This window comes from Dromaius novaehollandiae, chromosome W (genome assembly GCF_036370855.1).
Source record: "Dromaius novaehollandiae isolate bDroNov1 chromosome W, bDroNov1.hap1, whole genome shotgun sequence".
Lineage (NCBI taxonomy): Eukaryota > Metazoa > Chordata > Aves > Casuariiformes > Dromaiidae > Dromaius > Dromaius novaehollandiae.
In genome coordinates this window covers 27,889,190-28,011,085 of record NC_088130.1, presented here as the reverse complement: position 1 = coordinate 28,011,085, position 121,896 = coordinate 27,889,190, and the positions used below count along the sequence as shown (strand labels likewise).

The following is a 121,896-nucleotide window of genomic DNA, read 5'->3' as shown; positions in this document are numbered from 1 at the left end:
AGGTGACCTGCAATGTGCTTTTACCTTTTTCTTCTTAGTTTACTCAGATACTATGTCCTTTGCCCAGGCTGGAGAGTCAAAAGCAAAGGCAGAGAAAAAGAGCAGCCAGGTATGCAGTGCAGCAGGGCTGGGTATTGGAAGTGCATGGAAGAAAATGTTTTTCCAACTTGAAAAAGATTTATAATCCCCTTCCACCCAGCTATAAGGGCTATCCTAACAACACAGGGAAAGCTGAAAGATAAGACAGTAGTGACTGGTTCTGTGCTTGTTTGATTGCTGTGACCCTACTGTGGGAGGTCTTCTCTTTGCTTTCTTAATAATCATTCCTATGTTTTTAATCAGCAAGAAAATGCATATTTTACTCTGTTACTGTGAGGAGTACCAGGAGAATGAACTTCACATACCCAAGCTGTGCCACGAAGCAAACTAAGGGGCAAAACTATTGAATTTGAACAGGTTAGGTATTCAGACACCTACCCTTATTGTAGGTTGTCTTGGTCAGTTGTGCTGTGCCAAGATTATTTGAGTGAAATGACATTTGCTGATAACAGATTGAGATCGTGCCTGCATTAGGAAATAGGGGACATGAGCATAGAATTTTGCTTTAGGTAGACCTGGGAGTAAGAACAGGATTTCATTTCTTTCTGTACTTAAAAAGGAGCCTCAAAGTACTGGCAAATTTAGAAAGAACATCAGCATCCAAACTGTAGATCTGTCACGCAGAGGCACACAGTTATTTGCAAAACAGGGCTATGTTCACTATTGATGCAAGTGGACACAGCTCTTTGGATCTCAAGGAATTAAATCACATTTAATCAGCGAAATTCTCAGCTTCACGAACAAATATTCAGCTCACAAAATCCCTATTCCTTCCAGCACCTTTTGTATGTCTGTTAATTTTCAGAGAGAAATCAAGGATAAGAAATCAGGCATCTTTGCTCAAACAAGCAAGGAATCGCAGCTTAGTGCTCTGAGGGTCTGGCTTCCTCTAACTGCAGAGCTGACCCGCATGCCTTGGCATCGCCCCCTTGGTTAACCCTCTCTGCGTGGGTGGGCGAGTGCTGGAGCAGGTAAGCCCTGAGTTCGGTGGGATCTGTTGACTCTGTCGACAGCAACTGAGTGCGCTCCCCACCCTCACTACAGCACTCTCTCCTATACGAGGATTTCCCTCACACTTGCAAAAAAAAGGCAGTTAAAAAAAAAAACAGGTAAATTGGCCACTCCATCACCAGCTGGATTTGTGCTGGCCGTTACGTCTGCAGGTATCAAATCTTAGGCTCAACAAATAAATTCTGAAATTCATAGAAAGTCAGATCAACCTCAAGGCTGAAGGACCCCATAGTTTCGCTGTGCATGAGACCCAAGTATGCAGAGCACTATAGCATGAGGATAGATACTAGCAACAAGGAAGAGAGAGTTTGTCACCATCACTGCCACGGGATCATATCATGGAACAATACCATGGGACCCTTCGAGGTGAGGAAACAGAGGCACAAATATGAACTTGAAAGCACAGCATGTTCTCTCATCCCTCCCACACAAGGCATTAGTTATGCTCAGGATGGCTAACAGGGAAGTTCACACACTTATTATCCAAGCCGAATCTACAGTACAATGAGAAAGCATTTTAGCCTCCAGAGTACTCCTTTACAAGCACAAAAAATTATCAGAGGTCTTCAAATCCTTAAAAGGCATCTCAGCAAAGCAAATACCACCATCCCATGCATATTCCTCCATCCCCCCAAAATATCCACATTGCTAAAAAGGTCCCAGCACAGACTTTGCTGAGTTCCTCAGCAAAGCACTAATTGGCTGAGAAGCCGTGATTGAGAAACACTGCAGCAACCATTTCTGAGCACAAGTTGACAAGTGCTTGGTATGCATAGGCATCTGATCATGGGACTACAGTGAAGTATTTGTGTAGTCTGAAATACAGTCTTTTGGAGCTGTGAATACAGCCATTAAGAGACTGATTGGTAACAACTTGTAGTGTATTTGCCCTTCAAGAAAGAGAACTTCTTCATAAAACCTTCCTCTGTGGAAGCACTACAACAGTGGCAGAGAAACTGAGTTTAGGACACATCATCGCAATTCAAAACAGACAGCAAAGTGTCACAACACAAGAATTAGAAAAAAAAAAAACTTCAACCATTTTTATTTCTCTTACCAGCTACCTCCACAAAGCAATAGCTATGATAACTTTCCAAAGCAGAGAGAAAACGCAACGTTTATAAAGGTTCCTTTGCCTGCCTGTCTGGAGTTAGAGAGGATTTTCCAGCATTAACTGAATGATAGGAAATAACCCTAATTGTTAAAAGAAGCAATTTATAAACTAAGCACCATTGCAAGCCTATCTTTATAAACAGGAAGAAATAGATCTCCCCAAACATTATTTAAGTGATACCCGCTACTCTCACAGAAAAGCATATACCCAGTGAAACATCTGCAGCTATGGGTAATCTCCGCAATTGTGCAGACAAAGGTAGGACCTGGCAAATACGTGGTTGTTTCCTGCCATTATCTGGCTCTAAGGTCTCATTTATGATTTATGCGTATCGAAGTGTGGTTCTCAGCGCTGTCCAGACAAATAAACCCCACATTTCTATGCAAAGCCCTGAACTGAGATGCCACAGGTCAAGCTTATTAAGACAGTGCAAAGCATTTAGTCATTTTTGTTGATGATCCACACACACACACACGAACCTTCCCTTCTTATGAAGGGTGAAAAACCTCTACTGTGAGTACTACTTTGTACTACTGTGACTGCAAGGGCCCCCCCCCCCCAAGCTCTTTTCCATGGCTCTTGTTCCTATGTGCTCTGGAGGTGCCACCAAACTTGGTCAGTCTCCTGCAGCCTGCCAGCACCCGCACAGCCAGCTGCAACGCAGCGCGAGAGCGCTGCTCCCTTGAGCCGGCTGCCTCCGGGTTACCCTGAGGTACATGGGTGGGCAGGCAGGCCCGCTTGGGACTGAGCCTGCAGTGGTTCGATTGCTCTCTCGCCACCTCAGTCAGGATTGTTCATGTCATACTTTTGGACGTCAAATAAATATCCAGCCATCTGTGGAAGAAATCACCTGCTGCACCCTTGTTCAGAAGCAGCCACAGACGGTAACAAAACTCTCCACTATTTGACATGTTAGCATCAGCAGATCAAAAGAATAAGTAACACAGTGCTAAAAATCACTGCCAGAAGAGACTTTTAAAACACACCTACAGAAAGGACTTGGGGAGGAAAAGCAATTCCCATTCTCTTATTAAAAATAGGTATTTATGTATCACATAAGATGCTGGGCATCTAACCTGCTACAGGAGACTGGTATGGAGGTCAGTGTTGATCACTAGCGCTCAGGTTCCCAACAGGCTATTTAGCACGGCTATCTGAAAATTGCTTATCTCATTAAATAACAGCATAATAATAGAAGCCCACAAACTTGGCAACATTGCCTTTAGTCAGTGCCAACCCGCAGGCATTGGGGTTGAAATAAATCATGTAAGAAAAAAAAGGGAAGGGAAACAGGAGGTCACTGAGGTATTTGGATGGGTATGGAGTACCTAGCATACTTGCACATCACATTTTCTTAATGTGGCTTCATTGCCAAAGAGGTTCTCCCTTTCCCATCCCCCGTTGCTCATCCTCACCCCTGCCCTATCAGTTACCATCTCTTTAAAAAATAGGCTGGAGGTGGGAGGAACGGACAGCTGGCAGCAGCCCATTCAGAAACTTCTTAAACCAGCTCTGCTGCTGAGAAAACATAATATGCAATCACAAAGTTATTCTTTACAGCAAATGTTACTTAGCAGTCTTGACCCAAAACACAGCCCTTCTTCACTTAATCATGTCACAGTGCTGACAGCATAGTCCTTAAATAAAACACAGATGCTCCAGAGAAATGAGCGGGCATGTGTCAGACAGGAAGAGAGGCAATGATTACTGCACTAATTGTAGGGTAGACTTGTGATGCTCCTAAGTGGGGCTAAGGAAGCAATCCAAAAAAAAAGCACGAAGACAGGAAAAGCAGGTAAAGCACGTGGGGAAACAGAGTCAGCAAGCCATGTGAGCCGCGCAGGACCCAGTGACATTGCAATGGGTGAACCTGTCAAGTCCCTGCTTCTCCTACAGCGCTCTTCAAGCAAGTAGTTTATAAGACCAGAGGTATCAAGTCCTAACTGCTGAGAAGCTGGCTGGCTAATCTCAGGGGAAGTAACAGTCATCTGGTCAACTTCCTGAAGAACGCTAGTTTAATACTTTCATGTGCCTGCCTAGAAGGCTTCTGGTCTGCTCCTAGAGAAGCAATTTCTTTCTTAAATACTTCACTTTCTTTCCTGCTTAAGAAAAAAGTATCTTCTGAAATTGAGAGACAGGAGCTCATCAAGAGCATGGGCACAGAAACATCAGTGACATCAAGGCCAATTATTCTGATACTTGACTCTTTATCCTGAAGCAATTATTTAGTGAGCTGATCACGGAACATTTTTCATCTTATACATGTCATTAAAAAGAAAGCAGAAAATTCATAGATATTCTTGCTGGTATACCTGCATGCTGGCAGCACCCTGTGGGCCTGCTTTCCAAAAACAAACAGCCATGTTATTTAGTGGGAGATTCAGATTTCTGAAGAATTGCTCAGATAGGTACAGACCCATCTAGGCAACAAATTTAGAAGCTGTCCTTTCAATAGAAGCGCCTGCATTGTAAATGAGTGTTGTGTCCCCTTTCCACCTTTTTTTCCCCACTAGCAGGTTAAAAAATTGTAGGGAGCGTGGCCTTCTCCAAGTTCTTTGGCTTTACATTTCGTTATTATCTCAGTGATGCAGTGAATACAAGTCGGGAGCGCTTGGTGTCAGGACAAGCCACGTGCTCTTTTGGCAACACCATGAACGTGTGCCAAGGGCGGCCTCCAGCTGAGACACCTGGCGCATGGCGCCAGCCTGCCCAGCCAGAGAAAGGCTCTGCTTTGGCTCACCTGGCATGGCGGCTGCCCGCGGACCGGACGGTCCTCTCTGCGCGAGGCGAGCGCGGCGGGGGACCAGGGCTGCATGTGGGCACTGCTGGAGCAGGCGGCGCTGCCACCAGGCTGCTGCGTCCCTGCCGCAGACATGGGAGGGAGGCAGGAGGGGCGGAAGTTGGTCCCAGTTCAACCTCCTCTACTTTTAAGTGAAAAAGCCCAGGATTTCAGGAGACCCGGCCGTGGAGGAGGCCGGCCCGCTACACAGCACAGCGGCCTGCTTAGGTGGCTCCTACTTTTGGTGGCAGAAAGACCTAAGTGGGCTGTAGGTCCGAAGCATGCTTGGTAGACGCATTCACCAAATTCAGGCAAAACCCTATGCGTGCCTGCTAGGTAGCCCTTAAGGTCTCTCTTACCTACGAAAGCTAGAGTAGAGGAGCGTTTGTGCCACAGCAGCACCCTCGTCCTGCAGTCTGTCCACGTGCTTTGAACCACAGCGCAGCAGAACCGGGCAGGCGGCTGGACCCGCATCTCCGCCAGGACCAGCGGCCCCGCAGGCGGCCGAGGCCCTTCGCCCGCCCACCCGCGCCGTGTCTGGGCTCTCTGGAGGCGGCCGGGCCGGCCGAGGGCGACCCGCCGCTCCCCTACCCCGCGGCGGGGCCGGGCTCCCCACAGACCCCCCGCCGCAGAGTCGCGGCCAGGTCGCGGCGCGGCGCCGCCATCTCGTGGCAGCGGCCGGGCAGAGCCGCGCGGAGCCGCCGCCGCCCCAACGGCCGCCGCCGGCCCCAACGGCCGCCGCGCGCGAGGCGGCTCCGCGGGGCTGCGGCGGGAAGCCGCGGCCGTTTACAATGGGAGGGGAAGGGAGCGCCGGCGGGAGCGCGGCGCTGCCCCCAGGGCTCGAGGGGCAGCGGCCCCGGGCACGGCAGGCCTTCGGCATTACCCAGCTCAAGGCAGTTTTGGCCACGCTTACAGGGGCTGCGTTCACCTGCCGCCCCCCCCCCCGAAGTCGCGCTGGGGACGCGCGAACAACCAGTCACTCTGAAGCTGCGAAATACCTTATACTTCAAGGAAGAAGGCGGTTAATGATCTGCACCGCAGGCATTTGAGGCCCAGTGCCCTTCAGAACTAGCTGTTCGGGTATCTGCAGCTGTCAGTCCACTAAGAACGGTGGTTGTTGCTTTTCTGCCGCTGACACCTAGAAATGCCTGGCCCTTACAGTAGCTCGCTTGCATTGGCTTGCACTGAGGCACGCTGTGCCGGGCGCTCGCTCTAGCCACGCGTCAAGTGTTGGCGCACCCCGTCCCTGCAGTGGCTCGCCGAGGGCCTTTGAACAGCGCAGCGTCCCCATTACAGCTGCCAGCTTTCAATTTAAGCAGGCGTCGTGCTTTCGGCCATTGCCATCGCAGCCCCCATGCCCCTCGCGGCACCCCAAGTGGGAACGCGCGTTCCTTGGCCTCTTACACCATCTAGCCAGAGTTTTGTTTGTGGCGTTACGGCCCGTAACCAACTATAACAAAAAAGGAGACAAATCTAAACTCAGGTTGTTTGTCAGTATAAATAGGCTTCCCCTGTTTTTCTGCGGGGGTTTTCGGAGGGTGGAGGGGGAGCAGACCCCAAGGACGCCGCGCTGGGCTGGATGCACCGGGCGGCAGAGCGGCCCCAGCCCGGTGGGGGCTCCCCGAGGTCCTGCCAGCCCCATGGGTGCCACTGCCTTTGCCGGCCCTCCGCAGGAGGGATCGCCACATGGCCTAACCCAATCTTTCTCGAATAACTCGCCCTGTGCCCTTGCCATAGAGGCACTGGAAGGGTGGCAGGTCTAACCCCTTCCACCACAAGTGGTGGGTGTCTGTCTCCAGCCCCCCAGACAGCTGCTCCAGGTACCCCCACTCACCGCCTCTGCCAGCCTTCGGACTGGTTGCAAAACCCAGCCCGAGCAAAGGGCCGCAACATCTGCGTTGTACGTGCAACAAGCAGGAACATCACCAACAGCCCAGAAACCGGGCTCTAGGGCTTTACTTTTAGATGTTTCATGCTTCCAGCAGGTCTCCTCTAGCAGACTTTGTTGCTTACTTCTCTTAAAAATAAATGAATGCAAAAGCAGTAACTTACAGCTTCTGCTTACAGCTTTCCAGTATTTAGTGAGTGATTAAATCATGCCCCTTGAAAATATAATGGCTTTGAGGAATAAGGGAATGAGTGTTTTCCTTTGCTAGGAAATCTGTTTAAGAAGGGTTTTCCAATTACAATCTCAGTCTCCATTTTGAAGATCTAACTACTCTGTACCCGCAGCAGTTCACAAGTGATGTTGTGATTGCCAGATGGATGCGTGGTTTAATGACAGCAACTTAACGGAACTAAGCTCATGACTTAATTATATTAATTGTCAGACCTGGAAAAAATCATAGCTGCTTCTTCCTGCTATTGCAGCTGTGAACCACTGCCTGCCAATTTTCAAATTAGGGCCTCTGGCTAGAGGTCTGCAGTCAGCACAATGCCACAGAAACCTGGCTTTTCGGCTAAGGAAATACTTCTTTCAAACTGAATCTGAGTGTTTAGGTAAAACCAGAGAATATTATGCTAATTGCCCAAAGCAATGATCTCAGAGGATAGCAATCTAGCTACAAGCTTGAAACCCACCTGAAGTCACTGTGTGTAAAATGGTTATGTGATGAGAAGTAAAACATGCAGGTGTGTGAGGAGGGAAGCATTAGACACTTTTGGAACGTGAAGGAGTCTAAGACTATTTCTTTGCAAGAATCTTGCTGGTTTTCATTTTAATATGCTAGGGATCGTGGCTGTTGTTAAGCAAAGATCCTTACCATTCTGTGACATCTGTGTGGGCAGAAACCTGACTCCATCCAGTGGGAAGGTCACCTGGAGTTGAGGGGAATATACTGTTCTTGGCTTCTTTCAAGGGTCTATTCCTGAATTTATGGTGTTACAGGAACTCCATGATGAGGACTTGATGCTAATGCAAACAGTAGGAGTTTTAATTGCTTTCTCAGACTTGGTTTGGTTCCATTTGCTTGGCTCTGTCTTTAAAGACCTTGTTGCATGGAAGAGGTTTTGCAAGAGCAAGTAATCAGTGGATGTTTTGTCAATAGACTACACTTTCTTAAATATAGGAAAGCTGAGCTTTCCTGGAAGGGATTAGCTGTGTTTCAGAATGAGAAAGATTATCTGAAATTTTCTAACTCAGGCTCAAGACATTCTGTTTCTCTTCTTTCGAGTCCAACAATGGGGTTTAATAATTAAGTGCCCCCTTGGCTGCTTTGGGGACAGTGTGATTTACCAAGCCGATGGTGTTAATGCCTCCCGTCCTAGAAAAGGAAGATCGGACTGATGGGCAGGGGAGATTGTTATAGATGACCACATTTGCAGCCAGCGTGGGTTTGCTTCTATGGGGGCGCTTTGTATCTGGGCTAGTTCACTACTACTTTCTGCATCACATCATGCTTCAATACAGAAACACACCAATTACATAATGGGTATAAGAGAAACTGGAGTTTGTTAATGATAATTTTGTCCGGTGATAACTATACAAGAATCAGATGAGAGCTTGTTAATGAAGATGTAGAGCAGGGCTTTCTTTCCTCTTTCATAAATAGTTTGATTATCTTGCAATATTCTTGCCTTATCACTCTGACAAAGAGAAAGCCCAGATATTAAATGAAACAACCTAACATTAATTATCTGCAAATACTTCTGCCAGTGTTTGTGATAATATATTCTGCAATACTATACAGGGATTGAGACCAAACCTTCTATAAGGGTGGGAAGAGCAGAGGGGTATAAATGTTCTGGCCAGTAACTGAAGTGTGAAAGAGGGAAATAAAAAATGGCAGGCTTCCGTATGACATTATAACACTCACTAAATTTTCTGGAAACCTGACTTTTTTCTTTCCAACTTGTTGACTTAGAGCTGCTCTCATCTGACTTTTTATCTGCTTCAGCAAGTCTTGGAACAAAGCCCACCTTGTAGTTTCAGCCAATCTGGGTTGGACATGATTTGGCTTATTCACACATGATAAAAACTTGTGTGAATGAAACCTAAGCCTGCTTTGAAAACTGGATAAATCCAGACCATAACAACAACTATGCTGGGTTAAAGAACATGGTTAAAATCCCATCTGCATTGAAAATGAGAAGTAAGTATGTCTGAGTCAGACACCTAGTTTCTTATCAATATCTCACTTCAGGCAGATGTGGTGTGTAGGGGATTGTGGTCACTTCTTAGTCTTTTTTTTAACAAAAATTTAAAATTGTTTTGAAAATAGAAAAGGACTTTCTTTTTTTGCAAGAGGACGCTTTTCTTTGTAGTGGCACCAGAAAATAATGGAACCACAGGGAAAATAAGTTTTACATCATTTTAACAAGAAATAACCAAATATAAGAAATTCAGCACTTTGCTAAATCTACAAAATTCATCACACTGCAGAGGGAGGCTCAGGGAGATTTCATTTCACTCCACATAGACAGGAGGTTGCTGTACTCCTTTTAGTACTTCCATGCCCTTGCCTGTACACTTCTTACAGATTTTAAAAAAGAAGTCCCTCGATTTCTTGATTCATTTAAAAGTTTTCCATAGCTACAGGAAAGATCTTCATGCCAAAGCATCTGTAATCCTTTCTGTGGCAGTATTTCACAATAGTGATGCATTGTTTTTATTTATAAATAGCAAGAACTTTATTACTACTTATTATGTCTTAACATCCTTGCTATCCCTAGTATCACAACAGCGACAAATCTCAGCAAGTGACTAAGAAATGTTCATATTGACAAAGAACATTCTTACTAAATCAGTTTGTCTTATGAAAACTGAAAAAACTTCCAGTAGATTTCTCAACAATACGGATAGAAGTTGGCAAAGCCCAACCTAAATTTTCCATTGCAGACACATTGTAAATGTGAGCAGTGCTGACCTCGACACTGAGATACAGTATAATCCTCCACTGGAGTGCAGGCTTTCGGCTTAATTTCCAACAAGTAGGTCCCCGCAGACCTGCTTGTTGAACTCTATTTCAGCAGACTAAGTATTGCTTCGCATCAAACAAGTTGACAAGAAGAATGTGTTTTTTGTGGCCCTTTGCCTCTCAAAGCCTTTGACTGTCACTCTCTAGCTTTTGTTTGCATTGTATGTGCGGTATGAAAGGGAGCGGCAGCCTCAGGTTTGCATTTCAAAGGGGAGGAACCATTTCCCAGATTTACTTCAAAGCAGTCAGCCCACGTGCCTTTGCGTTCGTGTATGTTCTGCAGAGGATTGCAATGCTACCAGCAGCATCGGAAAATACATTAAAGCCTGGGCTGGTTCTGTGTCAAAGAACGCCTCACACAATCTTAAATCTTGTGCCTCTCTCTTGAGAAGTAAGTAGGCATTTATGAAACTGCAGAGTGTATGAAGTGAGGCACAAGGCACGCACTGACTATCCATGAGCTACACTAAGCAGGCTCGGCCTGTCTTCTGGGAAGAGCTGCTTACGGCTGCTGTGAAACCCCATCACCCATCTTTCCAAACTATTTCAGCATCTACTTCTCGGTTGATAGGCTTTGCTTATGCATTCTTAAAAATGTTTCACTGTTTCCTCCTTGCTGCCCTGCTCCATGCACCAATCCCGCAAACACGTGTAACTGGCCCCGTCAGTGGGAGCGTGGGGCGAGTGCTGGGAGGGTCCGGTCCCCGCAGGAGAGCCCGTGGGGCTGGCTGGGAGGGGATGCCCGGCTACAGCAGGGCTGCCTGAGCCGGCCCCGCGGGCTCAAGCTAAGCTAAAGTCTTCTCTTGTCTTTTTTTTTTTTTAATATAATAGCTATAAATAATAAAATACTAAAACAGGCAATATGTCAACATTGTAAATAAGTAACTATTTAGTATTTTTTCCTTACCATACGTAATCCTTTCAGGAATGCTCTGCAAGGGCATTTTCTATGTGCTGTTTCTCTTAAAAAAAAAAAAAAAAAAAAAAAACAGAAAAACCTCTGTTTACATTAATGTTAGAAATCCAGGTACTGGCTAGGTAGGAAAACTTGAAAAGAAGGAAAAAAATAGAGGAGGAGACACTGTAAAGGCAATAAAAAGGAACCTGTCAATGCTGCTACTCACCGCTTCGGAAGAAGCCTAATTGCCAGGGCGTGATGTGAAGGCAGTGGCCCCTCCTCGACCTCCCGGCAACCTGAGCACATGGTCAGATCTGACCACGGAGCTCCAGACCCACTGCCTGGGACCAGGCGGAAACGATCCCGCGGCCCTGAGGAGAGCCCCTCGAGGCCCGGTGTCCTGTCGTACCGGCTGCTCCCACGGCACATACAGACAGAACTGTTAAAAAAAAAAGGCACTGGAAGATAAATTCATGTTTAAATACTCTTGAATATGTTTACACTGGAAATCTGCATGATTTATGTTATTGCCCTTTGATTACAGTATTAATTAACCAGGCTAAGCGCTGTGACTGCCAGGCGCTGGCTGGTGCGCGGGGAGCTGGCTGGGGCTGCGGGTGCCGGCAGCTGTGCAGCACGGAGTCTGGGGAAAGGCAGAGCGCCCGGGGAGCGCTCCCAGCCTGCGGCGCGGAGCCCCTGCTCACTGGCAACACCAGCAACGTCTCGCTGGCTTTAACAGCGTTGAGCAATAAAAAGAGGTTAACTTCGTTCATGTAATGCACTGCAATACACTTCATCCTGTGAAGTCCCTGTCCCTTTGATTTGCTGCTCTTCAGGATACGTGCCCCGTTTTTGGAGACTCCTGCCTTTGCGCCTGCACATGAGCAAATAGGGGAAAGCAGAAGCCAAAGCAGGGTTGTTTTTCCATCCACAGGAGGACGGGCTTTGAAAACAGAGGCCTTCTTCTTCCAAAAGTCAACAACAACCACAAAATATAAACTGTACAAAATTAAAAATCTGTGAACTAGCGAGTCAAGGTATTCAGAGAGAAAAAGGGGTTGTAGAGGGAGGTTCTTACTGATACATCCTTTACTCAGTAGTGCCTTGAAAATACTGTTTTAGTAATCTTACTTGTCTGGAGGAAACAAAGTACTCAGAAATGAAATTAAAATAGTACATGGTACTATAAGTATTTTTTTGTCATAACAAGTCCTGGTCTTATCTTTCCTCATCCATATTTTTCTGTCTTAATAGTTTTCTGAAAGGGACTCTTGTCTTTTCCCCTGCAAGGCAGGAAGTCTGCACAAGGGAAAAAGATTTCATAAAGCCTGGAGCAACACCTTCATGAATACTCTGAAATGTCAGAGGGTGCCTGAGACGTAAAACCTTTCTTTCTGCAGAAGGAAAGAAGAGACAAATCCAGCTAAAATGCAGAGAGGCTGCACAAAACAGGGTGCCCTTCTAGTTAGATCCCCATCCGTAAGCAGGAGCATTGGTCTGTTGGGAAAGAGAGAAGCCTTCCTCCACGCAGGGAGCTTGCTGCCAGACACAAGGCTCCATGGAGGTGGGGGTCTCCTGCCTGTGGCCACTAAGTATCTCCACTACAAAAGGCTGCTTTTCAGAAGAGCAGGAAGGCTGCGAGTACTGTGCTGACTCAGGGGAGCTAAAAGGCAAGGGGTTTAAAGCCGCCAAGGGCAGTGGCGAGGGGGGAGCATAACTTCAGCAATTGCAGGAGGTATTCAAGAGCCTGTGCCTGCGTCAGGTGTCCTACACGATGGGTTGCAGCAGTCAGCACTCCTGGCTCTACCACCTTCTTTTAAGTCCAGAGAAACAGTAAATCAGCCTGTCAGCTCTGCTAAGGTGCCCTGTCACATCTCAGCTCCAGGTCCTTGTGCAACTTCTGCAAATAGCCCGTTCACTGAATGCATGCCCAGGTGTGTATGAAAAGGCCTCTCTTCTATCACTTTTTATATTCTAAATAACTAGATGCAGTGAGTACACTTGGTCCAGCAATATGCCAAATCATGAATAAGGCGGCCCTAAGAACAACTACTGATATTGAGCGAGTCACAGTTTTCTGATGTTCCTAATGATTTCTTTATAAGCAGCCAAATAGCTTTGCAGAAAAAAAAAAAAAGGCATATGCACATACACCCCGAGGTAGATGCATTTGTACACGGAGGGGTTCAGTGATGAATGAATTGCTGTTTGTTTTCCAAAGTCAAGTGGTTAATTCCAACACTTTGCAGTTTTCTTAGGAAAAAACTTCTTAAATGAATCCCTAGTTTTTAATCTGCATTTATTGCTTAACTTGGCTTTGAAGGAGTATTTATGGGACAATTTCTTGAAGGAAATATTTTCATTCCAGTAGTTATGTTGTATTTACAGCATAATGTAACTAAGAATGACAACCCTTTCAAATTGTATTAACATGATTTCTACTCTTAAAGTTGTACTGTAGGTCTCCCCACCACCACTCCCCCAGAAGAAAAGGATGGGTAGATATCTGTATAACAATTCAGACAACAGTTTTTCCTAGGAGATGTCCATCTTTTAAATTAAAGGGACAAAGGCAGAGGCCAAATACAACCTTTTTGCCTAAGCCAGGGCAGAAACAAAAGCATCTGCATGTTCCTCTCCAGGAGGACTGCACCAAATCCCCTGCGTTAGCCTACCACACCACAGTGGGTTACCAGCTCCAGAAACAGCTGTTTCTGAACAACATGACAAGTTGCACTGTAGGTTGTACATTTTTAGCAGCTCTGATGAGAACCTCCTCTGACTGCCTGGCTGCCCCCACCCAGCTGGACCACTTCATGCAGAAGAAGAACCAGGCATTTTTTCCTCTCTTCAGAAACTTATTTTTACAGGATGAAAGTTTTCTGTCTACGTGGGAAGCTTCTCTCTTTCCCCTTAAGAGTTAAGGATAGCTTCTACCCCCCCCCCCCCCCAATCAGTTATGTTGTGTGTAGGAGCGGAGGATATTGCTGCTGTAGTTGTTTCCCGGTCTGAGAGAAAAAAGAAAATTCAATAGCCACAGCAAAGCAGAGCTGATGTGGGTGTAATGGAGAGTCAGAATTAAATCAACAGGTAGGAAAAAGACTTGGGGGAAAAAAAAACTTCTTTTAAACAAAAGAGAAACTGTTTGAGCCCTCTACTTCTCCCTTGCAGATGTGTTCAGAGAAATAAAAGGGTTAAGAATGAGGACTAAGCCTGTCAAACCAGGCAGAACAGCTAAAACAAATGGATCCTTTCATGCTTAGTTGGATTTGCCCAGTGCAATGTTTATAGTTGGGCAATAAGTACACAAAAAGCCTTATTATTTTGCCAAAGGAGCTAGAAATATCCTTCAGGCCAAGTCAAAGCCAATTCTTTCTAATTTGAGACGCCAGTGCAAACTGAAGTTTTCTCTCATACAGATGTGCACTTATGGAATGATGTTTTTTTTGAATCTTATAAGCCTTCAGCAAACTGTTACAGAATAGGAGGTGAGTCAAAGACCATGCACCGTCTGAATCTAGTCCTCATGGCACACATTTCAGGGAGTGCCAGAAAACAGCATTCGTTTGCTGATGTGGCTCAAAGGATATTCTTCACCCTGAATTTTTTTTCCAAGTGCTTCCTCAGACACTCTTCTGTCTTTATAGAGCTGGTTTCACACAAGCAATAAACAAACCTTTCATTTATAGGTTTGAACAACATACTTGAGGCTTGAGCTTAAGTCAGAAAGTTGAGGAAATTTAGCAAACACTGTATTTAGTTTTGATACTCCTACCTCCAAGAGGTGTCAGCTGTTCCCTCATAAAGAAGTTATGTGTATATTTATTTATTTTCTTTCTGACTGAGGTACAGCTTTGCAGCTGTCTTAATCACATTAGCACTGCTCACAGGACACTTGTGAATACAGTCTCCAGCGCTCCTAGGTACCCAATGCAACAGACCTGAAAGGAAGAACCCACCAGGAGCTGGCACTTAGAAGCAGTAACCACCCCAAGTGTCAGCCCTGACTTCAGAGACGCAGATACAAGCCCTGGCACCAGCTTTCACAATTACAGTTCAAGTCAGACAAGGGTCTGGGTCCACCTGACCTACCTTCAGGCACTGGGCTGAGGTAAGCATTACCTGTTTCCTTCATAAGGAAGGAACGGGTAGGCTCCCCTGAAAATGCCCAAGAGCCAAGTTCCTTCTAGATATACATTTCCCTCCCCTGACTGGAGAGGGAGCCTTGGGCAGCCAGGTTCCTAATACTAGCATCTTAAGTAAACACCTGCTGTGGCAACTAGCCCAAACTAGACTCCTTATCCAGTGAAAAACTAGAGGTACTTACCTGGAGCACCCCTCAGTGGGTGCATGGGCAGACTTGAGAGCCAAGCCTTTTGCAAGGAAGAACAGTGCTATCTCCCCCCAGACCACCCGTTCTCATCTACTGTAAGAAATATCATTTCAACAGGAGTGCAATAATGTGAATGAGCAAGCTACTGGATTTTCAGCTTTTATTAAAAAAAAAAGTGACATCACATTTACATTTCAGAATATTTTTAAACGAGGCCTTCTTGTTAAAGCTTTAGATATTTAAGAAAAAGGGTCTACACGATTCACACCTGCATGGAGCTTTGCAGATCACACAGTAGTCACCAAACAGCTATATTGCACAAGGATCCACACAAATACCACACCATTCTTAGCTTAGTCTACATTGTAAAGTGCTGTTTTGTAGGAAGAAACTTGTTTCGGAAAAAAAAAAGCATCTGGATACGCAAGTACCACTGAACTGCATTTCAAAGAGATGACACTTTTTCATTGTAGTGAAAAAATCCTTTGCCTCTAACAGTATGTTTTCTATTTAATAAGTGGGAGTAAGCACCATATAGTACTGTAATGAATGTGTCCAAAGTATTCAAGTAACACCAAATGCCAAATCAATTTTTAAACTGAGATAAATACAAACAGACATATAAAAACGTAGATAAATGTTCTTGTCAAAGGAAGAGTTTATAAAGTAGCATCAGTCTCTGTCCAGTAGAGTAAGTAATTGCATAGCTGAGCACATCTTAAATGAATGTAAGATAAGGCCAGAGTGGGAAAAAAAAAAAGAATTCTTCATCCCTTACCTCTATTCTCAAACTGGGACAATTTAATTTTTTTTTAAATAAGGAATGAGTCTGAGGGACTCTCGGTATTTAAGACAAAGTGTTCAGTTTATAAAGATTTCTTTAAAATAAACAGTTATGAACTGCTACATCCTAGCGATATTGATCCAGATGTTTCCAAAGAATCCCAATGCAGAAGTGTGGAATGCTAACCATGACATAAAATGTGCCATTTAGACCAGTTACTGAAACAGAGGAATCAAAAGTGACATATGTGATACTCATTTGTAGAAAAAGATTTGATCTGGGAACAACGGACCAGAAAGTCAAACCCTCCAAAATCTATAGCTTTAAGCTTATACTAGATTTGGTAGATAAATGGACAAATGGTGATGGGAAAAGACACAGCTACTAAAGAGAGAATCCTGTCTCTTGGATCTGTTTGACTTTACTGAGCTCACACACAAAAGAATGAGTGATCTAATCAATACAGTGTACTAGAATTTAGACGTTTTCAATAGTTCATTGAACAGAAAACAAAAATGGAAGGAACAATAAATTTTAACAATGGAAGGAGATCTGCTGGGTCTCACTACAATTTAAGTTATTCAAGGTACTCCTCAGTGATCTAGGAAAGGAAGCAAACAAAAAAGATACTTCTGTTACCTACAAAATTACTCAGGAACAATCCAGTCTAGAAATTATTGTGAAGAGCTGCAGGAGGTCATCAGGACTAAGTCACTAGACAAACTGGCAGATGAAATTCAACATTAATAAATACAAAATAACACACAGAGTGGGGAAACCCTGCATGTGCATAGCTTGTTTAGAACTCATCATTAGGATCATGCAGAAAACATTGCAAAAGAATCTCAGAAAACACCAGCCTGGTATTTACTATGAACCAAAAAGGCAAATACAATTTTACAACCATGGTAAAAAACAAAACCCAGAACCTTGTGAGCCTTCACAGCAGCAGAGTGTCTGTATGGAGTGCTGCTCTACTCGGCCTTGAAAGGTGAGAAAAGACAAAGAGGGGCAACAGGATGCTCACAAGCACAGAGCAGCTTCCATGTCATGAGCAACTAGGTAGATAGGAAATATGGATATGGAAAATACAAAGATGGGGAGGGTGTGATGAGAAGGAAAGACTATGATAAACATCTGCTACACAGAGAAATAACCTAAAGGATGACTAGTGACAAACGATTTGCCATTTCCCCTGCAGGATAAGTCCCAAGAAATACCCCCTGTTTTCAAACTGCTGCCTAAATCTATCAAAGTATTTCTTACACAATCACATGATTAAGCTGTGGAGCTTAATGCCCCACAGTGTTAGTAAGGCAAGAGCATTAATGGTAAGACACACACAAGAGGTTGCCTTTGCTGAGCCTACCTAGCCCCCACAGGGCTATCGCACTCACCTTGGTGCAGGTGACTTTCCTGCCAGTCACCAGAGGCTGGGAGTGTGTGGCAGGAGAACAACCCCTCCACATCGCCCCTTTCTTATCTTCCAACAGTGGCCGCTGGATGGAGGCTTAGGAGAGAGGACACTGGGAGAGGCAGACTCTAGATCTGATCAGCATGACAGTCCACACAGCAAAGCGTAGCTCAGGTTTTGCATTATGACCTACATTCATTTAAGCGTATACTGATTTTCAGGTCCCATTTCCACAACTGTATACATGTACTTAGTGAGCATACTTCACACACATTCATCAAGATAGGCTACTATACCCCAAAATCAGAAAGCACCGAGTATGTGTTAGAAACATCCTTCACTTTAGATCCATATTTTTCACGATGCAAGCTAACAGTGCAAGTACTCAAATGGATTTTTACACAGATTCCTTCCAGACAGATGCAAACACTACTACCCAATACAGTTTTTAACATGAGAGGAACAGAAATTTGAACAGAGACACCCTTTAAGGCAAAATTTGGGTCTCAAAACTTAATCAGTGCATTTTTAACATTCTTACTAAAAACAAGCCTTTATTAGGTACAAAGTTAACTTATAAAACATGTATTAAGAGAAATACCTGAATTTAAAAGTTCGCATTTCATTACTTGTGTCAACAACTCATTTGCTTTTGCCCACATACCAGGTACTATTACTCATACATGCAAATAATTCAGACTTCACACTTAGAAGTCTGATGTTTAAGGTCAAATTGCACTTTCTTTATTTTATGTAGCCTATACTAAAAACCTGGAAGAGCAAAAAAAATTACCATTATGCCACCAACTATACACCAGGTGTCAGAATTAGAGTTTTAGCTTATAGTCACATTAAAGATACATGAAATACGATCAGTTTTTAGTTTACCCTTCTCCTTCCAAATACAACCTAAACGTTCAGCTGCAGTTTTGATTTCTCACTGCTTTGTATTTGTGCAAGTGTTATTTAGTACTAAAAGGCCCACCCTAGTGGTGCTCATGGATTAGTCAGAAAGCATTTGACCACTCAAATGCATTCAGGCAGATTTCTTAAAGGATAATGGCAATCACACACTGGCAGCTTTGACTCCATTAATGCAAAACCAACTATGTAAGGATTTAAATTACTTAAAAGGCAGATTTCCACCCCGAGGAGAAATTTTGGTTGCTAATCAAACTTCTTCCCAACCGCCTCCCCCTGGGAAGAAAGTCTGCGGAGAACAGCATCGCACAGATCACAAGAAAGGCAGGAGAGCTGCTGGAAGAACGTTTCCCACTTGTAGAAGCGACTGGGCCATTTGTTTAAAAAAAACATGACCCAAACGCTTTTGTGCAGCACTTAAATATGATGTAATTAATTAGGACTGAACGCTAAGGCAGAACACTTCTCATTTTCCATCTCAAAACAGCAATGGGAAGAGATCACTGTATTATATGTCATCTTGGTACTCCAAGTAGTTTGCTGCGATGGCTTCCTCAAGATGAATTCCTGAGCCACCCATTAAAGCAAATGCCGGATACATTATACCAGAGCAGTCCACCTGGCGCTCATAAAGGCATTTCATATGATCTGCATCATAGAAGCCAACCTTGCCTTTGTCATAGTCAAGGCAGACCCCGATACACGATGGCATGGGAAGAATTCTGCTCGCTGAATCTTTTGGGGCAGCAGGTGCCTTGGGGATAAAGAAACTTCTCATGCCTAAAGTGACCAGTGTAAAAGGCTGTGATGATTCAAAGCAGGTATCTTCACTCCCACTGTCATGACCACTGTCTTGTTCGTATCTAGAATAGAAAAAAAAAGTTTGCTTTTGTCAAACTGAAGTGTTATCTGCAATTTAAATGAGAAAATATTTTTGTAAGACAGGTAACACTACACAAGCACCCACAAAACCTTGTGCATAAGAATATACCTAAGTCAGAAGGAAAGATGCATTAGTAGTTGGGGAACACTCACTTAGGCCACTTCAAACACAGTTAATGAAGGTGAACACTAATGAGGATGCAACTGGAGAAAGTTTTACTAAGGTGCTCAACTTGCAGCTTTATCTAAACAGACTTGTGAAAGATGATCTGTAATGAACTTAAAGTTACAGGAAATAAGTTAACATGAGTAGTAGCTTAGCAAATATGACTAATCACTACAGGCAGGATATGTTCAACTTGAACATATTTACATGATGTTAAACAACACAAGTAAATACATTTAACATTACTGTTGCACTACGAGTTTTCCATGTCACTGCTGTATTATATTGTCTTTTAAATACACAACACAGCATGTTATGTTCTAGCTTTAAAAAAATAATAATAATTTGGACTCTTTGGGGAGGTCTCCCTGAACTCCTGGTTCCTAGTTGGTGACTGGGGGAAGTTTGTAGCCAGATCTGTTCAGTCTGCAAAGTTTTCCCTACTTTTCTACCAGATGAAGACAGATCACAGAAGCATACAAGCCATCATTCTTCTGCGTGTACAATTCCTAGGTGGCTTTTTTTGTTGGCTGTGTCTCAGCTAAAGGTTTCCAGATATTTGTGTGAATAAGGAAAAAGGGATAAGGAAACAGGATTTAATTTCTCACTTTGCAAAAAGGCTCTGTCTGACCTCAAGCAACTCAAAACATTGGCATTTTTACAGTTTTAGTACGTTATATAGGAAGAAGCCAATACACGTTAGATTCCTGAAAAATTTCAAGTCCCCAGGGAATACCCCCTCAGCCCACAGTTCCTAGACACATCCAAGATTACTATAATTGTAATTGAGAGCTGGAAGTGTTTTTGCTGGTTTGCCCATTGTACTTTGGCTTGTGCCTAGTATCATCCCAGTACAGTATCCAAGAAGATAGCCGGGATAAGTCAGTGACTTGGAATCCACTGTGAAGAAAGCTACCAAAAAGATACACAGTGAACACTGTACCCCCGAATGGCAGGCAAACGTAGCAAGCTCAGGGAATTAAAGCAGAGTCCACCTATTGATTATTAAACATTGCTTCAATCTTGCAACTAAAGGATTTTTTTCTTTCTTGCTTTCATTTACGTATCTTGACATATATAGGAACATGACTTCTTTCCCCCAAAAGAAAGAAAATAAGACTATGGATAATTAAAAGCGCACCTTTCTATTAACATTTGGAAAAACAAAACAAAACAAAAACAACCCTCCACCCCAACCCAAAATAAAAACAACTTTGCATACACCAGATCCTTCAAACTACTTTCCACTGATTAGGGTTCATGTTGTTTACTGATTTAGACCGGACTTCCGCTTAATTTATTTTTCAAAAAGCCATCTACTTATATAGAGCATGTATTATATAAGAACATGTATTATATAGAACATATATTATGCAAGAATCCACAATTTACCTTGGGCTGGTCACATCACGGGGATTATGAAGCCATTCCTGTATCTTGGCGCTAGAAGCAACTCCCACTTTCACCAGGTATGAATGGGCTTCCACATGAAAAGCCCAGAAATGCTTTCCTTTGGCAATCCCAGTGTCGCCAATGATGTAATCCAGGGTTGTGTAACATCCAACCTGTATGCGTTCAGCTCCTAGCAGCAGAGGAAATCCAGCCCTGCTTTCCACAGAGCTCCTTCTTGGGTTCAGCAGGAGATGTTCGCTGTTGTACCCACATTTGTCATCAAAAAGAAAACTAAAAACTGAAAAATAGTATCCCAAAAATTGACCATTAGTTAACAACCTGGTGTTCTGTGCTTATAAACTACATTTTAGCACGCACTGGCATTTGAAATTCTCACTTATAAAAGCTACCAGGAATGTCACACAAGCTAACATAGTCTCCATATGCTAAATAATGTGTTTGTTAACAAAGCTTCTATACATTTATGCAACTGGAAAACGGTAAAATAGAAGTCTGAGAGCTTCTAGAAATTGCCTACAGCTTCTCTTAACATCTACAGATATAAATTCAGCACCTTCTGGATATAAATAAAATAGTACCTGGAGCTGGAGGTGTATGCAAGATAACTTCTCTGCTCCAAGGGCTGCAGATGGACCCTTTATATCCTCGAACTCTAAAGGCATAGCTACTGTTGTTATCAAGATCAGATATTACTTTGCTCTTGCTGCAAACTTCGATCTCCTGCCACGTCACACTCTCCTCGTCTTTATTAAGCTTCCGATACTCAAGGACATAGATATCAGCTGAATCTGCTTTCCCAGGACATTCCCAACTGATCACAGCCTTGTTGTACATTTTGCTTTTTTCTTCATTGATTTCTGGTACACCTAGACCTGGAACGCCAGAGATTAAGGAGAAAAAAACCATTAAAATTTAGATTTATGTTGTTTTAAAATTAACTATATAAGCCCTTTGTACAGTGGTTATAGTGCAGTGAAGAAGAAAATCTGACTCAACACAGTGAAAGAGTGCAGGTGAGGATGGTTCTGTTCACGCGCTGAAATAAATCTCTTATTTTCTGTGCTTACTTTGACAGTTCTCCATTATTATTTATTTTTGCTGACAAGCCAAAAACCATACAAAACCCAATCCTTTTCTTCATTCAAAGACAAGCTTCTAGCAAGACGAGGTAGGTCTTACTTAATTACAGTATTTTAGAAGGCAACATAAACTGGTACGGAAGATGATAGCATCTTAGCAGGTTTATCAAAGCTGAAGCTAGCATTGCCGATAGGTAATGCTTTGTCTATCATGGAGAAAGAGGGAACAACGGAAGCCAAAAGGTGCATGACAGAGTTATTTAACTGCAGCCCTGTCTAAATCTTGTTTCTCTGTAGAGAGAGCCTTAAAGGCCATAGATCAAGAAAAACCTGCTGCTCTTGCAACTTACCACTGGAATAGAAGGACAAGTCACCAAGGACCTCTTCTTGCTTCGCTACGTCCACCACAAAGTCTTGAAAAGAAGTTTCAGCTGCTGGCCTGAAGCTCTTTAGAGATTCAGTAGCCTTCTGGATTCTGAAAGCACAAGGTTGAGGGAAGAGAGAAGAGGGAATTCATATGTATGCATTTCTTAAAATAAGACTTTTCTTTTAAAACAAGAACTAACATTTTTATTTTCATGTAATTACTGAAGTCTCCCAGGAATTTGTCTCGCCAGACAGAACTTAACTGCAAAATTTAAATGCCTTTTGTATATTGATGTAAAGATAATGAACACATAGTAGTTCAGACGGCAGAACATCTGAACTATTTGGGGAATTACGTTCAAAGAACAAAATAGTTGTGAAGTGCTAATGGAGAACAACTATTAAGATCAAAGAGTTCAAAGCCAGAACAGAACTATTAGATTAACTTGCAAATTCCCGATACAATCTCTGAGCAAAGACAGGCACCAATGAGCTGAATGGACTACCCTTATATTGCAGTTCTGCTAAGCGAGGCTAGATGTCGTAGGAGAGAATCTCGTGTGTGCCATTTCTTAGCATGCACTGGAACATAGTAATTTCTACCAAACACCACCTGGACCACCTGTGAACCTCTGCAAATACAGGATACTGCATTGAGAACTTTGGTATCAGACACCAGAAGAGTACGCTTGAACAGACATCCTGTACCTAAAACGGAAGATATTTAAAATACCTGACATGAAGTTGTTTTGCTGTTTGGACAAAACAAGACTGATCAGTTTCTTTGAGCACTTCTTGAGCATATCCTACAAGGCCGTTATTTTCCAGAAGACCTTGATATTCTTCTATTTGGGTTTGTAGTTTCTCCAGCCTTAAATTCTTAGATGCTTCTATTGCCCTGAGAGCTACTGATCTCTTCTCTTGCAGAACATCAAATAGTTTCTCAAAATTCTGAGATGCTTCTTCTTTAGCTCTCTCACCATTGCACTAGGAGGGAACAAAATACATTTGAGAGAGATTCCACAGCACTGTGGCATGAGTACAGCAGCATATTGAAGGTTTTTCAAAACATCATAGCACTCTAGTCATCTGTTTGGCAGACAAGACTAGTATTTTCAGTATTTAACAACACAATAAAGCTCATATGAGCAACACTACACCCAAGCTAGAAAGCATTTACTATTTGAACACAGCAAATGAAGATTAGGAAAATATTCCTCTGATTACTTCTTGAATTATGCAGGACATTTCTCTGTCTAAACAGCTCATATGAAAGCACTATAAAAGCAAGTCAGCCTCTGAAGTCTTCATGCCCAAGAGCCAGGTGTTCTTCCAGTTTCCCCAATTGTCCTGAATCAGGAGTCAAATCCATTTTCCCACATATGCCCTCAGAACAGCAGGCCCATCTCTGACTATGCTGGATAAGGAACTACAAAGCACAGGTATGGTCTGTATCAAGATATGGACAGGGCTAGGAGCTCCTGCCATTTCCATACAAATTTTTCAGCTTGTGTGCAAGTATGCTTCTCCACTCTGGGTTCTCTACACGTAGTTTTTGTGCTTAACTAACTTTATTGCAACAGCCTCTCAAATTAAACAGAGGGTATAAATTGAGCAGTGACATTAATACCCAGAGCTTTAACTCTAATCCACTTCTCTGAAATAAGGCTCATCTGATACCTTAACCAATTACATTTACAGTACCATCCAAAACTTCCATTCTGGGCAGATTGCTTATGTTGTCCAAATTTGCCTCACCATTAGAATTATGCCTTACAGTAGACAAGTGTGATTCAATGCTAACACAAATTACAGAAACTGTTTTATTGGCTAACTGGAAGAAAAGAAAAGAAAAAATTAAAAAAAAAAAAAGGATTTGAAAGGCTTTACTGAGAACAGTGCAAGTCCCTGTTGTGTGCCTTCAAGGACCATCCCCAAGCAATTAGCAGGTCATGCTTACCTCTGTTTCCTTCATCAGGAGACCCAGCTGAGAGATTTGACTTTTTACCTGGCTCTCCTTACTGATGAGGTATTCTATATCTTTTGAAAGCTTCTCCTGTTAAAATACAATAGCAAGCTGGCAGAACACAGATATCCCACTCAAACCAGCGCAGGTAAGTCGTCCGGCTGGCCCTCAGTTTGTCTAGTTATGAGGCTGAAAACCCACTACCAGTTATGAAAGCCAACGCTGCGGAGACCTGTTGTTCAGTGATCGACAACGAGCGTGCCCAGCAATCAGGCCACCCACCGTTCTGAGCAGGGCTAGGAGCAGAGGCTTCTAACGCCAACATGCAACAGCCTAACTTGACCCACCCTTCCCCAGCCACAGGAGCCATCCTCTCTTAGACCGAGCAACATGAGGCTCGCGGGCATTACTGAAACTTAGCAAAAAGCCTCCTCAGTTATTATTAACTCCTTTGCAATAAGATTTAGTAGAAAAAGGAGTGGTTTGGAACACTAACTTTCTGAGTGTTTCTGCACTTCCCTATTTGCAAAAGGGTCAGCAACCATACAGGAATAGCCTTGCAAACAACAGGTGAGGAGGCCAAGGAGCACAAGGCAAGCAGGGTTGGGGTTTTTTTGTTTGTTTTTTTGTTTTTTTGGTGGGGAAGAAGAGAGGAAAAAAAAAGGAAGAAGAGGAAGTAGCAGCAATCATTCGCTAATAACAAAGCAATGCCTGCAAGTCTTCCCTATTCTAATACGCTTAGAGAATTAACAGATACATAACATACAAGGTCCCCAAAGTTATTTCAGATCCAAATTTATCTGGAGTGGTCTTAAGGTGTCAGTTCATCCAAGCCACAAGGATACTTGTCTGAACCTTCAGTGGTGAGAACTAGACTGCAAAGTATTAACTGCTTAAGCCTTTTGCCTTCGTCAATACTGCAGTACAGTTGGCTAAAATAAAGTAGAAGCACTCTAAAGGAGTTATGGTTCAAGTGTCAAGGAATACATAGTTTGATTTGTCAGACACACACTAAGTCGCACTAATACACATATTAACAGATGTTGCACAAGAGCACACCTCATGACTAGTTCAGTGTCCTCGCTTTCTGCCAGAGAGAGTTTGTCCTTACACCAGAAGCTCAGTACTCTTCCCCTTCTTAAGGCCAGGTCAAACAATATTTACTTTTACCTTAAGGGTTTTGTAGGCAGTGCTCATAGTTGTTACTCTATGGTTTGCATGAGATCCACCCAGTTTACAAAGATGACAAACAGGCCTTCTGCAAATTTCACAGTACATGTTTACCCTCTCCATTTCATGTTCTGGGCACATCAAAATCTGAAAAGACAGCAGAGAGAATGCAGGTGTATTTCTAAAAACTGAGGAGCTCAACAAGCCATTAAAACAAACAATCCCACAGCAGTATCCAATTCCTTCACTGCATTTTTATATTCACTTTATCCACCATCATTTTATATATGTCCATGCAAGCGATATCCAAGGAATGAACACACACAGCATCAGTGAGGTTTACACTGAGTAAATCTGTAGCAACGTCCACGTACACACCACATAGCCTGCACACTGCAATTAACTTTGCTATTCCCTGAGTTTGTTTGCATGCCCCACATTATCACACTTAACCAGCTCCCTGGCACTCCTGGTCAGAGCTGTAAATGCAATACAGCAACACACCCCGCCCTGTCAAACTTAACCTCTGCCAAACCAGCTTCTCAATTCTCTCCCGTAAGAGCTATGAACTATTTCCTGAAGCCAGAGTTGGCATAATCCAGTAACGATCTAAATCTAAACTAGACTCAAATCAGCCACTTAGCCCATTGCTCTTGGAGCAACAAATAAAACACAGCCTCCAACACCAGTTACAGTCAGCTTAAAGAGAGTGAGCCTAACTGTTTCTTTTTTATTTTGTCTGACTCCAATTACAAGTTGTTCAGAGTGAGTGCCATTTCCAATATCAGATGAAATGTTTTTTTGAAAAATACGCTGTTCACTAAAAATCACCTTTCAAAATTGAACAAGCTGGAATAATTGCTCAAAGAGAAAAATGCAGTTCAAGCTTGGACAACAGATAAACACATCTAAAGGGGGGAGGGGGGGAATAAAATCCATTGCCCCATTGCAGAATACTGTGAGGCAGCGTTTGGGACCATCTACACTGCCACAGAAGAGCTCTTGAAAAAGGTTCTCAGCTGCAAGCCAAGGAGAACAAGCAGCAGTACCATGCAGGTCAAAACAGTCGAGCCATTAAAAAAAAAAAAAAGAAAGAAAAAAAAGAAAAAAGGAAAAAAGGAAAAGACAGGGAAGAGCACAAAAATAGAAGTTTGCTAGCAGTATAAATATGGACACACTAAGCTAAAAATACAGGCCTTCCCTGAAACCAGCTGCCAGCCCCCAATGTTCCCTTAGGCTTCGATGAACAGGGTAAAGAGATCAGTCTCACAAGCACCTTGGTACACATGGCTATCATTAGACAGAACACGATAAACTATTCTGCTGTCACTGCCCACTGGATTATAGAAAGGAAGCTTTCCTGAAAGCCAGCTGTGCAAGCCGACATCTACAAAAACCTGCAGTCATGCTGTTAGTCCAGGTATGTCATTTTTACACAGCACTGTCTAGCCACACCAATAGAAACCATATATTTTTATTCACCCGCTCATGTGAACATGAATTACAAACTGCAGGCTGGAGACAGAAGAGGTCAGCAGATTATCTTGTTCAGTCCTCTCAAATGCAGGAACAATTGGTCTAGTATGTGCCTCGTCCATCCCCACCACACGTTACAAAGTGCTCTCCAGTCTGATATTAAATTAATCAAAGTGGTGACTGGGAACATTGTGTAGGAGACTAACAAATACTCCAAGCATTCAGTTCAGGTCTTAACAGGGCAGTGTAATGAAATATGCATTTTTTTTTTCCTCATGTTAACCTGAAACAGTCCTCAAAAAGATCTCTATAACAGCACAGTAAAGCTCAGTTTGTTTTTGTTGGGAAGCTTTTATAAAAGTAATATATCTATAGCTGATGTATCTATACTATGGCTTTGTTGTTGCTGTTGTTTTTTAAACAATACCTCTGTCTTCGCATATAGTTTTAAAAAGCCAGAGTTCCCATTAGCACTTGGTATATCAAGGTCAGGATGATCAAAACTACTTTTCCCTATTTGGCTCTGCTTCAACAGAATTTAACTACTGATTTTTGTATGCACCACATGTTGTTAAACTACAGGCAGATTAAGTTCGGGTTTAAGAGTACACAAAGCTCAAGAAACCTTTGGTGTTTTTAAGTAGCAATATTGTAGCAGGAGGGTTTAAGTCTTATAGAAGAAAAGCTTGTAGGGAGCCATAGAGCATTTTAGATCAATAGCTGTGGGAAGAAGAGAGCATACACATTTTCAACATACTTGTTTATCCAATAAAGTGCCATTTTACACAGATAGCTGTGTGCTAGTACATTTTAAAGCTGTGCTTGTTATTAACTGCAATGAATATGTTAAACCCAGAAAGAACCCCACTAAGTGAACTACTGGATGTTTATTATCTACTGGCTTATTAACTCTTGAGGCTCAAGTTTCTCCAATCTCACCTACAAGAGAACATCAGTCCAGTGCTTCTTGTACACAGCATAACTTTAATGAAAGGTCTGTTTTTTATAGATTTTAAATTTATGAAAAATACAGGTAAACCATGGCAAGTAGCATATTTTACAGTATTAAATTTAGTACCTTAGCTTGAAGACTTTGTTAGAGATATAAACATGAACCTAACTTTTTGAGTCTGAATTAGCAGTTGTGCCAGAGTTGAGCCTGCTTGTTGAGGGGAGACACTCTAGGATTAAAATCAAGAGAAGGCCCAGGCAGGAGCCTTTTCCAGAACTGAGCTCATTTCAAGTTAGCTCTGTAGAAATTTTAGCATTGATGTGATATTATTCATGAATGGCATGAGTAGATTTTAACCTTAGAGCCCAGGTAAATCTTTACATCTATATTTTAGGCTACTGGGGGAAAACGACCCACCCGAGGTTTCCTGTAAAGTCAAATCCACACCGATAAAATACCTGAATTATTTCTAGCTCTAGAAGAGCTGAGGTCTAGTCAGCTGCACAAGAGGGTCCACATTTGTATAAGCTTAAATGTCTGTTTTGGCCTACAACAAAAGCTGGTTCATAGAGAAGCTGAAGAAAAGCCTAGTATTGTAAAGCATTAGCCATAAGAAGAGGCAGCACAGAGCAAGAAGTTTCACAAACCCAAACTGAAATTCCCTGACCACCAATACTTCTGGTGTTTGCAGGACCTTTAATGAGACAGGGGTTGCAGGGCCAATGCGTGCTTTGCCTGCTCTCCCTAATCTAATGTTAATCTGCTCTGGGGCCAGACAAGAGCTCTCCTCCAAGAGGAAGCCTGGTATAGCTGACATGCTTGCTTGCAGCAAACGGACTCTGCCTTCCTGCTTAAAACCTTCCCTCGTGCTATATCGCTCACACTATATCCCTTCTATAACGACAGACCTAAGCAATGTGCTGGAAAAAGCTCCAGAAGAATGCCTCATTACTGGAGGTACTTTGAATTGAGCTTGCTGTGTCCCTGTGCACCAGAACCACTACCTGCACGGGACCAAGAGCTAGTATTACAGTAAGTATGGCCAGTCCCCTCCAGAGAGCTGTAGCCCCAAGTCTTGCTGTCACAAACCAGTCTATGAAAATCAGCCCAAGGCTGGCTCTCTGTCACAGGCCACAGGGCATGCTGCAAATGCAGGGACATTAAGACCTGCTGCAGTCTTTTGTTAGAGATGGCAGCTGTAACAATTGCCCCTCTCATGTAACTTCAACTCAATAGGGCACAGCCATGTTCTGCATCAGCTTAGCAGCAGAAACAAAGGTAACTAGTTTGCAGTCACTCTGTTTTGCCTGAATGCAGCAGCAGCATGAGAAGTAGAAAACTAGTCATTACTGTTTTCCTCTTCTGCTACAGCTAAGAAATAATGGGGTGTAGTGACAGTGCAGGCTTGAACTCCACCTCCTGCTACTGGCAGATGCTTTGTGTGTGTGTGGGGGGGGGGTTGATGCTCTGCTTGAGATCAAGTTCAGGCAAAAAACATCCAAAGGGAACCTGCACAAAGTTGGGGAGGGAAAAGTGTTCTTTTAGTTTACCACACACACATGTCCTGCTTGACCTGACCTTTAGAGAAAAGCACTGCAATTCTAGTTGTTCAAGATCATCAAGTCTCACAAAAGGACAACAAACCACAAATAACACAATCCATTCCTCAAAGTAAAAAAATCCTTTATTCTAGGGTCCCCTTCAAATACATTTTCTATGTACTTGTCAGCTCCAACTACCTCAGCATCCACAAGAACGAAAGCTTATGATTTACTCAATAAGTAACAGCAGAAGTCAATAAAGCAACAATGATTCTAAAAAGCAACTACCGCTGCACAGATGTGTCTACAAGCTATATCCAAATGCTGCACTATATTAAGATATACACTTACCTTGGGTCTGAAGTTGGTGGTTGGTCCTACATACTCATGCTGGGCTTTTACAGTTCCCCAAGGATGGTATACTTTGAAACATTCATTGCAATAGCTTGCACTGCAGTCCATGCAGCTCTTTGTGGATTCTTGAGCTGGAGGTTTGCAGAAATCGCACATAATAGCTGTGGCTGCCCTGGCTGCCTGCCTGTATCTTTCCACAATGGTTTCCAAAGTAAGGTTTCGAAATAAGCCACTGATGCCACGTTCTCCAAGATCAATATCATGCCGACAGCCAGGACAAGGAAACATAGTTGTTCTAGGAGTCAGTGAATTGCGTTTTCTGCCTGTATAGACAGCAAATCCTGGTTTAGTAGGAGCATAAACAGGAGAGTTTTAGATGTTTCAGGAACATAGGAATTTATGAACCAATCCCAAACTATTTTAGCACATCATCCAAACCAATACAATAGTAATTCATATGCATTCTGCCAAGCCAAAGAGAACAGATTTGCCATTACAAAGCACTGTAATGTTTGAGTACAGACACATTACAAACTACACTAAAACTTAATTTGATGTTAAGATGAATTTAACTGTTCCAATTCTATCATCTGCTTCCTGCAATTTCGTTTCTCGCAGCATCACTATGTCAACATCACTACCCTTTTTCTTCAAAGCAGGCCCTGCATAGCCAGACATTTGTAAAAATAATTTCTTTTCTGTTCAGAACGTCTCACCATCTCTGCACAAGGTGTGGAAGAGGACTGCCTAAACTCATGGCAAGTCACTTGGGGCTAGTTACTTTAACTAGTCTGAGGGTTTACACAGGAACAAACTCTTTTCTTTCATAAGCCTAAAACACTCCTATGGCAATTACATAGCACGTAAAGCTTCAAAAGGCACTCCCTTAAGAGAACGCTCTGGAGATCCTCGTCTAGTTTTGGATGCATTCAAGTTGCAGACATTTTTAAACACTAAACATGTACTTCCGGAAACCAATGAGTATTAGGCTGCCCAGATACAGAGTCATGGCTTTGTAACATGTTCAAGCGAAGGATGCTTATTCTCAGAGTGAGAGCAAATAGTTATTCCCAGATGAGTATAGCCAGTTTTGAGCTCCTAGAAGTTTGCTTTGACTGAGACACACTTATCTTGCTTTTCCCAAGAGGAGTCATAAAAACAGCCAGCAAGAGAACCAAAGCAAACTAAATCAGTTAGTCAAAACATGCATGGCTGACTTGGCCTTTCTCCAGCTGAATGGCCTTGATAAAGGAGGATTGTTAACTAAACCTGCACAGAAATCAAAGGGAACCTTATCACTGAGATGAGTAAGTTTGAGAGACTCCCTTACCCTGAGTTAGGGAACCATAGATCTGCATGATTAAACAGAGTAAGCCTATTGCTTTTTGTTTCAGAAAGAGACTGCAGAGAGGTTACATTCCCACCAAATAGCTACGCGAAAATTTCTCCTTCTCTCCAGAATAAAGTCATCCAAGGCTCAAGTAAAGCTGTAAGCTTAAAAAGCCCTTGGAACTTGTTCTGAAATGGCTCTTGTAGACCCAAAAGCTCTTCAGAGCTCAATGCTCTCAAAGCTATGGAACAGGGAGCGCATCCCCCACCTCATTTATGAACTCAAGGGGAACAACAGAGAGGGGTCCTTTGAGCAATTCTGAAGCAGGCTAAGCCAGCATTTACACCTAATATGTATCCTTGCAGTTCCCCATACAAAGAAACTAAAAACCATCCTCCAACTGGAGCACAGTTCTAAAATCCCTTTGAGAGGAGTGCATGCTGCTACAACTAACCAAACTGTAAATGGGGGTATGACTTGGAGTGCATACAGCCACATTCCTGCAGTGCTGAAATCAGTTCTTTACTAGAATGGGAAATTGGTTCTTACCTGTATTCAGTCAGCTCCCCTCCAAAATGAAGGGAAGCATCAACATTTCTGAAGTGTCCTTTGATGCTAGCCAAAAAGACACTTGCTTTACAATGTTCTTCTATGATTGCTACGACCAACAGCTTAAAGCCTCCCTTCCTATCATGCACTTCTCAGCCTCTTTAGAAACACTCCCATAAGGAACTAATTCCTTTACAAATCTTTGAAATGTGTCCCATGATAGTTGTGCATGATTGTCAGCTAAAAAGCCAGAACTAGAGCAGGAATAAGTGTGCACAAGCTGACGGTCTCAAAGTCAGCTATTCTTACTCCTTTCTACAGGTTCTGAGCAGCACAATTAGATCGCATTTACAGAACACAATACTAGTAACCCACATCAACAGTATATAACTCTCTGGCTAAGGGAAGCAGAGATTTTTTTTTTTTTGGTACTTACTTGAAGGGAATTAATAACCCAAACCGCACATCCTGTAATACCTGTAACTTGGCACATACAGCAACACACACATGCAATGCACAGAAACGGCAGTGAAACACAAACCTTGTTTAAAATGTATGCTCCAAGCTAGCACTCTGCACAGAATGGAAAGAGACCTTCTGCACAGGCTTCTGCAACGGCCTGAGCAGAAGGATGATTTCACATGCAGTATCATGCAGTCAACAGCTATAAGAAGGGGATGGGGAATACTTACATTTGCTAAAACTAGGAAAATAATGATACAGTGTTGTATGTATGATACTGCCTACAAGCAGTTCACTATAGCAGAAAGCAAGCAATGACAAAGCAAGATAACAAGGAAAAATATGGTGCAGTGGTCAAGTTTAAAAATACAGTCTGAAATTCTTATCCACTAGCATGCTTTTGAAGTCTGGCCCAAGCGGCTCAAATGTGGAATTGGTGTCTGTTTAACTCAAAGATGAGTTTAGCTGCAATCCAATTGAGGCCTTTCATTCTGCCAGTCATGGAACAAAACAAGACTGTAGTGATGAGCCATGCTCTACACATACTGGTGACACTTTGCTTACAGAAGGCAATCCAACACCCAGAAAGTCCCGCATATCTTAAGATGTCTCATCCCTTTTCACTAAACAGTAGTCTAAGAGCTCAGTTTTTTTCTGTTTTAAAACCTGGAAGCGTACTTGCTAAGTTTCTCAGCATACTCTGCCACTTTAATACTTAAAGCATGGAAATATTCTCTTTTTGCCTAGTGAGAATGTTAAAATATTAACATGCAGTAAGAATTAGTCTGCTTATTCTTTACAGGATCTATAAGCTTGTATTTTGAAAAGCAAACACTGTCTGTTGAAATGACAGAGTACTTTGAGCACTGGTTTTTCTATCTTTGTCTGGCTTTCAGTTTGCTAAAATTGAATTTTGCACATATACGAAAAACAAACAAAAAACCCCAAAAGCATTTCAAGTAGCAAAAAATGTGGATTCTGCAGACATATTAGATTAGCAGTTCAGAGAAACTTTGATCCTCCCCAGATTCTCTTTTACACCTTGCCAATTCAGTTTCCAGCAACAAATATTTATTTTGTGAAACACTAGGAGTTATCACAAAAAAACTTCCATTGTGGGCTGTAAACAGAACACTCCCCTTTCAGTGAACACCTCGATCGGTAACTGGAGAACATACTACTGATTATTACTGGCTCAGTAAAAATAGTTAGATTTCTAAGTTTGTTAAAAAAATTAAAAAAAAAATTTTTTTTCCTACTTGGACTCCAAACTCGCAAATATTAGAATACATACAGGTTGTAAAGACTCAAGCCAAAGAGCACCCTTAAGCTAGGCACATCTTATAAATACATCATTTAAACATCCTCTTCCCACAGGGAGATACTAACACTTAAAATGTGGAAAAGTCACCCACCTACAGCTGTGGGTTTGGAAAGGGATAAGACATCTTAAAGATAAAATTGTGTTTTCCAAGTAAACAGTATCACCAGCATTCTGTGATTATGGAAGACATGAATGTTAATTCTGTGAGAGTTTAAACAAAAAAAAAGTTTTTAAAAGTCAACTGGATTCTGATGCATTTAAAAAAAAGAGAGAGAGAGAGTGTGTATACTGCCATCCCCAAACGCAGTTAATACTTGTGAACAGATCTTTAGGAAGAAAGAAAAAAAAATGGAGACAAATTCATAGCTTAAAAAATAATTAAAAGTTAAAAAATGATTTTTAGATAGTTCAAAAATCTGCCCCAAGTCAGGGGTGCTTTCTGTGACCAGGGCAGATAAGTGCAGCTTTATGAGAACTTTAAGGGCCCTACACTATCTTTCTTTATGGCACTTTATTCTCCAGCTGAGGCAATTTAACTTCCACTTCCTGTTAGCTGCTTTGTTCTTCATGTGGTGTGTGAAAATTCAGATCTGTGGTTAGTTCAGTTCATTCCTTTCTTGAAGGATACAGTATTTTTATGGACTGCTCATGTGCCTGCTAATATTATGCCAACAGGAAGGTTAGGTTTTCCCATCTTTGACAGAGCATCACACCTAAAAAGAAACATTTATGATAACATTCAAGAACAAGCCCAAAACAGTGGCGGAGATGCTCAGACTAGCAGACTTTCAGGAATTAAATCTATTTAAAACAAAGAGACACTGGCTATCCTTCAACTTGACTATGTTGGTCAGCATGCTAATCAGGAGAAAAAAAGTGACAGTTTCAAGTATTTAGTTTTCCCTGATACCTGTATGTGCCATACTAAATTGCCAGATCCGGAACTACCGGTCAGATCAGCAAGGTGTGAATTTCAATCCTTTCCTTTTTACTCAGATACAATGAAGGGGACTCAGATCCAATGAAGAACTGATACTGCCTTCAATTTAAAAGTGATATTGCTGACCATGACCTCTAAGTGTTAGAAAAATCAATATAATAACTACATTTCACTGGTAGTAAGAGCAATTTTATTGAAACTTGATTATGTAACGGTTGAAAATTAAAAAGCCAGGGGTTTGTTGCTTTATTTGTTTGTTTTAAAGGGAAGAGATAGCTGATGCATTTGCACCTTTTAAAGTATGGGAATCATGCGTGCGCATGTGAAAAAAATCCAACCTTTAATTCCAGTCCAGTTGACCTTTAAGTCAATTGTAGAACAGAATGAAAAGCTTTCCTAATAGAAGTCTTCTGTACCTTTGCTCACTGCAAAAGCCATTTTGTGGACTTGACCACTGACAAAACACTATATGCTAACCAACAATATTTAACTCGAGATCTAAACACTATACTATCTAGAGCCATACAAGAAGTGAAGCATTTCTACCTCTCCACCCAAAAGACCTCCTCTGCGAGGCTGCGAACAATGAACAGAAAGCTGTTTTTAGAAGTTGAAAAATGAGATATACCATTGGTTTACAATGGCTTAGATGAAGAGCATCAATTGTTTTCTTTCCTGTGGCTGTTAAACTATTGTAAGGCTGAAAGGAAAGGTTGTTTAATTTCCTAACACACAACAATTGTAGTATTAAAGTAGGAAGAAGGGAGAAAGAACAGATGGAGGGAAAAAATATATATAGATAGATAGATATCTATATATATATTTTTCAAACTTATTCCATTTCTCATCATCAATGCCGCACAAGTGTCAACATAACCACATCACATGCCTTTTCTAATTACACTAACATTACAGAAGATCAATTAGCAATAAGAAACACCCTTTATTTTTATTTTATATACAACATAATTTGATCTTTTTTAATCAAAAAAATCATATCATTTCACATACAAAACTGGATTTTTTTTTAACCAAAACCTTAGATTTAACAAGAACATGCACTCCATTTCAACTGAAAAATAAACTGTTCTACCAGTTCCAGCTCTTCTACATTACGACAAACTGTATTTGAAAATGCAAGCTGTGTATGCACAATAATTACAAGATGTGGACCAGCTCTTTCTGGTTTCTCAAGAATTTTAAAGGCCAAAATCATTTAAAATAGCTGGTATCCTCAACAGATGGTACGGATTCCTTAAGAAAATTAAATAAATAAATGAGGAGGATGTCATATGTATTTTCAACTATGAAAATAATGTCCTACAGCAACATGCCCTATACAAACCTGCCAGAAATTCTACTGTTTCACGTGACACATGACTTTGGATGTTTTTCTTTAATATTTTATTACAAATTCCACTCAGGCTACATAATAAATTTATGCATTATATAAAATGTGTAAGGTCTAGTCACAAAAGGAAGTAAGCAAGAGGATGCACAATATAGTTACTGGGGATGCCAGACAAAAATTGTACAAATGTCAGTTGCAATTTAGTTGAACACTGATGGTACCGAATTTTTGAGAGCAAATCTCCCATCCCACATAGCAATGGAGCTGCAATGCCTTCAACTCTGCAAGCAAAGACAGCACAACTTGTATGTCTAACTTCATTCTTTAAAGCTCTCATTTCCATATGCTTTTTATTTTGCAAATTTGAACCATTTGAGATGATAATTTTTCCTACAGTGTGCATCTGCCCAACGCTCTTTTGGGGGAAGGCGGGAAAGCCCAATATTTCCATGTCTCTACATTCTGCTGCTGCTCATCAAACAGGTACAAAGACCTCTAACAAAGCCTTCATCTCCCTCTACTAACAGGTCAGATGAGGAGATAACACACATTACTTCCTATCAGCTTGCTGGGATGGTGGAGAACTACTATGGATTTAAAAATTACAACCCCTGCAATAACTTGAGTGCATAAATCACAAGGGGGAGGAGTCCCAAGAACGAATCTTTGTTGTCTTGTCCTTACCGACATAACAAAGCAGTAACACTAAACCTTGTGAAAAGGGCATCCAACAAGTCTGGTAGAGCTGCAAATTAAGCTCTTCTAATCTTAATTCTCTAGTCTCCCAAACTACCTGCTCCTCCTCCATACATTGACACTGGAGACATTACAGTGTTTGGTTTCTCATAGTAATTAAATGTCAGTCTCTCAACAAAGCCTCTGTCTCATTCAGCACATGGGTGCTATGGCAGCAAGCAGAGACCATGCAATGTTAGATCTTTATTTGTAGTGGCTGTGGAAAGCAAGCAGGAAGACAGGTTTTGACAGGAGAGAAAGGATTATCTCCTTGCTTAAGCTGCCAAACGCAGCGTGGAGAGGCTGTTCCCCATGCATAGCCTGTCTGATACTCCCACATTTCATAAGCCACAGCTCTCACCGGGAGATCACCCATGGTCTATCCATTACTTCCCAGGCACTCAACCTGGAGGTCTGATGTCCACTTTGCAAAAATATAAAGCGGACAGCTGCAACTGAAATCAGTGAGAGCTTTGGTCAATACACATGAAGGAATGTCAGCACATTATGCTTAATGGGTAAAAAAAAATTAAATGGACTTCTATTTGGGAGGATTCAGTATCCTGGGGCTCTCTTCATTCTAACCTCGCGTGAAACTGAAGTTAGCAAAGGGCCTAGACAATAAGTGAACTGTATGTAGAGCTAAAGAGCAACTGGGGGGCTGTCCATCCCATACCTGAAGAGGGCTGTAATGAAAATAACTGGCCACTCAACTGAGGATTCCCTCATGCCATGTAAGCATCAATCAGCCAAATTAAGGCAAAAGATAACATTTACTTATCAAAGTTATTTGAAAAAAATATTAGTACTAAAGTTAAGAGATGTTTAAGAGAAGATGGTGAAATAAAACATTTGAACTTGGAAAACTGGGGAGGATGAACATTAGGAACACGTGAAATGCAAGATTTAGGATTTGTCTTGCACATGAATGCTTTCCCACAATACTGCAGCACGTGGATGTAAATTGGATAATTATTCCTGAATGAACCCTAAAAGCCAAGATGTGAGGTTTCTTTTAAGTATAGCATGCATGAAATACTTTCCATATATCTGCATAAAAGCTGATCAACTTCTCTGTGGATTAGACAGATAACTGAGTAGAATCAAACTAAGAATCTTTACAGTGTAGTATCACAAAGAGCAATAAGGGCCATAAAGCTAAGTATTCTTTAAAACTTCAAGCAGAGCATGCTGAAAGAGACTGTCACAGTAATCCATCAGAGTTCTTCAACCACGATCATCCTCTACAGAAATAATTTAATGTAAATGTAAGGAAATAGATAGGACAAAACTATTATTTGGAAAGTCTGCAAAGACTCAGAAGGAAGTCATAACTACGGAATTTAGGCTGGCAAAAATCTAAGAGAACAACTTAACAGTACTATGACAGATAATAAAATTGTTGAAATCAACATCTTGATGCATAGGAATAAATAAAAGCAATGGCTACAAACATTTACATGATGCCATAAAGACTAATTTATTCCTACATGAAATAGAGTGCATTGTCCTTAAAATAAAAATATTCCCATTGTTCTTAGTGCAGAATGAACAAGACTCACACTATTCCCAAAGTTATCCATTTAACTACTGATGTCAGGAGTACCAAGAAGACACTTTACCAATGTAGATACCATTCAGTTCAAAACAGTCTAACATACATGAAATTAGAAAAACATGCAAAACTCTGATACGTACCTGATCTACTAATCCTGTCAATTCTATCCATGCTAGGAGAATGGATTCGAATTCGAGGGCTACTCTGATTAGAGGATTCAGAGCCTCCATCGGTGAAAGAGTCTTCGAGTGTGAAGAGAATTTCTTTTACACATTTGTGACAAATACTGTGCTGACAGGGAAGGATCAGTGGATGGGTAAATAGTTCCTTGCATGCTGGGCAGATGAGCTCTCTTTCAATATTCTTTATGGTAACCTTCATGACAGAGGGGGGGAAAACAAGTGTAAGTGCAGAAAACACAAGCCAGCAGGACTTACTGCATTACTGTATGTATATATGCCATTGAACCCCAGCTCTATAGAACAATTGTTCTACACAGTATTAGCTGTTTTGAGGCACAGCTCTGATTAACCCTGCACACAAATCTAAATCGCCATTTCTGAAAGCACTGGCAACACTCATTTCAACTGAAACCATGCAAACTCAGTTCACCTTCAGGTCATGTCTGCATTGCAGGGGAGGAAAAAGGAGGGGAGTAGCCTTAACTCAGGGTAAAAATCTTACTGAAGTGAGAGCAACCATAGTTATTAAAAAGGGGAATCTATAGGTTTAACTCTGCTTGCTTGCTGGTTTTTGTAACAAACCAACCAACTCCCCCCCCCCCCAAGAGCCACACATCGGGCTTTCCTGCAGTGTAAATCACATTTAAGCACTGCAACTGCCTTGACTTCATTAGGCTAATAGTTCTAATCAAGGACCCTTTCTCTTCTTTTTTTGCGCACAAAGAGCAGCCCTCGGATCTCTACAGCACTTCCGACAATTTAATGTGCCTACGGCCATCTGGCATTGAGCTCGGACGCTGGAAAATCCGCTGAGGAAGCCAACGGCAAGCAAACCCTCCGCCAGCACGGGGGTCCCGGCACACGCTCGCCACTCGGGGACGACTCGCCCGGCCTCTGAACGCTCAGCCTGCCACGAAACCACAGCCGGCTTCACCGCCCGCCCGCAGGAGCGGCGGCGTTTCTCGCGTGCTCACGAAGCCCCTTGTTAAGACACAGGGGTCGGGGGCCTCAAAGCTCTTACAAGCAAAGAAAGACAAAACCCCCTCGGAAGTAAAGGGGAAACAACGTCCCCAGCTCCGACGCCCGCCCGCTCCCGGGGCGCCGCGGGGACCGGGCAGGGCCGCCCCGAGGAGGGCGGCGGGAACAAAGGCGCAGCGCCGCCGGGCTGCGCAGCCCCTCCGCGGCGAGCGGCCGCCGCTTACACCCCGGCAGCCGCTGCAGACTTGGGGGGCCCGGCCGTGCCCCTGCCCCCCCGGCGCGGCTGACCGCGCGGACCGGCCACGGCTGCCCCCGCCGCCGGGCTTTGCGCTTCACCGAAGCGGAGGCGCTCAGGCTCGGGAAGGAGCCGCCCGGGCCCCCGCCCCAGCCCGGCGCCAGGTCCCCGGCGCGCTCCCCCGGGCGCCCCCCGGCACTCACAGAGGGCTCCAGCCGGTCGCCCTCCATCCTCGCGCCGCCTGCGCCCGCAGGCTCTGCTGCAGCGGCCGGCGGGGCGGGGCGGAGGTCGGCGAGCTGCCGGCGCTGCCCCGGGGCGGCTGCTCGCCTAGTGCCGCCTGCGCGGGTGGGGCCGCGCGCGGCGCCCAGCGCACAATGGCGGCCGGCCGCGGCACCTAGCAGCCTCGGCGAGCCGCGGGGGGCGGCCACGCCCGCCGGGGCGCGGCACGGCGCGGCGGGCAGCGGGGCGCCGCCTCCCCGCCCCGCCCCGCGCCGCCGGAGCTGTCCAGCGGGGCCGCGGCTCCCGCGCCCCCGGGGTGCGGTGGGGCGGAGCGGAGGGCCCCGCCCCCCTCGGCGCCGCGCCGGGCGCGGCCAACAGACCCGCCCCCAACCGCCCCCCAACGGCCGGCGCGGCCCAACGGCCCGCAGGGGGCTGCGCGGCGCGTGTGGCGGTGTAGGTGTGCTCCGGGGGGGGAGGGCTGGGGCACGCGGGGAGCGCAGGAGGCGGGGCGGGGGGGGGCTAGCGCTTCTCGGGAGTTGTACGTCTGAAGGGAGAAATGAGTATTTTTTTTCCAAGTGACGCGACACCCACCAGGAACGTCACTCAGCTAAGCTGGGGGACCGCAGCATGGAGTGTTTAGCACGTCGTACACAGAGTGAAGCGCAGCGCCTGAAGCTGTCCTTTCCAATCAGAAACCCTCGCAGTACGGGGAAATGAAGTATTCAGACTTTGCACTGCCAGTTCACCCGGTGACAGGCATTCACCAGCACATACGGCAGCTGGGTCAAAACACAACCGCTCTCCTCTTCAGCGCAAAACACCGTTTCACCCCACTGCTGCCTGCTGCCCTGGGCCGCAGCGTGTGCTCGTCTTCCAGGCCGCAGGCCCCAGACACCCGCAGCCCCGCTGCTTCCCGGCCCGCTGCCCCACTGCACCTTCCCTGCCAGTGCTTCTTCATCAGACTGTGGCCGCGCGGCCCTGAGGATCACACAAGGCCCTCCCGACGCTGGAGAAATAACCCAAAACGCTCCCTTTCCTAGGACTTCGGCTTAAGTTCCTGTTCCTTACTCTTCACTGCAGAAATAGTTTCTGCTCTCCCATTCAAAATCCCTTTATTACTGCCTTTAATAACAACAACGTCACACATGGCTATCCATCCCTAAAGAGAGTAATGTCATGATATCCAGGACTTGGGAAAGCAAGCTGGGCAGTGGCTATTTTAGGGGCAGAAATGCACCAGGTGAGCCCTCGTGGCTTTTGTGGCAGCTAGACAGGCTGAAAACTAAAGATTATGACAAGCATTTGTGTCTGCCTCTCCATACAACATGTCTGCATGTGAAAAGGGGAGGCAAATATCCTTTTCACCAACAGCCAGAGCAAACGGAAAATACATTAAATCTCTAGCTTCTTCAGATGTTGGGGAAAGTGCAGAAACAATGCTGTCTGCAGTTATGCAGTATTAGGCTAAGGGAGAGAAATCACTTTAGTTAGGAAATTCAAGGTTAAGACATACAGTGTCCTTATATTACACAATGGAAGGAGGTTTAGTTAATTAAAACAGATGGAGTAAGGGACTATGTGAATGATGAAGGGCTGCCAGTTTGACAAAACCTAAATTTGACCTATTTTTACATAGTTATTTAAAAGAATGACATTGGGATAATAAGCTCCTTCTCCCCCTCAAAATTACATTTCAGATGAGTCAATAAAAGAAACATATATGAAAAGTCTAATTTGGTTTTGATCATTATTTACATTTGGGCTTCTGTGACTTGGCCGTGAAATTTGAATGGAAAATTACACTTGGAAATTATGAAGACAGAGGTCATGTTTTTGCATGTCCAGCACTACAAAGAAAAATACATTAGAAGAACTTCTAAGATTATATTTAATGGTACATTTTTACTTTAGAAACCATCCTCTTAAAAATAGAGTAGTAGGCTTGAAATTATCCTGACAATGCCACTAATGCAGAGTCTGTATATTCAAAATGAATCCTGTCACTTGACCAAGTTCCTACAGTGTCCTGCAGTAATAAAAGCATGCAAGGGAGGAAGAACAGGTTGATAAGGACCTGTTTAGTTGTCAGCCTTCCAGCTACACATTGAGTAACGATTTGGATGCCTGTGAATAATTATATTATCAATTAACCTCCTTTATTATCCCTAAGTTTCCTGATTTTTAGGGCGTGTTTTAAAGGATATAATTCTTAATAAGCATAACCCAGCCTTGACTACATTAGCACACTACCCCTTGCTGATCCTGGATGTGACTGATTTGGGGCCACATAAACTACCCACTGCAGACAAGAACAAAGCCTGTTTGGCTCTGCTGCTGCCTTTGATACAGTATGACGAGCTTCGTCTTGGGCAGCTCAGCAAGGGAAACCATGCTTCGCTTTACACCGGAGGTGTAGCTGCCAGCCAAGGCCAATGTTGTCAGTGGGGCCACACCTGGAGCACATGCATCCTTCCCGTCCTCCCACAGTCTGCAGTTGCATCACAGTGTCAGCCACTATCATTGTCAGGACTTGCGAGCGACTGCTTGTTCAATCCCCTAATAGATCATTAAGGTATTAACTTGTTTGCAAGTCTGTTTGCTCCGGCTTCAGGTACTTTAGAGCAGGATTTTAATTACCATCTCCTCCACCACATTAAGATGTGACATGGATAAAAAGGTCTTTGAAGGCCTCCAAAGGGCAAAACTCCCCCTTCTGCACTTGCACCGTTTTACTAGCCTTTTGAGCCAGTCCCACTGCATTTGCAGTGCCAAACTCTGCATTAGCTTTAAACTGTTGAGAGGAAGAAAAGAACAGTTAGGAATCACTGATACATTAAATGACTAAGAGTGCAACCTGCTATCAGAAGAGACTCCTGTTGGTAGCCTCTGCAGAAAGGGTTAGTAAGCACAGCGTGGCCACCAAGGTCAGATCAGCTGGAAAGCTGTTCTACAGAGAATAACTAGGGATCCCTTTTTTACATCAAGAAATACCTGGAAAGTGTCAAGAGAATTCAACTCATCCTGCATAATTTGCTCTTGTCCCCTCAGCAGGTGGGGCTTACTGAGGGAACCAGAGTAGTGCTTTGCAATCCCAAGATCAGCTGCACAGGAGAGAAACTGAAGGACGGTTTTGTTATCCTTATTTTACATCCTACCTGGGGTTAAATGTGCTTGTTAATTTAATCAGGAGTACACAGCAGTCTCCCAAGCACTGATCTGCATTAACTATCAGTACGATTTGAAGAAGGATGAGGCACTGGTTTTTGGTAAGCAATAGAAAGCCTACACTGTTCTGTTATTTGCACTGTGATTGTGATCCTACCGTACAAAGCAACACAGCCCTGTCCCTGCCCTGAACAGCTCAGGGCATTCTGGCAACACCTCTCCTGCCTCCGGTAGTTGCACTCGAGGCCACATTCAAATCCAGAACCAAGTCATTCAAGAGAATTTTATTTACACTGCTTTTCTAGCCAAAGCATGAGTGTGCCAGTTCCCTGCTGGGTCTGCATTTCTCTGATTGCAGTGCTCACTGGCTCACACCAGACTTGCATCAGAGCAGAGCCAATATGTACACAGCATAAATACATATGACATTCGGATTGAAGTGTGAAATTTGTCCTCAGCTAACGTGGCAGCACAGGCACAGTCTCGGGGACCAAGTTACTAGATAGACATTTTTCTCCCTGAGCAATAAATATTTTCAGCCAGGATGGATGCAGTGGGGTTGCAGCCTACAGCTGGCTCTCTAAATCGTCAGTGGTGCAATTTGCTTCTCTACTTAAAGTATTGAACCTTGAAGGTCATTATTTTTCCCAGGCTTTTCTCCATCACACAGGTTGAGATACATATTTAGCTCAGCAGTCAGGCTGGAACTTAGAGTGCCTGAGAGAAATGTGCTTCTTTTGGCTTAGGAGTACAGGCTCATCTTTGTCTTCTTGATAGTTACACTTCAACTGTGTCACTCTGAACAGCCAGCAAGGGCCTACAGCCTTTGGGTGTTTCAAAATACAGAGAAAATGATGATGACTTGAGGTTTTTTGGTCATAAAATAAAAAATATCAAACCCTAATCTGAGGACTTTATCTGCATTCAAACTTGTTAGGTTGCAGTGTGGAAAAGAATCATTATTTTAAAGAGTGCTTGCTTTATCTTTCATGTACAGTCACTGTTGCAACTTTTCTCCATCCCACTGGTGCCACGTTTTACCTGCTGAGGACTCTCAGTAACTGTGTGAGACTAATGCTTAATTATTTTGCATATTGTCCAAGACAAGAATTAGCATTCCTGTGAGGTATGTCGAACATTTGTGAATATTCAGTTTATTTGATGACAGCACCTATAGATCACTGATAAATACTGCTAGTCCAATCACCTGAGATGACAGCTTTAACATGCCTCCTTCCCAAATGCCAAAGAAATAACAGCTCTCTTCTGACTTGTAGACCCTTCAAGGCCTTTGCTCTGTGTTTTCTCTGGTAGCAAGACATTTGCTGGATCCAAATTACCCTTTGATTCTGGTTGTTTATCTACTTTGCAGGAGCAGAGATGTGCTACAGGACCATAACCTTTGCTAGTCTGATGGGTTTGCTAACAAAGCTCTTAGGCTTAGACTGGACAAATTAGGAAGGTCATGTAATCCGCTGCTAGAAACAGAGTGCTGAACCAATAACAACTATGCTCACCAAACTGCCAGAATATTAGGATTATGTTCAGCTTTGGGAAGGATTTGTAGCTAGCACACCTCAAAGCAGAAGTCAGTTTAGTACATCCTTACTTTTTCACTTACTGCCATGTCTACACTATTCTGCTTCACATCAAGGACAACCTGGAGAGCAGCAGTTTCAGGGAATCCAAAGAGCAGCTACAAACAACAGCCCAGACAGAAGACACTGCTATTTCGCGCCATCCTTTGTGTTCACTTGCCAAGCAAATGTAAGAATTACCATGAAAAAGCTCCCCAAAAATACATGAAATTCAATAATCCAGCTCTGAACTAAGAGAGAATCACAACTGTAAACAAATATTACTGTTTAAAAGAAACAAAGCATAATAGTTATTTTTAAAAGCATTTGAAATGTGAAAGGTTTACATTTTAAAAAAATCTAATTTACAGGAAGCTCAACCACAGATTCAGTTTCTGACACCACATAAGATACAGCATGAAACACAAATAATACACATGTACCGCATAGCGTATTGCTGTTTGGATCCCACTGCCTTCTCTACTTCACTTCCGATTGTAGCTATCCCTGTCCCTAAGGGCAAAGCTGGTACCTCACTCTTGCTGTATCACATCCCTTGCTGTTGTAGACCCTTCAGAAAATCCATCACTGAAATGATGAGGGCATGTATATGCTGTAGAAACACACCTTTGTCACAGACGCTGACTAACTCGGCTAAGTAACTCAGATTAAAAGCGGTGAAGATAAGCAAGTTGTATTTTAATTCTTCCTAGCTGCAAGATTTCAAGCTCAGACTCCTCTGAAACTTGTAACTTAAGCTGTTAGCCCAAATCAAACACGAAGTTACCTTTACGTGCTCTTTTAACCCTAGTCTTTTAACCGAAGTCACCTTTTTGCACAAGTACCCCTCACAATACAGACATAATCTAATACACTTCTGGATACTCTGTAAACAGTAGTAAAGACTGATGTTAAAAGAAGGGATTAGTCTCCTCAAAGGGACCGAACACCGGAACAAGTGTTTTCCCACACATAAGCAAGAAGTATCTAAAGCTTTCTCTTCTGGAAGTCAAGGAGCAGAACTTCAATTCGAGTGAGTCAGGCAGCTCAGAACAACCCACCGACCCCCGCAGCCGCTCGTAAACTTTTACTGTATTTCCTCTTTTCAGTTCCTCTTGTGACTTGGTTTTTACACCACTATGTAGCTCTATCCCTTATCCTCCTCTGAAGAAATGAAAAAAATGCCATTATAAGAGAATTTTACATCAGTCACTGTAAAAAAACAGACAGAAGACAAGGATAGAAAATTGGTGTTTAGTTATCTGTGGGGTCTAGATGGAGAGCTTGCAGAATTTCATATGCTCTTAATTATTTTGAAAAGTTGACATGTTCTCATATGGGGTTTTGGGCTTGTTTTTAAAAGTATCCGTTTCTCAAAATGCGTTTCCTGGAGCACTGTTTTCAAAACTGTTCTTTATGAATCACATGCTTTCAGCTTCTGCAAACCACGCTCAGCAGGAATAGATGATAAAATAAATGAGTGAGGAAATAACAGAAGAGACCAGGGGTTTTATCAAAAAATGGAGTATGCCAAGACCCTCATTTCAACAAAATCAACAGCTAGTGCACATAGTGTCAGTGATGGTAGCCCGTCTCTGAAATTCATACTGTTTTGTATTGGTTCATGGATTTTACTCCTGTTACAGAAAAATACCCCAAAATGTTACTACTACATGGAGACACTGGTATCAATTACACCATCAAACACAAGTATTTATTTACAGCATCTAAAAATTCATTAAAGTTGTTATTAGAAAGGAAGTAGATGCATTTCAATGAAGAAAACATAAGTCTATGAAAATAGAACATAATTTTCAATGGAGTAAGGGAAAATAATTGTGGGGGGTATTTGTGTGTTTGACTATTGCAAAAGAAAATTCACGACAGTGAAGAAGAGGGGGGAAAAGCCCCAAATCATTTCTAGAACATTATGTGATTTTGAGGCAGCTGAATGCCCTTCCTTGCTAAGATTTGAATTGAGACTTGAGAGTCCTGACAGAAGTTCATACGATCTCTTTATGCCTCAGTGCCTCTACTATAAAATGTAGCTAACAGTTAATCTATCTCACAAGGATATTTTGAAGTGCTCAGTGTGACGATTGTGACAGGTGCCTTGGAAGCCTAGAATACCTCAAAGACTATTGTATTGAGCCATAACAGATGTTGTGGACATATGGATTACACAAGGACTATCATATTGGAGCTCTAAGTGTTATATGCATCTTTGTGCTCCAGGTACAATGTGTAAGTTGTGAATGTGAAACAGAATCACAGGGGAATAATATCACACAGGAATACTAATTAAATCACTAATAAAGATAACAAGTCTGTGGAGCCACATCCTCCGGGGAAAGCAATATACAAAGATTTGCTCTGGTTTGAGAGGCTTGACACAGAAGGCAAGCTATGTGAGAAAACAGCATGACCCCTTTCTATAAAAGAGGTCACCTGCTCAGCCTAAAAGCTGATAAATCAGCTCTGTCATACCTGTTAGGATCCTCTATAGCAGATAGGTGAGTATGTGAGTCTCAAGTATTGTTATTACATTCTGTTTCTCTAGTAGGAGTTCACTGTTCTGTGACAGCTAGACATTTACCAGTCTATGGATTCAGAGTATGTTAATGCTCTCAGGCTTTGCTGAAACAGCTTTATTGATTTAAGAGTACGGGAAGGGGAAAATGAGGCTAATGAGACCTCTAAGCGGTAACACCCTGCCCCTAAGCAAATACAGTTTACCAAGCAGGACAGTCCTTTTGTTGGCATGGTTTATGTCACTTGAAAAAGCAGCTTAATTATCCCAGCAGAATTACCATTCTGCTGGTCCGAGCTGCTCTCTCCTGTAGCAGGCATTGCCAGTACAGTTGGGTAGTCTGGGCTGGGTAGACTAAATCTCCACTACTGTCTCTGGGAAAGCAGAACTGCAGGTGGTGTATTAAACTCAAAGCTCCTGGATAACATCAATAAATTACAAAGGGGCTGCAATCTAAAACCCCACTCTGAAGGGAAATAAATGCAAAAGGAAAAGCAGAGTGAGAGGTCTGAAGAGCTGGCCCTTGAAGAGTCTCAAATAGAGTGACAACCTCTCCAAAACAGTCTGCTAAGAGCACAGCACAGCTACTGCTCCTATTTTCCTCAGGTTCATCAAGTGTCTCTTGAGATGGGACTTGGCAACTGTGATGTTCTGTGTATAAAGAACAGCACTGTTTGTAATAAATATGCATATTTCACTCGAAAGTGCTAACTCAGTTGTCTACTGAAGCATATGCTCTTGCAGAGGGAAGTCTAATTCGAGTTACCAGCACAGACTGTTTAACTGTGAGAGACAGCACAGAATATCATCCCCCTTCACGGGGAAATCACAGGCAAAAGGGGATCTTCGCCTGAAGCCTTTATGACTACGTGTATTGTGTAAAGTGACTGTGACAGAAACAAGATTTGGCCATCCAAATTGTCCTTTGGAGCTGCAGGCATGACTATTCCCCAGCAAGGAGAAGCAGAAAACCGCCCAGGAAAGATGTCTCTCACTCCACACATTCATTCAACCCATTTAGGAGAGGGAGTGGGAAGCAATGGTGGGTGAACTGGAACTGCAATTTGAACGCAGTCTCTGGAAACGATCTAGAATGACTCTGCCTTCAGAACAGAAACAGCGTCTTCCAAATAAGCCTTTTATATACTGCGCTTATTTTTAAATTCAAAAATGCCATGTATTTCAGGCTTTTTAAAATCCATCACAGCAAAGTCTTCGGTGGGGGGAGAAAAGCTCCACATTTTTGACATGTATCAGCAGCTCTGAATATATGAGAAGTTGGATTTTTTTTCCCCTTGTTTTAACAAATGCACACACTACCATTTCCCCCCAAATATTTGCAAACTCTGAATCATTTCCTGTGGGTGACACTTTCACTCCAGCATTGTCTGCAGCCACACCAACTACGGATAATGGAAAAAGCACCAAGTAACCCGTTGGCATGGATACTGCCTACATTAGCACACTGTATCCACAAACTAGCAGAAGGACAAACTGTCATTTATGGCACGGAAAGCTGCAAAACTGACAGATGTCTAACCGTTTCAGACTGAGTAACACTCCACATTTGTGGGGTTTGTTTGGGTTTTTTCTTTTTACTCTTTCATCTGATGGCCTCGGAAGTGTGCCACAAACATCATGCAAGTCTCCCAGATACATCAATCTTAAGGATGAGTTAAAAGAAATGACAGAGGAAATTTGAAATGGTTAAAAATAGAGGGCCGGAGGTGCCGTCTCCTGCTGCGGCGAGCGACCCCTTCTCCCAGACACGTCTCGGACAGCCCCGCGCTCCCTCCCAAGACGCCGCTGGCCTTGGCGCGCTCCCGCCGAAGGGGCACGCCGGTGCCAAACCCCGGGCTCCCAGCACGCTCCTGTCGCTCCAGCACGGCACCCACCTCCCGGCCACCCGCCTCGCGGCTCAGGGCGCCGCTCCCCAGCTGCCTTCAGCCACAACCCGGGGCCCTGGCGCTCCTGGCCAGGCTCAACGGCCGAGGGCCGCCGCGGCGGGGCAGGGGCGCGCGCGGGTAACGGCCGCTCCGCGCCCGCTCGAGCGCACCTGTGGCCGTCAGGCCGCGCACGCCCGCGGCACGCGCCCCGCCCCGCCCGGGGACCCCGCCCGGCCCCGGGGACCCCCGGCCGCGGCCCCCGCGTTCCGCCCGGCCGCCAGGAGCCGGCGTGGCGCGCGGGGGGCGGCGGCGGCGGCGGCCCCACCTTGCCTCGCTCCAGCAGGTCCATGATGTAGCCGAAGCGGCTCCCGTCGGCTGCCGCGGACATGGCGGGCGGGCGGGGCGGCAGGGAGCGGCGTCGCCGCGCGGAGCCGCCGGCCGTGTGGCCGCGGGGCGGGCGGCGGGGCGCCCGAGGCGGCCGCGCTGTGAAAATTTCATGAGGGGCGGCGGGCTCGGGAGGCGCGGCCCCGCCGTGCGCGGCTCCCTCCGCCCGCCGCGCCCGGAGCAGGGGGAGGGCGGCGGGGCTCCGCTCCCAGCGCCGCTGCCAGCGAGCGGGCGGGTAACGGACCTGTGCCGACACGGATCCGCCCGCTAACGTAACGTGTTCCCTGCCGTCACTGTGTACATAAATATGTAAATATAAAATATGTTAAATATATATATTAAATAAATAAATAGATATATATATGGGGCTTTGGCTGGTCCACGGCCCGAGCAGCCAAGGTGTCCGCTGGGACAGGCAGGGCTGTTGGGGTAAGCAATCGTCAGCCCTCACCAGTCCGTAAGCGCTTAAATGCTCTCCAGGGTGTTCGAGAGGGGTCGTGTTGGGGTGTTTTCCTCGCATTTGCTCACCTCGCAGAGGCTACTCTTGGGACCGCGGAGGCACGCAGCCCGCAGGCTGAAAACCTCGCACCTAGCAGCCATACAGGCTTCAGGGTGGGCTGGCCGTCAGAGTACACCTCAAGATACCCAGAAATACCATGCTGCCTACTGGGATGCCACAGCTGCTTGTGCTAGGTTAAAGCTCGCGGGCTGCTCATACTCGCAGTCTTGCCAAATCGAAGTATTACTATGTAAATATACCCTCAATCTTCGCTGGATCCTATGGCATGGCCATGAGTTGCATTTAAATGCTGACACAAAAAGTGCTTTTGAAAAACCTTTGGGGCTGATCCTGCAGCTGGATCTGCTGAAGTAGGCAGTACCAAGGGAGACATGCCTCTCTTCAAAAAGAGGGACCTCAAAGCACAGCTCAAAATGGGATGTATGCATAATGCATCTGTCCAAAGGCACCGTGTTTTTCTTAAATTCCAAGCTTTTGTTTAGATGAAAGAGTGTGTAAGCACCTCTATAGAGAATAGCATCTACTGATGTACATAACTGAGAGGATGAGCTGTGTGGTTGTGTTTGCACTTGGTTCACAGTGTATTTGTAGGGTAACTCAGGAGGAAAACTTCTATCATCTATTTTGCTGTATCCCAGAACTTGATACTACCACTCAAGGTGAGATGGAGGCAATGTCTCTCCACCTATAACTGAGGCAGAAAAACAGATCCTGGCAACTGGAGTACTCCGGGATGGGTGAGTTGCTGCTTGAGGCAGGCAAGCTGCAGGACTTACAGCTGGTACGACGGCCAGTTGCAGGGAGAGACACTGCAAAACCACCCAAGCGCTGTGGGCAAGAGGGCCCACAGGACAGCTGGGGAACGATGCCTCCAAACCCACAGGCAGCACGCTCCTCGCCCAAGCAGCTGCAGTAGCCTGCTTCTGGCAGAGGCACAAAAGGTCACTTCAGCCAGCATTTGGCTCAATTCTTCCTCCTCCACTGCTAGAATCACCCCCAAACCCTTAGGGCCCCGCTGTCCCAAGACTCGGAGAGAAGGCCTAACAAGTAGCTAGTCCTCCACTCTCATTTCCTCTCCCTCTTGCTCATGCCAAAACTAAACTGTGGAAAGGGCAAGCCACTCTTACACTTTAGATACCAGGTAGCCCACGGAGCACATCACTCCATGTGTTATAAAACACCCTTTGGTATGTTTTTACCAGTATAATGTATCTCTTTGGAGGCTGTATTTCCTAAGCCTACTGATACTGTAGTAATGTTATCCCAGATTCTTTCTACAGGTTACTCACTGAAACAATATACCCTTTCTTTCTGAGGAAATGGGACACAGGAATAGCTACCAGGCTTTTCTGTTACTAGATACTGTAGAATTATATATATCAGATGACTCATTAACCAAATAGCTTGTTATTGGGATATAGACACACTTTCAGTATGCTTCAGTGTTCCACGTATTGCTTTTGTGCAAGGAGCTTAGGAATAAACAATGGGGAGAGAGGCACAGGGGACAATCAGCTGTCATCACCCATGCAGTTAAGAAGTCCTTGATACATAATTTAACATGATGTGAGATATTTTGCTTCTCTGATCTTATTCCAGCTCAGTAAATGGCACTCACGCGGGACATTTTCACTGTTGTAATTTCTTTGGTAAATACTGACTGCAGTCAGAAAGCAGAGCTCGCTCAGCTTGGGACGGTGGACTGTGTCTCGCATTTCCCAAGTTGCTCATGTAATCATTTTGAGGACTCTGCTTTAGTCCTGAGCTAAGCAACTGAGGCACTCCCACGTCAAGGAAGATTATACCACAGTATCAGTGTGAATCTCTAAATGATAACCAGAGCCAAGCAGCAAACATACCTTTGACCTCGCTGTTCAGTAATGACAGGCCATTTGAAAAGCTGAGGAATTTACAACCCTTTCTGCTGCACGATACAGAAGACAACAGCTCCTCATGCAGCAGTTTACCACACTAAAAAAACTTTCAGCTTGAGGCGTGTCTGCACCTGAATCTTGTTGCAGGTTTGTTATGTTCATGTTAAATGACCCACACCACCAATCTCCCAAACCATAGGAGACAACGGTCTCCCATGGTGTGCGCACCGTACAACTATTCTGAAATAGCTGCACTTTTACCTTGTGCTCTTTGGCCATGAATCAGGCTGTTATTTTGAATTAACTGCTCTGAATTTCCAGCTGCTGTCTCATGATTTTTTGCTCCACCAGTGTGTTTTGTTTTGCTTCTTTCTGCTGTACATGGGATTTCTGACCAGCCTGGGGTGGAATTCTGGGGCTTGGGATTGAAAGGGAAGGTTTCCCCTTCTTATCTCTCATTTTTATTAAATGGATCGACGACACACTCACAGCTCGCAAAGTGCTCTGGTTCTCATTACAACACGACATATATGTAAAGAGATGTAAATACAGCTCATATGATGAAGTCAACCAGGGCAAGAAGGATACTGGAGGAGAAGGAAAAAGAGGATTCTTTTGTGCTCTTTTCTGGGAGCAGTTTTATTTCAGAGTAAGCTTTACTACCACTGACGTTCCTCCAGGGGTGGGTGGCTGTCAGTGACAGGTAAACAGGAGGATGTCACAGCCCACTTTGGCATTGATTTTACAGCTTCAGCAATGGCATACCTGTGTGACAGCTCTGGGATGACCATTAGCCCTCTCCACCATCAGCCCTGAAGAAAAGGGTATTTCTGCAGAGTACTGCAAGATTTCACGGAGCCTCGTGGACACTTCAGTAACATTAACACAGGCTGTCTCCAAAGATGCAGACTAGTTAGGAATTCAGGACTACTCTCTGCAAGAGATGCCGATTCCTGTAGCCGTTCTGCAGGATCCAGTTTACCTTCCCTTGGATGGAGGAAAGTCTGTGCCAGGCTTTATCTCGAGTAGCTGCAGAATGACAGTGGAATGTGCCTTTGGAAGGCTGCTGACAGATGGGAGGACTTCGCCTTGCAGCTGGTGGCCGAGGAACTTTCACCACTCTTAGTAACCGTTTGCAGTGTTTTACAAAACCTTTGCAAGGTAGGCTGTATATCAGAATAGCCAAGAACTCCTCACCTGTTCCATCAATCTCAAAAACATCATATTATATTAAAAATAAATAGTAGAATGATTCAATTTGCTTTACATCACTTAGTCTTCAAGCAGGTCTCCAAACAAGCAAGTATCTCGGGCCAGATTATCCAATGATCTAAACTGATTTGTACAAATGTATACCAGTGGAAAATCTGGCCTGGTACTGTAATCCTGAAATGTCATGTGACACAGTGCTCTGTCTTGGCACATTGATATGGAAATTCAATTGTAAAGAAAATTTGTATTTCCTGACCTGTGAAATATGTTGATTCTTCACCAACAGCAGTGACAGCTCTAGATTTGCTGCTTGATCTCCTTCTGTAGCTCACTTTCTGCTTCTGAAATAAATCTGAGTAGTGAAGCCTGATGCTATTTTCTTTCTACTCTCCTAGGAGTCTAAGATATTTTCTTGTTTCCATTATAGAGTGAATTCACTCAAGCACACACCCTTTATACCAGTCTAAGTATCGTGCCTGGGGGCTTCCCCCACCATACATGTGTACACCATCCTTAAAATTGCTGGCCATCATTACATGAGGAAATCTACTTAAAGATGTTTTAAAGCAGTTACAAGTGGCAATAAAGAAAGGACCAATAAAATTAATTCAGTACTGGGGAGAGGGGGAGGGCTTCCATTTTACAGTATTCATAAGGAAATGGATCTGTGTAACGTACTTCATCTCACAGGACTCAAATGTTGCTGACAATTTCAATGCCACAGCAATCGAGATGGCAAGAAAGATGATGTTATAGGTAGTGGAAAACTGCCAGTATTCAGTATGACCTACCTCAGTGCTAAATTGTACTTTTGAACAAACATTTGAAATCATGGAAAAACCCTTATGCATAGCCAAGCATGCATGCCTCTGATAAGAATTGTGACCCGCATTTATTCTCATAGCAGCATTCAAAGGGCTAGATCCAATTCAAGCAATACTAAAGAGAGTTGGTGTAAATAGTTTATGAATTTTATGTAAACAGCTTCTTTCCATAGGGAGTGATGTTGATGGGAACTGTCACCAGCTGAAAAAAATTGCCATGAAACAGATGAGCCCTTCTGATGGCTAGAAAGCCTTTACAAGCAGCATAAATGTGATGTGACCAAACTGCGTTTCAAAGCTCCCAGTACCTGCATGCAGACCTAAACCTCTCCCTGCAACACAACCCATCCCCAGTTGTTCTTTCAGGCATGACAGTGAGACGTTATATTTTTTCCACTCCCATCTGTGGTGTTCTGGGGAGAAAGAAGGAAGACAACGAGCTGGAGTCTCTTAGTGAGCAAGACAGGGAGCTGCCTCCTTTTGCATCTATTCCACCCTCAGCTGAGGTTCCACCACGGATACCTAGGGCAGGCCACCTATCTCCTGCCCCTTCCCTCTGCCCCTCCTGGTCATAAATCCCGCTCTGGGTTCAGACTTAGTTGGTGACTCCCTGGCATCCCCGCATCTCCCTCTGTGATGCAGCTGTCTGTTCACACCCTCACCTTGTGTCAGAGAATTTGATTTTACATCCTCAGTGCTCCATCAGAGCACATCCTCAGTGTCTCTAGTCTTCCTTAGTGTCTAAGGACAAATGTAGTAAAATAAAAAGGTGAATTTCAAATCCACCGACGTTTTGTTTGACTTTGTTCACACAGGGCAGCTGTGACTTGTGTTCAGACCTCTTTGACACCAGAGGTATCTACCTCTAGGCTTTTTGCCTTTCTCCACTTAACACCTCCATCCAAGTACCATAAACATCTCCATGCACTATCTATAAGGCGCCAACACACAAAAGAAAGCATAGAGTGAAAACTGCATCTGTGCTATATAGAAACATACCTTTCTGCATGATTTCCTCTTAGATTGTCCCATATGACACTGGTACAGTATCACATGCCCCTGGGAACAAGTTCATTTAAGAAATATGGGTTAATTATGTAGACTACTATTAATATTTAATATATTGAGTATGTTATTCTATATTTATAAGGAATCAGTCAAAGTATGTAATGATGCATACCATGAATATGTAATGTAGTGGCCATTTTATGCTACAAACACAGTACATCAAATTTGACAATATAAAGAGAATTTCATGTATCTAGAATTTTTAAAAATATTAATTGAGTAAAACATGGCAGACTGATTCTGTTAATTTACTTGAAAGAATTTGTCCAACAAAGAAATCAGAGACATGTGGAGATTAGGGAAAGATGAAGGAAAGACAAATGCTACTGAGATCTGCATGCGACTGCAGTGATACATATTTTAGTGATGTACGTGTTCGAGTTACAGAAGAGACAGGTCTGTAACAGTGAAGGCTCTGAAGAAGAATGGATAGGCCTGAAAGCTTTTCAGATTCAGCTGGCCTTTAAAGGCCTCTCTCTCTACAAAGTTTGCTTAATTTATGTGCTCAAGGTTTAAATGCAGCAGCTGGGCTCCTGCACTTGTCTTTACGCTTAACTACACCAGGACTGGGTTTGAGTTAACTTTCGTTTTTCAAAATGGTATGCCCCGTGTTTGCTCAACTGAATTCTTTGTATGTATTTACCAGGCAGTTAATACTGTCCTTAATCCCCACTGAAAGTGGATTAAGTTCACTGTGGATTGAATTTGCATGAAACAATATCTGCGTAGACCCTATTGTACTTGCATTAGTCAGACAACTACCATCCCGATGTGGACCTGCTGTGCACCACGCCAGAATTAGCATTCCTGTTTACCTGTGCGTCTTCCACCGGTCTGCAGTTCCCCTGACCAGGTCCTACAACCCAGTTTTAATACCAGCATCCAGCTGGGATAAGTACGTAAACAAATGTCACCCTGCTGGAGGAGCATCCCATAGCACCGTAACAGGGTCAGCAGAGCAGCGGTACAGCGGGTCTGGGCAGGCAAACCCCAGCCCAGGGGGACTCTTGCATTTCTTCCCCCTCTCTGAGGACTGACAAAGATGCTGGTGACCCCTCAGAGATCCACTGAGATAAACAAACTTGGCATATGTATACAAAGGGATGTACAGTACTGAACGAAAGGCCACAAACGTCACTCACAGAATGTTATCCAAAGTCACAACAAAGCACATTGTTCCTAGTTAGATCAACAAAAAGCCAAGGGCAAAATACAGCAGTCCTCCTGCTAGCTGTCTGCACCCTGAGGAGCCCAGAGGGCCTGGGACAATTCCCCAAGCCCAGGTGTGCAGGATGGATGCCAAGGCTGGCTGGGGGAGGAGGGAGAGAGGTCTGTTTGGGGCCAAACTGCCCAAAACGTGGTTCCGGCTGGTTCCCCTACGTGTGTTGCAATGCAGTGCAAGCAGAGTGCCACAACATGCACAGCCAGCTGCAAGACAGCAGTCCCACGAACGCTCAGCAACTGTTCGGGACGTCGTCCCGGCCCTGCACACGCCACAGCGCAGAGCGAGGTCGGACATGCCTTGCTGCAGGGACCTGGCCGCTGCAGAAGGCTAGTTATCGAGCGGGCGAAAAGCAGAAGCACAGCCCTTGGTGATACGACTCTCAGCCCTAACACTGGCAGACGAGCACTTAAACACCATCCCGTAATTTCTAGGCGTCACTAATCAGAAATATCCCTGGTTTTCAATGTAACCTTCTTTTTATTCCTTTGACTTCTGTATGTCTCTTGATAACTGCAGCAATTCTCCCTGGCGTGCTTGCAAAGGCCTCCTTGATGCACCAGCCTAACTGAGTGGAACGGATTTCCCTCCGATTCAGCTATAACTCACGAACTTCACAGAGTCACGCTCGCTTTGCCCGGCTGTGAAGGAGAGGAAAGTCAAATGCATGCTGCTCTGCCAAGGCTGGCTCCTTCCAGAGTCCTCCCAAAACCACCTGCCAGCGCAGGATTTCAAACTGGTTAAAGTCAAAACAAACCCTTCTTCCACTAGCTAGAAATACGGCATTATTTATTATCTTTTCCTTTTTTTTCTACCTTCCTACCTTTTACCTACTCTTTTCAGGTAGAGCTGGGGTGAGTGAAATTATGTTTGCAAAAAAGACATTTTGGTTTGGTTTGATTTTATTTATGTTTTACCATGATTAAATTGTCATCAAGAATAATCGGCTCCTGACTGACATCGGTAAACTGGCAGAAGTCTCTAGCCTAGAGCTGTCTCAGCCTTTTAGTGGGCTCTCTGCACCAAGGCAAAGCACCTCTGAATCTTCCTTTGCCAGTGCTTGTAGCGTGCAGACCTTCACCAGAGTCGCTGACATCATAACTTTTATTTTTGAAACGAAGAAAAATCACCCTTCCTCTACCTTCCTGTTTGCTCCAAATCTGGCTGGCCTCAAAAAGCAGCACAAAGCTCAGCTTGTTCTGATGGCAAAGCTAGCGCATGGGTAGCTGGAGGAGGCTGGCTAACCGGAAGGGGACGAGAGGGGCACCCCGTCCAGACTGGCTATCAGATCAACAGCTGCTGCAGAATTCACTTTCCTTTTTTAGAAGGGAGCTCGTGGGAACTGTTGCACTTCATAGCTTGCAGAGTCTTCGGCTCAAAAAAGAGCTCTCCCTGGAGACCATACACTACATGCATCTCAAATGCCAGTCTGCGTGCTTGTTCGGGCTTCTGCCGCAGCCAAAAGCAGACTGCTTTCCTTTGCTTTGCGTAGGGAACCCTGAAACTTCCCTGTGCTGGGGCTTCTTCACCATGACTTGAAGTCATGAGAGGTTAAAGAAAGCCTGCAATCGTCCGGAAGGCTTACAGTTGGGTTATTAGAGATACAGAACTAGGGTCACCCAGGAACAGGAGAAGAAACGTTCAAGAGCCCAGCTCCCATGAGGCACAGGCCCCTGCAAGCAAGCAGCGGGCTCTGCTGCCTGCGCAGACGCTGAGCTCCTGGGCCACCGAGCCCCAGAGCGCGCCGGCAGGGGTTACCGGGATGTGGAGGCAGCTTTCCCACTGCTAGCTGCTGTTCCCGCCATCCGAGTTCCCTGAATACCCCTTGCCGGGGAAGGGTCTCCATCTCGGGCAAACAGGATGCAACACACACCGCCGTGGTTCCCTCATAACTGCGGTTAATAATAACTATGAGAAGCCTGGGGCAGCAGAGGAGGGGGGGACGCCGTGCGGCCTATGGCCAGAGCAGCTCACCTCATTAGTAAGGTTAACACCTCTTCTTTAGATGTCTACCATCACAGCATTCGCTGTTATCAGCAGCTCCTGAGTCTGCAGAAGGAAGGTGTTTGAAGCTAGAATTTATTTACACTGAAAACAAATGTTAAGGCACAGAGCCATCAGGAAAGTCTGGTAGTTGTAGCAGTTTCCATGGGCTGCTGAGGAACTTACCTACAGCAACTGGGAAGCAACCGAGGGCATGCATGCTTTCTGGCCATAAACAGAGTGTTATATATAGAATTATATACATATATATAGAACAGCCCTGTGACTGCATTGGAAAGCCTCATCCAGACACAGCTCCAGCAGAACCCTGTCCTTGGCCTCACCAGAGAGCAGTATATTTTGAGAGGCTATTTCAGAAGAATGCTGGGCGGCCCACACGGCCTGGGGACAACTGATCTGTACAATACGAAAATACAGACAGGAGTACAAGTGTGCCCAATCCTTCTAAGACTTCTGATTTGTTCTTAAATGTCTTTGTACTATTTATAGAAGCAGCTCCCAGTTCCCATTTACGTGCCTTGCAATTTGGGCTGATGTTAACCAGTCCAACCAGTGAAAACAGTTCTCAATATAAAGAATTTATAGGCTGAGGCAAAACAAAAAAACCCTCAAAAACTCATGTTGAGGTAAGATTAAAAAACTGTAGAAAACAGGCCAGCAGGGTCCTTAAGAGATCAGTGAGCCACCAAACCACCCCAAGGCAGGGTAAGCTGTCCCTACGTCATTCCCGAGCTGTTAGTCTAACCTGATCTGAACGAACGCCACCGCTGAAAGCTCCGCAGCCTCCCCGGGCAGTAGGTTTATATAGGTGCCTTTCAGCGCAATGCTTCTCCACAATGAGTTTGAAATTTAAGGGGATTTTAATGCTATAATAAGCAATACAAGGGTTGGGTTAAAATGTAATTTTAGAAAATGGGCCTATTTTTGTAAGACATGGTTATAATTTAAAGAAAGTTGCTAAATGAAGACTCCTTGGACAGTATAACACCAAATAAATATAGCACAGTGCTTGGAAAAACCTTTAAATTACCCCAAAGTAGCATGCAATTTCAATGGGATTCCAGCATATTTAGCTTTCTAGGCAGCATAAGCACCACTCTTCTCCCCTCAAGCACTTAGGACTGGTGAAGAACAATAAAGAGCAAAGACTTCTATTCTGTAATTTTCGTGTCAAATTGCCTTTTACTGGATTCTCCATAAACTGACAAGGTGGGATCCTTCCCTCCCAGGGTGAGGCGGAGCCTCTGTAATGCACATAGCAAAGGGGACAGAGGGAGGGAGATCTGGATGAAAACCTGGTGATGGCTCTTGCAAAAACAGCTTCCTTATGGCTCCTGGCTATCTCACAGGCGCATTTCAACTCAGGACTACTAGAATGCAATGCAGTTTTAACCAGCGCACAGGGAAGCCTCAGGTCCTTGTGCAAGAGCCTGCTTATTATCACTATTACAGGTTAACATGGAGGCCACCTTCACACACATACACGACTAAAACCGTCAAAATACAGGCTTCCATATGCACATCTTCCTGCTTTTATTTGTGAATTTAACATAAACAATCCTATTTGGCAAGTTGAAAACTCTCTCCTTACCACGGACATTTTCCCTCCCATGCACATTTTGAAATTCTCTCCTCTTCTCTCAAAAAGAGACGTTGCAAATTATCTCCACACAAATTTTCTTTTCCTTGATGAGCTTCCCCTTTTTATTTGAGACAGAGCTTGTTCGTTCCTCAGGATCCTGTTCATTCTCCAGTGGTAATTACCACTTTTGACCAGCCCTGTCTGCAAGTACAGAGTCTGTACTTACAGACGTACATTTTAAAGGATGTTCTTACACTGCAGTTATCAAACAAGGCTTTTTACCAGTGTCTCAAAAGCAAAGCAGTAGTATGGGATTTTGCTGCCTTCGTTGGGTTTAGCTTGGAGGTTTTCATTTTCTATACTCCGAGAATATGCTCTGTGGGCAGTTCTTCACCCACAGCATGAGACTGGTTTGCAAAAATGCAAGAGCTACAGCTCAGCAGAAATAAAGAGTTTCGCCTGCTTCCCAAAGCAACGGTTCCTTGATTTTTATTAAATTGGGAAGCTAATCAAGCAAATAAAGACCAGGAAGACCAAAGCTTTAAAATGGCGGGCTGAAAGTATGATTCTAGGCCATAGTGTAACCACTCAATCGAGTGATTTAAAAATTATTTAGTACAGAGATAATTACACCCTCCTGTGAGTCATCCAATGCTTGTCTAAAGTCAGCAGAACTGATCAGGTGGCACCTACTTGCAACAGCAAAGCAAGAAATTTTCATAACAACCAGAGGATCTAACACCAACCTAAATAGACCAAGATTCTCATTCAAGCGATGAACTTCAGAGATACTTCATATTTTAGTTGCAGCAATAGGATCTGCTTACCTGGGTGTCTCCCTCCTTTTCACGTCCCGATAGCGTGCCTTCTACCTCAGCAGGGGCACCAACAGCCGTTCCTCCAAAATGCAAGGAGATGAGCTCCCCACAAAAGCACTTTGACTTCAGAAATCCTTGCTTCTTCCCCTCCACACAAGGTAATCCCTAACAGAATGGCTAAGGACTTGCTGCAAAGATAAAATGTATTTTTCTGGAAACACTGTTGTTTCTAAGGGAGATTTCATTTTTGATATTGGCTGGCATTGAGACCAGCTTATTTAACATAGCTTCTTCTGCTCCTCTTAGGTTGTCTTTTCATTTTTTACAGGGAATTAGCACATGGAACAAGGTGGACCTTTATTATGTGTTTCAACATACATAATATTTAGATGTTTCTCCAACATCCAATTTACTTGTTAGCATGGTCTATTACAGCTGATGATTGTCCCCTCTAGAATAAAATTTCTCAAGATGAAGAGTCCATATACAAATACAAACATATTTAGCAACAGCCTTCCAAAATTGTGTTATCACATCTGCCGGTAGCTATGAACAAATCCAGAGATTAAAGCTGCTGTGAAAGCCTTAATGATGATGTTTGAAACCTCAGTCCTCACATCCTATTGAAAGGATGTATTTAACTTCCTTAGTCTAAAGAAGCCAGTTCAAAGCTGCTTTTCTGGAACAGGAAGCAGAATGAGCCATGGTTTGTAAGCCTTTCAGATAAGATGGGGGCCCCCAGCTGGCATACATTTGTCAGCTGGAGCCAACATCAGTAAGTTTCAAGTGCTGCTGAAGATTAAATAAGGTATTAATTTTATAAATGCAATCTTAACAAGGAGGAAGAATTAGGGAGCAGGGCCGTTGTATGACACTACTGCTGAAACATCAAAAGGCTGCAGTAGTGGCTCTTCTGCATAATGCAAGCCCTTATAGTCGAGACATTTTACATCCTCAAGTACACAGTAAAGCTATTCCGTTTGTTAATTCCTTATTGAGGGCTCAAGCTCTGTCATGTAAAGCTGTGGTTAACACAAAATTATTACAGGTGGACAGTAATCTCATGGTTTGCTTTTTGGAGCTACATTTAAACTTTACAGCTTACATTTAAGTTTTAGCTGGATTTGAACATCAGAGTTTTTAAAGGTATTTTAGCTTCTAGACTCCGCTTCTGTTTTTATCCATGAACTTTTTATCTATTAATTTATCATTTACCATTTTGCTAGTCAGAAGACATGATAACCACAAAAATGGGAGAGGCAATGCAGTCCAGCATTAACCACACAGTAAGTCAGAATCTAAATAGCTGCTGCACAGGAACGGTCAATGGTCATATTCATTAGCTCATGTGTGCAGAGTTGGTTATCAGCACAAAGACAGATTCTGGTCAACTTAAAAAAAGATTAAAGATTTCAAATCAATCAAAGTAATTAGATTCTCAATGAGGGGTGAAGGCATAAGCAGTTTGCTGACTTCAGAACAAACTATAGGAGTTAATTGGAAACAAATATGCATCCTGCAACCTTTAGAAAAGGGCAAGTTGCTGTCAACATCCAGCCTGAAAAGATGCTGCCAAGTTATCAGCTGAAAAGAAAAAGCTGGAGAAGAAACAGGGGTCGAGAAATGTGAAATGGAAGATCTGTCTTAACAAGCCAAGGTAGTTTACAGATAGAGAAAACAAAGCAAAAAATATTAGCTGCTTTTCTAAGCAAAACACTGTTATATTACTTGCCATAAGAGATTAACTGATTTTTTGCAGAGTGTGCTTTTTCACTGCTGTCCTATTGCTTCTGCTCCTTTACCCTAGTATTGCTTACAGATGAGATCCTGCTCACAGATGGGGAAACACAGGAGCCGTAGTTTTGGATTATGCAACTAACCATGTACTTGCCTTAAGATGATCAAATACATTATTCCTCAGGAAGGCAGGTAAGAAAGTATCTGTTATTTTGGCTATTTTCCAGCAGTGACTTCGAGCAGCTTGCTTTGAGCAGAACATAGCTCTTCTGAAATTCATGGCTACTTCCTCTAGCTGGGGATGTACTAAATGCTAAAAGCCTGGTAAGACAGTTCTCCAGCAAGGTAGAGAGGCCTTGGGTAGGGAAAGATAGCTCCACTTGCATCTCATCTTCACTGTAACTCCACCATGTTCCAAAACTACACCCCACTCTACCATCGGTCAACTTGTGCCCACCATTCTATGGCAAGGACAAGCACGCACTGTGCTATTTTGAGCCAGTTTTACCTGAAGTTGTTTTTTTGAATGACTCTCAACTAGGTAGACTTTGTTTCCATGCCTGGGAGTCTCATATTCAGGGAAGCTACCTCTGCTGTTGCTGACAGATGTCCTATTGAGCTCCACCAGATGTGGACTCCCAAAAGAACTGCTGTAGTGCCCAGATGTTCAGGGTGCAACCCCCTACCTGACAGGACCTCTCTTTCAGGGAAGAAGGGCCTTCTTGAGCCAGGACCTCCCCCTTGCTCTTGTCCCCTCTATGCAATGCACATACCCTAGAAAACTCAAGTCCTTTCCTGTACTTTGTCCCACTCTTCCTCTGTATTCCCTTCCCTATTTTTGTCTTCACCCTCCATAACTCTTAGTCCTAATATTATTCTCTTACTCTGTGCCAGTCCTATTCAAGCACCTCACTTCCTCTCCCCAGTACTAGCCTTACTGTCCTCTTGCTTCCACCACTTCAGACTTCCTGCTCTTACAGTACTTCCAGCTGCGTAGCCTCTCTTCCTGCAAGGAAAGAGTCTGGGATTTGGGACATCTCTAGCTCAGAGCAAGTGTCTTTCTTCCAAGTGCTGCCCCATGCTCCTTCTCTGGTCTTCTCTGCACACTTGGTGATGTCCCAGTGCTGCTATGGAAATTCTGCTTTTAGAAAAAACGACTTCTGGGATTATACCGGTAGCCTGAGGCTGCACATTGAATCTCTCTGACATATGTGGTATGGGGGTGACGACTTCACCCTTTTTACTTCCACTGTATTGCAAGATCAGAACCACGGTCTTTCCTTCAGCTCTTTTTGCTGACTGAAAGGGTCTGTAGTGTCTCCTGCAGGCTCAGCAGTGGTGAGTGGTGCGCTTGATCTGGCATGAGAGATCTTTGGTGACTGGTATTTTTAAGTTCATTAGTAAAAAGAACATACCTTAATGATGTGCAGGTAGAAATATATCCTCCTACTTACTGTATGCCTTAGATGCACAAACTAATCTGCCAAAAAAACCCAACAGCTGCAAAATTGTTTTGATTCTGAGCAGCATTTCAAGCATTCATAGCAGGGCACTACTAAATAAGCTGAGAATGTTCATTGTATCTCTCTGACAGGAAACCACTACCACTTATTTTAAAGGCCCTGTGTTCCATTCATTACACAGAATGATTAAGAAACTTAAAATTATTTCACACTAAAAGGGAAAAATACCTGAAAAATCAAAGTGCAGTTGTACAATGTTAATGTACTGCAAAGGCTTGACTTCAGAAACAGGTTCTAATGCTACTTTAGTGCATTCTTTCAAAAGATCGTGCCAAATATCTCAATGCCATACATCAATACTCTGCCCTCTCATTAATAACCCATGAAGAGAATATTTCTGATTAAAACACTGTCTGGCTAATGATCACTGCACTGATGTAGAAGCTACTAATTAGAATTAGGAAATGCATTTAGTAACGCCACACAACTTTAACAGTACAGTATATTGAATAAAATAATTTTATTTATTTTTTTTTTAAACAAAGTTTATGGAATCTGGAAGTAGACAACAAAAGGTAATTTTTAACCGAGACTTAATATGGGAGATTCTCTACCCAAAAATGTGTCAAACATTAAGGTCATAAAGAACTCCAATGTCCTGTGCTATACTGTATGATATGTAAACAGATTTTGAAAATACTTTCCCATTATATATTTTGACACTGTATGCAGAAATTTAAAAAAATAAAATAAAAATGATGTTTAATTGCCTCAAGGGATTTCTTAGAAGTAAAGCCATTTAAAGAGCCATTTATAGTCTGTGGTGACAAACTTCTACATAACCTAATTATTTCCTTTTTCCCCAATGCAGAATAACTGGCTGAAGGCAATTCCCTATCAAAGTGATGCCAGCAACACAGATCTGACTGTATGACTCCAGCACTTAAAAGAGCACATTGGTTATACATGGCTTTTAACCTTGGGCTACAATTATGCTACCAGAACTAAATTCAAGTCTAAATCAGTCATGTAGAGACGTGTGTGTCATCTGAACACTGTTTAGAGTCCTTGTTTTCCAGATCTGATGGAGGTGGTGAAGGCGCTCTGAGGTTCTTGTGCTTACATTCAGGGCAGGGTGAACTTTGCAAATACCAGTTTCTCCCATTAACGACAAGCCACAGATCCCAAAGTAGGCATGTAAAGCATCTGAAAGCAGGACAGAAAAGGAAAAAGAAAATTATGTTTCTGTCAGGCTGTAACAGCCAATTGTTCCTGGATCCCAAGACCCCTAAATAATTACCGTCAAGGAAAACAAACAGGTGCTCCATTTTAAACTTAGGATTTGAGGCAGGAAAACAAATTCTGCCTAAGCCCCCCAGCATGAAATGCTAGTCTGCAATCTCTAAGACAGAGCCTGTTTCATTTTATAAAAATTCTTACCCACTACATAATTTCATCTGAGTGCTCTGGCCAAATAGTAGAAGAATTTGACGAGCTGTTGAAGAAAGTGTATTTCCAAAAGTAACTTGTTTTTTTCTTTTTTCAAATATGAAGGAATTTTTTTGCAGCTCAAGGTCAGGTGGACAGCTGACCACTGGAACACCAACATTAGCTCCAGTAGCTGCCAAACAGCAAAGGTTAGAAGTGTAAAAGAAATCATTACCTTCCCTAACTTCCCTTCTTCCAGAGAGAATATCCTAGGGATAAGAATTTGTGAAGTGGCTTGATCAGCTGTAACAGACCACTGCCACCAAAAAGAGATGCTCTTCTTCCCCCATCCCACACTGCTCCTGCTGTCTACCTTACACCAGCACTAGAGCTTGCTGAACAAAGTCTGTAACCTAAAGCAATTCAAAAAACATGGAAGAAAACTAACCCAAGCAGGAAAAGTTTGACAGTTTTTCGATATTTTACTGAATAAACTGGTTTGCAGATAGGTTCTATATATACTAAAGCAAGTGCAAAAGGACGAAGGACTATGCAGCTGCACTTGGGAAGCTGGCAGGACGAGGAGTGAGCCTGCCTCCTCTGCGCAACAGCAAGCCACTAGGCTGGGTTACCTGCCCGTGAAATCACAGCCTAAAAATGGAAAGAGGATGTGACTTTCTTGGGTCCCTTACACATCCTCAACGCTTGGTAACCTTTTGATAATATCACTAATTTCACATGTGACTAAAATGGTATTACAAGCCTAATTATCATGAAGTTCTATAGTTGTGTAAATCCATACCAACTTAATACACATCCAAGTTCTAGTCAAACATACCTATGCAGCCTGTGTACTCTTCTGTTTCAAGCTATAAAAGACATAAGGCTTTTCAAGGCTGAAAAGCCTATGTCCAAATGTTTTGTTTCATGAGCGACACACAAATACAGAAGACAGCATGAACCTTGCAGCTACTGAGTAGCTGTCTTAAAAGCACAAACAAAAATGCAAAGTGTATTTATACATTGACTAGAGCAAATCTCATTTCAGAGTGTTTTAGTAATTGTGTGCACTCATTTTCATCCTCTCACTCTCCTGTTTTATCATGTTAAAACTTGATTTTCAAAGGCAAGAAACAATTTTCTAAGCTCACTGCTCAACAAGCACACTGGTCCAAACACTTATTATATTAAATCAAGAAACAGTTTTTAATAATGCTATTGGCCTCCAGAACCAACAGTGTATTAATGTCTGCTAGCATGGGAACATCAGGACTATAAAATATTTTCCTGAATCATCAGTTGTGAAAAGTTACTTGCAGCTTTAGTAGTCTATGTAATATTTAGATTACCATAAGTAGTTTTCTGGTTTCCGCAATTTCTCCTAGTTTTCTTCCCCCAAAAAACAGTATTTCACAGCAAAGATGGGTTGAGTTTCCAAATGTAAAGAGGTTTTTTGGAATAAAATAGGAGCTACAGAAGTTCAAATTCTGAATCTACTCTAGTAAGCAGCTACGAAAAATGGTATATTCTTACTTTGCAAACTTTCCCCGGCATATGCTGTCACATCTGAGTTTTGCAACAAAAACAGAGGCCACTATCCTCAGCTTTACGAAAGCTAAGTGCTTCAAGGAGAATGAATCATTTCTGTCATTATTCAACCTCAACAGAACTATTAACTCATCTGCAGGATGACCCATACCAGTCTCGTTACCTTCACATTTTGCATATACATTGAAGTGAAGAGGTCTATGTACATTTAACCATCAGTAGGCTTCTGAAAACAATGGAGCTGCACAAACACTTATGTTAGTGAAGTGTGAAATCTTTATTGTGGGAAACACATAATGTTCAAGATGACAGCTTGGCTTTCAGATGCTAGACTAATCTCGTAGGCAGCTCAGCTGTGCATACATGACATTGAAATAACAGATCCATAAAAATGATTTTTATGATGCTGCATTTACAGTCTTTTTTCAGATTAGAACTGCATTCAACATTTTACTGTTTTTCTTGAAAATGTAAACACAGACTTATGTCACCATCTGCTTGAGAGAAGAATGCTGCAAAAACCCCTCACAAATCACAAAAGTGCAAACTGAGTCTTCTTTTTTCTTAAATTCTGCAACATTGAAATTCAACAGTACCAAAAGAAACACCAAATTAAGTTTTTCCCAGCAGATATGCGATCTGTGAAGACATGTATTCTATAAACCATCAGAGCTGGGAAGAATTTGGCATACCAGCAAAACTTCTGTACATTCATAGAACGATAATCTAGCAAACCCTTAGTGCTCTAGTTCAATCAGCCTGTTCCATTGCTGTGGCCAGACAGGACACTCAAATTCAGAAGTATAAGCTACTTTAAGCTACTCTCAAAAGAAAGCTTAAGAGACAGTAAAAGCTTGCTTTGTAGGAAATAGTAGTGTTTAGGCAGGAACACTATACAATTCAAAGCAAATAGCTTTGCAGCAAAGCAAATAGTAGTCTTACCTTGCTCAAATCTTATCTCAAATGATCACAGCTATGTTAAAAGACAGGTTAAGGAACTTTTCACACGACCAGGGTTTTAAACAGACTGCTTTTCTTCCTAACCTAAGTAAACATTTCATCAATATACACACAAATATTTCCTCTCAGAGATATAGATTGGTCTACATAACGTACAGCAAATATAGCTAGTCTTCAGGAATCCTAAGCTGACTTTTAAGTATCAGTTTTTGGCAGGGGATAGGGGTGGAGGCTGGGAGAAAAGCATATCACAAGCACCATATCAACAATGAGGGTCCACTCTGACAAATTCTTTATTATTTTTCCAGAAGGGAATTCTAAACTCAACTTTCTTCAAAATGAAATGATGCCAGGCTGAAATATCTCTGTGCAGAATCTCAACAGTCTCCTCCTTTATTATGACTACATTTTAATCTTGTTTGGTGAGTTTACAGACTGCTTATCTTCTCTGTACAAAATGCTACTGAGCAATACTATTGGCATGAGGTTTGTTTTCACATTTTTACAGTATCTCCTTTGAACTATAGCATCTTTGCAAACTAACAGTATCTACTTCCAAAATGCAACCAATGACTAATACAACTTCCAGACATACTATATATAATTTCTATATTTAACTATAATCTGTAAAAGATAATATGTAACTATCTAAATTTTGAGTTGGCTATTTTTAACTACATCAGTGACTTCTGAATATGCTCAAAGGATTCCTTTCTTATGGAAATAAAGGGTCTGAGTAAAATGTTTCAGAACATTTACAAAGATACCCACTGCACAGTATGTTCTTTAACTAAAATGGTTAAAAACATATGGAGAAGTTCATCCAGCTCTTAGTAGACAGTGATACTCTTAGTCTAAACAACAGCGGCTTGCTTGCTCTGATGCTGAACAAGGAAAAGCTATATCCCCTTCTTTCCCTCTAAATCATGAAAATCTCAGTCAAAATATATTTTAAGTTTTTTTTTTTCCCCATTACTTGAAGCTGACTGAGGAAAAAGTCTCTTTTACACCTCTCAAATGTTTGGCTGCTGGAATACATTTCTAGCTTAGAACACACTCATAATTTGAGAAGTAAATTTACCTGGATGGCTATCTGGCCACTTGGCGAATCCACCAACAAGGCGATCCTGAGTTGACAGGATGTAATTTCGGTTTTTCTCAAAATTTGTATATTGGAATATGTTCAAGAGCTGAAAAGAAGGTAAAGTGTTACAGTAATATATTAAACTTTAATACGATTATTTTATACTAAAATATAGTGCATACTTATGTATATAACTGGGGCACTGGTAAACTTCCAGTAATCTGGTAAACTTCCTTATCCTGCATTTTTGCAAGATGAGAGACATTTTTAGTGATCTATGCATCTTCATATATCTGCACCAAATATATAACTGTGCCAAGTAAAGAGCAGACAAGATGGTTAAGAAACCAAAACAAGTCAAAGTCAGTCACATCCTATGGCTTTTCTGTACATTACCTTCAAAGTTGCTCCCACCCAAAAGGAATAGCACGTGTCTACAGGCTTGTTGGGTCGTCCATGGTAGCCATTCTGTTGTCTCATTATACACCACCTTCTTATTCTGTTCAGTTCTTTTTCTGAAAAAACTTCCTCCAATTTACCCATCAAACATAGTGATGCAATACCACAAAATGTAGAGCCACCTATGAGGAAACAGTTGTTTATGCAATGTTTTAAGATAGCCAGATTTTCACTGCAGCTTGTATGATCCCAATCACAATGTAACTAGGGTAATAATGATTAAATCAATGGATTTCTAAAGGAGTACAAAAGTGTTAATTTTAAGTCTAAAACTGAAACAAATAAAACACTTTTTAGCTCAGCACATATATCAAAGGGGGAAAAAAACCCAAAAAACAAAAAACCACACTCTTCCACAAAGAAGCCTGAATTCATTTTCTTAAAGCTGGAGGGCCTCTCAGTGCTGCCCCATTTACATTACACAGCAGTTCAGGAGTGAGTAAATGGTAATGCAACAGAAGGTATTTCTTCATATCTTCACTCACCCAGGAAAACTAATGGTTAGCCAGCACTCAGACTGAAACGGAGATGCCAAAGGCAGTCTCAGACACAGCCCCCCAGAGAAGAAAAACATACAGAAAAGCTTTTAGTTAAAATGTGATATACCTTTCCCCATACATCACCGCAGGTCATAAGGAAGGAAATTTATAAGGAAAATCCCGCCTACTCCCACTTTCTACAGACTATTACACTAGTCTACACAGATTTTAGTTTTCTTCCCATTACTAACTGCAATTACTGAAAATTACTCTGGTTTTGGTTGATGGGACATTCTCACTTCCACCAATTTTTTCTTCCATATTATGTTCCAATACTTCTTTTAGGACCACTACTATTGCTATGTAACAGGACAGATCAACTGCTGCAGCTAAACTATTTTTATTTTAACAAGCAAATTTTGTCTTCCAATTGGTTCAGCAACTCCTACAATGCATTAAAGCCATTGCAGAAATACAGGCTAGGAGCAGCGTACAGGAGGTAGATACCAGTAATTCCCTTTGACAGAAACTCACAGCTGGAGACATTGGATCTGGACTACAGATTCCAAAAGTAAAGGTGTACCTAAGACACCTTAAGACTTGGTCCGATAATTACTTGTTGGCAGCTGCATATCCTCCTTTAACTCCCACAATAGCATGTGCATTAATGGTTTCTTAACCTGAAGTCCTCCACCAAAAAATGGGTGTGTAACTCTCCCTTCTTCTCATGTGCAACGTTACACGGACACAACTGCTAACCATTTTCCTGAAATGACTTTTCTGTAAAGACGACTGCTATTTGATGTTTTAGAAGGTGTCTGACGAGTAGAAACCAAGTCAGAAAAAAACAAGACATGGTCAATGTTATGAAAAAAACATGGGATTCCCATAGCTGTAACAAACATATAAATTACACTCCCAAGGATTTTTTGTTGCTGTTGTCAAGGAAACCACAAGGTGAATTTTGGAATTAGAAGAGGAACTCACGTAGACTGTGCATCACTGCCATCACTTAAAACCTACTGAAGCTCATTCTATTACCTCTAACTGCATAATTACAGTCCAGGAAAGACCAAGCTGCTGATTCAAGACTTGGGGCCCAAGATCCACTGTTAGCCTATTCAGGCACTAGAAGACACCACGTACTCTAAGAATACTTTTCATTCTGATGACAAAAGGCAGGAAGAATACTGAACCAATGATATTTATTATCTCTAGCATTCCAGAGTAACTTAGAGTTAACTACATTTTTAAATATGTAAGAGAATAATTTAAGTTTTTCAACTTTGCCCATCCTGCAGGAAAAGCATATATGGAATAATATTAAAGTTCAATATTAACGATAAAGCTAGCAGCCATTTGATAGACTTAATATCACTCATATAAGAGTCAATAGTTTCTCAGTTAGGAAAAAGCGAATCACTTCACTGCAGAGAAAAATACTTTGCTTAAAAATCAGTCTCTTGGGAATTCCTATCTTCATGGTTTCCAACTGTTTGCAAAAGTTAACTGCAGCTTCAAGATTTGAGCCCCAAATGGATGCTGTAATCTAACAGAGGAAATGTTTCTAGGTTTTACTGATAGCTGCCGAAACTGGAAATTATCAAGTGCATTGCACAAGATCTCTTGCAGACAAATCCACAGAGCTGCAATGGTAGGTACATGCAACACTAGGTTGCTCTGTCAGCAAGAAACGAGGACTACAGCCAACACCTTTCAGCAAAACATTCATGAGGTAAGAATAATGGAGTTCATGTATTCTTAAGAGCCCATCTGGTCCGATACTGAGCTGCAACTAAGGGAAGAAGACAGACCACACTCTGAGGCATGCCTTGGGTTTGCTCCTCTTCATACCACTTTTTTAAAGCCAGAAAAGAAGGAAAAACCTGACAAAACCTGCACTTCTTACAGCGGTTCTCATTTAATTCTAGTCTTAAAAATGGGTGTAGAACATTTTAACATTCTTACCATGAGATTCCAGTCCAGCTCCTTGTGCCAGGCCATTATCATAAGACTGAAGAAAAAAACCACAAACCAGTTACTTTAGAGCTAAATCACTTCTATAGACATTACAATTTCACAGTTTATTAGCAAAATTATCATCTGACCACACCACCATGTTAATTTAGTTCAATTCTGAACCTATGCCTCAAAAAGCTCTTGGCACAAAACCACCGCTTAGCAAATCAGCATTGTTTCAATATAGGCAGTTTTTAAGACTTTTTCTTTAATTAAAGAACACAGAGCTCATTTTAGCTGTAACGTATGTTAAAAGTCTGGAGCAAGGTAAACATTTGCCAAAGGGAAAGCATGCAACGCAGGTAACCATTAAAACAAAAACAGAAATCTTCCTTTACCGAAAAGGGAAAATGGATATATATTTCCAAACAAAATTGAAGTGTATAAATGAAATCTGTCTCTAATCCAAAAGCTGGTTAATGTACAAGAAGGCAAAATGGTTCTGCTGTCTGAACAACGCCGAAGCACAAGAAATGCTTCAGCAGGGAGAAAGAACATCAGGCTTTTCAAAACTAAAGACTGATGGACGGAAAAAAGCCAGAAGCAACAACATACTAAAGCATACTATTTGACATGAACTTAAACTGCCCTATGAAATACTACTGTTAAAAGTTACTTTTAAAATGCTGAAAGAATTGCTTTGTTAAGCAAAAGAAAAAGGAGCAGCTTCGCTCTCACAAAGAAAGCGACCAAAGCATTACAATGCAGGTCTCTTGTAAGCAATCTAAGAGCAGGTGATACTGTAGATGTAGGAATAACAATCTCTCCTCTCTACAAATTCATTAAATCATTTTGCATGGTAAGAAACAAGAGAACAGAGTAAATTATTCATAAAATGGAAACTGTTTAATTTAGAAGTGTTCACAGAATGCATAATAATCAATAGAATTCATTATCACTGGACAAATACCAAACTGTTTAGAGGGAAAAAAATAATTCAATGTTTTACATTTAGCTTCCAAAGTTAAATTACACAGATCATACTGCTTCTATATTACAGTTCAATTACTCACTGGGTCATGTTCTGATTAGACAGTCAGAAAGCAGCTTTTATTTTTCACCAACTATTGACTATGAATATCTCATGTTTTCTTCAAAGCATTTAAGAGTCGCTAGCTGATAGAGGACACCTTGACAGACCACTGATAATTCCCATACTCCTAACTAAAGAATGGCTACTGGAGCTAGCATGTCTTTAGCAACGACATGAGGATAATTCTGCAGAACGAAAAACAAAAAAACACAAATATTGGGGAAAAAGAAGGAAGAAAAGCAGACCTAATGTGGCTAAGCACATTAAAACTATATCCCTCAGTTCTTGAGGTGTTGCTACATGCTGAAGTATCTAAAAAGACTGAACACCTGACACACAAACTTCAAGCAGCAGCTTGATCTTTTAAAGTTTGAAAACAGTCAATTTTAAGTAATCACTACGAACATCTGAATGTTAAAACACACAGCATACGGTTCCTTTTAACTCCTTGCAGCGCCTTTTGAGAGCACAATCCAAACAGGCTGCCACACTCCTCAGGCCCATTAGCTGCTAAGCAAGGGCAAGCTGATTAGCAAAGCTATGCTGGCAAAGCTAATTAACTCTACAAACGGTAATTGTAAGAGGAGGTGGTTTGCTTTTTGTATGGCAAAGTAATTAGTTATGGAGAAAAGCTGTTAAGTGTGCATCCCAGACAGTTTACTACCTTGGGATTTACAATTAGCTTGAAATTTTAATAGACAATAGTTGACCTTTGGCTGACTGGTGCCTATTTATTCGCAGGCAGCAGCTGCTTTTTGGGGATGCGTGCCGGTTAAAGGCCCAGGAAATTCCAAGCAAAAGAAGCTCTAGGTGATTGCAGCATGAAAGCTGCATAATTAAATGCTATCCTCAGGAAATGTGTAAACCCAGTCTGAAACAATCTTCACTTCCCACTCCAAACCCTCACTCTGAAAGTTTCGCAACCGGGTTCATTATCATCAGATTCACATAGTTATATTTGCAGAAGACTCTGTACTATACTAGTGAAAACAGATGCCTTAATTAAAAAATATTGCAACATTTCTTCCTAAAAACAAATTTGAGGTAAATCAAGGTATGTTGGCAAAAAACCGCATTTACAGTCTATGGTTGCTAAGGTCATTCTAAATTTCAGCATTTTAGTGTCTATTATTTTTTAATTAGTGATATATCTGACTTCTTAATATGAAAACCAAATTAGACCAAGGCTTATGCCCATAAAAATTGTGTGATTAGAACTTGACAATTCCACTGACCAAAAATTAACCAGTGCTGTTAAATACTTTCTAGTCACTGGATAACAGAAGGCCATCATTCTGCTCTGTACCATGATACAATTCTTTTTGATATAGTTAATACCAGAGTAAGGCAACACAACTATTCCATGTTCCAATCTTCCACTGTCCTTTGTGTGCCTAACTCTACAAAAACCTTTGTTATTTCATTTTTAGCAAAATTAAATCTGTCAGAATTCTGATACAGCATCACTACAGAGAATAAATTACAAAGAATAAGCTAAAAATTCAGAAGCCTATTACAACGATTACAGTGACTAACCAGTCCTGTAACTCTCCATGCGAATTATTTGCACTTCACATGTACATTGATTTGCATAGCTGAAAAAAGTTTGTGAACTATGTCTTGTACAGAGGTATATAAGTGAGTTTCATCTCTTTGCAAATGATGACCTAAGATGGTAAAACAAAACCACACCTTTATGTGACAGCAGCTTACTCCTGAACAATGCAATCTGTTTAGTTTTATAATTAATGGATGCATCAGAACAAGGCAACATTGTGGCAAAACAGGAATAAACATTTGCAGGAAAATCTGTAACAATATTCACTGTGTAATCACACAAGCAAAAACAAATGAGATAAACTCAAATAAAATTTATTTTGAAATATAAAATGCTTGTATTTTAGGTTACTTTTAGCACTGTCCACAAAATCTTAAGCACTCAGACTAACATTCGTGTATCCCCCACTTCATTAAACAGAACCATTATGTGCATTACATTTGTTTAAGAAACACACTGCCGTACTTGGCTCATACGATAGGTAACTGGAATTGGAACTGGTAACTGGAATGCAATTTGAAGGAGGCCACTGGGGGGAAAAGAGACAAACGAGAGGAGAGAATGACAGCCACAGCGAAACAATTTTCACATAGCGCTACCATACATCTGAGGCTTGCTCGTACCCATCTTTGACTCTGTGATTTTGACCAGGCGGTATGCAAAAATTGCACATATTTGCCCAAAAGTGCCAGATGCCTAGCGACCCAGTTAGCACGTGGAAGCACTGCTCTTGCCAAGCAGCTGCACAGCCAGAAAACTCAGATCAAACCACTGCCCATGTGCGTACCAGCTCTGCAGTGCATTCACAGTAAACCAACACGCTTAGAAAGCACTACTGAACACAGCGCACAGTTGATCTACTCCCTAATTTACAGTAAACCTGGGCAGAAATGTAACATCCCTTGTTACACATTCGCTCATCCTAAGGAGCCTGCTGCCTGTAGCTCACTGCCTACTCTGGGTTCCTCTCTCAGCTAGCCGGAAGCAGACCTAGCTTTAATGATAAGCTGATGTCTTCTGGACTTAAACCATGCCCAGACCACAATTTAACTTCATCAGTTAACTAAAGCATTAATATGGGCCTTCCCATGAGGTCTCTTCTGTTTAGGCTTCAATTATTATTAAAAAAAAAAAAAAAAAAAAGGGGGGGAGGTCTATTTTCCCAGTAGGAACATAGCAATCGGAAATTGCAGGTTCTGAGGCTCCACAAGCAAACTATAAATTCTTTTCAAGTTCACAGTAGACAGTAGATCTCCAAATTCAAAATTCAATTTCAAATTTTCATTTCAAAGTGCAATTCCAAAGCTCCAAAGTTTTAAAGCTCCAAACTTTCAAAAAACGTCCACTTGCCTGCTCTATCAGTGCCCTCACATGATGCTTTCCAGTTTTTGTTTCAGAAAGAAACAGTTGTTCCCTGCTTACTTAATCTTTTCGGTGCCACTTATTACTTTAGAGAACTCTGTCACACTCCACTTGATCATCTCATTTCCAGAATGAAGAGTCCTGGTATACTAAACACTCCTTTTACACACGCCCTTTCACACCTCTGACCATTCAACTCAACTTTCTCTGCACGTGTCCTAGTTTTATTGTATCCTTCGGGACCCAAACTGCACTCAGGTGCACAAAATGCAAGCTCACTGTTGATGTGGTGTACAGAACACTACAGTGAGGGTTTTATTCTTCGGTTTTGCTCTCTGTTCTTCTTTAATATTTGATTTTCCTTTTGTGACTCTGTTAAGCTATCTGATTAAAGGCTAATCTTGGTAAACAAAGGCCCAGGGAGGATCAGAGGAGCAATGCTGGAGCAGGAACCCTGCTGACCTAGTCAGTGCAAAGGGAGCGCCCTGACGCGGCTGCTCCTTCAGACCACCAAAGGAGATGGGTTAAAGCATCGTTCCTGGCGTGAAACCCACCAAGAGGTGGGTCACCAAGAGGAGTCATCTGGGAAACTCCCTCCCCGGAAACCCATGCTAGCTAATGGGGGTTATTGCCTCCCGGTGTACAGGACTCCTTAAGGGATGTAGGGAAAGAGAATTTCAGGATTGTGTAAAGCTTCTTACAGGGTGTTTTAAGAAGAATGCGAGGGCGTGCAAAACTTATTATGGGATGGTTAAGGAACCAAAAGCAGGAAAGGGAGGATTCAAAGTGGACTGGGGAAGAACAAGCGTGGGAAAATTGAGGGAAGAGAGGGTGAAGGGGCTGGTTGAGTGTGAGCAGACTACTGGTCAATGTGTGTGTCTGACAACTGACTTTACTGTCATAAATAACTTAAAATTATTAACAAACTACACTAGCTGCCCTCTCCAATAAACTGAACAGCTGTGTCCATAAAAGAACACCTTCTTACCCTACAATTCAGGTTTGGTTTTGTTTTTAAAGCTTTTGATGAGGTATCCTGTCAAACTGCTCTTAAAATTCAAGCATTTGGCTATTTTTAGCTTGAGTGCACACATCTTTAATGTCTATACTGCAAATGGTACTATATTAAGGGAAATCTTATTAACTTGTTCAGTTACCACATATTTTCTTTTCAACTGTGATGTGTCTTGCAGGACAGGAGAAAGACAGAGCCACGTTTCAACTTAGTTTCCCAAGGCTGTCGATATTCCTAGGCTACACAAATGCTGCTTAGCGCAACGCTGCATGCATAGGGCACTCTAAACACTGAATATCATTTAGAACTACACAGCATATAAGCAGACCATATCCTACAGTAACTTAAGTCTGAGAGTGTGTCTATATCAAAGGGCAGAGCAGAAACATAGGAACTAGCATTAAACAAGACAACTCAGGCATTAAAAGCAAGGTGTGACAATATAAAATTTTGTTCACACTCTTGACTCCAATATGCAGCCTAATGTCATCAATGCACAGTGTATTATGAATCAGTGACTGTAAATCTTATAAAAAAGAATATCTGAAGAAAATTATGTTCCTAACAAGTCTACGGGTGGTCTGCCAGAAAGCTTTTTGCGACGTACATTAACAAATGCTTAAAGATCTAACTCTACCCCCCCTAAAAACTAAACATAAAATAAAAACCAATTCAGACAAGGCCTGATTAATTTAAATCAGTTTTTGCTTGCTGATCTAAATCATAACTGAAGTAGGAGATTAAAATTTTTTTTAGACTTGTTTCTCACTTAAAATTTACAATTTAACTACTGGTAATAATTACAACAACTTACAAAAGCAGCTGTACGTCTCAAACTTGGCTTTTTTTCTGTGGACCAGAAGAGTTTGCTATGTACATCTACTCACATTAAGGAATTATAGTTTTCAAACTTACTCTACTAATTGCTTGTATTAATCTTTAAAATGAAATTCATTTAATTAACAAAAGCAGTATTTTAAAAGCACAATTATTCATTAACTAAGATACCAAAAGTGTGCCGGATATACTTATTAAAAAGTATTACATCATTTTCATATTTAAACTAACTTTCAAAGTAACTTGGATGAACTGACTGTACATACTGAATTAATGAATTTCAGCATTTGCACATATTCTTCATTGCCAAATGTCTCTGAAAGTTTCACCTTGTGTCCTTTAAGTTTCTTAGAATCAATCCAGATCATGTTTGACATTATTTGTAGTCTAACAACAGTTCTTCACCTTCTCTGAATCTGCAGCCTCCCATCATACGAATAAATTGGTTCAGGTTAAGTATGTGCTCTCTTTACGCCTACTACTCAAACTGAAATGAAAAATAACTAAAAACCCCTTTGCTCCGTCAAAAAACAAAGACAGCATGCACGCAGAAAAAACTACATATACTAACACTTTGCTTTATTGGAAATATCTAATAAATAATTAATGAAGAGCACGACTGGAACACTTATTAAGTTTGAACTGATCTCAATAATTAATATTTCCTTTGATTCTCTATATCATTTAAAAAGCAGCACTAGAGCTAATTGAAATTTGAGGATTTATTAATGCAATGTTTTATTTACGCATTTTTTAAATTGTAAGAACTTCAGGCCTCAATGTTTAAAATATTGCTTTCAATTTTAAATTGAGTTTTAAAGAAGAAAAATCAGATTTAATTTAACTTACAGTCAACATACACACAACAAAACTACAATTATGTTGTTAGTACACACATTGCAGGGAAAATATAAATGGAAAAAAGAATGTACTTTTTCATATTCAACCCACTAAAACAGGAATGAGAACCAAACAAAATACTATAACTAATATTTCAATTTGGATGGATTTATAGTCAGAGTGAAGAAATAAAACAATTGCATTTCAAATGTCTTAAGAAATAACTGTTTGAGAATAACTCACCATACTTCTTCTAATGTAATCTATTGCTTTTTTCATATCCATGCCTGACCAGTTATCAAGCATGTAGCAGATGCAGGAAGCGCAGTACACAAATCTCATATCATTCTCACTTCCTTCCAGCACAGCACAGAAACTGAAAGAAAGGTTTCTGTCATTATACATTGTATGGCCTGTTACATTAGAAAATATGAAGAACATTTTAGGAATTGCATTATTTTTCCTTTCAAAATAAGTTATTCCAGTTATAGTATTCAGAGAAACAACACTACGAATGTAACCCAAACCTGTAATAGATTTTCTTCTCAGAACATGTGATTCTAACCAAGCCAGGCAAAATTAACAGAACTATTAACATTTGGGTAACCTTATTTCCAGCAATGTCATGACCCTGGTCTTTATTTATCCAAAGATGTTGATGTGTATACTCTTTCACCTATCATCCTATACACTGATGTACAAGAATTCTTTGCTGCTCTAGAAATCTTCATAACTCACATTGCTTTTCTGACTCACTTCAGGATCAGATTCCCATATATGTATAAATATAACTGTTATTATTGCCATTTCTAATTTAAAAAAGGAAAATTACGTGCAACCCAGTTTTTAGTTTCTAATAGTTAAATTCTTTCCGAATTCTGAGAATGTTTTAAAATTGTTTTATCTAGATTAGATACAATCCCATCTTCTTTAAGAGATCCTTTAAAAGGAGGAGTGATGCTATGATTTGCTTCCTGGCAAGCCTCTGTTTTGTTTAAAGAGCTAGTTAGAACATTTTTAAAAAATAAGTATTTGCAAGAAGCTAGCACAACAGAATATTTTGTGGAGTCCTCCTGTCAGACCTCTACTCCAAAAAAATATTAAAAAACCAACAAAGTACTTCTGACTTGAAAGAGAGTCTTTCAAGAACCACTGTGACATTCCCCCTTTGACCATGGGATCCAAGTATGCACTCCATATCTTCTTGCATAAAAAGAGCCTCCAATATCTACTGGGAGACAGTTTCATCTCTGCTAACCACCCATGCTTGCCAGGTCCTGGTCCGTGCGGCTTAAATGGAAACAAGCTCCGTTACTCTTTGGGTATAGCAAAGGATGTTCAGGGGAACCAGGACACTTCTTAAGATGTGCCAGTGATGTGGTTTACAACTTCACCCCATCCTTCAATGACAATTGCCCTGTATGTTATCCAGACACATCAGATCATGTTAGCTCCAGGTAAAGCAAAAATGCACAGACACACACATTCAGTCATAATTTTGAAAGAAAAAATAATTACTTTTTTTTTTTTTTTTAAAGTTAATAGAAGACATGGGTGACGAAATAAAAACTAAGCATAGTATACTTATACTAGGGTTACAACCAGGAAAGTTTCTCTTTTCCTTATTCAGCTTACTGACTATCTCCACCCAGACAAGATATTAGGACAAATTCTGGCTTTTGTACATTCTTCCCTCGGATGCAGTAAAAGCTCTTTCCATAGGTATGAAGGAGCTGGTCCGTCACACCAGGAGCTGACTCCCACCCATGTAACAATTCTGCCCCAGAGAAGGGCACAGCACCCTCCTTTCCCTCTGGTGGCTAGCTGGCACTCTTCGGCATCTTACACTTAATCCTGTGCTTTAATCAGTCAGTACCTTAAAACCACACATGATACAAACGTGCAGAACAGGTTAACTGCATGTAATTTGCTATTGCAAACAGGCACCATGGCAAGCAATCACTTCAAGATGCTAGTGGGTCTGGCACAGCTCAACCCCACTCCTTCCTCTTGGAGATACTGTGACAACAGAAACGGCTCAGCATGCGACAGGAGCGCATCCAGCGGCAGCACAGACACCCCTATGTCCTTGAAGATGCTTCCAAACTAAGGCAGACCAACAAACACACCTACACCTATCTGTATTCATACATTAGGACTTGGCCCATTAAGATCATTCTGTGGCTATATATAAAGAGGAAATTGTACATCATTCTATTCATGACTTCCATTTAGAATATTCCGGAGTTTTGTTTTTCTTTTTAATATAACATTTGAAAGGTATATTCCATAAAAAAAGGTTTTAATCATAGAAGACCTCTAGGTGATACAAAGCCTTTCAAAAAAAAATTTTAAAAAAGAAAAAAAAAGAAAAAAGCTTTCAGCTTACTAGCTTTCACAGCTAGTAAACGGAGAGAGAACAATTTAATTATGAAGTGAAACAGATTCCCTTCAGGAATAGCATTTCTATAATTATGCATTTCTCAAAGTACTCTTTCAAAAATGATATCCAGTAAAACCTAACTACACAGACGGATCATGTGACCTATCAGAAGTTTCATTAACTAGCAGCTCCAGCCTACATAAAAATCAAACAGAAGCAGATCAAAGGGGAAGTGTGGTATTTTTAAAAAATGCATGCAAAAAGGATGAATCGCACAATGAAATTTAATATTACTATACTTCTATTATAAGTTGTATATAGGCTAATCCATCCTGCTATATTAATGTTCTGATTGTCTCAAAACTAAAGCTCACCCTCCCACAAAGCAGAGCAAACATCATCTTAATAGTGCTCCAGGGCCTTGCAAAACCAGACAATATGAACACAGAAAATCTCACTTATTTGAAAGATACAACAAAAACCCCAATTATCCCCAAGGTGTAAGCCAAACCATTAACTTTCCAATAGTATGTATCTATAGCTGTAAGCAAACAACCATTGTCCAATATGAAGGCAAACCTGGACACAAGGCGCTGTTTGGTACCTGTGAAGTGGCATATGTTCTATGGCTGATCTCCACCAAAACATTTTCTCACAGAAAGAAAATATTACACCACTATTTTCATAAAAACATGTGCACTATGGTGCATTCCACACTTAAGTTTTCCATTAACCTGCCAGAGGGTTGTAAAATATAAAATATAATTTACCTTCCGTCCTCCAGCTGGAGAGCTCTCAGTCCTTCCAATAAGGCATCTTTATTTACTCGACTTAAATCATCTCCAAGAATAACCAGACATGATAGACCTGTGTAAGTCATTGCTATATGCCCACTGTCATAGGGATGAGATATACCAGGACCCTAAGAAAAAGAAAAAAAAATTTTTTTGAAACATCGTAAGACCTTCTATCACAGTCAAATATTCAATTTTTTTTTAAGTTTTAAGAGTTAAGCAAAGTTCATTTCCCTTCACAAATGATGGTTAAACTGAAGGCATCCCACTAAACTTCTCTGAACAAAACTAACTCACTGCACAGCTCTGATACCCTTGTAATCAGATGGTCAGCAGGAAGCTTTGGAGCGCAAACACTGATATATATGCAAGAGTTAACAAAAAAAAAAAAAAAAAATTAGATGTGCTCAACTGTGTCTAAGTTTATCCTGACGCACTCCTGGGCATTAGTTTCCTGGCAGCAGGATGTGCTTTCTGTTAGATAGCCACCCCTCCAGAGGTTCCTTCTGCAAAGATTTTACATCCTAATTATCTGCAAGTACAAAAGCGTGAGAGAGATTATTAGTAATCTCTCTGTCAGTTGAAGGGAAAGCAAATTAACCCCTCATCCACTTTCGTCTGTATTATAAAACAATAATCAGGGCTTACATGGAGTATTTACATAAAAAAGTCAACAGGGAAGCTAAAATGAGAGCTAAATGCTGACTAGTTACATGATACAAATCACGAAATGGGGAGGCGACTGATAGGTGCTGAATGTATTCTTTTTTCTTGTGGTATTTTATAGGTACGTCCTGGACATTACCACAACACAAACCACATGTAACAAGATGACTTCAGATACTTAGGATGGATCAGTTTGGAACAACTGAAGGATTTTTTTTTTTTTTGATAAAAGAGCTACTTCTGTGCTGAGCAGCAGAGACAAATGAGTTTCTGAAACACATTTTACTAGCATTATGTTAACTGCCACTTTTACTTTGCAATTCATTAAAAAAAAAACCACACACACACAAAACAAGCAGCATAAAAACAATTTAAATGAGATTATGTTATGGGTACATGGTATTTTTCAGGCCAAATCAAGCCAGAGAGCTTTATTTCAAACAAGGAGCTAGGAGAGAAATACCTCTTACCCACTGAACAGCAAGGAACGCTTCTCCCCCGGGGAATCAAGCCCAGCCAGGGAAGGGAGGCGGCAGCAGCGTGAGAGGGGCCGCGACGATACCGAGCGCTGCACCCCTCCACCCCCTCGATCCCCCCGTGGCCCTGTCCTGCCCCGGGGTCTCCGTCAAGAAGCAGGGCGCAAATCTCTGTGGCCGTGGCCAGCTCCTGCACTGGCGCTGCCGTCCGTGGCCACCTCCCACCTCCGCAGGTGGAGGGCCGCTGGGCGCTGAGGAGGCGCAGAGCTGCCGCTGCCGGGAAGCGCGTTTCTCTGACTTGGGTGGGTGGCAGGCTCTGATCCCTGGAGGAATGACTTGGCCTGTCATACCCATTCCAGCATTTTAAATCTAACAGAAGCCAAAAAAGGTTTAGAATACCTCCCCCTTAATAAATTTTATTATAAGCAGCTTAACCCTTGTGAAGCATCAGTATATTTGAAATGTAAAACTCAGCTTCAAAACTCCATTTATGTAGGGTGATACAAACTTGCTCTGTCACAGAAAAATATTCAATTTAACATAATTGATTAATTCACTTTTAAACCAAGCGAGTCTTTCTCCTGAAAACCCAAATTTGAACAAATTCTGGCCCTAAAAGGATTCTCAATATCCCAGCTTGGTAGCTAAAACTTCTCGTGTATTTTGTCAAATGATATACAACAGACACACTAGCAGATGAAAAATATCTGCAAAGGGTCTTCCATATTTAGTACCAACTGCCTACAAAACATCCCAGTAGGTCAGCAAGCAATTCTGAAGAAAACTATGTTTCCAAACATCTGTATGGTCGAGGTTAAACTGGACTGAGAGGACCATTTATGTTCGCCCGACTTCAAACATCCCGGATCAGAGGAGCAGGGAAAGTGCAGGAGATGCCTCCGCTCCTTTCACACATGCTGAAAATGCTGCAGCCTGCAAATCAATGTTAATTGCATACCACTGCTCTGTTTACACACTCATATAGCTATTATTAAGTTCCTCTCCAAATCAATATTGACATCAGGAATAATGGAACAGTAACAGCGATAGTGAAACAGTTCAATTTTAATTTCAAAAATATTATTTCCAGAGGAAGATTATATTTACTAAGCAAATCAGATTTACCCTGAGGATATGCAGACTTGACTTTTTAAAATCATTGATTATGGAAATTTTATGCAAATGTCTTAACTACTTCAAACATGCTTGGATATTCAGGAGATTTTCTAAAGCATCTGTAATTCTCAAAGAAGTCCCCTTTAAGTGGCAATTTTTCACACAGTTTCAACACAAAGTAGCTCAAAATTTCTGCTTCACGAGATTTTTTTTAATTGTGCTTTTTATATACACATACTAATTCATACTGCCTGTAAAGTTTTGGTAGCCTACAAATACATTAAAATAAATGGATCTTTATTTTTAGTGAATACAGGTATTTCTATTACACTATCACTTGCTGCAATAAATACTGTTTGCATAAAATGCATTATAGGCCAGTACACTGCATGGTCATGATACAAAACAATCCCCTCTCCCCTGAAAAAAAACAGTATCAATCACTACAACAGCTAGACAACGTATACATTTTTATCTTTTCCATGCAAACATTTCAGCATGTAGCAGTAACATACTGTTTTTCCAAATACAGGGTTTCAGCAACCCCAGAGGCATATAAAACTTTGCAAGTAGCGTAGTTTCAGCAAAGAGCATAAACTCCACCCTTATGGTGCATATAATGCAAATGGAAGTGAGTGTTGGCTGTACATACTATCATGAAGTTCAAAGCTAAATTAGTCATGCAATCTTCTGCTGCCATCTTCGAACACCGCACAGATCATTAGGTGCAAGTAACGCAGAAAGGACTATTAGGACGCAAACGTAAACAGTGATGCTCGAACACATCACTACATAGGGAAACAGGAAGGTGGTCTCAGCATTCGAGAAGGGCTACTAGTAGCTCACACAACTACCTTTACTGCTAATAGTTTTCCTTTATCCCGGTATTATCATGTGGCAAGTAATTCAACTCTTTATATGGAAAACTGGTATACTGGTAGATATTTTGATATGTAATTACTAAAAAAGCCTGTGGAAGTGACAGAGGGTCAATGTGATGGTATGCATCCAAAGTCCTGAGAAGATTCATTTTAGAACCCCAAACCCCAACATATACGGCCAATATTCAAATAAAATTAAACATAGCAGATTCAGAATCAAGATCACGTAAACAGAAATCATTACAGGTGTACTCACAAAGGCCAACATGAAGTTTCAAACGTAAATTTACTGTAGGGTTTGGGAGTTTTTGAGGGCCTAATAGATCTTTGTTCATCATACAAGAATTTTTTTATATAAAAAAAATAGTATATTATTCCAGAAGAGTAATACATTCTGTCCCTTAACCAGAATTGTTCAAACTTTAAGTATGCTCGAATGCACTTATCTCTTAGACTTCTCTAGGCTCCATGGGATTATTTCAAGGTTGTCACAATACTCCTTATCACACTTCATGTATGTGCCTACGCACAGCCTACACACACACCCCAATACACTTTTCACACACACGAATTCAACACAAACATCTGAGCCTGAACAACAGAGTTTCTTTGAGGGGACATCAATCAGAAGAGCTGGACATTCCAGATTATATGCAAGAAATGTAAATGATTTTAAGAGGCAAAAATTAAACGAGAACTCAAAAATTGCAGAAACTGGCCCTGTGACAATTTGATGCCAAAAACAAAGACTGAAATGGCTTTTTCAATAGGAAAAGATAACAACAAATCTCAAAGGTTTTGTAAGATAACTGCTAGTACTTCTAAAACTTGTGTGGATGGGAGGAAGTCTTTCGTGATAAAGCAACCCTAACCGAAGGCTCCATTACATATATGTACACTCTGGTATCGAGCTAGATAATGCTTTTAGTATTTAAAATATTTTTCAAAATTATCTAACAACATTCCTTTCATTTATCAAAATACAGAAACAATGCTCATGCGTGCTTGAAGGACTACTTTTTACTGTTCTTTTTTCTCCATGACCCATTAAATTTCAAACCTACATAGACAAAGATGAACCCTCCTCAGAAGCTCCAGCTGCTATCTCTGGCATAGGCCTTGGAGCTCTTCCAAAAAAAACCCATCCGGCCAAAAAAAACCCAAGCAAGCAAAAAAGCAAACAAAAACAAATCCCAAACAAAAAGCCCTCTTCAAGTATGTCTAGAAACATGCTATATTCAAACTGAAAAATTCTACTTTTGTACCTTTGATACTACAGAGGTGAGTGTTTAAGGTAAAAATAATCTTAGGTACTGAAATGCAATCTTTTTGCCCCCCATAAAATGATGTTTTCTAGTACAAGTGCACTTTTTTTTCTGAATGGAGATCAAATGAAAGACAAACACTTGAGCTACAAGACTCTTGACTTTTAAGTTTCTTTACTTGTGTTGAAAATCAAGGGTGTTTAAATCTAACCATCTATTTAACAAAAAAACCCTGTTTTTAAATTGCCTCTGCTATGCAGGACAAAGTAATTCAGACACTGTGTAAAAGTCTGCTGAATTTATCAAAGACATCATCGGCAGAGCAACTGACTTTTAATGGGCACCTTCGGACTTGGTTAAAAGAAGTTTCTTCTTAAGTTCTACCCTATGAATGAGGCCTACTTTTAGTTAAATTGCACTCTTTCTGCTTTGCAGGCACTGCAGACCAAAGGCACAGCAGCAGCAACTAATCAAACCGCCAGGCCAGGCATAAAAAAAGTCCTTGTTGCCGACACCTCAAACCATGAGAGTCCTTCACGGGCCAAGGGCACAGAAGTAACCAAAATTAAGTTATTTTAAGAACGACAGCAGTTACTTCTCAAAAATTAGCAGCGAGAAGGGTGTTAAACTACAGACGGACGGCTAAACACTTAGATTAAGTATCCCTAAGAAAGCAATGTAACCCGCTAGGGTTATGCCTATGTTAAGGAGCGATGCAGTGCTGCAGGCGGGGGCTTGGGAGCAGAGCAGGAGGTGCTGCGGCGCTGGGCCCCGCACGGCGTCTGCCAGACCGGGTGCCGGCTGCAGGCTGCTCCCTGGCCTGACTGCCCAGGCACGGGTGGCGGGGTGCGTGCGGGGCGCACCCGCTGCACTAGCTCCCCACAAAGGGGCCCGGTTTGGTCTGGCGCTCTGTGGGGCGAGCACGTTGAGGAGATGCATGTAAAAAGTGCTCTCCTGGTCTGAACTAAAATACTGATGCATGCATACCCTGAGAAACCCAGCTATGGGGATACGGCCAGGTCCTGCACATCTTTGGCGATAATTATTGGTTTTAGGGCACACAGGAACCAGATTAATTTGGCTCTCAGCAATGGAGTCAAACAGTCCTGTTTTATGAGAGATTCCATGATGGTCTCTATTACCTGAGCCCTCCTCAAAAGAATTAACTCTGAGGAGGCAAGATCTTTCAAAACACTACAGTGCGCTACCAAACACACTGCTACACCGAGTCAGACTTTCAAAATGCTGTCTTCCCACCTGGCATCAGTGTTACAAACATGGATCATTGCAGCCTTGAGAGAATACAATGTTGTACTGGAGACACAAGAAGATGTTTTTTCCTCCTCTGAACAAAAACATGTTACTTCCAGCAATTTTTCACAAAATGTGCTAGGCACGGGCTTTCAATCTAGCCCCTAAAACTGGTTTGTAACAGTTTAAATAGATTTAAAAGACCTCGTCCTGTCTGAAACTGTAAGGAGACTGTAAACACTTAATTTCAAAAGCCAGCTTAAACTCTAGTAACACTAAACTGGAGAGACCACAGAATCTGGAGTAATTTCAGAAAACAGCAGTTTTCTAATTTGAAAGGACTCATGTTTAAATGCACTGATAAAAGTAGCACTTTTAGCCTTCATTTACAATCAAGTCTGTTAAGACTTACTAAGGCTGTGTGGAGAGTGGTCGAGGTGGTATGTTTTTGGTACATTTTTGCTACCACTCCAAAGACCTGCACAGTCACTACCATCAAACACTAAAAGGATAGCAGTTATAAAAACAAGAGAACAAATGAAATATCCTGATAACATGTTAGACCCTCCCAACTCTATTAAATATCCTTTTCTTTTTTTCTATTGTTTTCAAGCATCCCCAGAGTGACAGAAGAGATTTGGCTAGCTCCAGTATGGCACTTTCTCACAGTCCAAAAATGAAATCACTGTAGCGGCTTGGAATAAGTAACTGCCAACGCAAATCCAAAAAGCTTACAGGCCTTTTTTTTTTGTTTTTAAAGACACAGATTTAATTGACCACATTTAAATGATGAATAAAGAAAAACAACAAGACCTTGAACATAACCCACAGCAGATTTCCAAATTCTTCCTTCCTTGAGTCACTTCAGAATACTTTAAGGCAACAACTCTGGAAATATTTAAACCTTTGTATGTCAATAAATCAAGGTAGATCTGATCCCTTTAATGTAGATGCAATAAAAAAAGTACCATGAAGCTTGAATACAGAGTATATCCATCTGTGAATAGTTTTCTAGATATAACAACCTTGTAAGTAATTTCCAGAGGTTACATGATCCTACCCTTTGTCCCTCCTACAGATCGGCTAACAGGTTATGAGACACTGATGGGCTGCAACACACTTCCTGAAAAGAGAGTATTTATATCTGAAGCATGTACTACTGGAACTGGAGTGTAACGTTAAAACACCAGGAAGTGCTGCCAAGCTATAATGACACTTTTCAGTTCTTTTGGACTTTCTGTCGTCAAAGGGCTCTATAAAATCTCAGAATTATATGCAAAAACTCATTCTTCAAGCTTTATGTAATGGGGACAAGTTTCCAAAAAGCATATACTGATTTAACATACTACATTGCATAGCACTGACCCAGACCTTTGAAGAAACATGGCTGATGCACTTTTATTACCTTGCTTTGGTAAGACTGTGTTTATTCATCTTATAATGCAGTCATACCACAATAATAGCATTACACCCTCAACTTCTTTAGGTAACTGTTAACAAAAAGAAGACTACTAGCTTCCTTCCAAGAAAACCAGTCTTTAAATATTTTTTTATGACCATACTGAAATTATGGTCTGCTACTTTGCATTTAAGCTTTATTTTTAATAAAGCATCCCAGTAAGTCATCAGTAGAGATCCCAAATACTTTTAAGTTTTGTTTTAAGCAGACATTTTCCTTCTTTCCTTCAAGCTCAGTGGGTGGTAGGATTGCCACTGAGGTTAATTCCAATTAAAAGAGATGATGAATTCATCTTAGTACTACAATCAGAGCTCACTGCAGACACCATCTGTAGTGTAAAAAGGGATAAATACCAAAGCAAACCAAGAGGCAGATTACGTTGTCTGTCACATATTGCTGCAGTGCCTTGTGCAGACACATACAAAATCCTCTTCGCAATTATTTTTTCCCTATTACAAAGTGTAAACTATGAATATTACTGTTATGGATACTTGGTTGACTTGCTATGCAAAAAGGGGCAATAAGTCATTATTACTCTAGTGTAGATTAACATTCCCACAAGATACTCAGAAACCTAAGGCTGTGCTGTTAAAGTAAATACAAATAAGGTCAAAACAGGCTGCTGTAGTATCCTCATACACAAGCTAGTTCAAGCATTTTTACACTCCACTACAGTCATAACCATATCAGATGTCCATCCTCGCTTTCAATTTCATATCCCATATCCAATGAAATATCCCATGTTTCATCACATGAAGAGGAATACTGAAGAACAGCATGCCCTCCACCACCTGATACACAGCAATTCTGTCCTTCTCTTCCAAGTCCACGGACAGTTCTTGAGCTGGAGAAGTTTCCCTCCCCAGTCACAGATCAGAGCAGGGGAGAGTGCACTGAGATGAGCCACAATTTGTACATCACTTTCTTCACTGCCCCCTGTACACACAAGCAGGACCATTTTAAGAGTACCATACTATAAAAGCTCTTCAAAGGTTTCAGTATATCAACATAACAAAAACCCCTGCCTCCCATGTTTTCCACAACTCTGCAGTTAATACAATAAAAAAAGACAGGAGATCATTTACTGTCTAATTGAAATTTCTTCATCACACTTAACTAACCTTGGATGGGTTGAATGGCATCCCTAAGTACGAAGAGCCTCTGAATCCACAGCGATTCAAGTTTGATCCTAGAGAAGGAAGAAAGATAAAATGTCAGCTGATTTGCTTTGCTGAAACATTCATTATAAACTGCAATTCTCTAGATCAAGACCTGTTAGTTCAGCATCACTCACAGCACAACCAGAGTTTGCATGTACGTTCCTTTCAGTATGTTCCCTACCTCACATTGTTAGCATTCTGAATAGGAAAAACAATCAAACAAACTGGATCCTGGTGTAATGGCAAAGCAACAGATTATTTTGTTTGGTGGAAATATGTTGTTCATACCAGCATATAATTTTTTCCCCTGTTCTTAAAAAAAAAGAAAGAAGAGAGAGAGAAAGAAAAAAGAGAGAGAGATTGATTGATTGATTATTTCCCTGGAAAAACACCCAGAGTTAACAGATTTTTTTTTCCTCTCTACATTTCTGCCTAGTAATACCGTCTGTTCCTAAGCAGAATTGTTTTAAGATACTTTGCAGCATATACAAGGACAAACAAACTATCTGCAGTTTTAAGCCAGTACTGATTTAATGAGTTAGTGTCAGAATGAAACAGTTGAAACAATATGACATTTTTAATGGAGCCATTCCCCTCTCTCACTCAAAACACAGGTACAAGAACACCTTATCAATCAGACATTTCTTCCACTGATTCAGATGTGATTTTTTTTTAATGTGTCACAGTATCTGAGCATGTATTAGAGGAGCGTGTACCACATTCTGTCTAGCACTAAGTATAAATTTCCAGGGCTCAAGTCTGCTTCCACACTGCAAAAGCTCAACTGCTTCACTCCACTGCCTCCAAAGGTAAAACAGCTCTAATTCACTCATTCTTCCCCCCCCCTATTTTTTTGCTCATCTTCAGCCTTGAATCCAAAAAGCCTCATGGAGATTAGGAAAATTTGCACCAGGTTAACTGAACAATAATTATAATACTGAAAGCCCTAAAAAACATCACTGTGCAATGTCGTACACCAATATTGGTGTAATTAATCAACACAGTAGCTTCTAGTTTAAAATGCATTCTGCAGATATGCAATATCTAATTTAGAACCTTGCATCAGTCTAATGACTTTAATGCAGGTAAAGCATGCAGGTTTTTCCTAACAGACAAGTCTTTGGATCTAATCTCCATGGAGTGAACTATCATTTAACAGAAAAAAACACCTACAATCCCCACTTCTCCACCTTCTGGTCTAAAAAATTTTTAATGAATCTATAGGTGTAATGAAGGTCAGATCAGCATATGCTAGAAGTTGGTATCCTATAGCAACAACGAGAAAACAGAAAGAGTATCTGAATTTGTAAATAAAAAAAACACATAATCGTTATATTTTGTTGTACCCTAAATCTTTTCAGCAAAGAAAGTTTGCCTGTTAGTTCCTGGAGTCAAAGATCCTACTTTCTGTTTTGCAACAGGTTCTGGAAAGCACAATAAAGATTAACTGCTTAAGCAGTTCCTGAAAGACCCTGCCAAAAAAGCTTCATAAATTGAAACACAATATAACATGAATGAACCCGTTAAGAAAAAGGAAAATTAGAAGTTCCATTTCTTAAATACCAATTTTCCTAACTGACATTGTGAAAAAGTACTGTTTTCAGGAAAAAAAAAAAAAAAAAAAAAGTGTGTCAAAAAGGCTACGTAAGCTCCAAAAAGGCACAAATGTGGAAATCCTTCACCGACAAAAGTCCTAAGTCTACTGGTACATAGCTATCAGTGCATAATCTCCAAAGAGAGGCAAAATTTCTTCTCCTCCACATAAAAGTAAAGGAAAACTTCATCATTAATGCTCATGTAAGAGAAGTTCCTAGAGCTTCAGGATTACAAGTGAATTGCTAAATTGATAGTTGCAATTCTTGACTTTAAAAATAGAACGCGGAGCTGGTAAAGGAAGCGCTAAGCAGGAAGTGCAAACAGCTCATTTCTAGCCATATGACTCTGGCACACTGACGTCGTGTCTCAATTTTTTTTAGCTTCCTGTAAGTGCCAAGTCCAACTCAAAAGGGGAAATATTTATTTAATGAAAAAGCCCCATCTTTCAGTTTATGTGCATCATCTCACTTGCTGTGAAGCTGGTTTTACTATTTTATTGAAGGTACTTGTGCTTATCTCATGTAATAGTTTAGCAGTGCTAATCAAGCTCTTGCCTACTTTGCTGAGTTGCAAACAGCCAGTGAGGATCAGATATATCATTAAAAATTAAGCAAATTTGAGAAACATATCCTAATTAAAGGGATAATAATCAGAATTAATGCGCCGTGTAAAAAATTGCTGAAGCAATGACTTCAGCACCTGCACAGTCAGTTGAAGCATCGAGTAAAATGCAGTTATGAAATGGTACCACCTACCGTTCACTTTCAGTTAAGCATATTTAATCCCTTTCTGAATGGGCTCAAAAAATAGCAGTAAGTAATAAAAGTTTTATCAATCACTGTATGACTGTTTCAAGCAGAACAAAGAACACCTGGAAAAACCTGTCATATTTGACAACAGGATTAAATAAATTTGACCTGTTTCCCAAAGTAAGAGACTTCACACTTACACCAAGAGCTGAGACTTTACCTTGCAGAAAGCCGTATTACGTATGTGTAGGCCAGGTGGTCCTTCGAATAGTCCTAAGTGAGGACCATAGGAGGTTTATCCAAGGATCGTTTTTGTTACAGAAAGGCCACTTTTGTTATGCGACTTTTACAATTAGCCTTTGATGGGAAGAGCGGTAACTCTTCCCCTTCAGAGTACCTGTGTATTCCTCTGGCTTCTAGGCTTTTCTTATTTTGCTAAGTGGAGGAGCAATTTTACATTGGCCATTAAAAGCTTAAAATACAAGAAAAAGTCATAGCTCTAACATAGGTTGACACAGCACATCCAGATAAACATGAGCAATTCTTACTGAACTAAGGCTAAAAAATAATTTCCTTACCAACCAAAGCACTGGAACGTGCACCACAAGCATTGCTACCAATCTAAATTCAAACTTTGACAGAACAAAGTTTTAGGTCCCTGGTGTGGAACAGTGGTTTTCAAGCGGCTATGCACAGACCCTGGGGGTCCAAACCAGAAAACGAAAGATGCCTCAGCTTTACTTGGGGTGCAGTTTCTTACTACAGCAAAGCCAGTGAAACACCCAGCTGTCAAAGTATGTGATCTCGTTCCCTCTCCCCCGCTGGGCTCTGGCCCTTGTATCCCCAGCCAAGTCAGTTCACCAAGGCAACAGAAAGCTAACCTTTCTGATAGATAAATAAATACATGCTTTTCTGCCAGCTAAACAAGCCAAACCAGCTCACAGCGGGGGCAGACAGTGGCAGTGTTGCTATAGGGGAGGATGGCAGATGAGTATGACCAAAGAACCAGCCTCCACTTTCTGTCTACAACTAGATCACTTTGGTCCAGAGCTCTGTATTTATAACCTTTCAAAAGTGCTGAACTGGTTTTAAACACAACCTGCGAGGAATAACTGGGATACATATCTCTCACACTGGTAAGAGCTGCACTTTAAGATAGTTACAATAAATTTGAAATTCTGCCTAGGAGCTGCTTTATGAGAGGGCAAACAGTAAAGTTAGGACATGATAAGAACCAGAAGAACAAACAGCTGAGACAGGATCTTTTGTCAATCCTTTTTGAACTTCATATTTGAAAAAAAAGTCTTTAGCTCAAAGCTGTCATTTCCAGTAGGACTTGTAAAAGAATACAGCCCCTTCCCCCACAGAAAAAAGAGGCTTTTTCAAGATTTCAACATCCTTGTAAAAGGAAACCCAGTGAGGTCTTACTACAAGGAACACACAAACAAAACAATCACGTGCTGTTAGCCATGCAACTAAGCAGAGCATTTACTGAACAGGAAGGAAAAGTAGCAACAGTCAAATGCTATGGAAGTTAAAGCCAAACTATTTTGTAAGAGTTACAGAAGACAGAGTCCTTTCAGTAAGCAGAAGACACCAATGAGACCAAGCACCCAGTGAAGACTGTTAGGTTTGAGAGTAAGCATCAGCTGGCATGTGTGACATGGCTATTCTCTCCCTCTAATTACAACCTGTATTGAGTCAGTCTCTGAAGCACTTGAGCTGAAATCTGTCATGGTATCTAAAGAATATTACTTTTCTGAGTCTCTCATGTTTCGTAGTTACAATAAAACCACAGAAGAATTCAGTCTATCCTGACAGACCTCAATCTTCAGCTTCCTTTAGTGTATTCCATTTAGGATCACAAACTGTATTTTTACTTTCTTACTCAGCTAGAACAAGATCTCACCATTTTGCTTTCATGAACTTCAGTTTCACATAAAAATTTCAAAGGCTACAGACCTTTCAATTGCAGGCTACATTAGCATATCCCATACTGATACATACAACCATACTACTACTATTACCACAGTATATTTTGAGAGTATAACTAACAAGTATTCTAAACATCAAATTCTGATTTTTCTACCAAGTTCTACAGTACCCTGCTATAACAGTTATTGGTAAAAGTAAATAGAAATTAAGCCTGTAGAGTATTAATTGCTCTGTCTCCTCTCCATTGGAAGCCTATTGTAAGATAGCAGCAGTTCTCAAAATAATTTGAACTTGCCACCTTAAAAAAGTGCCTTAAGTAAAACCAAGTGAAGTACTACTGATATAGAAGCTTTGGAGAGAGAAACACCAACAACAGAGGATTCCCCTCCACCCCTGCCCAAGAATTCCAGGTATTCTTTTCTCTCTCCTTTCAGGAATTCATTCAGTGACTCAATCAAAAAAAAAAAAAAAATCCCAAGATGCTCTAAAAATATATTTCAATCTAAAATATAGGTCCACTGGTTTTCAATGCTAGAGCCAAAAGTAATGAAGATTTATATTAAGTGCAATGCTGTTACTTAAAGCAAGATTACTGGAATTTCATCATTCCAAAAACTACACAACAGTGTTATAATTTAAATGCTTAAAGATCAATTTTCCCTAGAAAGAGAAAGATATAAGCATGCACGTCAAAGAAGTTGCAACAGATTATTACTTTAAAGCAAAGTAAAATCAGATTTTTTCCAAGACAGATTCCAATGCCTCAATCTAGCAAGTATTTCCTTTAACTAGATATGTATGATCAACTTGAAACCAAAGGCCTCAGTGCTACTGTCTACCATAGTTTAGCTACTTCTCTGGGCATGTCAAAAGATGGAGTCAGAGCTCTACTAGTGGCAGGCTGTCAACAAACATCACACACATTAAGATTAAAAATTAGACAGTCGGGACATTTTATTGAAACCAGATATTACAGGAGGTTGTGCACTCCTTTCTGAATATTTAGTCATCCAGCATCCAATCTGTTGCTGTTAGTATCATTTACATTTTAATCATCTACTGTCCGCCAGATGAAGTAAAAATGGAAAAAAAAAAAACCTAAAATTTTAGAGGTCAAGTGTCAAGATGAAGAGTGGCATTATTACCAGAAGGAATAGAGCTTAACCAAAAAAAAAAGTTCTTATGAGAGGATATCAAAATACAGGATTGGAGGGAAGGTTGGGTCTGCTGGTGAAAAGAGAAATCTATTATTTATAAGCACAGAATGCACTGTAGCAGGGAGGCACCCCCTGCAAAAGTGTTCTCCAGGAACTGTACGATGGGAAGAGCTTGTCCTAGCTGTGCCCCAGATCTTTAGCCTCCACATCTGCAAGCTGAGACTGATACTGTCCTCCCTAGAAGGGCCTTAACAATGGGACTATCCCAAATATTGGCTAGGGTGGGGGGTGGGGGGGGAAGGTGCAGAGAATTTCAGCATATTATCAAACAAACAAAAATGCCTATTCTAATTCCTCTTCTCGTGAAGTTGACTGTTCTATCAGAATACACTCCCGAAGACAGGGATAGGGATCAAAAAGCATGCAACTCCTAAAAACAAAGAATGTACACATGGAAAGTTATCTTCATGTTAAGGAACCTTCTCATAATTAAAAGAGCTGCAGGAGCAATTATATGATCTAAACCCATTAATTTTCTATAATCAGTCCTGAAATGCAACCCAAGCAAAAAAATCTATTGGAGCTAGTGCCTGGTGTGGATATGAAGGCTTGCAAGTTGCCAGAGTAAGAAATGGGTTCTTTTTATTGCTGTAAAAATCAAGCATCGGCAATCTTGACTTCCACATGTTCACTTCATAAAAATGCTTTTATTTCCTAAAACTGCTTTTAGGGAAGAGACCCAATTTGCGGCACATGATTAGACATTATAACGAAAAACATGATTTTATTTCTACAACCATCCAACATTAAAAGCACTTCACACTTTCATGATTTTATAGACAGGCACCTACAATTACCTCTTCTTTGCAGACCAGCCTGGAGCTATCCCACACCAGCACTTAACATGCCAGCACCTCATGTCACAGAGCTGCCTTACCTGCAGCCCCCTCCCTTCCACTCCCTCTGCTGCTATGAGCCACTCACCTGAGCCGCCACAGAAGAACGCCAGTACCAGCGAGCCCACAGGAGTGGCGCTTCCCTTGGCTTCTGTTAAGCGGCCTGGAGAGGGCCACTTCTTCTGAGCTCCCTCCCTAACCTGGATCTACTACGCACATTCCAATCTGAAGACAGCTGGGGCAGAGCAACAGTATTACTCCCTTCTAAAGACATTAGGCAAATTTAACCACCACAGATCCAAAGAACTGATTTTTCATTATAAAGTGGGAACAGCGTTCATCCCTTTTGCTTCTTCATCTTACCTTTCCTTTTTTTTCAAAAGCTGTTCCGTATAGCCACACCTGTGCTCCTAGCTCCTGGCATAGCTACAATTAGTGGAAGTCAATATAACCACTAGTAGACTTGTAATGCATATGTGGCATATGTGTTTCTTTTAGAAACAGGCAAAAAAACTTATCTGAGAAGGGTTTTGAAGGTGAAACTTCAGTAGTATTTTATATTGTCTTATTTTCAAAGACATTTCATAACTTCAACTTGAATACATAAAAAAGCAAAACTAATCACTTCTTCTAGCTTTATTTCTTTAGAGGGATCTACTTCTAGAAATTGCTGGACATACCGCTATCTGAAATTATCATGACAGCACCTCAGGAAGGTCAAGCTTGTATTTTGTAAAAACCAAGTGCCATACACTATTCCCCAGGTGAAAAGCAAAAGTAAAGATGTTAATATCAATAAAAAAAACTAAAAACTCACTCACTGTCTTCTGTGGGAAGGACCTGCAGGGAATAAATCCATTCTATTATATCATCTTTGTTCACCACATCTAAGGAATCCAACATATCCAGACCAGAGAGTGCGAAAAATGCAATTGTCAACCTAAAAGAAAAAGATAAGACTTACACTTCCCACCATAAATATCATGGGGAGATTAACAAACGGTTGCAGAAACAGAAATATCTATGAATTCTCAGCCTGTAGAGTGGAGCAATACATTGAGTCTAGCTCAGAAAATATTAAATTTTTACTGGATAAAGTTATGTTCTTTATACTTTAAACATTTCTCCATCTCAACAAGACTTCACATAAGCCATGCCTTCTTTTACATGGTAAAGAGATGCCAATTCAGGCATTAGCCTAAGGGCCTGCTTACCTGAAAAAGACACTACAAGGTAAACTATGTTAGTAACTTAGTAACTTACTAACTTCCAAACTAGTTCTCTGTGATGAATTCTTATATGAACAGTCTTATAACTATGCAGTAAGTGCAAGATAACCCTGAAATGAAGTAAGCTGCCTCTCATTGCGTCCTAAACACAATTTCAGATGCTTAAAAGTTAGGTGTCGAATAGCGAGGCTTCCTTTATAACTGATGAATGTAGAAACAAACACACAGGATGAATTACTACGTAGAGGTACTTATTTCTTGTCCTTGAGTACAAAGGAGCCTAGATGACTAACTTAACTAAACATCTAAAATTAAGCAAGTCACATCCAAGTATCCAACGCAGGAAGTGGAGTCAGGAGTAGCTAGCATGCTCAAGTTCCCTCCTGCCTAAAGCTCCTCTCTCCTTCCCTAAACTTGTGCTACTGTAACTGTTTATAAGGCTACACTGCAAACCACCCCTCTTTGTTGGGAGGTTTTGTTTTTAACACAAATCATTTCAATGATCTGGTTTACAGTACAGCCCCTCAAAGAGCTGCAGCAGTTGCACTGAGAAAGCACCAACACCGCGGCACTAGGGTAGGAACTTGAGATAGCTTGCTATCAGGGAAAATGCTCACGCAGTGGTAAGTTGGAAGGTCTGAGTCAGATTAAAAATAGCTGGATGTACATTTTGGCACCCACGGTTGTATCTGCCTACCGTTCTGAAAATTCTTGCTCTCATTTCACCAACTGATAAGCTGATCATGAAACAGGTGCTGAATGGACAGAAACTACAGCTTAGCAAACTAAGGAAACCCAAAAGTCAATGCCAGCTTTCCTTATGAGACTAAGTTATAATTTGCAGTTACCTCGCAGGCTGCTGAGCCACCCTGAGCATCAGGAGCAGGAACCTCTGAAGAAGATCAGGATGGAAACCTCTGTGATCATCTAATTTTTGCCTGTGCTTCTGCGTCAGAGCCACAAACACCAAGGCCACAGAAAATGGTGATGTAAGTCAGCCCAAAATATGCCTTAAAAGTATTCTGCAGCAAATGATAGTGCAGCAGCCAAATGAGGCGCAGCAAACCCTCCTCTCAAATACAATGTCACACCCCACAAAGCAGGACATTCCTATGAGTGTGACAACCTGTTGTTACAGTAATCATGTGGCCTGACATTCACAAGACATTTTTAAGCCACCAACTTCTGCTTCACAACTGATATTACCGAGAATTACATACCACAAGCAGCGACCACAATGCATTTGAAGAATGTTAAGCTGAATCATTTGATTTTATGCTGTCTTTTACCTAGATCCTGGGGTTTTGCATTATTCTTTATGACTGTTCTCACAAACAAAAGATTTTAGCTTATAATCTTGGATATTGACCACTATCAATCCCTCTTCAAAAAAACACTATGCAACTCTAAGGTCCTTGCCAAAAATATCAAACACAGAATAGCATACACCTCTATCAATGCAAGTATTCCCGGCCGAAAAACGGTAAAGCTATTTTGTAATCACTTAATTCTAAGATATGTCTCTTTACTATTATTATTACAAATAAGTTTTTTTTATTATAGAGAGTCATAAAAATTACACTGCGCACAAAATTTATTTCTACATAGAACAAAAATATCATTTTAAGCAAACCGCCTGCTGCAAAATTGTCTTTAAGTGAAAGCTTAGCACTTTGAGGCTTACATCAACTTTTGCCACTGTTCAGATCTGTGTAACCCAAAATCAGACTCTGGACAATAACTCGCTACTTTGAGGAAAACCAGTACTTTTTAAACTTCATAAGGAACAAAGGTTAAAAGATAGTTCAATTACAGTAATTTTTTTTTGAAAGACTGTACATATTTCCAATTTTCACAAACACAAAGTTTGAGAATCTTTTACTACAAATACTTGAAGGCATTTTCACACTATGTTACCCAGTTAAGTTACTTCCAAAGAGGCACAAACGCTATGCCAATGTCAGCACTAGGAACTGCTGCACACCAGGCCCCAAAACACAAGACTGTACATATAAAAGACAAAACATGTATCTGACCTACACTCAAAAATACTCACATAGATAAGTGAGTGCAGAAAGTGGTTTTACGCATAGCTAGGCTTCAGTTTACCTAATCAGAACTGATTCTCTGTGTTAACAGGAGCATTTAGGAACTGACTGTATGTAGACTGCCGGAATTCACATATGATGGGCAAGAACATCCTGCATCACTGAACACGGTGCCCTCCTGATACAGCCACCTACATACTACATTTTACTTCACATGCTATTCTGCCTCACTGAGCATTAACAGAGTACAGACAACTGTTACCAGTACCTTAGCTGACACATGGCATAAAATTAAAAAGCTTTATATAGACCAACTTACCTACAGAGCACTCCTTTTTGACACGATCCCCAAGTCTAGCATCACTATTGCTGTACCTTTTCTTCCTGCCTTCTACCATCACTTTAGTTACTGTATGTGTATTAATTTAGGAAGTCACATATCAAACTTTGAAGCTGAAATTTGTTTTTAAGTTGTTACTTAACCTACTGAAAACTTACATAACAGATAATCTGTGTTTTAAGTCCCTCACAAAGATAAGCAAATAGACATTTCTGATGACAGATTCGGTTTTCAGGCAAGGACACAGACTGCAGCTTCTCAGCAGAATTCCAAAACCTTTTGAAATGATTTGAGAATCTGAACAAGCATGATGCAAAGAGCATCATGAAATTCCTCAATCTGAAAGACTTCAGAGACCAGGAAAGGTGCATTCTCCTGCCAAAACTCATGGTACTGACTGAGTGTGTACAAGAGTTTACTGACCAGATCACCAAAAACTACTGTCACTGATGTTGCATGCGGTAGCTACAGATTAAAATAATTATGAGGTCCTTCCTTGGACCAATAATTTCAGTAAAGAAAATGAAATTGAATTTCTTCAGTCTTCTACCAACTCCCTTAGTGTTTGACAAATCACAATCCAAGTTAGAACGGACAAGCACTGTGCAAAAAGAAAATTTCATCTTCTATCAGCTTGTCCTGTGGGAACAAATGCAGTTGTTCCTGCTGCAGCATGGTGAACCAGAAAAAAGCTTACTGACTTCTTTTTTTTTTTTTAAACAAGTTGCTCTTCAATTTAGTTGAGCTCCCCAATCCAGTTCACCACACAACCACACAAATGCAGGAACAAGGGAGGTAAGAATAAAAGGATGACAGAGTTTCCTTCTGCAGCAATGCCAACTGTGGAAGTTTGCTGAACTTGGTGCAATTGAACTTGTCAAAAAGGCTAATTAGTACACTCGCCATCAAACACTTCTGTGACGCAAACACCTGCTAAGAATTTGTTAACAGAGGGGTATATATGTCTGCAGAATGTTGATTTTAAAAATTTATACATTTAAACTGGAGAATACCTTTATTAGTAAAAATACATGCTGAATTCAGATGACCTTGATTTTTATTCTAGTTGAAGGTTTAAACTTGAATATGCTGATTAGCCAGAACACAGAGAGTCCTGAAATAATTTCAGAGAGTTCCAATTTTCAGAAAACTTAGGGTTTTTTCCAGTGTTGCACAACCATTATAAAAACATGTACTTGGCACTGGTTATTTAATATATCGTGGCTGCTATGACCACACATCAAATTTAAACTCAACCAGGTTATTAATTTCTAGAAGAGATCTGAAAACAATTAGCACTATATTATTAAGTAAGTGTAATGCTAATAAGTTTGGGGACAACGCCTTGCACACTACAACCTCTATTTTAGCTCAGCGGCAAATTGAGACAGCCTGGCAACGTAAATCACACAACAGAAATGTCTAGGCTGGCAAAGGCCTTTGGAGATCACCTGATCCCACCTTTTATTGAAAGCACGGCCACAGATATGATTAGCCCTGTTGAGCAGAGTCTTAATTTTTTTCAGAGAAGGACACTCCACCACTTCTCTGGGCAACTTATTCCAGCATTTAACTGCTCCTACAGTGAAGGACATTGTTCCTATGTCCAGACTGAATCTCCCCTGAAGCAACTCGTGCCTGTTGCCTCTTGCACCATCACCATCATACCACTTTTTCTCTAACCAGTTTTCAGGTACTGGAAGACTGTGATTAGATCCTCCCTGAGCCTTCTGTTCCCTTGAGCCTTTCTTCCGATGTCAATTTTTCCAACCCTTTTTCATCATCTTGGCAGTTCTTCTCTGTGGGACCCTCCAATTTTTCAGTGTCTCTGCGGAACAGGGGGACCAAAACTGAACACGATATTCCAAGTGTGGCATAACAAATGCTTAAATGGAGTGGGGTAATTGCATTCCTTGATCTGCTGACTATAGTTTTTCTGATGCAGCCTACGACATGCTTTGCCTCCATTGCTGTAATTCCTGTAAATGTTAAGCTTGGATAACCAAATTAATTTTTACTTGTAATCAGGCCTGGCATTTTGGTCTAGAGATCAGAGAAGATCTCTGTTACTCACCATCTAAACCAACATGAATGTAGTGAAATAACAGGATTGGAAAAATCCTCCTGAAACTTTTCAAAGTATTGAAAAATCATGAAAGTACACTTAAAAAAAAAAAAGGCTGATCAAAGTAATTGCACGTTTCCCATAATATGACTTCCAAGACACTACAACAAAATTTTAAAAAGGTCATATTATTAGTTGAATAAAATACTGAATCCTTTACTTGTCTCCAAGTTTCTCCTCAAATGCAACTTTGCAAACAAGGTATTGATCATCTTGTGCATCAGCAATAACTTATTACCTCATGGGAAGACATTAAGAATCCAAAATAAATGCATTGTGAAGCCATTACATGGACAAGCATCTCCCTACTTTAAGGTAAGGAACATATTTCACTACCACAATTAATATGCTTTAATGTTTACGCTTGCTAATGAAGATTTAAATGATTTCGGCTATTGCATCTTCCGCGTGCTGACTTTGAGCTACAGAACGCTTAAATCGCTAATTTTAAAATCGGCTTTCCAGGTGGATTAAAAGGGTGAAGCATGGGACTGAAAACAGATGAGAAGGATCAACAAGTGTCCTCTCGCGGAAGTCGGGGAGTTTCACCGGGCACGGCCGACACCCATCCGCGCACTCGCCGGGAGCCGCCCGCGGGCGCAAACGCCCCTCCGGGCAGCGCGTCCGCCGCCGCCGCCGCAGCGCTGCCTCTCCAGGCGGCCGGCGCGGCTTCGCCAGGGCCGCCCCCGGGAAGCCGGCCCGGGCTGGCCGCTCTCCAGCGGGCAGGAGAGACCCCGCGGGCTCCCCGCGGCGGGCGAAAGCAAAGGGGGCTGGTCCCGCCCCGGTCCCGCCCCGCCGAACGGCCGGGGCCGAGGGGCGCCGCGGCCCGCCCGCCCGCCGAGCAGCCCCCTCCCGCCGGCGCGCGCCGCAGGGCCCGCGGGAGCCCGGCCCGCTACCTGCTGGTCTCCAGGGAGGAGTAGCGCTCGGGCAGGATCTGGAGGCAGCGCTGGAAGAAGCGCACATGCCGCTCCCGCAGGAAGTCCAGCCGCTCCGCCTCCCCCGAGCCCAGCGCCGACGGCTCCGCCGCCATCTTCCCGCCGCCCGCGCCCGGCGCGCACGATGCGCGTCACCGGCGGGTGATGACGTAGGGCGGCCGCGCGGGGAGTCCTTGCCCGTCCGCCTCATGGCGGGCTCGGGGCCGGTGGGCTGCAGGCGCGGCCCACCCCGGTGCGGCCCCCCCCCTGCCGCGGCACCGCTCGGGACAGCGGCTACCCGCAGCCTGATGCTCCTCAAACCGCCCTTCGGTGCAGTGCGACTTGCGGGCGCGGTGGTAATCGAGACCAACGGGGGCAACTGGAAGCTGGGTGCTATTCGCCGTTTCCCGAGCACGTGTACACGGTCCGAAATCAGAGAAGGAATGTAAAAACAGCGGGTCACAACGAAGCACTTTTAATGCAGTGAAATATAAGCCATGATGAAAACACTACTGACTGAAACCAGCTCGAGTTCAGCACTCACGAAATGCAAGCACAGCGTTTCAGTGCACCCAGCAACTTCTGTGGAAAACTCCTGAAGACCGTTGGCCACCTCATATACAAGGAAACGATCATCCTGTAAAAATGATACGCAGGGCCTCACCTATAACCCTTGTCTCCAGGTTGGGATAGCTCTGAAATAAACAAACAAATAGCTCATAAATCAAAAAAAAAAAAAAAAAAAAAAAAGTGGCATGCACTCGTTGCTCTTCTCCTTACCTATGGGGAATGTGCAGAAGTGGTTCTGAACCTGTTGGTCCGATCTCCTTTGTGCGTTCCTCCCAGCCCTTGGTAGGCCTGTACAACCTGGAGGGGTCTCTGGCTGCATGAATTTCAACCTTGCGGTGAAACAAACAAACAAAAAACATCCAATGTTCTTCATCATCAATCACAGAATGAATTACATAAACTAATTATATCTTTATCGTGTAGATAGATGCAAAGAAAACATAAGATAAATCCATCTAATGAACAGGAGAGTTTTACCCACGCTGCCCCAGGAAACAAATTGGAAGCATTTATTCCATGAAATACTAAGTTATTTTAATAAATTAAAAAGTTAAACTGTGAGAACCCAGAAAATGTCCCTAAAACATTTCAGGACACTAGCCTACTTAGTCCACTAATGTTAGCAAAGCATTTTTAAAAAACAAGCTGTTGCTTACCTGTAATAATTATTGCTCAGAGACAGGGAAATTCTCTTAAGTCTGAGGTATATGCAGCTCAATAGTTTAAACAATTCTTTTTCTTGCTTTGCTCTAAAAGCTAATTATTTTTACTTATCTAAATAGTCAATAACAGAAAAAAAGTTCTAAAATAATGTTGTTAGAGTGCTACCTTCTCTCTTAACTTTGCCAGTCTCTTTTCTTTTTCTTGTTTTTCCTCTTCTTTAGCTTGCTTTTCATGAATCTTTAGTTCAAGTTTACGTAGATCCTGAAAAAATATATTAAGACAAAATTCAAACTTATTTTGGAAAAATAAACCAAGTTGTATCAAAATATGTATACATCCTTCTCACAGAATTAGAGTTTACTCTGTGGTTTTGTAATAGTGCAGAATTAAGTTACGCTAGATGGCTACTTGCGACATTTTGTTCTCCACAATTACATAGTGAAGAAAAAAACCCAGATTCCAGTAGTTCAACCACCCGTTGTAAAAACGAAAATTAACAGGAATGCTGACAATAATACTGGTTGTCCCGTAATGAAATTTACAGTGAGCTGGGATCTAACTTGAACTTACAACTACAACAACTTGCAATACCTTCAATCTATTCTTTTTATTACTTACACATCCACATACAGCAATCAGGTCTGTTAACATTTTCTTTGGCATGGAGAGTAATTTCTACTCTTTGAATGGCATGTCCTAAAGAGTTTTTCCCAAACTGTGGTCACACTCAAGCAGACATAACCATCTCTACATTTAGAATGAAATATGGGTTTGAATAAACCTATAGAACTTAGACCTCGAGGCAAAGTAACATCTTTATCTAGAATAAAGTTTCACACTTTTTCTTGGACATAGACAAAATTATTCATAATGAATCTAAAATAGATTTAAATGAGTAAAACTAGGGTATTAAGGATTTTGAAACTGTTATCAGATTATATTATAGGAGGAAGCAGGTAAATTTAAACACAAATACATAAGTGGAAAGGCAATTACTCACCCGCTCTTGAAACTTAGTAATTTCTTCTGCAGCAATTTTCTTCCTTTCCTCCCTTTCAGCTTCCTCCCTTTTCTCCTTTTCAATCTTTTCAAGCTCTGCCTTTTCCTTCTTCAACAAGGTATACCTTTCCAACAGTAACTTAACATGGCATTGGCGCTGGCGTTCTTTCTGTTGCTTTTTCTCCTTCTCTTCTTTTAGTTTTAGTTGTGATGCTTGTTCCATTGCAAAAGCCATTGCTTTCTGCTTTTTCCATGCTTCAATTGCTGCTTGTTGTTTTTTCCTTTCTTCTTCTGCTTTTTGCTTCTGAGCTTCTTCACGCTGAAAACACTCTTTCCTAAGTATTTTTTCTGATTTCTCTTTTTCCTTCAAGATTCCTTCTTTTTCTTGATGCTGTTTTTTTTTCCACTTCTTAATTGACTGCGTGAAAACACCGGAAAAAAATAAGATCTCCATAAAAATCTTACAGATTCATGTTGATTCAATCTGTCATGAGTAACAGATAGTAGATGAAAACTCATGCTACAAGAATACAAGCTGAAGACAGGAATTCAAGGTCTAGTTAGGCAACTTCTTAAGGCAAAATAGCACCTATGTCTGCTTTCTCACAAGGCAGGCTTAAGGCTTACTATCTAAAATCATTTAAGTTATAGCATTCATGTTACCTTAGAACATGTTGGTGTGAAATGCTTTTCTCAGTGGAAATATATTTCAATTTTTTTCTTCAAATTAACAATTTCACATATTATTTTCTTAATAATTCAGTGTTTATGTCAGTGTATCTTTTATTACGCAGGAGCTCAAAGCTCTCTCAAGAGTTCACAGTTCTACTGGCACAGTACAGGTACAGGTACATTGCTTACAAGTATAGCAGGACACCCATGGTTGGAGAAAGAGGATGTAACAAGAACTGCAAGGTGAGGTGGGACTGCTTGTCCCTAACTTGTTGGAAAACTGCTATCAAAAGCCGTTATAATACACTCCAGCAATACACAGGCCACTTCAGCATGTTGTTAGATCCACATTTATTAATCTCTCTTTAAGACAAATATTTACTGGCAAGGTAAGGATGCTAAAGACTTCAGTTGTATCGTCAACTATTAGAGAAATCTACCTAGCACTACCACCAGAGAGGCAAATTCAAAAATAAGAAGTTCATGTATTTTTAAAATAAGTACTTTTTCTTAAAGTTACAAAAGCCCTGGAAGGTTATCCTACCTCTTTTTTTCTTTCTTGTAAAACTAGAAATTCTCGATACCATTTATCATGCTGTTCAACATCTTCCTTTGTTCTTCCAGAGAGATACTCAAGGGCTTCATCCATGTAGGATGCCCTTCCTCTGTGTTTTGTCCATGCTTTCAGAAAATGTTGATGATCATAATCATCCCAGCCTCCTTGCCGCCCTCCTGTTTGCTGAAGAAATCTTTCAAACTCTACTACTTCTTCAGGCAGATGATTTTGCAGTGTTTTATCAACTGAGACCCTAGCTGATGGTAATCTCAAAACCTTTTCTGTTGTTGAGTTACCTAACGCCCACAGTTCCACCTTTTTCTCAAGGATACTGAGTTCATTAATGGAAGTTTTTTCCTCCTTCAAAAGCTGTTCATAACTAAAAAGAGAACAAACACTGGAATGTAACAGAAGAAATACAGCATTCATTGTTCACTGAAAATAAATTTTGGAATTGTCAATTCCACACAAAAGCTATTCTTAAAAGATTATGAACAGAAATGGTGTAACAGATGACAGCATAGTTGTAATGATCCCATAATAAAGCACTACACAATCAGAATTAAGTTACCCTTTTAATGGAAACACACATTTATGGCACACAAGCAACTAACTCAATCCTGCTGTCAGGAGGGAAAAAAGGAAAAAAAACACCCCTTCCCAAAAGGATCATTCTCGGAAAAGCCTTTTCATAGGCAAATGATTGTTAGATTGGATCACTACAGCAGCTATGTAAACAGCCTCTCACAAAGGCTGTTTCTCAAGATTCTAATCTTGATAGTTTAAGTTTTCATTTACATACCACAGGAGCCACTAGCAAGAGAAAAACAAGAGAAGAGTTTACATGATACAACATTAATACAAAGTTTTCATTGTGTAACTACTTTAGGTCATATTAAAGCACTTTTTCAGCTGAAGCATGTATAAACATACATTTGTCTCTGTTCCTCTTTAAAAGCATTGATTGCATTTTCAACTTCTTCCATCATTTCCCTGAGCTTGTCAACAACTAAAAAAGAAGAAAAGAGAGCGTAATACTTCAGAAGTTTAAAGTCTTTACCAGTAATTCAGCACTTTGCCGAAACAGACACTTACAGAGAATTCTGGGAAGCGTGTACCAAAAAGCCTGCATTTCCATCTCAAATGAATTCTTAAAAGGAAGACTCTCTTCTATTCAGAAGGTGCAATTTCATAGTGATTTAGCTAACAGGGATGCAAATCTCCCCCCTCAAATGTTTATTTGGATTAAACAAGTGACTCATTCTGGGTAAGCTTCAACTGATTCACAGAATAAGGGAGCCTTACCCTAAAGTAAAGGGTTTCCACCTTTGTTTTTTGCAACAATGCAATTACAGTGACTTAAGAAGCCCATTCGAATCTTTGGCTTACACCAGGTTGTACCAAGCCAGTTTAACCTACAGCTCCCTACTTTCAGTGAAGCTGGGCCTGCAACAAAACATCAAAGTTAGATTCTGTATACAGTGCTGTCAGCATGCTTCAGTCCCAGTTTGGGAAAGTCCAGTAAAACAGCTGTCTAGAGAAGGCCTATTTTGCAATTGTACAAAACTGGTTTAGCATCTGAATGGTTTAAACCAGCACAACTTCCCCATGGACACAAATTGAACACACAAGTTTAACTAACTTGGCTTTAAAACAAAAAGCAAACAAATCAAAAAAGCCAAATTGATACCACTGTATAATCTAAAACTCTTAGTTCAGTTTTCCTGTCTTGTTAGTTCTTGGTATCCTGCTGACACTTCAAGAAAGAAGACAATGTGGGTTTTTTTATAGTATAGGCACTGAATAAATGAAATTAGATGCGTTATATGTAGCATTGTAAAGCCCTCAGCTAGCAGAACTTCAGTGTGAGCTCCATACATAATAGTGGAGCACTGCAGGAGAATGGTTCTTTCAATGCTCATTTCCCAAGAGTTTTAAGACATTTAACTGAACAAGCTGTTTAAGCATTTTCTACAGAATATTTCAACTTGCACTTCAAGCCATCTAGATGGCTAGAAATTAATTCCCTGTAGACTCTGCTCTGTGACCTCTTATGAGATGACAAGGGAGCTATACCTACACTGCATTAAAATACTAGTTTTATTTTACATAGGAGAAAGACTGGCATTTAGAAAACACTCGACTCTCAACTGCCTGAAGAAACAAACCCACACCAGCTCCAGGACAGAATAAAGTGCTCTACTTCCACAGAGAAGTGCAAGAGCCTTCATCCTTTCTTACACTCCTCCCTTATTACATCCTCCTTCCCAGATTCCTAGAAAAGCAGGTGGACTGGAGAAGGAGAATCCTGAGTGTGCAGGAGAAGCACAAGCACAGTTTCAAAGAAAATTGTCTTTAAAGGAAAATGTTCGTAAATCTGCCAACAAGACTTACATTCTGGTGTAGGCTTCACATCTTTTAATTGTCGCTGAAGTCTCTTCACATTATTATGTATTTTTGATAGCTTCAGTAGGATTTTAGTTTCTGTTAAAGAAAATAAGATGCTAGCTGATAGTCCTAAACATTTCTTTGTGCATTAAATTCAATAAAAGAATGAGCGCAATCAAGTGTCCAAAATAAATTGGGGATTTCATCTAAGCAGGATTACAAATTCTGTTTGACCTTATGAAACTGCTGCAATACTAAGTACTTTAATGCAACGTTTATCTCCCGGCACAGGGTCAACAGAGATTTAAACTGTAATAGCTCATACTTCTAAAGAGGTCAACAGGAGAGTGATATCTAGGTTAATTTAGTTTTCTTAAACCTTTTTACCAGGTAACTGGAGTTTGGAGGACAGTATTGCCTGTGCAGAAGACAGCTCCTCCAGAATTTTGAGGGGACTCTGACTTAGGCTTCAAACACTCAACAGGGGAGAGAAAAAACTTGGTAAGCACATGTGAATTTACTGTTTCAACTACATTTGCATATTTGTTGTGTTCATTAAAGCAGAATCCATGTCTTCTGGAGCTCCAAGGAACTGCACACACTTGTTTACTTTGTCACCACTTGCCTCCTCAAGAATCTATACATACAAAAGTGACGAAGTCCTGGATGTACCTAAGCTGCTGAAGAGCCTGGGGACTGCATCTCCTTTCCTAAAAAGATTGTTTTCAAGGAATGGATAATAGAGAGTCTAGAGCTAAATGTAACAGAGTACAGCTAAGACCTGACCCTACTAATTACTGCTGAGACCACGGAAACATTAAGAGTACATAAATCACGCTCAGAGACCTGAACATAGCAGCATAGTAATTAACAAGCATGGAGGTCCTAGTATACACCCTCAAAGGTCCTACTCTAACACTCTTTCACATCTTATATCTAGTGACTTATACCTCTCATCTTTGTCCTCTCTGTCACTTTGTAACAGTGTTGCCATCCCTACTTCCATACTCCTTCCTTATGCCTGGAAAGTTTTCTGAACTTCTTAGCTCAGTCATCCCTTGGAAATATTTACATGTCATAAGGCTTGTAAGATGCAGAGGATATGATAGAGATCCTCAATTAAAAAAAAAAACAAAACCCTGCACACATTAAAACACATACAAATTTGTAAGGTAAGTGTATTTTTAGTTGTTTCTCCAGGTCTTTCCCGTTCTTCAACCTATTCTGTTTTATCGTCTGTATCAGAAGGCACAGCACGATTTATTTGAATGCTCTTGAAAGAATTAAGGGACAGTGACTAGGGAATCACTTTTTTTCCCTTAAGGATTTAATTAGTTCTGAAGTGGAATAGATACTATAGGAAACTATGCATACCAGCTCGAAATACCATTTAGACTATGAATGTCCATTATCCAAGAAGCTGAGAAAACGTGACCAGGAGACTTCAGTGTTTAAAAACCTATCTATATTCAGCAATCAGTGTAGAAAAACTTATTTTGTGAGAAGGATATATTTATTGTACCTTAGGTAGACTACATTAGATTTTGCTACAGACATATGAAATTGCTTCTAAGTTTCCAAAATAGTAACTTTCCACTGAAGTTTTATAAAGGTAGTATCTGCTACACTCAAGATTAAAAAGAAACAGTTAATAACACAGAAGACCCAAGATATTTGTGTGTCTTAATTTTGCAAGTGAATTGTGGAAATCTCCTTTATAAGCAGTACCTATACTGAAATTCCGCACTTCTATCAGATTTTACCTCCCAGCTGTACTAATCCCTCTCTACACTACACATTAATAAACCAGTTAAGCAAATAACTGCAGAGGGAAAAAAAGCACAAAGAGAATAAAAACCACTTACTTTCAGTCTTCCTACTGACAGTCATTTTATGTTCCAGTTCTTCTAGCATACTATATTCTACTCTGAAGTCACTCTTCCTGCTGTAAAGATGTCCATTTTTGTCTTTTTCTATAGTTGCGAGCCTGGAAAAAAGTTGCAGCACTGAGAAAGATGCAAACACTTAGCATAGCCCCCAGATTTCTCCAGCTTAGCATTCAGTTGATGCTGTGTCAGCAGGACCCTCTTAGATTCTGAATTATCTTCCTGACAGGCAGTGGTTCACACACTGAAAGAGCCTAAAATCTTATCTGTATGCTTATTATGAGAGAACTTTTCAAGAATTTCCATAGAAAGCACATAGAAAGGAGACAGGCTGTATTAATGTAGTTGCATACATAGATGGAGCCCCAGCACAGACAAATGAGTATGGTTAGTGTTACACTCCCGGTACTACTTCAACAGAAGAGTCAAATGCAAGTTCGTTAGTGTTAATTTAAGATACCGCAACTGCTACCTTTGCTACTGACAATCCTTTATGTATAATACAGAGATCTATAGGTGACTTTTGCTTCTTTACGAAGGTCAGAGGCTTTAAAATTTGACTCAGAGTAAGATTTGCTTGGCCTTGCACAAGGCAGCATAATAGGCGTTGACTTACAGGAGAGCAGGCGGAAGAGGGCCGTAGATGCTGCAGTTTTGAGCATATCTGTGTAATCCAGGGCTGCCCTGTTAGAGATCATGGCAGTAGGACACAGGCGCCACATGGTACAGGGAGACCAGGTAGGATTCCCAGTGTTAAGCAGCATTGCTGACAACCTAAGAAACCCTTTGCAGCAATAGCACGGGTTCTGCAGCAGACTATTGCTGCTTTAATGTTCAAACCACTACATGATGCAGAGATGCCTTCATACCCCAAGTTTAAATATTCTGCTGTCCCATGGAATTCCCTGCCCAGAACTGAGTACCAAATCTCACCCAAGACACTGGAAGCCTTAAGAGCACAACAATTACAGAAGGACAAGCTGCCGTGGTCAAACTGCTACCTGTATCCACACTGCCTAGTTTAAAGCTACTAAGGATTCTCTACATTACCCAGCGGCCACATTTGAGCCATAACCCAGGCTCCACAATAACCAAGTAGGAGCTGATTGGATCAGACAGTGTAAAATGCTGCTGTGAGAGCTAAGTGTCCCAGTTCATTCAGGATTCATAACTACAAACCTTCCCTTAAGCCTGGTGGCTAAGTCAGCTCTTTCTCATCCACGTGGGAAGAAACTCCTCTGTCCTTCAAATCAATAGCTTAGTTATTACAGCACTTGCTCAAGATGTGGGGAAACACATTCAAATCATTTCTGTGCCTGAGCTGATTTGAACCCACATTAACCAAGCTCTAGATATTCTAGGTGAAATGATCTCAGTCTTCTCCGTGAAAGTTGTTGTAATACTACTGCAATTTATCTTTTGTTGATCTAAATCTTAAGGGTTTAAGGTCCTTAGAAAGGTTAAGCACAGCTGAGCAGGAAAACTGAAAACTCAATTATGTCACAAGCACCTTCACTTTTGTGCATCTACTTGAGCAATAGCAAAGACTGATCAACTCCAGATGTTGGTGGTTTGAACAACAGGCCATTTTAGAACTCCGAAGCCTATTCTGAACTAGTATCATGACCACAATACTCCATCTGGACTCCAGAAAATGAAATCTTAACATAGTCTGAAAGCTTCATTACTATGAATTCTTACCTTTAACCTTGAGTTATCTCTAGAACAGCATGAAAAATATACTTATAAGGAAGTGTTCCAACTTACTGGGTTTTTAGTTTTTCTGCTGTTCTTATAAATTCAACCTTCTTAGCTTGTTCAGCTTTCACCTTCCAATTCTGAAACTGAAATTGTCGACCAGCACCTGCAGTACTGAAACAGCTGTCGTTCTGTACATAACAAAATAAAATATTATTCAAAATTAAACAAAAAAAATCAGCTTGTGTTTTTATATATTCATTGGTTATTTTTGAGCAGTCAACAATATAGCGTAGAGATAACTAGTAATAGCATTACTTCAGGCGTATGGTGGCATAATTCAAATATTTTTAAGTCGCACAGGTATAAAACTTGACTGATGAGATGGTGACCTGATGACTGTATATAAAACATATTTTTCAACAAAGAAATGGAAAAATGCAGCATCAGGTTGCTTTAACAGAGGTTGCTCATCACAGTATAATACTAAATCAAGCCCAGATATCTTGCTCTTATGGCAATTAGTATCTAAAGATTAAGAGGAAACCAAGTTCCTGACTATAAGCGCGTAATCTACACTAGGCAGATTACCCCCTATTTCATCATGTTCAAGGAAAGGACCGGCTTATCTCCCCAAATCCTGCAACCTGAAGCTTAAAATCCCTTCCATATGATTTGCTATTGTTATTCATCCATCAATTAATCCTAGGATTACTAATGAGCAAGGACTGTAGAACTGCATGTTCGATTTATGAGGCCAGTATTTCGAGATCATCTTGGCAAATCGGCACTGCTTCCCTCTGTCCTACAGGTTCCTCTGCGCGCTTATGCCTTTACCTTGCACAAGACCGAAACTTGGCAGCGAGCAACGCTTTATTAGCTTGCGTTGGCCCAGCACCTCGCGGCCTGGGTTGGCGCTCGGTCACCGCTCCGACGCAAAGCACCATCACAGTGAGTAACGCCGAGGGACGAGGGGACGGAGAGGTGAGCGACCCCAGCGCGGCAGGAGGGTCACGGACGCAGCCTCGGAAGCCCGGAGCACGCGGGCAGGAGGTGAGGACTCGCTTGCGACCCAGCATCAGCCTCCTCGCTCGCCTTCACCGAGCGCCCCTCTCCCGCCACCAGCACGCGCTTCACTCGGGCCGGGAGCTTTCCGAGGGGGAGACCCCTCCCGCACCAGGCTGCCCGGAGACCCGGCACCGCTGGGCGCTGCGACAGCGCGCTGCGGCAGCCACCACAAGCCCCGCGAGACCCGGGCGGGCTCCCCAACGCCGGTGACCGGCGCGGGGCGGCGACACCCCGCCGCTGCCCGAGCGCCCCGCGCCGCGGCCTGCCGCCGCACCCCCGCCCGCCTCGCTGCGCGCCGGCCCCGGCCGCCGCCCCGGACCCGCAGAGAGGGGCCCCCCCCGCGGCGGCGCCACCCGCAGACACCCCGCTCCCCCGCCGCGGCCGGGCCGTTACCTGTTGCTGCCCGGCGGCCGCCGCCGCCGCAACGGCGGTTGCCAGGGCAGCCATGTTGGCCGCCGCCAACGGTCCCCGCCCCGCCGCGGCAGCGCCGCGCTCCCGGCCCGCCCGGGGCGTCCGGCGCTGCCCTGCGGGATTTCTCCCTTTCCCCTCCTTTTTTTTTTTTTTTTTTTTTTTTTTTTTTGTGGTGATATTAGGTTTGTCTGGATCAGCCTTGCGGCCCTGAGGGTGCCCCACACTGTATTTCTGTCAGCCCTTCAGCTCTGTCTGCACTAATATATCCGGGAATATTCCCCCCGAGGCGGCAAGGCACCAGCGCCCAGGGGGGCAGCGGTCACGCCGGTGCTCCGCAGCACGGCTGCCCCCAGGGTCACTGCTCCTTAGAGACCCCCTTCTGCAGAGAGAGACCCTTCCTCGCAGGTGTCCCGGCGCGGGCTGCCAGGCTCCGCAGGGCGGCAGCGGCGGGAGCGGGTCCCTTCGCGGGCCGCCCCACGGCTTGGGCTCGGCAGCGGTTTGGGAAGCGTTTCCCTGGGATAACTGCCGCCTCTCCCCGAGCGCTTGCGGCGCGGGAGGCAAGCGGTACCCCCTTTGCGGAGCTCCCCCCTTCCCACCTCTAGTCCAAATGCTGTTGGGGAAATTTTTCCCTGGCTCCGTTTACGCCAGGTTCAGCCTCTGGAGGCCTCCAGCTGCCCCAGGGGCACCAAGAAAAGAGGTGTTTCATGCTCCCTTTCACGTGTGAGGGCACCAGGAGCTGCTCCAGGCAGTCTCCTTTTGGTGCCTCGGTCCCGGTGGCCGGGTGAAAAGCGGGTATTTTAAGCTTCCTCTCGGAGGTCTCATTTACAGTCAGAAACATCGAGCCATTACATGCCTGTCTCCAGCTCCATGACTGTCATTAATTTATAGGCTGGATCCAATGCCCAATGAAATCAATGAAAAGACCCCAAATAACTCAAAATTTGGTTCAGAAGCCATCTGTTCTGTATAGCTCCAGAACAGGTCGTCTTCTCAGTGCAAGTATCGCCAATGTTTCTAGCACTTTGTGGGAAGCAACATAACATTATGGAGGACTAACTGGTTCAGCAACAACCCTGCTAGCTCAATAGGGAACAGCACTCCACTGAAACATTTCAAGAGATCTTGAGCAGTAGGACACCTTCTTAGCTCAAAGCCTTTCATGATTTGAAGAGGAATCTAAGCTGGGAAAAAGAGTCCTGGAACAGGGTCCTGAAATCATGGAATTTCAAAAGAAAGAAAGTGGGGTTTATGCGCACAGGATCCTTGCTGCGTTGTCTAAAGCAGATGGTGACTGTTAGACATTTAACCACCCTGTGTTTCTGGATGGGAAAGGTGTACTTCAGGGTGCCATAATGCTGAAAGTCTTGGAGATATTTACTCAGGGTGAGGAACTTCAGAAGAAGACAGCAGCCTAGGCAGCCCCACAACTCTTCTCTGAGAGTTGCTATTTAACTCTCCCTGGATTTGTGTGAAGACCCAAAGCCAGAGACAGTGTCACAAACCACATGCTGGTGTCCCATCATAGCAACTTGCTGAACATCCAGTGCACAGAGCTGGCTTGAGCTATAGGTTATTTAGAAATCTTGTATATGGAGAACAATAAAATGTATAACAGCAAGTGATCGTTGCAGTGTAATGCTATATCCCACTTTTCCCTAAGTGGCTGGTTTTAACTGGAAGGAAGCACATACTGTTGTAATTTGACTGACTGGCCATCTTTGTATATGACTAAACTTTTTTTTCCTCTCTCTCTCAACTCATGGGGCATGTTTGCTATTGGCTAAGGTTCTGTTTATGTCTGGATTTGAGGTTTTGTACTGATTACTTCCTTCATGAAGACCAGAGCATGTCCTTATTATCCTGACAGAAGAATAAAGAGTTTCACATTTTTCAGTACATTTTTGGAACTCTCAAGATCTTGTTTTTCACTCACATATACCAATCAAACTTTTAATGAGTTGCCAATTAACATTTCTGCAGAATAGAAATAATCTATTCATTTAGTGGCTTTGCTAGCTAAAGAGATTTCATGAACTGGTGTTTTCCCAGCTGCAAAACACAAAAACATTCACAGATGCTAACCAAATGGCCTATGCTGAAGACATTTTATTGCCTAATTGATGTTTTTAAGAGCACTTTTCTGCTATATTTTTCCTTTTTATTTTTTATGACTGCGCTTACATTTGATTTCTTTGTATTTGCTGAATAGAAATTAACAAGTAAAGGAGAACATTTCAAAACCTGAAAATAGTCATCAGCATAAATTAAGGAGGATTGTTCTCACAGATTACTACCTGCAGTGGCTTGAAATAGTATTCTTTCCACAGCAATGTTTCCTAATCATCTTTATCTTTGTCCCACAATACTCAGATGTAAGAGAAAAAGTGTATCCTCTAGAACTTTTTTGTATTTGTAGAACTTTTTTGTATTTGCTTTTCTTTGGTGACTATCAACCCTTTCAAGGTTTCTGTTACTATGGTAAGCAAACTCAGTTGCTCAGGGATTGTGCTACATTAAGTGTGAGTTTTCAGCAAGCGGGTTTTGTCAGGATGGCTCCACTCATAACCTAATTCAGATACTCTTTGTTCAGTAGTTCACCAATTTCCGGGTGGTGAATTCTTACATTACTGTTTGCTACGCATATTACCCATGAGTTCCTCAGAATCCTGAGGACTTTGTCGGAGATGCCCTAGAAATCATGTTCAGAGAGATTTCAGGTGTCTGAGCTTGGCTAGCTCTGGCTCTGAGCACTGGAGGGGCCAGGCATCAAGCTGTGAAGCTGGCATAAAGGTGAACCCTGGCTTTTGACTGAGTGGGACCTCACTTCATTCCTCTATGCGGCAGGACTCATCTAAGCCAGAATATCCCACATATGCTTAGTGGCCTCTGTGTGCTGTTTGTAAACTGATAATCTAGATCCAGAGGAAACCAGATAAGCTAATTACATGGGGCTAAATGCTGCCCTCTTCCTCATTCTGTATTTCTCAGCTCAGTTTGGGGATGGAAGGGCTCTAGCAAGTCCCTGCATTCTGTGATAGCTTTGCCTGAGCAAACATTTCAAGATTTTGTCTTCAGTGGCATAAATATAAAGCCATATTTTCTGAGAAGGTGAAAACTAGTTTCATTTACTGCCCTTCATTCCATTTAGCAGGAATAATACATGGAAGGAATGGTACAATTTCACTTTCTTTCTTAACTCTGAGTGGATTGCAGGACCTGAGACGGAGAAGAGGATTTGCCTAGTAGAAGATATTTAGGCCAAAATGTTCAGATGTGGAGTGCTTCTATTTTGTTGCTCCTAGCATGAGATGTCTTGCCTGTCTTGCCTGCTATTTCAAGAGTGGTTAAGTATTTGTTTCTCCTGCTTAAATCTGGAAAAGGTGCATGTGCTAAGCACTTAAAAAGAACTTTGGGCTGGCCTTAAACATGCTAGAGGGATCAGCTCTGGGCACAGCACTCTCTCTGTCTCCCCCAAATCTTGGCTGTGCACAGTTCAACTGGATAGCAAGATCTGGTCAAGGGGTGTTAAGAACAATCAAGAACGGGTCAGGTGGGACAGGTAAAATGAGGTAAAAATCTAGTAAAAAGGGATAGAATATAAAATTACTTCAAAAGTGGACAATCTTTCTAGTAAACACACAGCAGTTAAACAGTATTGAAAACCATAGCTTCCTATCAGCAGGTAATGCATTATGTTTGGCCTAGAACAAGACTCATGACATTACGAGCCTGTCTGGTTAGTCTGTCCAGTCCAGAGTGTCTGTCACAGATGCAATTGCAGTAGAGATTGAAGCATAAGTGTAAACAGGGCTTCCATAGCCGCCAGTGCTTTATTGCTGTTATTTGGTTCGTCTGTATACACAGGAATGGAAAAAGAGCTCCCTTCCCTTAGTATACACAGTCTTACAATACTTCCCATCTCAGCAGAAAAGACCACATCTTGAGATTTTTTACATAGTTTCTCTTGGGGCAAAATCCTATTGAAACATGGGTAAGTAGTTCAGAATTTGGCCATACAACATCCTGTTTATAGAAAGTGTTTACATTGCTCTGACTGCTGTGGATGGCAATGACATCTACTCCTGCATACAAAAATGTCTGCAATGAGAATGAGCACACTGTCAATCCTGCAGTTGTACGGGGAAGACATTTGGCATTAGCTTAGGATTTCAGGGAACTGGGTACAGTTCCTTGCTTTGCCACACTTTTCCTGTGTGAGCTTGAGCAGACAATTTAGTTCTGAGGAAAAAGGCAATCATAACCCTGGCTACCTTGCCAGGAGAGGGTTGAAAGAATAACCACTTTAAAAGATAGAGATATCTTGGTCTGGATTTGACCTGAGAAAGGCTGGAATCCATTCTGTCACACACAGGCACCATTTCACCTTCAGTTACCTCTTCTGGTGACAGCTTTGGTATCACTAGTTATACCAGGCTGTTCAGCTAATGGTGTCCTGAGGCTTGCAAGTATATGAGATGACTTTTAGCTTTGCTTGTTGCAGCACAAGAATGGCTGCTTGAGCACCACGGTGGTGAGGAATGACACAGGAGTACACCAAGAAAAAAAATAATGCTGTTAAAACTGAAAGAAATTGGGTATACATACAACCAAAAATCTCAAGCAACCAAACAAAAATTGTCAACCTGGAAGATGCAATGTTAGCAATCAAAGCATTGATCATGGCCACCTTTCTTTATGGAAGAGGCCTCATCTGTCACAGTATTTTTTCAGCAATACCACCCATTTTCCTGAAATCCTGAAAGCAAAATAAAGAAAAAGGATTGCATAGTAACATTATATTCCTATCCATGAGAGCCCTAAGGAAACCACCTATTTTACTAGGCAGCATTAGCATCTTCTCACTGGATGTGGAGCCTCTGAAAAGAGACTTCCCTGAACAGATGTTTCTCTCCCAGTGAACTCAGAGCGCGTTTTTTTGTTGGTGCGTCATCTCTGGGTCCTGGACAAGAATCCCTTAGGGCAGTTGTAAAGCAGCAAGCAGAAAGGACAGCCAGTGCTAGAGAAGCAAACTGAAAGTAATTTAAAAGAGAACAGTACTGACCAGGAGGAATCAAAGTCTTTAGCTCTATGGGAACAACTATCCACAAGTGAAAGCATTCATAAAATTGTCTAGATATCCTTGGACTATCAAAGCATCTGGTTGCTGCTAAGATAAGCTTTTGTTGTATTTTTCTTTCTAAAAGCAAAGTCTCCATTGCAGTATAGTGTAGTAGCACAGCCTCTGACCCACAGATCAGAATAAACCTACTCAAGGCATCAGCCAGACTATGAAAAAATTGTAAACAGGTGCAAAAAAGCTATTACACAGATGATATGTGCTTACCTGGAGGTGCTCTGATAATGCACTCCAGGAGAGGATAAGCAGAGTAGCAGGGGCACCTGATGAGTACAACACAGTAGGTGTGGTAATGCAGCTGTGGCTGGGGAGGGCTCAGTTCTGCGTTGTAAGAGCAAGCTGCTATCAGGCTGAATGGAGGGAAGAAGTCTTGCATTTCATCTCTCTAGCTTTTGTCCACCAGATGTCATCTGAGAAGCACCTGATAGCTACTAACAGTGTGGCCTTTCCTTATATTTTTTCCTTCTAGAAACCAGCAACAAGCTCTTACTGTGTACATGTAACATAATTAAAGATATTGATAGAGGAGATTGAAAAATTCTGACTGTAAGGAAGTTTGGCAGGAGGCAGCGTAAAGATTTTCTGGTATAAAATGCACACAGCTTCTATGCCCTGTCTGTAGCTCCCTTCCCCTTACCACCACTGTCAAAACATGCACACTCACATGCAGACATTTGTTAGTCAGTTGACTGTATTTACAAAGCAACTGCTGTCTTGGTATGCAGTACCGGTCTTAACTGCTGCATGACACCTCCAAAGCTTTTGACCAGCTCTGGAGGCTCCCCATCGCATTGCCAGGGTCGCATACACATTGGAGCAATAACGGCAGTGTGCTTTTGGCGGAAGAACCAGTTGCATGCTGCTTTCTGTATAGAAAACTGCAGACTTTCCCACTGCATGATACTAGGGAAAAAAACCCAAAGGGCTTCTAGAATAATGACGTAATATGTCTAGCAGACTGAAAATGAGGAACGACTGCAGTCAGCAGTTGAAAGAGAAAGGCGAAGTGGATTTTGCCTTACTCTTTCAGTTTGCTTGTCATGCTGACCCTGGTGGCCCCTGAGTACTCAGTAGGAGCCTTCCATAGGCCCACGAGTCTGAGAACAAAAAGAGGTATTTGTTACTTAGGATTGCTGAAGCTCAGCGAGCACGTTTCTTACATGGAATTTAAATGTACTAGTTCCATATGACGGATCCTATCGCAAAAGACGTTTTGCACAAATTAAGGCTGTTAGTCTCTCCCTCAAAGAGCTCAATAAGGATACTCTAGAGCTCAATAAGGATACTATCTCACTCCAGTATCCACCGCAGACCAGCCTGTACCCGGCCCTTCAGCTCTCTGTATTGCTCTTTGCAGGAAGACCTGACCTGGCCCCATCCCAGCACTGTTAGCTCCCCTTCATCTGATGGGGGCAGGAACCCTCACCACCTGTCCCAGAGCGCCAGCAGCCTGGCAGCCAAGGCACACCAAGGTTTGTTGCTCTGTAGCTTCTGCTTAATTCTACCGTCCCCCAGTATCTCGTCCAGTGCCTAACTCGTCCCAGAAGCCAATGAGCTCTAGACTCTAGACTGTCACCAGCTATGCTTTAGGTAGAAAGGACTTTGCTCCGTGGTTCATGTGATGGCAAGCAACAGTAGCTTGGCTTTTCATGTTTCATTCTGTGTAGAAGGCCTCTTCAAAGAAATTAAAATCACAGGATATAGAAAGAGGGCTGGAGATAGCAGGTTAGTTTTAGTAAGTGTTTCCAGGAAAATGTAGATGGTATTGAAAATAAATCTGTCTTCATGTTGTCCTCAGAAATATCTGCTCATCTAAACTACCATTTCTTTTCCTTTCTGTGAAGAACAGACTATATCTTTCAAGAAAATAAACCTTTATAGGGATTCAGTCTGTAATCTAGATTTCACACTACAAGTGAAGGGGAAGGTCAAAAGGGAAATGAAAAACTGAACGAATGCACTTGACAAATCCAGGGGTCCCAAATGAACCAGAGCTCTTCATTTCAGTGTCCTTCACTCTCTCCTGACTTATAACCGTGTAAATGACAACAGAATCTCACTCCTTAATATTTCATCCTATTCCCTCCTTTTTCTCTCTGATTCTTTCCTTCCTTTTCCCATTCTCTAGAATTTCGTCATGTATTTTCACATCATCTCCCAATTCCTGGCTCTTCTGTAATTCTCCCCTCATTCCCCTCTCTCTGCTGTTATAAAAGGAAGAAGAAAACGTTTGCTAGTAACTGCACTTGAAACAAACAGAAAGGGATAGCAGGCATGCCAGTAAAACACAGACATTTCCTAACGTGTTACTTAAGCCTCAAAGGTTTTCTGAAAATCCTTCTGAGTGTGATGAAGGCGATAGTTCCAAATCCTGTGCACAAAAACGTTACATTATGGAAATCTTCCATCTTAGGTCTGGCAAGCAGAGGACAGAAATGTGCTTAGGCAAAATTACAGACAGTTTTAAGCTTGGCCAAACCTCAACATGGCAATAAATTGGATGCTCTCCCTGGTACACATTTGTATATTCAATCAACAACCTTAGCAGCTGCTTGTATTCGAAACTGGCACACTGCATAGGTCACACTACTGACAGCACCAGTCATGCTGGGCCTTCAGGACCTTACTCAGCAGCTGTCTCTGCCACTTTGTTTTTATCGTGACTTCTTAATTTATCAGCTCCTATGCTGTAACTAGTTATTAATGCAGCCAAATGCAATGCATTTTCTTATGCATCGCTTCCCTTTTGATGATCTTTTCTGTAGCTTCGGTGAAAAGCTGGCTGACCAGTTTGGGCTGCTTGGGTTTTTCCTCCTTCTGTCACATAAAGGGCAAGACACTACCAGCTCAAGCCATTGTCAGCAGCCCTCCAAAAAAAACCCAGTAAGTCAGAGGCAGATAAATGAGAATGCATTAGCAACCTAATGAAGGTTTTCTAGGGAAGTGCGCCCTGCAGAGAGAGGCTCCGAAGGTCAGGAGGAAAATGTCTGGCTGGCAAAAGCTGACCTATACCAGGAGGGAGTGCAAGGATATTTGTACAGAAAAGCAAAATCACCCTCTGTAAATAAAGAGATTCACTTGGTCTGTCAGAAATGTATGGCCTGACATTGCCACAACTGAAAGTGTTCAAGATTTCATCTGAACTGATTTCTGTACTGATTTCATAATGGGCCAAATAAAGCTCTGAATTTTTATAATGTCTTTTATTTTTCTCAGTTGTATTCCCTACAGCTTGCTGCGGTGGCAGTTAAGTGATTAAATTAGTAGAGACCAGAATTAAAAAGTTGCATTTTTAAGTGTTCTATGTCCACAATTTTTATTGTCAGTTAAAGTGAATCCTCATGCTTAGGCAGCTAACCGAGCATGTGTGTGACCTGGGCAAACCAGTACAGCAACACACATACGCCAATCATGGTCACAGTT

General features: G+C 41.8%; 2 protein-coding genes across 4 annotated transcripts; both read right to left on the bottom strand.

Annotated features, from left to right (window-relative positions):
• Positions 1 to 15,296: 15,296 nt before the first annotated feature.
• LOC112985815 (E3 ubiquitin-protein ligase TRIM36) lies at positions 15,297 to 49,111 on the bottom strand. Of its 3 annotated transcripts, none has more exons than XM_064500984.1 (10): positions 48,981 to 49,111; positions 38,024 to 38,258; positions 29,632 to 29,975; positions 25,312 to 25,458; positions 24,136 to 24,231; positions 22,909 to 23,162; positions 22,160 to 22,284; positions 21,309 to 21,602; positions 20,710 to 21,007; positions 15,297 to 19,132 (listed from the first exon to the last, which is right to left on the bottom strand). In XM_064500984.1, the coding sequence occupies exons 1-10, from the start codon at positions 49,041 to 49,043 to the stop codon at positions 18,778 to 18,780; spliced, it is 2,211 nt and encodes a 736-aa protein (XP_064357054.1). In that variant the 5' UTR covers positions 49,044 to 49,111; the 3' UTR covers positions 15,297 to 18,777. The 3 variants fall into 3 exon arrangements, with proteins under 3 accessions (XP_064357054.1, XP_064357055.1, XP_025960504.1); XM_064500985.1 differs by having other exon boundaries at positions 29,632 to 29,957; XM_026104719.2 differs by lacking the exon at positions 48,981 to 49,111 and adding an exon at positions 39,482 to 39,700.
• A 14,757-nt stretch (positions 49,112 to 63,868) lies between these two features.
• LOC112985810 (coiled-coil domain-containing protein 112) lies at positions 63,869 to 113,464 on the bottom strand. Its single transcript, XM_064500773.1, is given in 18 exon segments — positions 63,869 to 64,435; positions 64,438 to 64,569; positions 68,381 to 68,489; positions 68,780 to 68,964; positions 71,290 to 71,335; positions 78,229 to 78,361; positions 81,139 to 81,290; positions 89,398 to 89,465; positions 96,591 to 96,709; positions 103,206 to 103,324; positions 103,824 to 103,919; positions 104,659 to 105,075; positions 105,874 to 106,264; positions 106,819 to 106,894; positions 108,280 to 108,369; positions 110,139 to 110,260; positions 111,927 to 112,048; positions 113,319 to 113,464. Coding segments are annotated over 18 exon segments (2,478 nt in total). The 5' UTR covers positions 113,373 to 113,464; the 3' UTR covers positions 63,869 to 64,388.
• Positions 113,465 to 121,896: the final 8,432 nt, after the last annotated feature.

What these genes read in the sequence shown, in the direction of transcription:
- LOC112985815 (XM_064500984.1), bottom strand. Translation starts at nt 49,043, where the DNA reads ATGTCCGCGGCAGCCGACGGGAGCCGCTTCGGCTACATCATGGACCTG. An exon ending in TGACAGGATTAGTAGATCAG is followed by an intron (nt 29,976 to 38,023) that starts GTACGTATCAGA and finishes CTACTAAACCAG; the next exon opens with GATTTGCTGTCTATACAGGC. An exon ending in TCCTGATGAAGGAAACAGAG is followed by an intron (nt 23,163 to 24,135) that starts GTAAGCATGACC and finishes GTTCCCTCCTAG; the next exon opens with TGCAATGGTGAGAGAGCTAA.